General features: G+C 37.3%; 1 protein-coding gene across 1 annotated transcript; it reads left to right on the top strand.

The window, feature by feature from the left end:
• Positions 1-2,684: 2,684 nt before the first annotated feature.
• SLC26A7 (solute carrier family 26 member 7) lies at positions 2,685-61,497 on the top strand. The gene is made up of 18 exons (XM_061995534.1): positions 2,685-2,877; positions 16,422-16,532; positions 20,636-20,808; positions 26,656-26,820; positions 32,760-32,912; positions 34,140-34,222; positions 35,834-35,981; positions 36,752-36,865; positions 39,271-39,348; positions 40,784-40,879; positions 46,459-46,565; positions 48,423-48,489; positions 53,422-53,538; positions 55,305-55,353; positions 57,387-57,487; positions 59,537-59,591; positions 59,677-59,780; positions 61,462-61,497. The coding sequence occupies exons 1-18, from the start codon at positions 2,685-2,687 to the stop codon at positions 61,495-61,497; spliced, it is 1,950 nt and encodes a 649-aa protein (XP_061851518.1).
• The last annotated feature ends 82,682 nt before the right edge of the window (positions 61,498-144,179 follow it).

Here is a 144,179-nt window from a genome sequence, read left to right on the forward strand (position 1 = left end):
CCCTGTCGTTATCACGACTCATAAATCTTTTGTTATATTTCTCTCTTCCCTATCCAGTTTAGGAGGGGGAGTGATAGAACAACTCTGTGGGCACCTGGCACCCAGCCAGGGCTAAACCACCACAGATGTGTTTTAGGAAAGTGTTTTTTGGTGTGTCTAAGATTCCAATGTTGGACTACTGTGAAGTGAGGTATAGGCTTGCTGTTATACATACCTTTATGTCTGTTTTCCTTTAAAAAAATTTACTTTTTGTCCAGGGGATTGTAAATGATATGTTGCTCTGTGTTACTGCCAACTAAGTGTACTTTATTAATTTCAAAGTTACAACAATGAACAATGCTTCTCCAGACTAGTGACAATATTATGAACTCCAGATTGAATGATAATGCAATTCTTTATTCATCAAAGTAATTTTCAGAGTAAAACAAAAGTTCAGCATGGACATCCCAAAGACTTTGCTTGTGCAGTTCTGTCCAACAGGGTTTATTTTCAAGTATTAGTTGTAAGATGATTGCACTCATGCATGCACACATCCATAGAAAGAAACCATCCTATGTTATTGGTGAGGGACAAAAGTTTGTTGATACAGCTAATCCTGTGAGTTCAGATACTAATCTGGGGTTGATGAAAACTGCTCAGATTTACTAACTCTGCAAATATGAGGTGGGAAAATCTCAATTACAGACTTTTCAAACAGATTCAGACTTTTGATGTGAGAATTTTGAAGAATGAAGAGTATGTTCCTGTGTCTTTAGTGATGGTTCTTTCATTTCATAATGGCTTTTTTTGGCTGTTTCTGAATATTCAGAGCCTCTAGTGAACCATGACTTTTATTTTCCTTTGTTTTGTTTTTAAATGGCACTAGTCTGTTTTACACATGTACTCATATTTGGGTACACTTTTGTACATACCCATATCTATGTTTGGAAATGAACTTTGATTTTTTTTTTCCTCCAGTAAATACTAATACAGTTGGAAGTACTGAGCATTTTATCAAAACTAAGCAATCCCTGACAGCTGAGTAACTCTCACCAGAGCTGGAATGATTTCTGTCCACTTCCATTAAAAGTAGGGAAATATCTGTTGTGAAACACTTGGCAGCTGTAAAAACCTTGGTTATGGAGCTCTTGAACTAAATTTCAAGCTAACAGCAGGGACACACACACAAAACTCAAAACGAAAATCCCACACGACACACACACACAAAAAATTAAAATAAAAGAAGAATTGTTGCTTAGAGGTTTCTTCCAGTGAACAGAGGATAAACCTGTCATGTGTTTCTTCTGTTCTTTAAGAAACATATAGCGTTAAAGCATGGACAGGGCAGAGAATAAATGTGCCTGCAATAGTTAGAAGTTACTGTCTATCTTAAGCAATCTTTTCCTGCTTTTCTTTTTTTCCCCCTTGCATTTCTAAGGGACACAAGGATGGGTATCATCTGAATATCACACTGCATTTACCTTTGGGCTTTTGTCCCTACAGCATTTGGAAACAAAGTCATTTTTCTGAATCTGTTTTGGATGGACAATGCTTCAGTTTTGTTATAATTAATCTGAACAATAAAATGTAAATTAATTTATATAAATAGAAATATTTAAAAACATACTCATGTTTATTACCCACTTCAGAATAGTGATTGCAAAAGCACTTCACCCATAAGATGGATCTTACATTTTAACTTAAGTTTCTTTACCATCCAGAGATAGAAAACACTTAGAGTGTTGTCCTTGCTCCATATCGCACAAGGCATTTAAATATCTTGACATTTAAAGATTTTCCATGCTCTTATGAATTTATGTCTGAGTACCTTCTATTGTACATGAGATGCATGATGTTATTATAAGATCAAAAGTAACTTGGTGAACTATCTTCATTGAAAGAGTATATGCTGGGTGGATTACCAAGAGCAGAAAGGAGTAGCGTTGTCACAAGTGTTTTTAGCACGTGGAGCAGATAGCTTGCAGTTCTTCACTTCATTTTACTTTGAGCTTGTTACACTTAAATCTGAGGCTTCAGCCTGCAGAGAGAATCTGTGTATGTTTTCAGCAGGGCTTATTACTACCCGATGTTTTGAATTTTCTACATAAATAAGCTTTCTACCATCAATTAGAAGATAAAATATTGATGGAGTAAGACAAGTTTGGTAGCATTAGGGTTACTGAGGACTTCATATCTTTTATCTATGTTCACAAAGCTCCCGCTAGGAAAGGCAATGCTTCTCTCCTGGGTTTGACAGGAAGATGCCTGCCCTGCTGGGTACTTGCTGCTCATATTAGCATAGCCCAGCCTGTATTGCACACACCCCTAGTAATACCTCATTTTGCCACTGGCTTGAGGCCAAAAGCACAAGCATTGCAGAGAATATAAAGCGAGACGTTACTGGAAAGAAGCACAAACTAGCATGAGACGACTAAATTTTCTCAAAGAGTAGAAAATGTGATCTTTGCTATAAATGGTTCTTACATTTCATGTAGCTGTTTATATGATTGAAGTGCATAATAAGTGTTTTTACTGAGTTTAGTTACAGTGCAGCTGCAGAAATTTCAAGTGCTTCTGTTCATTTTTTTTTTTCTCTGTAGTTTTGGAACCGCAAAATCTCAGAAGAAAACTGGAGACTGACACAATCAGGGTGATTCCTCAACTGTATACTCTTCTGAGAAAGAAACTGGTTTTGTGGGGTGCAAATGATGACAGGAGCAAAAAAGAAAAGAAATGCAGTCTGGGGGAAGATCCAGGCTATTCGCTTGGAAGATGTCAAAGTCTGGTGTATGAAAAGGCTGCCCATCTTGAAATGGGTGCCTGTCTACAACTGGAAGGAAGATTTGACTCCTGATACTGTTTCTGGGATGATGCTAGCCATCCAACAGGTGACTCAAGGTACAGTTAACTTATTTTGGCTTCACATCTTGAAATTTGGTCATGCTGAATCAATCTGGTCTGTTTTTTGTTTTCCCCTTTCTTTTTAAATATTCTTGTAAAGCTTTAGTTAAAACAAAAACATACTTATATAGTTAATGTTGATTTAATTTAAATAAAAATACAATGAAAAATATATAGCCTTAACTCTTATTTGTACATAGTGGATGTAAGGAATGCCTTGTATTATTGTAGATAATGTCTCTGGGCTGGAACTTTCCCACATATCCAACTCCTTTGACAATTTTTCTGACATAATACAAAAGACAAGAAAACAATAACTTTATTCACACAGTGTGCGGTTCTATACAATATTTTATCACTTAAATGACCACTTTTTTCCCTCTATTTCATGTGGAAATGAAAATATATCTACGTGATAACTGCATTGATGCTGTCCTGGGAGAAATATTGGCATTATGCTATTACCTGTGAAAGTTCAGAGCACAGTAGGAAAAATTAACAACTTTCTGCGCATAAAGAGTCCTCTTATCATAGGTACTACCCACAGAGAGGATTTGCTGGCATCCATGGCTTGCATACTTCAACTTCTGTGTTGATTTAGTGCTGTATTACATTACCTACCATGACTCTTTTCAAACAGCAATAGAAGCAGAGGTGGAGCTAGACTCCATTTGTCAGCTTAAAAAAAGCAGAAAAACTCCCCAAACAAAAAAGACTGTACATTGCCCTGTAGAAATCTGAAATTCCAGTAATCTGCATTTGTAAAGAGATTGCTACTGGGAAAGAAATGCTTTTGTGACTTTTTAATGTGACTTTCATAGTGTTACCTTCTTTTGGTAATATTTTATGTTTGTCTCAGGCAAATCAGAGCTTCTTATCTACCTCAGATGGACTTTAACTCCGTCCCTTATTTAAACTATATATATTATTTAACACTTTCCAGTATTAGCTATGCCTAACTATCATTCATGTTGTCAAACTATAAGTACTCCTTTAATTGAATTATGCTGGAACTGAAAACAACTGATTTCTGTTAAGTATTTGTGCTTTTAAAGTAATTAGGAACATCTGCATTGGCATGAGTTAACTTTAAGAACCTTAGTACAGCAACACTGCAAAGTATCTAATTTCACTGGTATGTGCATATACAACAATTGTAATTAAAGTGCAGCTAGCAACAGTATATAGAAATTCACCAAAAAAAGTTAGGTTAAACAGCAGTTCTGCACTGCTGGTAGATTTAGCCAAGATTTACTTATTTGAGTCTGGTACCAAGAAGAAATTTAATGCAACAGGTAAATTTAAGAATATCTAGCAAACAGAGAAAGTGTTTGATTTGTTTTTCTAGATTGTTTTTTACTATTCTAGAAAGAATTTTACACTTATTTTATGATGTTTAGAAACAAATACTTTGAAACTCTTCCCTCCTGCTGACAGTTTTTTCCTTTCTCTCTCCTAAGTGCTTCTCAAGATTTCAGAATTATTTTCAAGGATGGAAAAGGAGGAGAGTTAGATACCAAAGCATTTTAACATGCTTGTGATGTTTTAACTTGGATACAACGTGTTTATTTAGACGTTGCTTGTATTAGCTCTTTTCCTGGTATTGTAAGCCTTCCAGTTGCCAGAACTACCCTTAAATGTTTTCACAGAGGATTATGCAAGCAAATAAAAAGAACCATTTGTTATATAGCATTAAGAAAGAAGATCCCAAATTTTGAAGGCTCTTATTGTGTTTGTTTCCTTCCACTCACAAAATAAACCAAGAAGTTTTGTAATGGAATGAAAGGCAGAAATTCTAACAATGGTAGGAAAAAAAATAGTAACCAGTGATAACTAAACACATGTCACTTGATGTTACACCAACATGTTTAAGAAAATTCAAGTATGTGGAAATAAAAGTGAATTAGGGACATATATGCAAAAATCTGCAGTTGTATTCATATGCAAGAGTTTTCTGAGTGATGAAACCTGCATACTCCTGGGCAGAGAGCACTGTAGTAGCTTGAGAATAATTAAGACAGATCTTTCAGCTGAGCTGTGTTTTTTACAATTTCCTTCTGTGGGATTTCCTACTCGTCTGGTATTGGCCACGTTCACACTATTCAGATTGGCAACTGCTCTGATCTGGTGTAATGTGTCCATGTTCCAACTTGTAATCTAAATTTTAGATATGACTGGCTTCTCATTGTGAAGGAAGGAAGCCATTCTTAGTGTGTCATAGTGAATGCAACAAAGATAATGCTCTTATTCACAACTATTCCTTGCAGAATTATCAGAAATTGTTTCTGGAGTATTCCTATGCGATAGCAGAAGGTGTCTGCCTTATAAGTGAGGAAAACAAAAGATATTATTAACAGAAATTTCCATAATCAATGTATGAAGATAATGTTTGCTCCCAGAAAGACTTTTATGAAAGTGTAGGAGAGTTGAGAATAGTTGTTCTTATTCCATCTTTTATTTTGGATAAAGTTTTAAAGAGCTACCACCATTCATCAGAAGATGGATTTTCAGGGTCCAAGTTGTTAATTTCTAAATGTGACTTAAGCCTTCAAACTCCTGCAAGATACTTTCAATATAACTGCTTGAAAATTGTAACATTTGATGTCATGTATCAGTTTAGGTTTAAATGTCTTCCCTAATGACACACATAAACTAGAAATTATGTCCTGTGGTTACAGAGTCTAGGAATACTGTACAAGAAAGGGATGTTACCTAAGTAATTGTCTTCCAAGCGTGGAAGAAATGGATCTTTAGAAGGCAAACTGTTACCTTTCCTAACATTGACCTAAGTTAAAACCATGTACCTCTGTGACTAAAGTGATATCCTTACTGGCTGAGGTGTAGACTCTGATGATGTAGACATCAAAATTTACGTGAGATATGTCTCAACCATTATATCTGTGGCATTGTGGGTAATAAACTGTTCATGTTCAACATGGTTAAAATCACGTCTTACTATTTTCTTTCCTATCACTCATCCATTGACCAGTCACACTAAAATCAGAATTCTTGTGGCTTTTTCATGTGACACAGACAATGCTTAGTTACTTATAAAGAAGCATACTTTGATTAAGATATTCCCGAACTTTTCTCAGTTTCTTTGCACCATAGCATTGAAGATGTGTTATGATGCAGTCTTTCCTTGTAGCTAAACCTCATGAAGATGTTGTGTGCCTTCACCTCTCTTTAGAATGTAGCTTCTTAGCTCTTTTCATATTCTGTGATAACTTTTTATTGCACCAAGAAAATGATTCATCTTTACTTTCAAGGCCTTTCATAATTGATCTTTCCTGGTATCATCTATTCATTACCAAGCCGTTGATCTATCTCTTAATAATCCATTTTAATAGCTTTCTTCATTCAATCTTGTCTTTTCAAACAAATAATTTTGTGCCTTCTCTCAGGATTTAAATAAGGTAATGTATGTTAGTTAGTACATCACGTATCAGTATTTGCTTTCAGATAGTTATTTAGAATGTATGGGTGCGTGTGTTTGTTTTGGTGTGGTTTTCCTCTGGGCAGAACTACTGTCCAGAAAGATTGGCATCTAGAAGCCGTGTAGATAATGCTGCAACCCATCAGTAAGCTTCTCTGTCTGTCACAGATAGTAAAAAGAATAAGTCTGAGTTTGTCTGAAAATGTATATGCAGATATACAGATAGAGGACAAAAATATGTCTGAAATATTTTGGTGAGGGCAACATAGAATGCAAAAATTAAGTGCTCTGCTTAACATCTGAAATTGCTTTACTCTTTCTGGATGTAAATTCCTAATGTATGTACCTAACTAACTTCAGACAATGTCAACTGTTCCCCTTAAGCTTCTTTCAAGATCTCACTTGAGATTTTGATAATTATAATTCTCTTCTGCAAGCCATTAACGACCAGAGAGACTTCCAGTTCAAAAAATACACGAATTATTTTCTGTTTTGTCATTCACTGGGTGACAGTAATACTTACACCCTGAACTTCTTGTTACAGTGTCGTGGAGATCTTTACACTGTTCAGTAATAGAAAAGTATACGGGGATGGAAATAAAAAAGACAAAAATGCTTTTGCTTGAAACAGAGAAATGACTCACACAATACTTTGTTTACAGTTTATGGTGCAAAGAACACAGGATTCAATTGTTTGCTATTAATATGAACATCCAACATCACATCTGACAGATTGCTCAGAAAAAAGCTCCAAACCCACAAATTATTTTTCAGTCTTAGTAAAAAAAAGAGGACAAAATGAAGATGTTGTACTTTCTGCTTAAATGCTTGATCTAAACTGAAGCCTCAGTACAAAGATTATAGTTTGGAGAAGACTTAAGTGTCTTGGACAGATTAATTAAAACCTAAGATTTTTCCTTACTAGGAAAAAGCATTTAAAGTTTAACACCATTGCAACACATGTATGAATGAGTATGAAGTAGCATGAATATGTTTAGACTTAAAATTGGAAGTAGTTCTAAAAATATTCCATTTAAATATTGGGTTAAGAAGATGTATTTCCTTATCACATAATTCCATTCATAGATGTAATAAATTACATGTTTACCTGTCATAAGAGTGAACAGAACATGAGGTACAAGGGAGGTCCTTCACAAGTTTGTGTTTCCTTTCAATAACTACTGCTGCTGAAAAAACTGAGAAGTTTTGAACCGAGGCATGTCTATTAATAAGTCAAGACAAGTGTATGGGGTTTTTAAAACCAAAATACTGTCACTGTACTTCTGATTTAAAACTTTACCTTGCTAAGTTCCTATTATTTGGCTGGATTCATAAACTTTATGCTATTTGCCTTGAAACAAATATTTGTCCATATGCTATACTCTGTCCACTCAAAAGTTACCTGTGTGGAAGCATGAAAGTATAAGATTCAGACCTTTAAGTTTATCAGATTTGAGACTACAGCAGTGTTTGTGATTTAAAAAAAAAAAAACCATATTTTTCTGTAGTCAACTAGCACATGGATCTCCTTCATATAGAATTTATATGTAGTGTTATATATTTGCTGCCCTTCCTATGACCTGTAATGAACAAGAAATACATTGGCTCACTTGGGTTTCAGTGGGATGTTTTTTTGGGATGTGGAGAGCCCTTGAGACATATTTCCTCTAAAAGTGAAATATGTAGATGGCATCTGATGAGATCAGTATTGGTATTCCTGCCAGCTTCTTTTTACATTCTGCAAGTCCAATAACAACTCACTGAGGATTGGTGTGTTTTGTATGTTTTAATTAAAGTTAATTTGATCTCAGGCTGGATTTATTGCTCAACAATTAATTCCTTAACACTGGCTGGAGAACTTGCCATTAAAAAAGTGAACTATAGTGCCTTCATGCATTCCAGAACTGGTGCCCAGTGTTTTGGAAGGCATGATGCCAAAAATGTATATTTTTAATTTTTTAGCATTTCTTGGAGGAACCGCAGCTGTGTCTTCTCAAGGGTGATGGTTGCTGGGTTGTAGGTTTTTTTTCAGGCTCTGACCATAAATGCAGACATAAATATACTCTGAGCAGTCTAACTGGGGTTAATAATTTTATTTAGGGGTAGATCTGTCTTGTAAATATATATCTGGCATGCAAAAAGCATGTATAGATGAAATTGAATAAGCACAGTTGGAAACAGCCAGAAAAACCTCCTAGAGAACGCATTGGAGAATCCATGTACTTCATAAATATGTGTGGAAGGGGGTGTCCAGCTGAACTATGTTATACTTCTCCCATACAAAGAATAATGATGTAACTGATCATGAAACTTAAGATGTTAGTAAGTAAATGTAGGGCAATGGTTCATATTTATATAACTTTTCAGCAGAGGAGAAAGACATTGATGCTGCTGTGCATGCAATATTTCCTTTCTAATATCTATTAAAAGCCTTCCAACTGACATATGTGCTACTATAGATCCATCTTACAGACTACTAGAAATGTCAGTTCAGCTTCTGAACAACCTCTGAATCCTTTGGAGCCTAATGTCCAGGTACACTTCTCTTGCTATGAATAAGTAAGTCTGATACCTGGCCCCCAGAGCCTGGAGAAGCCTGAGCACCATGGACAGAGACTGCCAAACCAAGGAAATGATAGTTCCCTCAAGGACGAAGAAGAAATGACTTTACTTGTAATGTCACAGGTCAGAGACATCATAAAATCTCTTAGTGCTGAAATCCTTGGCCATCAATTTGTCAAAAAGAGTGCCCTTTTCATGGATTTCAAAACATTACATTCATCTTGATTAAGGCTTGTCATCAGTCGTGATCGGTCTTTGTTTCTCCACAACATTGGTGCTTCTCAGAAGACCACTTCACAGTTACCTACTTGCCAGAAACTTCTTATGAGTTTCATTTCCTGTTTATTCTTACTGGAATGCAGAAGAATTTTCCTATAATCCACTCTCAAAATACCTCTAATTTTATTTTGGAGATGGCCAGGTTCTTCAGTTATTATAATAGACCAGTGTAAAAGAGTTCATAGAATTGTCTGTATAATAGTTTCTAAAACCTCTGAGGTGTTCAGATATTGTGTCAAATTAATCTTAAAGAGATTTAACCGCTTAATCTCTGACTGTCTGTCAAGAGTCACAGCTTTTCCCAGAAACCCCGTTAAGAAAAAGGAAAATATTAGATTCGTTTTTCCCCTTTCTGATTTCTGTGTGTCCAAGCTTTTTTTTGTACAGACGTGCCAAGCTACCTTGAATAGAGAATTCATAAATGGATCACACAGTCCGCTTGTTTCTTCTACTGTAATACATGCACATCTTTTCTTTTGAACATCAGGATAAAAGTATCTGGAGATCTGCAAAGTGGTAGAATAGAACAGTACTTTCTCAAATACTCCATTGATGTACTTGTCAGATGGTATACTGGGAAAGCTGCATTTCAGATACTGTGAAATATTCTGAATTAAGACACTATGACTAGTACAGCTCAGATGCTGAATTGTCACCAGACTGAAGGAGTCAGTTACATGGGAAAGAACTACACTAAAGCATCCCTCAAAAAAAGAGAGAATGGTTGCTAACTGAATACCGTGTAATCTCCAAAAGATTTATGGTACATTTTTAAGAATCTATCCTCACGTCTTGCTTTTGCATTCTTCATTTGCCTCAGACTTCAAATGACAGAATTAAGGAATGATTTTAAGCCCTTGGTACTTTGTTTTTAAATAAGTCAGAAGGTACAATCCACATGTACAGCCTCAGCAAATAGCACCATTAGAAAACAGACATCTTGCAAGCATAAGGTGCATGTGTGCATTAAGAGAACTGATAGAGAGCTTTTCAGTTTTTGACATTATGACATTATTTCCAAAGAATCTTTTGATATTCATAGCTTTTAACAGGACAGTATAAAAGAATTTTCCAGAACTATAGGTTTGTATTGGAAAATTGTTACAAAATATGATATTTAAAATGGTATTTGTGGCATTTCAGTTTTTTTCATCAGTAAAAGTTAGCTATCCTGAAGTTAGACATTAAAATATGGGATAGGAATCATTAAGTGTCTGATTTGCTGGTTCCCCAAGAAGGATTGATAGGAGACTCATTAAACATGTGTTAATGCTACATTTTAAGGCCTCTGCAGGAAGTACCTTTCTTACTACATAGTCAGATTTGTGAACAAAGGGAGAAATTACCTTTTCCTGAAGCATTAGAGAATGACTACAACTGTAGATGCTATTTTGAATGTGATAAGATGGATTGGTGTCATTAAACTTAACAGTTGATCATCTTAGTATATTAAGAATAAAGATTGCAAAGACAAAAAGGTTTTTTGTATATATACACTACCAGAAAGACTTTTAAATTTATAACTTTTCACAGAAAACAGTAAATGAGTAAATTTTGAAACTCCTCAAATTATAGATCTATGACGACTTCTGCTTCTTCATTTAAATTTTTGTTTTGAGTATTAAAAAGACATAGTATGGTTTTGCTCAGAACAGATATATGTATCATGAACATATTTCCAGATGCAGAAAATTAACTAGTTGATCATACTCCAATGATTTATAACTCTTTCTATGGGAAATATTTTTTATTGCTGTAGTTTTGGCACTAGCCTAATTAGCAGAAACTATCAACTTAAAATGTGTCTTTGTGGTAGGATATGGCCTTGCTTCTACTTGTATCAAGCTTGTTACATTGTAGTTATCTGCATTTGACAGGTACCAGCAGTGGTGCAGCATCCCTTGCTTTTCAGTGCAGTGTGACCAAGGGTTGTTATTCACCTGGTGCTGTTCAGAGAGCATGTTTTTTGATGAAACTGTCTCACACAATATTGTCTTATGATGAGGAGGTAGTTAAAACAAAGAACCACAATATTAATGTACTATATCTGAACTTACTGTTCATTCTTTGTTTGCATTTCTTTCTATGGAATTTAGATTCTTATTTGAAAACTTTAATGCCACTGCCATGGAGACTTCTCCATATTACCAGCGAAGATTATGTAGGATCCTTATTTTATGATCTGTTTCTTTGGAGTATTATTACTATTTGGAATGAAAAAAAATAAAGTGATGTTTCCTGTCTTTTGATAATTCTTGAGCATATGGAATGCTTTGTAGCAAAGTTTAATATAAATAATTATGAAATGAGTTGCAATATACTATTGATTATATCTTTTAAATTATTTGAACCATTAGAGCATTATATGTCTGACTAGAAAGAATGAAGTCTTTACTAATTTTGTTTTGTAATGCCTTTCTGCTCTTGCACATGATTGACAAACTTCAGTAATGGGAGCAAAAAGCTAACAAACAGAACCAGGCCTAAAGTCAGAGGCTGGTCATTTTATCTTTGTCCTGACTGAAATGACATCACTGTGAAAAAAAAGAGGCACTACTTCTAGAAACTAATACAAAAAGACATGAATTTTTATGTGTGAAAGGGAAAAAACCCAAGCGTCAGATATGTTTAGATTATCTGCCTGTTAACTAGAGATATTCCTCAGCACCAAGTCTATGAGTAAAACAGAATTCCTGTTGGATGCTAGGGGTTTGCTTGGCAGGGTAACCCCTTTTCTGTAGTTTTACAGGACTCATGCCAGATTTCTGTTGGACAGGTCTCCTGACCGTAAAAGTTCCTTGAGGTTGCCTCTCTGTTCCCCTTATGTTCAGAGAGCCTAAATGAGATGTTGACACAAATTCTGTGTGCATGATCTAGAGCTGGATTGAGCTTCTTGTGTTCTACCCACAATATTTACAGTTTATGCTGGATCAAACACAGTCTGGTCTTAATTGTCAAATATTTCAGACTCAGAAGGCCTGAGGAAAAACGAAAACAAAGTAAACACACATAGAGAAGGAAGAATTGGCTTTTACAGCCAAACAGTGAGAAATATAAAGGACAAGAGGGTCATTAGGAAGAGTTAACATGGTTTTACCAAAGGGGAAGTTATATCTAACTAACCTGGTAGCCTTTTATGAAGATGTAACCAGGTGGATAGATGGTGGTAGTGCAGTGGATACGGTTTATCTAGATTTCAGTCAAGAGTTTGACACCATTGTGCACAGCATCCTCACAGCAAAACTGAGAAAGTGTGGACTGGATGATCAGGCAGTGAGGTGGATTGTGAATTGGTTGAAGGGAAGAAGGCAGAGAGCTGTGATCAATGGGCCAGGGTCTAGCTGGAGGCCTGTGTCTAGTGGAGACCCTCAGGGGTCGGTGCTGGGACTGGTACTGTTCAATATATTAATTAATGACCTTGATGAGGGAACAGAGGGCACTGTCAGCAAGTTTTCTGATGATACTAAACTGGAGGGAGTGGGTGACACACCAGGAGGCTATGCTGCCATTCAACGAGACCCAGAGAGGCTGGAGAGTTAAGTGGAGAGAAAGCTAATGAAATTCAACAAAAGCAAGTGTGGAGTCTTGCATCTTGGAAAGAATAACCCCATGTCGCAGTACAGATTGGAGAATGAACTGTTAGAGAGCAGTGTAGGGGAAAGGGACCTAGGGGTCCTGGTGAATAGCAGGATGAGCATGAGTCAGCAGTGTGCCATCGTGGCCAAGAAAGCCAATGGCATCCTGGGGTGTATTAGAAGGCATGTGGGCAGTAGGTGGAGAGAGGTTCTCCTCCTGCTCTACTCTGCCCTTGTGAGACCACATCTGGAATATTGTGTCCAGTTCTGGGCTCCTCAGTTCAAGAAGGACAGGGAGCTGCTGGAGAGAGCTCAGCACAGGGCCACCAAGATGGTGAAGGGAGAGGTGCATTTCCCTTATGATGAAAGGCTGAAGGAGCTGGGGCTCTTTAGCTTGGAAAAGAGGAGATTGAGGGGTGATCTAATTAGTGCTTACAAATACATAAAGGGTGAGTGTCAGGAAGATGGAACCAGGCTCTTCTCTATGATGGCCAATGATAGGATAAGGGGCAACAGGTACAAGCTGGAACATAAGAAGTTCCAAAGAAACATAAACAAAAATTTCTTCACTGTGAGGGTGATGAAGCACTGGAACAGGCTGCCCAGATGAGTTGTGGAGTTTCCTTCTCTGGAGACATTCAAAACCCACCTGGACGAGTTCCTGTGTGACCTACTCTAGGTGCTCCTGCTCTGGCAGGGGGCTTGGACTAGATGATCTTTTGAGGACCCTTCTAACCCTTAAGATTCTGTGATTCTGTGAATATTCTGCAGTAGCTGAGCTCTTGTTTTCCTTTTAAATGTTGAGAGGAAAGAGCAATGTATCCTGTTCTTAAACCTGAATTAATTTGAAATACTAGATACTAAAAGAGCTAACAGTCACTATCCTCTAACCTTATTTTAGTTTAACCTCAGATGCATTACTGTACTCTTCAGTTTTGTTTTGTGCAACTTCTAAGCAAATCTCCTCTTGATCAGAGTGATAAAGTTACTCAGAGTGAAAATCTATTAAAAAGTGAACTGTGTAGATTTTTTTAAGGAAAAGCTCAAGGTCTAAAATTAAGACATTGTGAATACAAACTTAAAAATGATGATGAACACCATAATTTGTTTTTTGCAAAAGTAACTTGATATTTCAGTACTTAACTTTCAAAATTGTTACCTTTTCCTAATGAGCAGGGAACTTCTGTGCTCTCCTTGTATTAGCTGATAGAATCCAAACATTTTGAAAAGTATACAAGGAGAAAAGCATGCAAAGAAACTAACCAAAGTGAATTTCCTAAGCATTGTGCAGCTTTTCTGCTGTGTGTGAATCAGAGTTTTTGGAAAAGCAAACATTTTTAGATGAAAATGTTCTATATTTGTAATTCTCTGGTTTAGTTAATTTAATAAGTGAGGATATTAAACATACAATATTTTACAGATAGTCTTAACTAGGATTTATAGACCTCTTCCCAACAGTGCCTGTATAAGTACGATATTCAGAACTGAATTGTATTTCCCTTATAATTGTCCACTCAAAAAGGACGTTTCATGTCAGTTATATTATTGCAATTAAAATGGGCTAAAGTTATACTTGTTTTGCTGATTACTTCATTTTTATGGAGAGTAAAATAAATTTGCCTTACATTATGCTTTTTTTTACAAGACTGAAAAAAAAGACTATGTGAATGGTCTTCTACTAGTGAATTAAATAAAAAGTTTTTGCTTTTGTTTTTGTTCATAAAGTGGTTATAGAGGAAGAGCTTTTCAGTGTTGAACAAACCTTAAAAATCTCAGTGTCCTTTTCTCTATTTTTTTCCCCTCCCTGTTCACTTTTGTCTGGATAGGCTCAAACAATCCTCTCCTGTATTGTTTCTCTTCTCCTCAGTCACACCCTTCTGTGTTGCTTTTGGGTCAGTATCTTCTTTTACATCAAACGATCATGTTAACATAGATGTAGAACTATTATTTTCAAAGATCTTCCTGGTTCATGATAACAGTATGCTAAGAGAAAAAGCAGAAGTGATGATCAGTAGATATACTAATTAAAAGGTAACAAAATTAAGTCAATTACTCTGTAAAACAAGGCACCAAAGTTTTAAAACAGGCATGTTTAAAAACAGATGTGTTTTAAAACATCCCCTTCCAAGACATATCTGTTGATGCTACTTTCCTGAGCACAGGGTGAATGAAGATGAATTGAATAAGGTCCTTAGCAAAATCTTCACCATGATGTTTTTCTAAGAACAAGTAATCTGAATTTTATTGCCACCCCTTCATGTGCTCTTTGTCACAGACTCAAATCCAAAATCAAGAAGAAAGCTCTTAAATCAACATGTCCTCAATTTCCACTGAAAGACTATAATCAAAGATACCCTTTGGCACTGTTCATATTACTAAAACCCCATACGCTAATGCTTCAAGTAAAAAATGTTTTCTGTAGCAGTCAGGAGAGTTTGGTGAGAACAGTGAATCTTAGATATTTAATTTTCTTTGTAGATTTCAAACGTACACAGAAGGCAACTCCATTTCATTATTCTGAATCACTTCTGTTACAGAATATATGTGGTCATTCTTTCAGTATATACACATATAAACTAGCTTAGACTGGTCTCTCAGGTTGAAAGTGGACTTGAGAAAGCCACTTTGTGTTTTACACAAGCCTATCTTCCGTATTGCATGCAAGGGTATTCACCAAGATTTACATAGAATATCTGCCAGGCAATTTCTCTTAGATTCTAGGAGAAAAAACTATGAAATGGTAGAAGAGGCTGCTGCTCCGAAACAGTCTGGGGAGTCTCACTTTCTGCTGACTTGTAAGAAGTCAATGCAGACATAGGCATGTAGAATTCAACAGCAATCAAAGCTGCTTTGCAAGAATGCCTCTGGTAAGAGATAATTTCTTGACATATTCTGAGACTTCCTGAGAGGATGGATACTGTCCTCTATAGCTAAGCAATGCTGTCCTCTATAGCTAAACAGTGAAGGTTACTAGTAAGTCGGTGAAGTTAAATCCAAACTTATTCAGTTTATTCTCCATCTCAACATGAAATTTAAACTTTCTGTTTCTGGATCAACAGAATTTACATACCTCCTCCAGAAAAAAACCACCAAAACTCCAAACCACAACCCTATCTAAAGGATTAAAAAGTGCAGGTACATAGGGTCAATGAACTTTGAAATATTTTTTGTTGTTGTTTTCTAAGAAATCAGAAGAAAGCAGACTGCAGAACCTCCATCCAAACCAAAATTATAGGTTTTGAACTGTTTATAAGAAATAACCCTTTAACTGCCTGGACCCCTAGCAGTCTCAAATCTATGTTTGTGAGGGTGAGGGTTAAATGGTGCTTCTGCCTCCTGTAAGGATTGGTTATTTAAAAAAAGTTTGGAATCACTGATGAAGAAAACCTGGAACCATTTTAGCTGGTGCAATAGATTGTATCTGTGACCCATTTGTTTCTGGTGGTGACCAAAACCTGATGGATTTTGATGAAAGAAGATAGATGAAAAACCTTCCAGAGTTCACCTTGCTCCTAACTCTACAGTAGTCCTTATGTTATGCTCTAGATTTTTATAAATGACAGTAGATTTTTTCCTCCTCTTAGTAATATTGCTGATGTTTCCTCATTAAAAAAAAAAAGAATCCCAAAAAAACCCCCTGAAAAGTTGTATCTTTATATAGAGAAGTAATTCCATTTCATTTTCTGTAGGACTTGCTTTTGCTGTTCTGTCTTCAGTCCATCCAGTCTTTGGTTTATATGGCTCTTTCTTCCCCGTCATTATTTATGCCATTTTTGGAATGGGACGTCATGTTGCGACAGGTAAGTGTCTATTTGCTAAAGACATTTTCAGAAATAAATAATTGGAAACTGAACTCTTTTTTTGTTGCTATAAGATCAATAGAAGGAAAATTATTTAAGACTAATCAGAAATAAGATGTTGTGCCTCTTTTTACAACTATTTTTTTTTCAGTGTACTTTGAAGAGCCTCATTAAGAATATATTGGAGTTACTCCTGTCATTATAATTTAATATTGCATTGACAGTTCCTTTGTAAATCTAGTTTACTAAAGCTTTTTGTATTTTAGCTCTACTTTATAAATCTACTTCAGCTAAGAATTTTACAGAGGGTTCAGCCAACAAGAAATATGCAAATAGGAATGGAAAAGCCTTACAGTATTACAGAATCATTTAGGTTGGAAAAGATCTTTAAGATCATTATGTCCAAAGGTCAATCCAGCACTGCCACATTTACCACTAAACCACATCCTGAGCACCACATCTACATGTTTTTTTTTGTGACCCAATCACTTCCCTGGGCGGCTTATTCCAATGCATGATAACCCTTTCACTGAAGAACTTTTTCCTAATACGTTCCCTGGCACAGCTTCAGGATATTTCATCTCCTTCTGTCACTAATTATTTAAGAAAAGAGACTGACATCAGCCTTGCCACAACACCCTTTCAGGTAGTTGTACAGAACAATAAGGTCTCCTCTCAGTCTCCTTTTCCCCAGGCTGAAGATCCTCAGTTCCCTCAGCTGCTTCTCATAAGACTTGTGCTCTGGACTCTTCACCAGCTTCATTGTCTGTCTCTGTACACGCTCCAGTGTCCCTCTTGTAGTGAGGGGCCCAAAACTGAACACAGAACTCAAGATGGAGCCTCACCAGGGCCAAGTACAGAGTAATAATCATTTCCCTGATCCTGTTGGCCACACTATCTCTAATACAAGCCAGGATGCTATTGGCCTTCATGACCACCTTGGCACACTGCTGGATCATGTTCAGCTGATAGTTGACCAACACTCCCAGCTCTTTTTCTGCCAGACAGCTTTCCAGCCACTCTGTCCCAAGCTTGTAGCATTGCCTGGGGTTGTTGTGGCAGAAGTAAAAAACCTGGCACTTGGCTTTGTTGAACCCCATATAATTGTCCCATTACTCCAGCCTGTCCGGGTCCCTCTGAAGAGCCTTCCTGTCCTCAAACAGATCTACATGCCTACCCATCTGCAAACTGACTGAGGATGCATTTGATCCCCTCATACAGATCATTGATTTAGATGTTAAACAAAACAGGCCCCAACGCTGAGGCCTGGGGAACACCACTGGTTATGGGCCACCAACTGGATTTCTCAGAAAAAAACCCCAACTTTCTGTGGCTGTTATCTGATATTCTATTAAAGCTAGAGATTCTTTTACTGAGTTCAGCACAATTTCTGTCCACTTGCAGAGTAGTTAAACAGTTAAAGGTGCTCCCTGGCTACTGTGCAAGTGGTTATGAGTTACTTGTTTGCTCAATATTGAATGACTTTGACCTCCTAATAAGTTGGTGAATGGTCTGTTTCTGACTCCAAAGAAACCAAAATATAGATGGAAGGTAGAAATAACACTCATGATATTGAACCATCAATTCTTTTGTGTGCTGAACTGGGCACTTGGGGGCCTCTAAGTTTGCAGGAAGCGTGAGACAGGTCCAGTAGTAACGCATTACAAGACTGGGAAAGCAGAAGGAGACTGGGTGGTTTTCAGAAGATTTAAGCAGGAAGGAGGCATTTTTTCCTTACAAGGAGGAGAAAAACACCTGAAAGGATAATTACAGACAACATGAGCTCTGCAGAATCTGATCGCTCAAGTGTATGCACTCAAGTATATGCAGGATAAACTGTAGCTATACCACCTGCCTCAGATCTTCAAATACTCCATAATTCCTCACATACACTGATGCCAACCTCTTCTCCTAGCAGCATTTTCTGTAAGGTCAGTAGGGCTCCCCACATGTATGTAAGCAAAGAAAGTGCCCTTTGTTAGTGAAGTCAGTCATGTTAGTATGAAATAGAAAATTCATCAATGGCTCGGTTCTGACAACTTTTACTCACTGGAAATGTGTCTTCTGTGAGACAGATGATCTACTTGAAAAGATTACTCACCTGAGCAGTGAACCCCTGTACTCTTTTCTTGACTTTTTGGTATAATTGATCTTGGAGCATCCTTTGAGACATTTCCATCTGTCAAAATACCACAATAGGTCTTACATGTTAGAATTTTATGTAAACTACATTAAAAAAAATAAGGGAACAGAAAAAAGGAAAAAGAGCAACTTGAAAAAGAGAAGATGCCTACAACTATCCTGAGCATTGCTTGAAAAAAAGTATTGTGTGTTCAGATAAAATATGTATGATGTTTCATAAAAGAAAGTGTGACCTAAAACACCCCTTTATTGATCAATAGGAAATTTAGTGAGACTGTCACAGGGAAGAGTTTGACACTTGAATGGTGGAAAGTTTGGTTAAATGAGGTGAGCAGAAAAGCCCTGAAATGTGGCAAGTCACATGTATACAGGAAGTTTATAAGGCCAAAGGAAGGAATTGAAGAATGCCATAGAGAGGATGGTCAAACTGTAGTTAAAGGTTCTTAAATGCATCAAATCAGGACACTGGGAGGGAAACTGGTAGGACACCTTTCTGACAAAGGACACAGGAACATTTAGTGACAAGGCCACAGGATTGTCAAGTTACCAGTGTAATTTCACTGTCAGAAGGGCTGTGGAGGGAATTCTGGGAACTGCAGACCTGTTTGTCATAAATAAATGAATATTGTAAGATAGGTACAAAGAGAGTCTTTTGGAGAGGAGTTAATATGACTCCTGTAAGGGAAAATCCTACCTCACTAACCTCCTTGAATACTGTATGAGTGTCAGTAAGCACATAGAAAAACAAAACACTTTGAATCTAAGATATCAGAATGGTCAAACAGCTACTGATAAGGCTCCACACTAAAGGTTATTATGGAAACTAAGCTGCCCTTGTGATAGAAGAAAAGTCATTTTATTAATTATTAGCAAGTTAAAGGATAAGAAGAAAAAGGTAGGACTTGATGGTCATTTTTTTAGAGTGAAAATGTCCCTGGTAGATTCTCAGGGAATGAATGCTGGGAAATTCACTCTATGAAGGCCAAGGTTAAGGTAGAACTGTGTTCACCATGTTCTGCAACAGTAGAAATAAGGAAAGCTCAATGAAACTGGTGAGAGATCACTTTAGAAGACTTTTAAAGTAGAGAAAATACTATACCAGATGGTGAACTTCTGGAACCTGCTTCCATGTGACATTGTGGAGGCAGAAAATAAGCAGGGCCAAACTGAGCTTTGACAAATTCATGAATGTTAGTCCATTAACAAAATCTAAAAGGGTTGGATAAGGATGTACTTCCCAAACATAACAGCTGTGGGTGCTGGGGGATTCTGAAGGGAATGGCCTGTAGAACATAGGTTTGTGTGCTATCCCTGGGTAGCGCCTTGAACTGCTACCCAGGAGGGCTATTGATCTGACATAGTAGGGTGTTTCTTTTTAGAGCTCAGCATGAATGTAAAAGTGGTTTTAAATATAGAATTATCATTCTTATCAATGTGTCATTAAACCTGCTTTATCTCTCTTTACAAATAAATCATTTTCTCATAATTTGACTTGATTTATTAGAGTACAGATTGTTGAGTGTTTGAACTTACACATCTGATAACTATAATGGGTTAGGTACTGTATATCTAGTGTGAATTAATTGCCCTAGAAACATGGATGGTGAACATTTGAGATTCTCAGACAAACAGCAGTTTCATCATATCCAGGATGAGTTAAAAACATTTCCAATAACTTAATCTTTGTGAATTGTTTTGTTTAACCCTCTTTTGCTAACATATCTAAGTGCATATGGTCCCAAAAAACCCCTCATATAATTCACCTGTACAAATTATGTTTTGTATCAGAAAATGCATGTTACATTAAGATATCACCTTAAAAATTGTTCTTATTATGACATGAATTCACAAAATGGCATTTTTAATCATAACAGCCAAGTTTGGAAAAAAAAAGACCATGAGTGATGAGTACAGATAGATATAGAGTTACTGGTCACTAATATGGGGCTTTTTTTTTATAGGAACATTTGCATTAACTTCCTTAATATCTGCCAATGCAGTTGAGCGTCTTGTTCCTTCAGTCAGCACTAATTTCACTACAAACAATAATTCAGCAGTTTTGGGCCTATCAGAGTTTGAAATGCAGAGGATTGGAGTTGCAGCAGCAGTTTCATTTCTAGGAGGAATCATTCAGGTCAGTGATGAACATGTATTCTGTATGCTATCAATGCATTGCATTTGTGACAGCTATGACTTTTTAAATACTTTTTTTATTTTCACTTCTCTGAGAAAAACTGACTGTGGGTCTCGTCCACTGTTTTTAAATTATGAAATTAATGTGTTTTGAGATTTTGCTACTTCTTTGTTGAGATGTAGTAATCGTATACATGCTCCTAGGGTGTTGCAATATGATATAAAACCACACTCAGTCAGCTCTAGTGTTGTTCTGTTGTTTGTGCTTCCTTCCCTTTTCCTTCAGAAACAAAACATGAATCAGCTCTTGTTATGCATTTGACATATCCCCGAGAATATTGCTTTTGGCTTAAAGAGAATACTATACAATATTCAGTAACTAAAAAAAATAAGGAAAACATCTTTAAATTCTCTTTAGAGTTCATACATCCATTACTAAAGCAAAATAAATTGGTAAAACAGATGCATTAAAAATGATTCTCCAAAGCTTATTCAAATGATCAGAGATCTTTTAAATTTATTATTTGTTCTTATTCTGACACAAGCACTGAGTTCCTTTTATCCATTGCCAATTGCTTAGCTCTTCAAAGAAGGCTTCCCTGTCTCCTTGTAAATATTAAAATGGATTAATTGTTCCAGGATTTCACATTGCAACACCTCCTGAGTACCTGGCATCCTGAAAGAAACCTGGACTCTTACACTTGGTGCTCTGGGTCCCTCTGCCATACAGAGGATGAGTGAGGGAGGCCAGAATGAGATGTCCAGTGGCCTGCACGTTTTGCAGGAACTAGAGTATACTGCTTATGTTAATGAATAGGAAATATCAAGAGGCATAGTAATTTCTGATGAAATTTTTTCATTCTTTTATCAGTTGCAGTATTATGACTTGAGGTAGCATCATGAGAGAAACCCTACAAACGTATAAAGTAGAGTTGCTGCAGACTGTGCCTGGCTGTTGCATGTGCTGTCTTATTGCACCAATGTGTCCAACACAACACTGCATCATGTACAGAATGCTTGTAGCAGCAGAGTTCCTTGAGCTGAGAACAGAGCTCTTCATGTGAGAGAGCTGTGCTCACAGCCTGATACTTCCCAGAGAGGCCATAATGCCTCAAGAAGGAAGCTGGTCTCTGCATTTGATCTAACTTCGAAATCCAACACAGGTTTGTGGGTTTTTTTTTGTTTAGCTGCTGCAGAGTCCCCATAGGTATGCAAATCCTCTAGATCTCATACTCTTTGATTTTGAAAAGTTCTGCCTTTTCATATGCATTCAGCTGCACCAGCTGACTTATCTCAACTGATGGTCTCTATAAGTCTGACTGGAATGAGAAGAACTAGAAAATCCTCTTCCTGCATCTTCAAAGCAGGTCTGATAGGGAAAATGTGCATGAGCTCCTCTCCCAAGTCAGTAATATCACTTGCATTAAAGTCATACTGATACAGCTGGTACTTGTTGTGCTGCCACTAGTCCTTTATGTGAGTTTAATGGTTAGAGACCAGATTAAAATACTTATTTCTTAGAGGAGTGCCTTGAAGATACTGATACATGATATGCAAGTGAAAGTCTGGATCAAGGCTATGATTAAACTTTGACATCATCCCAGGTGCTGTTAGTTGTGGGAATCCACATTTCTCATCATGTTTCATGTCTCTTGGCTATCAGTTGCTGCAATTCCCAGATAAGGTGATGAGGCACATCTTGCTGGTAAAGGAGAGCTAGGTCAGTGATCTGTTTCTGCTTGTCAGATTGAGCTGGAAATTAATGAACAGCCTGGAATAAATGTGATATTCTGGCACAAGAAAAACAATATGCTGCATTTTGAGGAAATAGTTTTCATTTGAAGATGTTCTGAAATGCAAAAAAAAGTGGAATTGTCAGTGTTAGTTGGTTGTTGGGATGGTACTTTTCAGGGAAGAGAGCAGACCTGGGTCATGGTGTCTGCTATAAGACTTGCTTTATATGGAGAGAAGTCAAAATGCAGCACTCTAACCAGCCACTAAGTACACAAAAATGACTGATGCTATGACTATTCCACATGCAGTTTCCACATGAAGGTTGAAAAGTCTCTCTCCTAAACAGATGGTTCCTTCATAGAAATAGTACATAAAGACTTGAACTTCCTTGGCCAGAAAAGCAATTTAATACTACTTTTCCAGTAGCCTGGCTCAGTACACTTATCAGCAAATAATGTTAAAGAAAAATTTTAAAAAAAGGGAAAAAACATACAAAATAGTGAGTCATAGACGGAGCCAAAGGAAGGAGGTGTGTTTTTGAGATGAACTGCTGTTGGCTGCTGTGTGGTTTTTGTGTGAAGACTTTTGTGTGAAGTGTGCATTCCTGTGTGAGGCAACTTCTGGGCAGGCTTTGCGAATCTCAGTGCCATCTACACATGAAATAAATTAGAACTGGTTTCTGATCATCAGACAAGAATAGGTGAAGATGATACTATTTGAAATTTGTGGCTTAGCTGATTAAAAGTTTTTCAAGCAATACATTTCAGATTCCTAAGCCATTTTTTAAATCAAATGTTTGATGGAATGTTCATAAAAAAGGAAAGATAATCAGTTAAGAACCATTCTGATGAAGATAAAATAGTATTAAAATAGGAAACAAGTAAATGTAAAATGAAGCTGTAACTACCAAAAACATTTAATATAATGCATTCACAGATACTATTTTTAAAAACAGAATGGAATGCATAAAACAGATTTTTTAATATTTATGTAACTGCTTTCCTATAAGCAGGGCATGGAAAGCTGTTGAGGTTTAATCCCAGACAGCTATTAAGCACTACATAACTGCTTGTTTTTTTCCTATTAGTGTAAGTGCAAGAACACTTGTATGAATATATGTGTCTATAAGTAATTTCAACATGCTAAGCTGAAATTCAACATTAAATCTGCTGAAAAAGTAGAGGAAAGCTGCTTGCAGCTGAAAGTTTGTGGGGAAAACTCTGTTGTATTATTCTATGCTTTGCATAGTTTTTCATGAGATACAAACACGAATCTTTATTATACAGTGATAATTAGTAAAAGAGTTAATTTTATTTTCACAGTGGAAATAACTTAATTCAGGCTCATCTTCTATATCTTGAGAAGTACAACTAGGCTGAATGGAAGGCTTGGTTTCCACAGCTACGTTACAGCATGCTACATGTTAGTACAGAAAGCCCACAGAAATAAGTGGTCCTTTTTAGTTCCTAGGGTGAGGAAAGCTCACTCTATACACCATCAGAAAATACCATTCTCAAGCCACCCACAATGAGTGACGTAATTCAAAAGACTCATATCAACTAGTTCAAATGTCTATTTACTCCGACTGAGAAGGGTTTCAAACTGATGACTCTGTCAATCTGCACTGGCCATGTCTGACTTGTCTCTGTATGGTGCATAGATGTCTTCACTTTTGCAGCCTCTGATTTGGAGACAATCAACACAATTTACTAAATGAGAGTTTCATGATCTGTACTGTTTCCTTCCAAGAGATATTCCCCATGACTAACCTCGTTTTCTTAGCCCACATAGCAAATGATCAGAAAGAGTATCATCACTTTTTGTTTGGTTTAATGGTGAAAAAAAGATTCACCTTCCAGAACATGGAGTTTTCAGGGGTTTAAAATTCATTCTCCAAAACTGAATACATGGATTAGTCAATGAAGAGAAAGTTTGAGATTAGTGATATGCAAAGAGCCATAATGTGGTAGAAATTTTTGCCCACCATAAAGTTAGATTGACAGTACAATGGGTGCAGAATTTTAACAGTAACAAACTTAGTACGTTGTCATGGGAAGAAAGTTTTGAAAGTGGACAATAACGAAAAGGGTTTGAATTAATGAACATAGAGGGCTTTGCTTTTTTGCAATTACTCATTTCTCTTCTAGCTAAATCACCGTTCTTCTCTTCTACTTGTCAGTTTAAAATTCTGTAGCAGTGAAGACAGCAGCAAGAAAATATTCCCTTTGCATTATCTTTCTTCCAATTTTAGTTTTCTTCCTTTCTTTGTTTCTTTTTTTTCATTAGAAATCCCACCTCCCACCAGTTCTGTCGAATAAATTGGTTTTGTAATTTGTTGTCGTGATATTTTTCTCCTTTTCTGTCCCTTTCTCCTGTGTGTTGGTTTTTTTTTTTTCATTTACTTTCAATGACAGTTCCTGATTTTATTCACAGGAATTTAATCAAGACAGAATTACTGATGAAAGGAAAATTAATCTCAAGATATTTACTTCTTAATGAGCCTTTTAACATAATGTCTATACTGGAAAGGCTGCACAAAGAAACTGTGGCCATGTACCTATCAAAGCATTTTTCTTACTTTAATTGTTCATTCTCTGAAATGTTCCTTCATCCTCTAAGAACTAATTTTTTTAAAATGAAAAATTCTGGAACCAATACTGAAATATGTGCAATTTTTGTTACATTTAGTTTAAGAAAGGCCTGATGTTGCTACAAATATTCAAACCAGAAAACTATTTGTCTTTGGCTTTTTTTTTCTACTGTACGTTTTTGTTGTTCTGACACTTCAGTCAGTTTTCCCTGTAGCTTTTCAAGAAGAAAGAAAACCCATACAATGTACCAAAACATACGATGGGAAATCCACATCATAACCATAGCAAGGGTAAAGTAAATGATTAGAAATTTAATTAAGAGTAGAGAGCTTTAAACATTTTGGCCATTGTTTAGTGAGTGAAAGATTTTATGACATGATGCAATGTGATGCAGTCAAGTGCTGTCAGCTCAGCTTAGTTTCATATGATATTTATGCAAAAAACAGTGGCAGCTAAGCTGTGAGCTGTGTATCTGTTCCTGTGCATGGAGGGAGTTGATCTGGTCTTGTATAAATGCTACAAATATTAATTATATCTGTCAAGAAAGCTCATATGCAACTGGATTTTTGAGGCTTGTCCACTCTTCATCCAAGCAGTTTATGTGCATTACTCATTTTGCAAGAACAGCAAGAGTTTCCCACACCAGCTTATGCTGAAAATTACACCCTCCTCCCCAGATACCTTTTGTTCTCTTTGCATCTTTGATATTTATTTAACTATAATGTAGATAAAAAGTAGGATGTATTTAACTGATGCAACTAAAAGTAGTGGACTGGCAATACTTGACCTGTTTGTTATTATATTATTGTATCATGAGAAGATCAAGTGTTGTGGTATATTGAACTATATGTGCAGGGCCAGTGGTATATCAGGAGGTTAAGGGTTCACTGGAGAAGCAAAGCAGTTGTGTAACTATGTGGGAAGGAAATCTGGCACAGCAGCCTGCAGCAGGGCAGAGCTCTGCGGAATGACGGAACTCTCACCATGAGACTCCTCTCTCTGTAGTTTTAGTGCCTAATAAATCTGATAGCTGTTGAAATTATTAGTGCTGGGAATCCTGATATCAGCAGGTTGGCAACTGGTAATGTGAACCAAAATATGGCCCTTTGCCTAGGCTACTCAGACTGAACAACAGTGGAGCAGAAATGAGTCTTAACACAACCTTCACGTTTTGAGTTGTTTCATGTTACTCTGTGGAGTTGGTGTTTTTATGGTGTTTATTGTGCTCATGTATTTAAGCAGGAGGGACTACTAAGCATTGCGTGAAGACAGTTTCTCTGAGTCCACTTTTGTGGACTAATTTTAGAGTCTAGTAAACTAGTTGTGCACTTAAGATAATTCAAGTAAACACAAAGAGCTTCTCTGGATTATATCTTCAGCTCTAGTGGTCCTCCAAAGGACTTTTGCTTTTTATCGTCATTTCATTTATCTTACAGTTTATTAAAAAGACCCTGTTTCATTGTCCTATCACCAAGAAGCTGCATTAAATTATGATTGATGATACTCATTCCTTTGCCTTTTAGGTAACAATGTTTATGCTGCAGTTGGGCAGTGCCACTTTTCTGTTAACAGAGCCAGTGATAAGTGCGATGACAACAGGAGCAGCTACACACGTCGTAACTTCACAATTGAAGTATCTGCTGGGAATGAAAATGCCATATATATCAGGACCACTTGGATTTTTTCATGTGAGTCCAGTAAAAGAGATGGATTATTGCATTAGCTAACATAACTATGGTATTTGACTATATAGAAATGCAAGAAAGTTGTTATGCACACATGTGAATGAACAAAAGATGTAATACAAAAACCTTCATCTTGCTAAATCTATTTGTAAGAACAGATTAGGGAAAACTGAGAAGGAATGGGTCTTATTTTGAAAAAAATGCAATAATTAATTTAAAATAGGTGTATTACAGCATAAATATTTGCATTTACCATCCTGAGCAATCACATACTTATCTAGAGGGTTAACAATCTCTAGATCAGTGTGTGAGAGAGATATATCTCAATAGAATTCTAATAATTTCTTCATATATGGTGGAATTAAACATGACCTCTGGTACCTTTACCTCTGGTAAAAGGAAAATGACCCATAATTTGCAGATCTTCCTATCAAAAATTACCCCAGATACATTACTTATTGTTTTATGACATTTATTTACATTCCTGTAAACACAGCAAGTGTACAGTTTTAAGGTAATCTTTATAAAACACACACAGCCTTTCATACTGTACTGTTGCTCCTTTGGAAAGGAGATGCTGTTGGTGAAACTCTAAAGGGCAAAGTTGTATAATCTTAATGCCTAAAAGATATGAAATCAAACTATTTACAGTAACGTACTCCAGCAGATCCTGTGTTTAGGTACTGTTAGGTGCTGTTCGAATGCATCTTGGCAGATGCATTACCAGTATTGCGAAAGCATTTGTTAAAATTATATTTTGTTCATAATAAGACTTTATTTACTTGCTGAGATGATATGTACATTGCACTGATAGCAACAAATTAATTGATTGCCAAATGAAGTGAAGGTTTGTCTAATCAGCCAATAAATTAGGATGCTTTATTTAAAAGCATTAAGTATATTTTTTTGCCCAGCTCTGCTTTTCATTTTTCCTATTATTTTGGGAAATTTATTAGTGTGAACTCTGTAATGAGAAAGTGTTTCTTTTTAGAATGTTATATCATAGTATTTTATAAATTTGATAACATTTTATATGGCTAATCCTTTGGTAAATGTTTTACAGGACCAATGTATTAATGACAATCGGGGGCATGTAATAAGCAAAAATAATTTATCTTGTAGAAATATGACTGAAAGTGTCATAACCATTTTTGTTAGCAGTCAGCTGGCCCGTGAGAATATTACAACTGATTATTCATGTATTAAAATATTTTAAAAATCTTTAAAACTTTTTTCATAAATTCTTTTTAGTATAAAATATGACTATCTTCTTGTGCATGATGTTTCTATAGAGACAACCCTTACATACAGGGATATCGTCATCTGGTAGAGATGACTGCTGTTAAGTACCATAGCCAAGACATAATCAAAATATGCATTATGAGAAGTAATAAAGAACAGTGGTAATACAAAGAAATATATCTATGTTGATGTTCTGATGATATCATAAATGAGGTAATTCAAATGCTTTGAAAGAAGTCTATTCCCTTATCCCTTGTATTTTTAATGTATCTGAAACAAGTTATTTGCCTTTCACTTCACTTTTGAAATCAAAGCCCTTTGAATATTTTCCAAAGGGATATTCTCCTGATTTTTTAAGACTCTGAATTGCTCTGTTGAATCATGTGAAAATAAATGAACAAATTAAAACCCCTCTGTACGTTTTAAAAGATGTCCCCAATATGGAAAAGCCACTTTTACTGTTAAAGTATTTTAAAAGGTTTCTGGTATCTGTTCAGGCTTATGGGTTGCTTTATAAAGGTCCAATATCTCAGTCAGAAGTAACAGATTTAGATGTTCACTTTTTGTTTATGGTAGTAGTTTTATATGAAAATTAGCCCAATTAGATATATGTTAGTGTGCACATGTAACTAGAGAGTGAAAGGCAAATTTAATGTCTCTCTGGACATGTTCTTTAGTCCAAATTCTGGAAACCCAAAGACTGATATTTTGCTTACCTTTTTTTTTGTTTCTCCACTCCAAAACACCTCATACTCACTAAGCCAGTTATTTCTCCTCAGACACTCTTTGGATTGTCAAAGCAAGAATAAGAATGTTTAATAAAGTGTGACAGGAGAGTTGAAAGTAAAGCAAGCCAGTGAAAAGGATTCTTTATAGCAAATGAGATCATGATTAAATATGTAAAAAAAACTTTGCATGTGGAGAAAAAAAATCTACTGCAATGGCATTGAGTCTATGGGATTCTTGTTTTTACAGATAGTTTATTTCATTTTCCCTGTACATGGTTAGTAACACTGCAATTAAGCTGCATATTGCACCATGAATTAACACTTTACAAATTTGAAAGGCAAGATGAAGGTGAAGAAGAAAAATAATGAGAGAAGACTGACTATGTGTGAGATCGAATTTTTACAAGGCACAAGAAACAGATAACCAAGTTTTACTTAGTATCTGAAAACAGTAAAATGTACCTACATTTGCATTTTGTCCATGTCCATGTCTTTCCAAAAGTTTCTGAGAAAATGCAGCACTGCAAGATGACCTGCAGAGTAACAAACCTACTTTGCAAAATGAAGTCTTTTGTTGTGTTTAAAGTTTGTTGCAAAATACTTGTGATTGTGCTACATTTAACTGAAAAAACCTTGTTTCGCCTATCAGTCCCTTTTTCCCCCCATTTGTTCTCTCTAGAGTTCACAGTAAGTTGCCTTTACATTTTTTCCAATGATGTGTTGTATTTGACTAACAAACCAGAATGAAATACTTTTGAAAATGCCATGGGGTCATCTGCTCTTAAACTGCATTAAGTGTTTTTTTTACTGATATATATATTACTTTAATTCTTTTGTTTGCTTCAGGCTCTGTACTCATTTCAGAAGTAAACTTTTATGTTTTCATGTACACATTAAAGAGACTGAGCATTTCATTAATACATGAGAAATACATATTCTACTTAGAAGGGAAACCATTATGGTGTTCATTATTGTCCCATGAAAGTATGTGAAAATACAGTGGAATTCAAAGCCATTAATTGAGCAGGAGACAGGGACATTCAATGTCTGGTATAGATACGTGTGTAAAGTTAGAATAATAGCTTTTTCCATTCATGTGCAAATCTGCATCAATTGTGAAAAAGTTTTACACAAAATATGTGTAAATATTTTTTTGAATCAGATGTCAGTGCTGTTACATGCTTGAGCTTTAGGTGTTTACCTTTAGGATTTACACTTCCACCTTGAATGAATACAGTAACTAAATGGACAGATTAATGTTGGAACTATATAGCATAGAGAGATAGCTATAGCATATATTAACCATGTTCATATTAAGAGCCCAATGCTCTTTCTTTTTGAGGAGCCTGTGAGTGGTTTGGGAGATGGTCTCCTGGTTTTGCTGGTCATATCAGGAAATGGGTATATTGTGTCACTTCAATAGACACCATTATTTCAAAGCCAGCCCACATCTCCTTGACTTCAACAGTTAGGAGTCAATACATTTCTGCCCTTTTCTTATCCCTTCACCTTCTTTCTGGCTCAACCTTTGGTGAGTCTTTGGACACAATTTGCAATTAAATTTTCCACATTGCCTCCTTTTGTCTTAATTAATCAGTTTCTGCTTGGACATTGATTCAAGCCTTGTGCTCTTCTGAAAATGCATTCTTGCAAAATTATGGATGCAGAGATTGGTTCCAAGCACTTGAGACACAATCCACATATTGTCTGATTACAGCAGTGCAATATTTAGTTAGAAGCTGTAGTTTGATTACCATTCTTCAGATTTATGACATATATCATATTATTTAACAAGCTGATTTTAAAATGTTTTCCTGGGTTATGAGAAATGCTTATGCTGGGTTATACATCCTTAATCAGAAGTCCAAGGGCTAAGAATCAGACTAAATTTTCCTCTTTGTGACGAAAATTACATTTTGTCTCTTTCTCTGTTCACTGTTTTAACGATTTTTTATTTTATTTTTTCCCTTTTATATTGTGAAAATATTCTTAGAATATATGAGAGAGGAAATATCAGGAATTATTTTCTCATTCTTTGAAATTAAAATCGCTTCAAGGATTGTTAGAATCAGAACAGCAGGAAAAAGAAAGGAATCTTCATATTGACCACTTTTCTGCTAGAACAGGATTCTCCCCTAAGATAATTTTTCTAGTACTTTTCCCTGTCCAATATAAATATATGTACTTAAGCTTGAAACTGTCATACCTTGTTAGCATTATGCATGTGTTCAAGAATAGGTTCTCTGGGGCAGAAAATTATTAATCTTTATTTTGACAAAACTACAAGTGTCACTTTTCATTTATTTTAGTGGTCATCTTAGTCATTGCTACAGAAAAGACCTTTTTAAAATATTATTATTCAAATCTCAGATGATTGATTTTATTATCTTTAATGTTGTAGTTTAAAAAGAAGCTACTTATGATGCAGTCTAAATCTACATCCTAGATTTAAACTTCTATTCTTTCTGTGGTTTACATTTCAGGCTACACAATAGTTTCCAGAATATAAATGCAGAATTTAAGAGACTGAGCCTACCTTTTTGTTTGGTTTTTTTCCCCCTGAAGCTTTAGTACGCATGTATATTATATCCATTTTCATATCTCTCTATTCCTCCAGGCAACAGACTATTGCTTTTATTTGTGAGGCCTGAAAATAATGTGTGATAAAATCTGATATTTTCTTGTTTATTGCAACAGAAGTTCCCTCTTACTTTCTTTACTCCTTCTAACCATTCCAGTAAACTTGTCAATTTTTTCATTATCTTCTGTTAATGTCTTATCATACTGATTTACGTCTCATTTTCTGGACTCTCAAATTCAGAGTATAACTAAAACTCCAGTTCAATGTGTCATGTGTTCTGGTGTGAAGACAGCTGCATTCTCCTGAGTCTGTTACTTACAACATTGTATTCATCATCAGAGATCCTTGTTATGCATCACCCTTGGTCATTGTACTCCTACTCACTATTTCTATTACACGAGTTCCTATATTTAACATCATATTTCCTTTCTTCATAAAACACACAACTATGTTTTTCTAACTGTGTTTTACAGCATCTTGCATCAAATCTCAGCCTTTGAAAAGCTGAAGATGTCCCATTTGCAGCTACAGTTTCCTCTTTCTCTTTTTTAACGCTGCGGTCTGCGACTCACATGCAGCGATGTAGCCATTCCCTAATATCCCAGAGCCTGCTGTTACATAACTTTGAACCTTGTGGTCCAGCGTGCTAACCTATTGCATCCTTGCACCTGCAATTCCTGAACCTTGCCATGGACTATTTCCCCTAGAAAGCACTTGTCACTGATGTGTGAATCTTTTAGTGAGAATCTTTTCTTTCTTTTTAAAATGCTTTTAACTTATAAATTTATGCTAAGGGAAGAAATGGAGCTTCTTATATAACATTAGTTATTTAAATAGTCAATAAGAATTGTACACAAGCTTCACAATGATTACTATGTGCAGCATCTGGACCTGATCAAAGCATGCTAAATTGTGCAATAACTTAGAGCAACCAGGAGGGAGACTGCTGAAGCTATGTAGTTACTCTGGAAAAATATCTTAATGAACACTCCTCTTCATCTTTTAAATTTTTCCCTTAGAAGTAGTTTTTACTGTTACAGTTGGTGAATGCTATGGACACTGAAAATAAATAAGACTGAATATGAAAAGAATACCTGTCACATTTGTTGGAATTTTCTTGCCTGCTTCTACCAATAGAAATTTGCAACTCATATATACAAATATTCACTAGATTTGGGTTTACAAAAGTATATAGTAAAAGTAAATTGATTTTTCTATTCCTTACAAAATCTTAACTGTATGCTGGTTTGTCAGAGGACTAAGCTCCTTCAGTATTGATTCAGATCTCACAGATTGTTTTAAATGTCTGAAGTTGTATAGAATATGACATAACATGTGACCCAAAATGATGTATTTTCTGATCTGTGATTGTTAATTGCTGTTCACTGTAGATTTATGCCTACATATTTGAGAATATCAGATCAGTTCAGCTGGAGGCTTTACTTCTGTCCTTGCTGAGCATTGTGGTGCTTATTCTTGTTAAAGAACTGAATGAGAAATTTCAGAAAAACATTAAAGTTATTCTTCCCGTCGACCTACTTTTGGTAAGTACAAAGTTAAATACCAGACTTTTTGCTTACAAAGCTTTTAGCAGATCAACTCATCTGCTGAAGTTTACTATATTGTCTATAGTTGCCCGTAGCCACACCTGCCACTCATTAAATGGATAGCTAATTTTCATGGCTGTATGTTAAATGTAAGAAGAGGAAATAGTTTGGCTAGGTAATTAAGAAGGAAGTGACATACATTCCCAATTTGTATAATATTTCCCCCTTGTTTATTATTTTTTATATAATCACAAGAACAAGAAGCCTAGAATGTTAAAATGTAAGAACTTTGGAACAGAAAATGAAAAGTAACTAGTACATTGTCACTGCAGGCAAGTCTTGTGCTTAGTAGTTGTTGCTTAGCTGTTGCTTGTTATTTATCTGCAACAAAGATAAATAGCTTTCAGTAATTTTACTTACAGTTTTCTTTTCACATGGCATAGGTTAAACTGAAAGTAGCTGTTGCATTATCAATCCTACCTTAAGGATTAAGCTGTAGTCAAGTAATTGGGACCAGGACAGAAGGCTTCTGTTTTCTCTAGACCTCAAAACCATTTTTTTAAAAATTGAGGGGCAGGTGCTTTTCAGAGTGGATCATCACAATTGCTTACATGTTGCTGGAAAAAGTTATTTACAAAAGAATAACTTTTCTTGGGGGGAATGCTAGAGAAAGAGGTAGTGCCTCTCTGGCACTGGCTCTAAGACGTCATTTTATGCTACTTTTTAAACACTGGACAAAAGATACCAGCAAACTGAGGATCATGGACTGGAACCTACACCACTTCAACTGGGATTGTTGTGTCCATCCCAAAAACTACAGAAACTGAGTTTGAACGTCCTCAGGGCCAAACATTCCAATCCATCTATACCTACTGGAACATAAAAATAAGAGGCAGCCACATCTTCTCCTGTCCTGCCACTGATTGGCAAGTTTCCTGAGACTTTGCACAGACTTGTACAGATCCTTTTCATTAATACAGAACTCCACCATAATCTTTTTTTCAGCCATCTTTTCTAAATTCATTTTTCTGTCTAGTTCTCAGTTTCTTTTGGCTCTCTTCCACCTGTGCAAAAATTTTCGTAACAATACTTCTCTGTTTTACTGGATTGACCTAAGAATAAAGCATGCACATTGTCACATGCTTAGATATGGCAATAGTAGGAACCATGTGAAAAACTAAAAGCAATAGAGGTGTAATACCTTTTTCTGTGTTGAATCGATAGATACTTGCTACATCCGTTGCTTGCTACTATGCTGATATGGAATACGTCTATGGGCTAGAAGTTGTGGGACATATTCCTGAAGGGTAATGTTATTTTTATTAGCTTGTGTCTTTTAAATATGTTTACTCCTGAGATCAGTCTCTGAAGAGGTCAAAGTAGTTTTCTGAATTAAGCAATGATAAAAATCTATGTTTTTCTCCAGCCTCCTCAAATACTCTTTTGCAATTCAAGCCTGTGTTAACAAGATATATCTGTATAGATGTCATCATAAATATGTAGACATTCTTGTACATTTTCATAGGTTTTTTTATGGTATAAAAAGTAGGTACTAAGATGGGTGGATGACAGAAGGGCAGAACACTCTCTACAAGATTATGGCAATCTGCTTTTTGGAGGTTGCCTTGGGTTATTGTAGCAGAAAGGACTTGCATTGAGATAAGGCTTGTAGATTACTTACTATGCTTCGTTCTTCTCCACTCACCTATATGGTAATTTTAGAAAATGTGATTTCTGAGGAAATGAAAAGGATTTAGATACGCTTAATCTAGAGAAGAGCACTCAGACTACAGATAGTGATACATTTTTCTCCATGACCTTCAGGAGAAGGAAAAAAAACCCCATTCAATATAATTAGCTGGGAAGAAAAATCAGATTAGATATCAGAGAAAATGTTCAAACTGTAAGAGTTGGTATGTAATAGCAAAGCTGTTCTTTAATCTCCCCTTTGGAAATTGCAGGGTTTTCCTAAAGGTAAAGTTCTAAGACAGCATGAGTGCAAGTGTGGCAGCTTGCATTGATAAAGATAATGTAAGGGAAATTGCCAAGGAAAAAAATTGGCTTAAAGTATTTAGGGCATGCAATAGCATACTATGTATCTGAGATTAAAAGAGGACTAAGGTGCCCTTTCGGTATATGTTGTTGACTAGTTAAATTGTATTCGTGCAGCTTTAATCAAGAGCTTATTTGCTGTCTAACCTTGCATGAGATGGTTCTGTAGTGAAAAACAGAAGCAGAATCTGGATCATTCGTAATCATTTTCAGGCATTTACCTAAAATATCTAACTGCTTTGTCAGTGGAGAGTGTTAAAAACTTTACAAACACAATTTGGCTCTTAAGTGGTGTGATTTGTGCTCTGGAGAGACAAAAGTCTTTTTGTGGAGTACAGAGACAATCTGGGGTGTTTCAGGTCTTAATTGAGGCATTTCATCACAGTCCTCTATAGAAGATCTCCAATAAAAGGAATAAATGTCCGTATTGTCCATAAACTACAGGAATACAAGATTGTTTCAAAAGTTTAAATTAAATGTCATAGGAAAACAAACTATAAAAAAGAAAAAATATACAATAGAATCTCTTTTATTGAGCATTACAAAATTAGGGAATGGTTGCTGATATTATCTGTCTGTAGGGGAGATAATTTATAAGGATCGCCTCATAATTTCCCAAATAGAAGCTTGCAAATAGAATACTACATCTGAAACTGTTTCATCTTCTAGAAATTCTCCTCAGCAGTTCCCACAGACTGAGGTCTTATTATTCTTGAAACATCAATATTAATATTGAAAAATGTCACCTTACAAGTATTACAAAAATTATCTGTGCATGCAAATATTTTTTCTCTTGCATTTTCATAAATTGTGAGTATCTTGAGGCTTTGTATCAGGCTTTGCAAAAAGAACTGTGTTTTTAACAGGTTACCGTCACCAAAAGCACCGCCCATGAACGTCTTGGCTGAAGTAGTCACTGAAGCTTTTGGAGTAGCACTGGTTGGTTATGCAGCATCACTAGCTCTTGCCCAAGACTCTGCTAGAAAGTTTAAATACACTGTGGATGACAACCAGGTAATGCTCTACTGTCAGTAAACCTTGAAATTGCTTTACCATTTTGGTAATGGCTTTTAGGAGAGAGAATGTTTCAATGGCATCCTGAGGCCTTCCAGTGAACCCCAAATCTAGTCCTAATCAGCTCTGCAGAATACCCTAGTTTCTGGAGCTGCTTCTTTCAGGGAAGTGTTTCCTTCAGTATAATCTTGTAATGCTGCATTCACTGCACATACAAGTTGGCCTCTTCACTTTTTCTTCTATAAATCTTTGTTCAGATATGTCTGCATTTTGACTGTGAATAAACATCAAATACACTTGTAATGAAGGATAGCATGCAGATGGTTTTGCTACCATACTTTACTTTCACTTAAGAACGCCCTAAATAGTGGTTGACTTTTTCCAATAGAGTCATGAGCCAGCAACAACCTGGAGACTATCCAGATCCCACTACTTGAGACTCTGGCCTGTTAAAAAGCTGATGTGGATCAAGATGTAAATATTTTGGTTGAATTTTGTCTTCAAAACTTAGTAATATCATTTATTCTGTGAACAAAATGTGCCCCTGTTTTTGATGAATCTAATTCAGCAGCTCTATCATTCAAATTAGTTCTGAGTCATGAGAAGATGTATTCTGTTGGGAGACCTTTTATGTGATTTTTTTGTTCCTCCAAATACATGGTCATCATTTGTCATTGCTAATACTTATATAGGGGATTCCTTGGTTGGCAAGAAGCATTGAAATGACAGAACAATAGGAAAAAACTATATTCTGTTTAACAACTTTACAGGAATTTTTGGCTCATGGCCTCAGCAACGTGATTCCTTCATTTTTCTTTTGCATACCAAGTGCTGCAGCGATGGGACGGACGGCACTTTTATACAGTACGGGCGCCAAAACACAGGTAACAGGTTAGAGTGAAGTATGTAGGAGAATTAAGGCCGTGACACAGATCACTGGATCTTGTACTGATTTATCCATTTTATTTCCCCGTTCTCCCTTTTCATCTATCTTGGAAAACGACTCTGCCCTGCCATTTTTAAAAATCTGCATGGAATTGCATCTGATCAGTCATTATCTTACCAGAAAAGCTACTGGTTGCACTCATTAGTTTTTACCTGTACAATTGAATATAAACTCTAAAGTCTGTGGCACTAAGAAGGTTAGGAGTTGTTTTTTCAAACTGTAGGAAACTACACACAAGCCCTTTCAGTTTAAAGCAATTTTGTCAGCGCTGTAACAAAAGTGCCCTCTAATGGTGTTGTAACGGATTAATGGTACAGACTAGACCGAAGTTTTAGAAAAAAATCAGATTTCATGTAGTGTTTCTCTCCAATTTTCAAAATCAAATGAAAGCAACCTTGAGAGCTGCTTGTTGAAAAAAATACCAAGTAATCTCTGACATTCTGTCCAGTTACCTGTTTTTTCTTGTCCCTCAGCATACACTAAGCCCACAGAGATGATGCTCGGATTTTTGAGCTAATTTTTTTTTTTGCTAATGTTGGAATCTAAACCCACAAGTTTGTATTGCAGTAGGTCAGGAAGAGGAAACTGCAGTTAATGAAAATTATTACTGTGACCCTTTGAGAATGTTATCTGTCCTGATTGTGCTCGTGAACACAAGAGGTAGCAAACTGCTTGTCTGTGACCTTTGTGTGTCATGGCACCAAGTGGGCCACTGCTACAAAGACATCCCTGGGGCAGCTCCCTAAGGACTGACTCTCCCCACTTCTTCTGAAACACAACGGTTCATCAGTGCCACCTGATATATAAATATTAATGTCCTCTGGAATTTGTTGCTTTGTCTTTTTGTAACTATCACTCTTGCCTATGTAAAGGACATTAATTGCTAGGAAAAGAGTAACAAGGTAGCAAGGCTAAGTACAGTCTATAGATACTGTTTCTTCTTGACTATGTCCTGCAATCTTTTCTCATGAAGATATCACAAGATACTAAGAAACTATACAGGACTTTATTTCAAAACTCTACATGTTAATTGCTTGCTAATTAGCCTGCACAGTACTCTGAACTTGATTAATCACAATGAATAATTTATCCAATAATAATCTTTAAAAGCATTTATATGCAAATAGCTTAGCTACCGCTTTGCTATTAGCTGTTTCATACCTTTGAGTTGGAATCAATGTCATATCATGTGCCCTTATCCTCACAAACAACCTCTGTGTTATCTGTTCACGTATTGATTGTACAATTTGCAGTTGTTCTGGGTCACATACTTCTTTCCAAGGAAGCTTTAAGGTAACTTGAAGATGTATACATGAACTTCTATAATCTGGAGGCAGATGGGGTATCTGAGCACTTTGGCTCTGGTAATGTAAGCAAAGGCTTTCATAGAAGGTTATTCAATATATGAAATGGTAAAAGAAACCACCATACTTTGATTTCAAGCTAGGAAGTATAAGGTAAAAATAACAAGTATCTGCTTGATTTTGTCTGTTGGTTTCATAGCATAGCAGAGCCTGCATTCAAAAGTTAGAGGAATATATCTACTTAATCCTCTACTTTTGGTGATCTCTAGGCAGAATAAAGAAATGAGGAGAATATCTCTAATAAGACTTGAACAGATCATGTGCAAAAAGAATAATGAAGGGTTGCTTTGACTACACGAAGAGAAGTCATGAAAGAAATGCAAAGAGCCTTGCAAGGACCCAGGGCAACCCTTTCTTCTCCAACAGCTGTATCTGTAATTCAATGATGCCATTTATTTTTAAGTGATACCTTTTCTTGGGAGAAAATGTCCTTTAAATAGAATCAACATCTTCCACTCCCCCTCCCCTTACCTTTTTGGGAAAGTATAAATTTTACTGGCAGATTTTGTGTCCCTTTTTTTGTAAACACTATCTTTCTTGATGGTATTTTTAAGTATACTATAGCTTTAATTTTCTAGTATTTTAACAACTTGTCTGATTTTAACAACTTGTCTCCTAAAATGAAATCTAATTGTTTTAGTAAAGAAACATGTCTCAATATAAAAATAAGGTGAGCATGTCTACTTATTGTCAAAAACCTGAGTGAATCTGAGCTGTATCTTAATGAGATCAGAAGTACTCTACTCTGGGCAGGCAAAGAGGAGTAGGGGAATGTAATTTTACTGAAGTTTTCCATCAGATTAATACCATATAATACTGTGAAGAAGCATACAATTCTTAGACCATGTATTTGCTTGGATTCAACACTTTCTTCTCCTTTTTGACTTTGTCTACAATATTTGATAATTAGTCCCTTTCACATGTTTTAATTTTGTTGTTGTTAGACTGTATGATCTGCTTTTCTTGTTTACTGTTTTAGGTGGCTTGCCTTATCTCTTGTGTATTAATCCTTGTGGTTATCTATGCAATTGGACCTATGCTGTACTGGCTGCCTATGGTATGGTACTTATCTTCATTTTTTAAAGATTATGATGTCAAATATTTTCTAATGGTTTGATTTCTTTTAGGGAAATGATAGTACTCCCTCTATTTAATTTCAATGAAAGAAAAGCAAGGTGCACAGTAAGTCCCAAAATCATAAAATACAGAGGCAACAATGTAATCCATATTGATTTTACACATATGTAGTTGTATATATAGGCTATTACAATAAGTACTCACGAAAGCTTTTGTCTTCTTACTTTTGGCATATAGTTCCTGAAAACATGCAACCAGATTGCTGTGGAATTGTAAATTGACAAAATATGGTAGAGATTAAGGAAGATCGACACTTTTTTACCAGCTATGCGTATGATGTATGACTTTCCTTTTAAAATACATTTGACATTAATGATTGCAGAGAGTGATCTAAGCTTAATTACAGAGAGATGATGAGGCACTTTGTATCTCTGACATGGAATAGATCTTCAGCACTAAGACTGTGAAGCAACATGGTGTGTTTTCACATAAACTATATCTAGCTTTTAGTAATACAATTTAGTAGTTAATTTTAATGATGTATGTCAAAGATGCAAAATATGGCTCCAAAATTATCCATAATTCTGCCACATTTGCACATTAAATTTTAACTTTTAAATTTACTTTGCCTTATTGTTTACATAGTGTCACATGAAGGTTCTCACTTTTCAAACAGATCTTTTTATAGCTTATAATAACCGTGCAAATTAAGGACATTTGAAGAGAAATACACAGTCTATGCTTACTTTACTATATTGTTTTCCTCCTTTCATTTCTTGTATGGATTATATGTACATTTGACTGTTTTCATATAGTCTTTTCCCCCCTATTTTTGAAAAAAAAAAGTCACAGTTTGCTTTCTCGTTATTTTATTTCTCTTCTACTATGCTGTTTCAGCCCTCCTCACCTGTGCACTGAAAGCTCATCACTTTGCACTCCATCCTTTTTGGCTGCAGATGGTTTCTTCATTAATCTCCTCCCTCTTTCCAATTTGGAGAACAAGAAATTATTTTGTTTTCCTCAAAGTTAATGGATTTTTGGCTCCTGAGGCCTTCTCTAGATGGTGAAGAAGGGGAATTACCATTCTTCACTGTGTAGACTAGAGTGCTGATATGCCTCTAAATTCCTCAGATTACGGCAAAATGTAGTTAGTCTGGTGGTATATAAAGAGTGTTGAGAAGATCTAAATTTCTGACATTTTTCTCACAAGTAGGTGGCCTGTAGTTTTCCTTCAGGAAGCAAAAATTTCATATTGTTAAATTTCTGTAACAAGACACCTTTGTTTATCCCATTTTTTTAAACATTGACTTGAACTTTCTGAGAACTTTATTGTAGTATTCACTGCTAAAATGAAGGCAGAGCATTTGTTTTCACTACCACTTTTGAAAAAGAGTTTTCTTTTTATTTTTTTGCAGTGTGTACTAGCAAGCATAATTGTTGTGGGCTTGAAGGGGATGCTAATGCAGTTCCGTGACTTAAAAAAATATTGGAATGTTGATAAAATAGACTGGGTAAGTGGAACCTAATCTAATGAGGTTTTCCTGAAATGCTTTAACAAATACCTGTTAAATAAACTTGAGTAATTAAACGAAAGCCCTTATTATTAGGGCTTTTGAGTACTGTCAGCTTATTTTCTGTCTCAGGATAGAAGTGTCTCTAATGTAAATTGTACTTTAAAAAACCTGAATTTTAGCAAATGATAAAGAATCAAAGCTAATTTAATGCTAAAGATGTCTATACAGAGACATCAAGTTAATCTGAACAGATGTGTGCCTAATATTGTCTACCTTCTCTATCTGGTTAGCATACTCTTGCTATAGTATTATTGAAGACATTCTTGTATCTTTGTCCTCTGGAGATACAGAATGACTGTACAGGACAAATAGAACTGGAATCACTAGAAACACAGAAATACATATGTCCTACGCTGCTGTAGGTGTATTGTCTTTTAGATTTTGCAAATGGAACACCTATTGTTGGATCATAATGATAGATTCTATGGTATGAGGAGGAATATATCAGCAAAAGCAAATGGAAAGACACATAACATGAAAATCTAGTTTAATGCAAAGTCTATGTAGTCTAATATACATTAGCAGAGAATTCCTGGCAGGTATTTAAGATGAGCCTGTATCTAAGAAGGCTCCTAGATTTTTCTTCTGAGAGAGTTTTTTAATGTATTGGACAATTAATGGAACCAAAACCTGCAACCACTAAGATAAATACATATTGATATCTCAAAGCTTTTGGAACTTTTGTTTATGCAATTTCAGTTAACAAATATTCAGAAAGTTTTTTTGGCCATATCCTCCTTCTCTATGGTGGGAGATACAGGATGCTAGATGTAGCATTGTTGAACTCAACAGTGACTAAGATTTCTACAGCAGTAATGGTAAGTCTAGAATGAATAATACTTTTTTAATAGGGTACTGGATTTCATTATAGCAAGCAGAGCTGAGTAAACAACAAGTTTGTCTGTGAGATTTTTCACATTTCACAGCGATTTTTTGTGAAATCTTGTGTTCCTCAAGCAACAAAATTCTGGAAATATTTTCTGTGACTTGTAATATATTTAGTCTTCAACTTAGCCCATGACAGTGACACAAATGATGGATGTTGTGGGTCAAGAATTATTTTGGAGAAGTTAGGCTTAAGAAAATTGGAAGTTATGAGAGAGAGTTTCTCTGTCATTGTATTGAGACATTAAGTAATTAAGTTACTTAATTAAGAGAAGACTGAGGGGGGATCTTACTAATATTTACAAATATCTTAACAATGGATATTAGAAGATTGGGATATCCCTTTTTTCGATGGTATCTAGTGACAGGACAAGGGGTAATGGGATGAAGCTGGAACATAAAAAGTTCCATGTAAACATAAGAAAAAACTATTTCACTGTGTGGGTGATGGAGCCCTGGAACAGACTGCCCAGGGAGGGTGTGGAATATTCCTAAAGGGGTTGTGAAGTCTCCTTCCTTGGATATATTCAAGAACCACCTGGACACGTTCCTGTGCAACCTGATTTTTTCTTTTGTGGTTTTGGCAGAAAAGGATGGATTAGTATTTGGATATTACATCTTTGATATCTGTCATTATTTCTAAGAGAGGTTATACAGAGAGGTAATTTGCTACGTTTAACTTTTTGACTGAACATACTTTTACAATTATTTATATTCAAATTGTTGTACCAACAGTCCTTATCCTGACAGGATAAACCTTCTTAGTTTAAACATCATGATCTAAAGTAAGGCTATAAATGTTCTTACATTGCTGGCTGGTCTGAGGAGCCTCACTAAACCTAGTGATTTGAGTAACTACTCTGATGTTGATTTTGGCCTGAAAAGATTCACTCCAGCAATTGACAGCACATTGAAAGTGAACCAGGTCCATTACCCAGGTTATCCAAAGAGTTTTGAAGATAGAAAATCTAAGAAAACATGTGGAAATAATTAGCAGCTATCTTTTCTGGAATGGATTCTTTGAAGGGTGTGTGTCGTAGCATATGTCAGGTTTGTTCTGCTTGTGGTTCTGGCAAATGATAGTACATGCAAACAGAATATTATGGGGCTTGTTACTTTGTTCCTTCATATTTCTTTAAGTTTCTCGTTGAACACATAGGATGAGTAAAATTTATTTGTTTCTTAGTTCTTTATAAAACATTATTCTTTTAATTGTAGAAGATACAGCTTGAAAGATACAGCTCAGGAGCTGGACTTGATCCTCATGGGTCTCTTCCATCTGTGGATATTCTGCAATTTATGAAATCTCTTCTTTCAGATACTAATTGATTTCTCTTGCAGATGTAATGTTTGAAGTGTAGCTGAGTTCAAAGGAGCAATAAGTCTGACAGGCTTAAGTATTAAATATTATTTACTGAATATTATTGCATTTATTTGTTTTGTGTTTCTTTCAATTTGTTTTTTGTCAGTTCCCAGGAATGTCTTATTTATACATTTCACCTCTCAAATAATATGAAATTTCTTTCCAGATAGAACCCTACTGCCCTTTCTCCAAAGATCCCTTTTTTTCCATTCACAGCATTCATATGAACTTCAAAAGAGACTTTATTCTTTCAATTCCTACATCTTCTTGGATGATTTTAACAATTTCAAATCAATAATTGGTCTATTACACCATATATGTTATATACCTAATCGTATGCATAACAGTATTTGTCTTCCATTTATTGTCTTAATCTTGTTGCCTGTTTTGAAGGTGTTGATCCCTGTGTTATCTGTCTTTTCTACATTAACTCAAGAACAATTTATCTTAATATTTTGTCTCTTTTTTGGGAACTACCAGAGAGTCGATCTGGAATTCCTCTGTAAGTGTATCACACTTCTCAGGTCCTGAGATCAAAAGCTGATTTTTATATCCTTCCTGAAAGCCTTCTTATGCAGGCCTACCTCTTGATTAATTTCACTTCTTTATTCTTCAGCTTGACAGTGCACCTTCCTAGTACAACAAAAAAGGCCAGTGAAGTTCTTCTTAACTCTTGTCTTTCAGGCTGTGTTGCAAATAATCTGCAGTCATTTAAGCTAGGCAGACTACTACCTGACAATAGACTACCACAGAAAAATGTTCTTTTTGCTGTTGTAAAAAAACCTGTAAGATCATCGAGTCCAGCTGAAACACCATCAAGTCCACTAAACTGTGTCATGTTAGGGTGTGATTCAACTCTTCCTATAGTAGGCACCAGCATAACCAGGTAGAAGACTGATGAACTGCAGGTTGAATTCCCTTCACTCTGTTAATCAAATCTCCACTGATTATGGTGAGCACCTAGACACTTCACCCAGCTGTTGACATTTGTGCTGTGTGTAGTTAATACCAAGTTAAATGAGCTCTACCCATTCAGGCAATAGCTGATCATCCCCTCAATTTGCAATGAAAAGGGAAGTTTATACTCTGTTTTCAAAGTGATAGTATCATAGTACCTTAGTATTGCATTGTTTAGCCATTGGCTCAGAAAGTCTTCCCTGCTTCCTCTACATATATTCTTTTTTGCTACTAAGTTCCCATTTCAAACTCCCTCCAACAGCAGATTTGTAGACTTTATGAAATGAAAAGGTCTAGATGGAAACACAATGCCCGCAGTTTTGGAGACAGATGCTGTACATACACAATCACTGTACCTCTCGACGCTTCCAATACTCTCTAATGTATGCAGGATTCATTATAAACCTGTATCTTCTGCATGTTTCTTTCCTCGCTCTTTAGATTTTTTTTTTTTTAATTAATACAACAAAAACATACTTTGGAGGTGGATTTTGTTTTGACTTTTGAGAGTATCGTGTGCCTATAACACATTATTACTAAGATTTGAAGAATGATTAGGTTTAATCTGTCCTGGAGTACATAATAGCCATCTTAACGTAAGTTGCCAAAGAAAACTTAGATATTACAACATCTTGTTGAACCTGATGACAACTCATGAATTAAAAAAAAAAAAAATCTATCAGATCAACATAACTTCTTTCTAGAAGTTTGATGCTACCTTACTTAAAAAAGTAATGAGTGCCAGGGCAATACAAAGCACTGAAAGAGTGACTGACAAGTAAGAATATGATTGTTTTGGCTCATCCTCTACATTAGTGGCAGTCTCTGATTACAGTGAAGATGGAAGATATTAGTCTGCTAAAGAGTTACTTAAGTAGCTTTTGCACTACTCAGCGGTACTTACACATTTTTGGACTTGATTCTTCCTATATAGACTTAGTATTTGGTTTTCCTGCTTTCTGTTTTCTGCTGAGACAGAAGAATTTTGTAGGTCTTACAACAGCAATTTAGATGTGATAAGGCTCAAGGTCTGCTGCTGAAGTGGATTGCGTGATCTCAGGTGTTTACAAGGGTTCAGCCTTGTCAATATAGGCTAATTCTTGATCTCACTTGAATTTCAGGTTTCTAGTTCTTCTATTAGCCTTTTCATGTCTAGCGAGCTCTTTTATAAGTACGTATAGAATCTGTAAATATTAGAATTACTTTCGCACTAGTTAATAAGAAGTCAATGCATGTTACTCAGGAAGATGTTCTTTACAAATACATGCACAATAATTTTTATAAAACAGTATTTTAAAATATGACTGGACATTAAGCACTGTTTCAAAGAATGAACTACCTCTTTACATAGCAGCTGGGCCATTGAAGAGACAGCAAAAACTTTTGAAGTAATTTAGAATTTTGAACTTGAGGGAGGAAAAGGTTTCTCATTAGAGTCACATAACACTATCCTCTGCGAAGCACAAATTAGTATGGTATGACTTACATTTTATAATTTATACAATAACAGTTCTGAAATCTGCTCATGCAAAATTCCTGTGGTTAGGCTGAAAGTATTCTGTTGTCTCTGGCTTTCCTGAGCTTAGTGAAAGCATCAGAAAGGATAATTTTAACACTAATTGAGTCGTTGCAATGTGATCTGTTCCTCTGCAAACATTAACAAGAAGCACTCAAATTGCTGACATGAGCACCTGTGGAGTTCAGGATATCCAGAGCAAAGAAGATACTTTCCATTCTTCCTGCACACTTTTTATATATAGATTAGATATCAGTCTTTCCTTAAGATACTCTCAAGGAAAGAAATATGTGCTGACATTAGATTGGTATAAGAAGTCAATTTGTACTTTTCTCCTTTAAGTTGTAAAGTCTGGATATCTCTCAACCATACATATCATTGTAGTACAGAAATACAAGTGATTGTTTCTGTTTAGAAAATAATTAGTTAAAAAAATTTGAAATGTTAAAATCTTTTGGACCTTTATGGTACCTCATTGTGTAAAAGAAAAAGAGGATTTAAAACGCGTGCAGTGAAGGTGAGAAAAACTTGCAAAGTGTAAAATAAAATACATGTTTTGCAAAACAACTCAGTTCATTCTATATTATGCTATTAGAGCAACTACATATGCCGTTTTAAGTAACTCTGAAAAAGGCATTATTTTAATCACTGATTCAGTCTTCAATATTTGCCAGTCAAAGATCTAAACATTCACTCCTGAGAAACTCTTAATTTTAAAAATCTTTATCTCTGTTCACAAAATGTACATTGTTATAAAAATTAAAACTGATCATCTCTTTGTTTCCTTCCTTAAAGGGCATATGGGTTAGTACCTATGTGTTTACAATATGTTTTGCTGCTAACGTGGGACTGTTATATGGTGTTGTCTGCACTACAGTAATTGTGATTTTCCGATTTCCCAGGTGAGAATCAATTATTGAAATGTTCTAGTATCACATCATTGTGTGTCTATCCTTCACAGCCAGGATAGACACAGGGTATACTAAATTTAACAATGAAATGTCAGTTTTTAGTTGCAGTAAATTACAAGATAAAAGAATTCAAAGGAAAAGTCACACCTTTGAATTTACTGTGAGGAGTCTCTGAAACATTTCATACTGTGGCATTATTGTGTGATTTCTCTTAGTATTACACATCTGTGTGATTCATTAGGTGAAGGTGGCATATGATCAAGAGAAAGATCGGTAATATAAATTTTCTTCCATTAGATATCTATTTGCTCATTAAGGAGAAAGTATGTCTGATAGGCCTTAGTAAGCCTTAGTAACTAGGTGCCTTTACAAACTCCTAGTCACTATGTTACACAGGAGTTGATCGTCGACATCTGCACTGCTAATAAATGAAGGTGCATATTAATGTGCATTTGTGCGTAGTTTGGTTCTCACAAAGTTGCAGAACCAGCATGAAAGTAGCTCAAAATTGCAAGGGAAAATGGTTTTCAATTAATTAATCGGTACCTATCTTGTAACCTTCTGCTACCTATGAAATTAAACTTTTGATAAATTCTGCTAGTAAAGGAAAAGACAAGTTTCCATGTTGCTTACATCCTGTGCCTGCATGTCTGAGGTTCTACAACAGCAGAAAAGGTGCGATTTCTGAACAAAAGGGCATGATCCTCTGTTGTCAGATTTGAGACTTCAGGCTGAACCTGAACCTTAACTAAACAAGGATCTTCCCGGTGATTTTTGTGATCTTAAGTCAGATTGCAAGTGATTTTCCATGAAATTTAAAGGCACTGAACAAACTAACAGCCTTAAAATCTGTGCTGTGTAGGTGAGATTAGCAATAGAACATCCATGCCCATCCAGTCATGGACAAAAGTGTCAGCAAAAGTGAAGCAAGAAAAATGCCGTAGATTATTTATTGTGAAGTTTCTGTTCAGATGCCAGAGTTTTGGATGTGATACATGTTATGTATCACAATGTATTAAAACTAACAGCAACTACAGCTCAGTTTGTGAAAACAAGAGATAACAGATGACTTTTGCAAGCCTCATTTAGCCAACATCAGTACCTGCAAATACTCCTTGCACATTGATGCATCTATTATTTTTTTTTATTCTGGGATTATTTCCATTGCTCAGCTTTAGGCATAAAGCTCAGATAATAGCTAGTACCATTCTATGATTCTATGAGTCTATCTTTCTGCAAATGATATATTGAAGCAGAAGATCCTACATTGAGCTGCTTTTTGAAGGCAATTTCTTTTTTTTATTGACTGCATGGAGATACTGGCTTTTCCAGTTAAATCCTTCACTTTGAGAGCTAGAATGTAATGTTCCGCTTCATCCTACAAAGATGCATCAATCTTAATGACAAATTAAACATCCTTAGTTTTCATTACCTATAGCTACTTTTATTATTTTTTGCTGCTTCTTTCCTTACAATATAATTTGCAGGTAAAAGTATTAATTAAGCCTCTGTATGTTTGAAGCTGTGGATTATATATTAGCTATCTTGACTTGAGAATAGGTCTCTCACCAGCTACAAAATGGTAATGAAGTTTAAAATTAGGATTTTTTTTAACCAGAAATTTCCATTATTCATATTTTCAAAGTGATATAATTTTACAACGTGCTTTTTACTCTTTGACTAGATCATTATCACAAAAGCGAAGCTCTTCATGCATGAAAATATGTATAGGTTGCATCACTGCAATTTTAAACATCTATGATGTAGTTTTGGGTTATGTCTCTTCCTGTTTCTATTCGAGACTTGTAATGATTTGCCTTACAGATTTTCTCTGTGTGTTGATTACAGAGCAAAGACACTGAATTTGAAAAATGTGAAGGAAGTGGAATATAAATACAAAACAGAAGATGACTGTGTAAGTTAAATTCTCTTTTTGTGTATGTGTGTTCCAGTAATTCAGATTTGTTTATTTTCTCCACTTTGTTACCAGATGGTAATCAGTAAGTCATAGGAACATATTTATGACATGACCCCTTGACATCTAGCCAGTACCAAAGTAGTTAATACAAAATTAGTCTGGGTGTCAGAAATTGGAATACTTTCCTGGTTCTGCTGCTGGTCTGAAAAGTGAGGTTAGGCAAGTCCTCTTAGATCGGCTTTTAAGTTGCTATTTGTACAACTTTCCTAAGCCTAAGGAAATCTTTTGGAAGCAAGAGCAAGAACCATCTGAGCAGATATATTCTATATTCTTCTCAGATTTCCTAATTTCCTGAAAGTCCTTTGATATTCTCATCATCCACAATCTCTTTTCTGACTGCTTTTTTGCCACCAGCCCTTGGTGATTGGACTATCCCAGAGGACACCTTGTGTGGTTGGGGAAAGAGAGACAGCACCATGAAGTTGTCACAAACTACTTCACACATCTCATAACCCTGTACTCAAACAAGGATACTTTCATGTGAAAAATGGATTGACAAGTATTTCCCAAAGATTGTGCTTTTAAAATTTGACTTCTTAGAAACTTAAACCAGAGATTTTGGTTATTGTTATTGCACTTATCATCAAAGTTGCTTATGTTCAGACCTATGGTAAAAAGAGAAAGGGTAATGACTCAGAGTGGTGAACTCTCTCAACTGAATTGAAATAGTAGATCAGCAGCCATGAATGTGTCCTTTCAGCAGAGTCCCATCACAAAGACATCCTGTCTTCACCACACTAGTTTCTACTATGTCCTCTTCCCTTTCCTAATGCATATGAAGAGTCTCATGTATCAGTAAGCAATCTACTCAGCAGAGTTTATCTCACCATTAAGAAGCTCTCCTCTAAAGAGTTTGTATTTTTTCTGGCAAATATTTCCCATCAGAGCTATCGTGGGCTCAAAATCTGAACTTGGATCAGGGACGTTTACTGTTTTGGCACGCTGAATAATACTGGAATGTGCAAGGTACATGAGAATGGGGATGACTCTGAAACGTAATTTAAAACCACTGTTATTTAGGTTACCACAGTTTTCAATTATATAATATTCTGTTCTTATGAAATATATTGAGGTAACTTTATCAAAGGTTGTTAATCAAAATTGTAATTGCCTGCTTTTTTTCATATCAGTTCATATATACCTAACCTTTTTTTTTAAGCTAACTTTCTTCTCTTTTTAATCATTAAGACTAATGCCAGGTACTCTGTCCTGGTGAGGCCTCATCTGGAGTACTGTGTCCAGTTCTGGGCTCCTCAGCTCAAGAGGGACCGGGAAGCGCTGGAGAGTCCAGCACAGGGCCAGGACTGGAACATCTTTCGTACGAGGAAAGGCTGCGGGAACTGGGGCTGTTTAGTCTGGAGAAGAGGAGATTGAGGGGAGATCTTATTAACATTTATAAATATCTAAAGGGTGGATGTCAGGAGGTTGGGACATCCCTTTTTTCTATTGTAGCTAGCAACAGGACAAGGGGTAATGGGATGAAGCTGGAACACAAAAAGTTCCACTTAAATATAAGGAAAAACTATTTCACTGTGAGGGTGAGGGAGCAATGGAACAGGCTGCCCAGAGGGGTTGTGGAGTCTCCTTCCTTGGAGGTCTTCAAGACCCTCCTAGATACGTTCCTATGTGACCTGATCTAGGTGAACCTGCTTCTGCAGGGGGATTGGACTAGATGATCTCTAAAGGTCCCTTCCAACCCCTACCATTCTATGATTTTATGATTCTATGATTCTAACTAAGTAATAACGAACTAGTGTCTGCAAACAGTGGGGAAAAGAACATTCTGTTAAGACAGAGAATTGCTCAAGAGTATATTATGCAAAACAAATAAGGAAAACATTTTTAAGATGTAGAAAAATATCTTTAATTGAATTTAGAGTTACTGTGCTGCAGCAGACATTTAGGGTAATTTTTAATGTATGAATGTCAGACTGATCCAAATTCCCCTGGTAAATAACAGCTTAGACATAAACAATGGGACTTTTAAACATTAAAATATGCAAGCTTAATGATCTACCCTGCCATTAAGGTCTGTGCAGTTATAGCTATGGGTTATTTCATCAATAGGAGAAAAGATGCTTTGATGTGGAAAAAAACTTGAAGGTATTTATAAGCTTATGTGAAACACATTGCTTTCAAGGATTTCACTGAACTGAACCTTTATGAAGACAAAGAGAGTGCTGTGTAGAGTACATGGGGCAACTGCCAGTATCCTTATAAGTTACAGCAGGGATAGGCTACCTCAGATAAATGTCTTTCTTTCTTAGGAAGCATATGAAAAATGAGAAATCTGTTTTTCTCAGAACAGTTCTTGTTAAGAAAGGAGCTAGAACCAAACCAGAGTCAGGAATAACTGAGAGAAAATTGATTCAGTTGCCCTTGCCCATCCTGGAAAAAAGTTTTACCTAAATCTTCAGTCTTCTTGATTTGGCCTTACATTTTGAGCCTTTTGAGTTTTCTGCCTTCTGTTTTTGGAATCTTATTAGCTTCTTCATCCTCATAGGCTTTGATCTTTGCACATCAGTTTTCCCCTTTCTAGTTTTCATCTTTCACTTTGACAGTTGAGCTACGGCACCAAAGTGTCCAATTGCTTCCTCAGCAAGCATTGTTTTTATGGGAATCTGTAAGATGTCAGAGAATTTCTCTATTCAAGCATACATTGCTCTCTGGTTTGGTCTTATTTTAGAGCTTTCTTTCATCTAATTTTAGGCAGTTAAATTGCCAGTTAGGCTTTTCCACTTGACAGATCGAGATACAATGGTGATGTGATATATATCAAAATCACATTCATAGGTAAATTGCATAAAGTTACTATATGTAGTCTGGGGTTCATTGCCTCATTTTTTTATGTTTGAAATGTTTCCTTAGTCTGTATGATGGTTACTGTGGTGGTGTCTGAGAGACTGTCTGGTTCCCAGAAGTCTGAGTAGCAGTCTACAATAAGGAGATAGTTTGTGCCATTTGTGGTGATGATTTCCATTCCTATTTTGCTTGAAGATCTGTTGGGAAATAGACATGCAATCCTGTGCTTTTTAAAAATACTTATAAAACAATCTGTGTTAGCTTCGCTTGCTTGTATTTGAGTGTGACTTTGATCATATCTCTGACTTTTGTTAGGAAGAAGTGAGGCTTTTTGGACCTCTACTGTCTTTCAGATTCTTGGTTGTTACTTCTTGATAGCCATTGTCACAAGTAATTAATTTTTGAGAGCTGATGTATAAATCAGATATTTTATTTCAACTTTCTGTATCCAGAACCCTTTTTTGCACATAGTGATAGGATACTTTATTGCATGTAGCACTTTTGTGAACTGAAATTCTTTTGGAGAACTTCAAGGAATCAGATCTGTTATCAGCCCTCAGGGTCTGCTACTGGCCTGCTGAGGTGTTGTCAGCTGCAGTGTTTGTCCATTAAAATCAGTAGAAAAGTGTTTCTCATCCTGTTTCATTCTTTCAAAGCAGGAATAGTTTTTATGAGACTGTTGATACTGACACTTGATGATACCACATTTTGCATGTGAAAATACCTAGTGGGGATTGTTGTGCAATGTTGAAGTGGTGCATTCAGAGATCCTCATTTCCTCTTGCCTGGAAGAAGAACACTCTGAACATGTAACCTAGAGATCAGCAGTTTCCATAAAAGATATGCCCGAAAGGCAAATTAATCCTATTACTTTTTTGGCAACAGTCACTCTGAGCAGAGTTATTCTGTCTCTTTTTCTAGTTGCATGGATGCTTGCCAGGAAGAAAAAGAAGAAAATGCTACTGAAAATGTTAGTAACTTTTACAGGCTACACATGATGCTGCTTATTCCCATTTACAGCACTAGATGCATAACAGCTTAATGTAGTTATTTCTTTAAGTATACATAAAGAACTCTATATGTATTATCTTTTACTAGATAAAATAGTACAACTGGAAAAAGCAATGACTGTGACTTTTTGTCAAATCTGAAATAGAAGCAAAATCAAGGCAGACCTAGTTTTCCAAAGAGAGACATGGTTCACAAGCTGTGGAAATTGAGGAGTTTGAAAGAATTAGCTTAATTCTAACTACCAGTATTTCAACTGAGCTTGTGATTGATGATATCCAATATATTTCTATATAAATCTTCTTACTGGCTTTTGAAGGTGTTTTTGGGAAACATTCCCCTGTGGTCCCTGGGGGTTTTTCGCCTTTAACTGATGTCCTTCATAAATTGTTCTGCTGTATAATCTTTATGTTTTGAGATAGAGTTTCATTGAAGATATCTGGTGAACTGATTGAAACTTATTCAGGGAGATGCAGAGACAGGATTGGGAGTGACTGATGGATCTTGTGATTTTTTGTGTTGGTTGCAGTTATGTGCTGGCAAAGTTTTAAATGTGTTGCTCAAACTTGGTGTTTCCTTGGAGAAATACCTCTGTTGTATCAACAATATCTTCAGATGAATTTTCGGTATTTCCCAAACCACCTGTTGTATTTGCCTCAAAATCTTGTGTAATTTTTCCAATAGATATGTTTGTCTAATAAACAACAGTACCTGTCTACAAACTTTCTTTTGCCTATGTTTGGAAATTGTATCAACTGAAACAGTGCTATTCTTATTTGCCAGGTAATAGTTCTTAGTATTATATGTAATAACTAATATTATTCTTCTTTCATGCTAACTTAAGGATAGTTTCCCTTATAGTTTACTTAGACTTCATTTCTTAATTTCACTTCAGTGTGAAGACTGATTTAAATTGTTATGTTAAATCATTCTAACAATCCAAAGTTCCTCCTAGGTTGATTTGCAGGAATTGCCATGATTTTTAAAGAAATTCATCTGACTTTTTGGTCTCCAAACTCAAGATAATATTTTCAGCATTATGTTTACTTCATTTTACAGGAATCATTAAAACAGGTAAAGATAGTCTCAGTCAACAACCCATTAGTCTTTCTGAATGCCAGGAAATTTCATGCTGACCTGATAAAGATAATCCAAAAGGATAGCATGAGCAGCCAGGCATGTGAAGATGTAAACAAGGTAGGATATGCTATATGCTTCAGTAATCATGGTGACAATGTTGAAGGTCATTTCTTTCCTCACATTTCTGAGACAATGAAATCAGAGACTGAGGCAGAAGTTAAAAGCTACTGTTGAAAATGGTTAATTTAGAATGAAGTTATTTTTTATTGCAATCATATTCAATATGGGTTATTTTCTTATTATTGCTTGAAAAGAACATTTCTACTATTTTTGTACATGATCCTGTAAGAGACATTAAAACACTGATCCAAAATTCTTCAAAAATTCTGTCAGAACTTACATAACTTCAGGTAGTGTAAGGTTGTAATTTTAAAAATACAGTGAATAGCTGAAAATCTACTTGAAAAAAAAGTGAATTTTTTTTGCTTTTGCTTTTTTTTTTTTTTTTTTTTTTTTAAGGGAGATGAGTCCATGAGAGATAGACTTAATTTCTGTCTCTACATATAAATAATTCCAGGATAATCAGGAAGATGGTGCAAACTGTCTAAAGGTTTTCTCAGAGGTGATATTTCTTTTTCACTTTCTGCACTGATTGCATTGGCAAAAGAAATGGTACATAAATTAAGTATAATTTGCTTTTGGAGAAAATTTCCATAACTACACTATTTTTCTACTTTATCTACACAAAACTACTGCAACTTCCTAATACACTTCCTAAAGGCAAAAAATAGAAATCTTTCATTAAAATGAACACTTTCCAATATCACATAGTGCATACTGTATTTTCATCCAGTTTGACAAAGTAGGTTGAACAAAATCACAGCCATTTCCTAGATGTCTTGTTAAGACAGTGTTTTGCAATCTTGATCTTCCACCCATGCTATTTCTTGCCTGTGCTGTGTTACTCATAACCACTTTGATGGGTGAGTTCTTCTTGTTGTTCACAAATATAGCTCAGAAATTGTGCATTTTTTCCCTTGGTTCTGCTAGGCTAACTGATTTGTATTACTATGATAACAAACTCCCCAAGCAGAGAGAAATTACTTGAGATTTGGATGGAATTAATTTATGATTTAATCTAATAAGTGTAATAAATTAATCTAATATACTGATTTTTAAGTTATTTAAGAGGGATGTTTTTTCCTTTGTCTCTTCTGTAAGGTATAGCTGGCTGAAGTACTGTGCATAACCTTTTTTGGTAGTCTTTCTTTAGCACTCAATGGGAATTAAACAAATTGTATTTTTTATTTTGTATCTGTACTGTATTTCTGATTTTAACTTATATTTCTACCAAGAACTTAAGATTAATGTTGAAAGTGTAATTAAGAGATGTCTTCAGATAAAGGTAATTCTTTAAATAATTTACATGTTTAAAAGGTTCTTACTAAAATAGTGTATCAGATGAAATTATAGCAAGTAGAAAATGAATCAAAAGTAAATCTTACAAAATCACTGGGTAGAATTTATCTTTTCAAGAATATTTTTCCAATCTTTGGACCACTTCTTAACCAAGCCCCATTTCCCAAAAAGCGTTGTGTTCATGATACACTTTCCAGCAGATCCAAACATGACAGAGGTTGAGTCATTTAAAAAGAAAAGTGAAATATAAATTTGACATAACTGAAAAACATGCTCAGCAAATATTTTATATCCAACAGGCTGTTGCATAGAATATTATTTTGGAGAGGAGTTACTTTTGATATTTAGAAAGTGAATTCTTATGTATTGTGTTGATTTCTTTAATTACTATGGATTTGGCTAGTTTTCTTTGGTATGTTAATAGCTTGTTGTTTTTATTTCAGTGTGAGCAGAACATACTGCTGTGTTCATTTTCCAGTGGAAATTCTCATGGTGAGTTTATTATCCATAAATGATATTAAACCCAAGATGAATGTAAGTGTGCAAAATGACTCCAGGCTTTTATGTATTTCTAAGTGAACTAAAGTTGTCTGGAAGCTAGTATTTTCAATTAGACCAAACATTCAATGAAGCATGAGTACATGGTTTTGTTTTACAAAAGATACTTTATACAGATAACTTCATTGTGGATGGAACTAACACCATTGTGTTTATTTGAAACACTTAGAAGCTTTAAGACCACAGTAGAGAATCTTATTTAGACGTTATTGTCTGAATGTTTACATTTATTAACAAGACCCATGATGTTTTAATGATACTACAGTGTTTAGTTTACTTGGGGATGACAGAATGTTTTGCTGTGACACATAGCAATATAGTGATAATGGCTACTGAAGACTATACAGCACTATAATGTAAAAGACTAAAAAAAGCACACAACACCTTATGTGTGAGAAGATCTTGCCAGTATGTGTTTCAGTCTTCTTTTATATGAACAGGTTTATCATGTTACAGAAGTGACAGAACAGAACTACTTAAGTCCTACCTTGAGGCCTTAAATACTTTGTTTTCCCTTGTACCACCCAAGTCTGTGATGGCTCTTCATGGGGGCTTAAAAATAAAATCCAGAAAGAAAAAAGAAAATCACTATAAAAAAAAAAAATCACTAGGCAGTCATTCTGGAAACTGTAACAATTTACATCTTTGCTAAATCTTTCCTTTTATCCTTTGGGGAATACCAATTTGCCATTGGTCTGTATCGGCACCAAATTAAACAGCTGCTCTTGACCCTGCCACATGTTCAAAGCAGGTCTGTATTTACATGCCCCACACCTCCCACCTCCATTTAGAAGTCAAGCAGTCTCTACTGAAATGTAGGATGCCAGCTGGGTGGAAAAGTGGCAGAAGTAATAAGAAAGATTAAATTCTTTTGTTTTGGAGGCTGAGGGGATGCATAGAAATAACTACAGTGAGCAACCTATCAGAGCTCATAAAACCTTTCTGTGTTTCCATCACAGGAATGTCAGACAGGAGATTTCCTTTAAAATTCTTCATTTTTACTTTGTATATATCTCTTAATGTACGTTGGACAGTTTAAAGACAATGTATCTCTAGAGGTTCAAGTGCAAAAGACTGGCTCTCAGACTACTATCAGAAAGGAGTTTATAAATCTACACAATGAGGAAATTCTAAGTTATCTCAAGAGTTTAAAGTCTTTATCTCTGATCTGTCAAAATAATTTGGTTAACTTATCTTTACATTCAGAATTATTTTCATTCCTCTTTTTCATCTCTTTTGAGTTTTATGAATGATAACTAAGACTAGTTCACAGAGCAATGTAAGATGTCCATTATTTTGTAGTTTTTCCTTTATGAAAGCCAAGTATCATTTATCTATGTGATAGTTTAGGATGCATTAAGTATAGAAAGTGCTTAGGTTAAGCACAACATGACCTGAGGTTGAAGACTGAATATAAGAACATTGAAAATCTTATCAAAACCTTTTTTTTTTTTGTTTCTCCAGCATCAATACATGGTTGTATTAAAAAATTAACCAAACAAAAAACAGCTCAGTAAAACCTTAGGAGAATGAAACATTCCACTTTATGCATTTTTCTTCAAGTGCAGATTTTAGTTAAGCCACAGACAAGTGTTTGGGTACTACAAAAACGAATGTCATATCAGAATTTAAAAGACAGATATATCCTCTGGGTGTCTCACGTAAAGTATTTAAAACAATTCAAGATACTATCCTGGCTCACTTAGAAATTAAAATCTGAAGAAGCAATTCTTTAATTCTTAGAGACTATTGCTGTCCAAAACATGTCACTAAGTTCTGCCAGTCATTACTTCATCCCCTTGTTCTGAGGGTCCTTCATTTGTGACATTTGCTTGACTGATAGTACATAACAATAAAATTTTTATTGTGATAGTTTGCACCTACTCTGTTGAACTACCATTATTCTTATGTGCATTTATTGACGATTCTCCCTTTTAATGAAAGTTTTTCATTTATCAAATGTGTAGATGAGCCATCTCAGTCATGTCACAGTGAGCGATGTGTTTTGATATTAGACTGCAGTGGACTGAATTTCTTTGACTACACTGGAGTCTCTGTGCTGCTTCAGGTATTCATGACATCAGACAAATTCTGTACGTAGAAATATAATTAGACACAGTTATTTGGGCCAGCTACTAGTTACATCATGTATACCAGTGAAAAAACATGTCAGTCGTAGAATCATAGAATGGTAGGGATTGGAAGGGACCTTTAGAGATCATCTAGTCCAACCGCCCTGCAGAAGCAGGTCACATGGAAAAGATGAACATAGATTTGATATTAAACTGTACTGTGTTTATATATAGAAATGATATTTAATATAATACTAAAGATTTTGGGTGACATTCAGTGCCAATGTAAGTGTCTGTATGTAATGGAGATCAGTTTCTGAAACATTTTTCAAGATTTTAAAGCTGGTTTAGGTCCTGTTTAACCCTGTCATATGAACTGCAGTGGAGCCATACGTAGATTTACCCCTTTAAAATTCCTTCGAAATTTATGTTCTGCTTGCTACTAAGCCAGAGGTCTTAATGATCCCATATTTTCTCCTGTCGGTTACATACCTAGTGGACTCAGTTTCTCAGGCATTTCAGGAGCTCCAAGAAGCTCTCAGAAGACCAGAACCAGAGAAAATGGCCTCAAATCATGCCAGAGGAGGATTAGATTGGATATTAGGAAAAAAATTTCACTAAAAGGTTTATCAAGCATTAGAACAGGCTACCTAGGTAAATGTCACCGCTTAGTGTAGATGTAGTGCTTAGGGACATAGCTTCGTGATGGACATGGTAGTACTAGGTTAGTGGTTGGACTTGATGATCCCAAACATCTTTTTCAATGTAAACAATTCTATGATTCTGTGAATCCACACAATGAGCATTTCTACACAGTGGATGAAAAACTATGTTGAAAAGCTGTTTCTTATGTTTCCACCATGACTGGAATTTAATAGTTGTGTAGTGAGTATGGATTTAAGTGGGAATGTAAGATTAGGTTCATATAATGCTTTTGAGTAGACTAGATTTGAACCGCAGCCTCAGCCAAGGACTTTTCTTATCCTGACCATTTTCTCGATTTACTACAGTGATTAAGCAGTGAATTAAATGTTGCTTTAAAAAAGTTAAATTAAAACTGCATATATAGGTGGGGATATAGTAAAAAAGAAAACAGGAAAATTAGGATTAGTGGGAGTTACTTTTTTATTATGTATCCCCTCAAAATATAGGGCATTCAATGAAGCATTAATTAAAAAAATAATTGTGAAATTGATTAAAAAAAAATTTGAGAGACCTCAGAATGACAAATTATAACAAAAGTGTTTCATAAACTTGTAAGACCTAAGTCCATCATGGGCTGTGAAGTACACAGGTTGGAAACACAGTCTCTGAGTGAATGACTGCTACAAAACTGAAATACTCAGAGGAGGAACACACTTAATGTGACCTTGTTGTCATACTCCTTCCCAAAATGTTAACACCACTGCCAGATTTGCAGGGATTTTTAGACTGGGTCATGCTTTTGGTTAATTTTAAAAAAGAAATTATTCTAATGTAGTCTTCATTGAACATTTTTTGAATCAGGGATTGCTTTGGATGTTCCTTATCTCCCAGAAGAAGGCCTTACTCTGGTTCTAGAGTTCTTTCAATTTCTTTTACTTTTCAGTTTATTGACCATTTAGCCTCTATGAGGTTGGTCATTTTCAAAGAAAGAACAAATAACAGCTTACTGAAGAGTGTAGTATGAAGGTTATGATATTTTTCTGAGAGATTGTTGGATGTCTCTAAGTTTTTTAGGTCTGATTCTTGTCTTTATGGACTGGTAGGTAAGCATATGGAGAGTAGAGGGAGAACTGGATAAAAATAGTAAAACATGAAAAATTATTAATCAAATACATCTCTACAGAGAATTAAATCTAAATTTGTGATGTAGGGGAGGAAATAAGTTTGGGATTGTGGTGCTTGCATTATAGAAGGGCTCACTCTGGTGGCTGCTGGCAGTATAGCTTGAACAGCAGCACTTCGTCCTCTGCCTGCTTTGAACACGAATGTTTCTTTTACATAGCTTATTCTCTGTTGGTATTTTAAACATTTTTTTTAATTTCACGTTTTCACACATATAGATTTACATGGACTTTAAAAACAGACACATCGATGTGTTGCTAGCACACTGCAAAGGCAAGTATTAGCTTACAGCAATTTTTTTAACATGATGGATTATACATCCTCACTAACTTATCAGTGTTCATGTGTTTTATTGCAGCTTCCTTGATAAAAGCACTGCAGTATGGTGGAAATCTTGAATCCGAAAATCCTGTCTTCTTTGAATCTATTTCTTCAGCATTTGAAGCCATTCAGATTCACAGGGTGAGACATACAGCAGGAGTAGGTGAAGTCTGGAGGGCTTCTGTGATGCTCACAGCAATTTGTTAAACTCTGGAGAAATTTTATTTACATTTGTATAAGAAAACTTCTGTTTACCTATTCTTTATAAATGGACCTCAGTCTCTGGACTGTAGTTACCAAGCTTTCCTGCTAGCACTCTTCTCATCACTATCTCTCCTTTAGCAGGTTGAGGAAAGTTGTCCTCCCTCTCTACTCTGCCTCTACTCTACTCTCCCTCTCTACTCTTGCCACATCTGAAGTACTGTGTTCATTTCTGGACTACCTCATTCAAAAGTGATAGAGAGTGGATAGAGTCCAACGGAGGGCCACCAAGATAAGCAGGGGATTGGAACACGTCTCTGATTAGAAAAGACTGAGGGACCAAGGACAAGTGTTGAGAGGATGAGTCCAGTCTTTTTTCTGTGTTGTCAAGTGACAGGACAAGGGGTAACAGGCACAAGCTGGAACACAAGAAGTTCCACTTAAACACAAAGAAAAATTTATTTACTGTAAGGGTGACAGAGCACTGGCACAGACTGCCCAGGGAGGTTGTGGAGTCTCCTCTGGAGGTTTTCAAAACCTGCCTGGATATGTTCCTATATGACCTGCTTTAGCAGAGGGGTTTGGACTAGATGAACTGTAGAGGTCCCTTCTAACCCCTACCATCCTGTGATTCTGTGATTATCTGATTATGTGAACAACTTCTCAGTCTTCCACACTGACCCAGAGGTGATTTGTTGTGGTACATTAATCTGGGTGTGTTCTCCACGGGAAAGTGTAATCTCGAAACACCTAACATAGCCTCTTGGTGAGGTAAATTGACTTGCACCCTGTTCCACAGTACTGAAACTTTACTCCTTCATTTCTCAGCCTGGGCTGCTTAAAGCTACTTCACACAGCACTACTTGGTTCTGACTGAAATGCTTCTGGGTCCTTAGCAAGTTTGTTTCAAGCTAATAAACTTGCCATGGTGTGCTGCATTGGCTCACTGTTGGAACGAGGGGAGAGGAACTGCATGAAGTGGAAGAGAGAGCTAGAGGGAAAAGGAAGGCTTGGGTCGGAAATTGAGGCTTGAGGGTTGAACACACATTTGCTTGAACATGTATTTACTCACTCAATAATTCTTGCTTTCCTTGTGAAAACACTGAAAACCTGGCCTTTCTTTGTAAACCATGTGAGCCTTTTAAAGATATTAAGCTCAGGAGAAATTTTGGGTGTTTACGTGAAGGAAGAATGTGAGGATAGGATAGAATGGTATAGGATAGAAGAGAACAGGAGGAAGGAAGTAGAGATTTATGGAAAATGATTCATTCTAACTTACATTTCAACTTCCCCTCACAACAAGAAAAAGTCTTTCACTATCAGAAAGTTAGAGGCAAGAGGGCTTCATGGTCTCTTTTCAACTCTGCTGCTGTTCAGAAACGGGTACTCTTATCTACATCCTCCAAGGATAATGTTGTGTAGTTCTCATTTTTGTGTTAAGTTGATGAGAAACTCATCTGTTGCTTTATGCAGTTCATCACCATCACAAATAACTTCTTTATGTATTAGTCTTTATAGTGGTGACATTTTCAAGATAACACTGCTTCATTTGCTAATTTTACATTATATTGTAGGAAAACATCATAATACTTTTTTTTTTTCCTTGTTTCTCCCAATTTAGAATTACAGCAAGTTCAATGAACAGAGTGAAGTGTGATGTTGACTGATTTCATCTGGTCACATTCAGAATGAACTACACCACAGTTTCTTCTTAGGTTTTTTCTCCAGGAGATCTCATAGATGATTCTTGTATGCCAAATGTATTTGCTATGTCCAGTAATAATCAGTCACTGAGAAACAAATCTTTCGGCTTCCATTACTCAGAGAACAGTCATGCAATTATTCTATAGTTAATTATATAGTACTTTTTTCTACATATAGATACAAATTAGTGGAAAGCAGGCATCAGGTACTGGCTGTGTTTATCAGTAAGATGTATTTGTTTAGATATCTTCTATTGTAATGTTAGTTGTAATAGCATTTTTAGTTTTATGTATGGAATAAATAAGACATTATGAATTCTTTAAAACAGTGTCATAATTTATATGGTGTATTCAGAAGCCATATACCAGTGTAAACTGTTTCTAATGACTTTACTTACCCTTTCCTCTGTTCAAGACATCTGTTTGCAACAGCAGCATGATATCACAGCCAACATATGCATCCATTCTTCATATGTAGTTTTTCATGCTTTTTAATGTCTGCCAAGGTCAGTAGGAACACTGTATATTCCAAGAACGTAGATGTAGGTTGGCTAAGTGCACTGGATTGTCTCCAATGTCTAGTAGTTGTCATGAGTTACTATTGTGATCTGCTACATTTTCAAAGCCACAGGTGTTCTTTAGCTAAGATTGAAGAAGAAAACTGGTAATAGTTTTCAAAAACTTGTTCTTGTTTCTAATATAGATTAATCTGCATTTCCAGTTTGAGCTGTTATATGTTTTGTATTGAAATCTTCAGCTGTGACAACTAGTAGATGACAGTGGAGAGATACATCAGATGTGTGCTACATTTCAGCCCCAATCCTGACGTGCAGAGAAATGAGGTGGAGGAATTAATGGGTTGAATGTTTAACTTCTAGTTATAGATTGCCAATAATCCTATTAGATTATGCTGTCATATCAGTATCATGTTATATGGCAACCTATGACTTTCTCCTCTTGCATTTTTTACTATACACAAACAATGGCAGTAAAATATGGGTTGAGAAAAAAGAGTCCAAAAAATGAGAAAAAAATAAGAAAGTGGGATTTTTCCTCATCTACTTATGGAAGCTAAAAGGTAAGTGAATATGGCACAGCTGTAGTGCTCATCTTAGCTTTATAGACAGCAGAGAAGTACAGAGGTGCTTTCTGCAGCTAGAGTGTACAGGCACAATCTAATGCTAAGCATCCTGTTTTCAGCAGCAGTCACATAGGTGTGTTCATCTGGACTCTCCTTGTTCTGTCTGCTCAAAGCAAATGCCTACAATAGATGAGATGGTTCATGGAGTGATTTTCATATCTCTACATAGTTGTGTTAAGATGTCGATAGGCTTTTCTTCTGGTCTTGGTGCTTCCATGCTTCTAGAAAACAATAGGAGAGCATCATGGGATTTTTCACCCTTTCAATTATAGGGGACTCTTGGAGCTATTCCCCACTTTCTCCCACAGATGACCAGAAGTGTTCCATTCATGTTCTTCTGAGATTGCTTTCGTAAATACTATGCAAACAGTTGATTAGTTACTGTGTGAAGCTTGTTATACTCAGGAGAAAGAAATTTGTACATTGTCCCATGCACATTCATTTCAGATGATGTAGTTGATTCCAAATGGCTCTTTACATCCTTAAACTCAGTAATAGGCTATAATATTTGATTAATACTTTCCTCAAACTCTTTGAAGAGTTTGTTATTGCTTTAGAAATTATTTACTATGTGCTTTAATTGTACAAGCATCAATTTTATGTCACAGCTGAATGGAGATCTCTACTTAACTACAAATTGAATAAATGAATAATTAGTATATTTTCTACTTAGTTCAGTATTTTTTCTTGGACAATTTAATGTTGTTTGTTTGTTTGTGTGTTTTCTGAAGTTTTACAGATAATTAATGAAATTGTTAAAACTAGGTTCTTTAGCAAAGATAGTGTCTACCAGGATACTTTTGTTTTTGTTCTGAATGATCTTGTAAATGTAACGACATAGATACTTTTAAAATTCTTTGTAGTGTTAGCCCTTGATGAAATCCTCTGCATCTCTGCATCAAATTAATAATTTTGCAATGCTAATCAAAACAGCTTCCAGTTTCCATCATTTTCAACAGGAATAACTTTTCCACAGCTTAATTACTGTTTTCTGATGAATATTTAATTCCCATTAACTCAAAGTCCTTGTGACACAGCGTCATTTTTAAAAAAGTTCCAACAGAGTAAGACTTTGAATTCAAAATGTCTTAATGCTCTGATTATTACTTGATGGTCTTTCAGGAAAGAATTTGGGATGAAATACATTTAAAACATTTAATTATAACTCTAAATGTCCTAACCTCCCAACACTCGGCTTGTGGAACCCTGTAATAATCCTGTAGTGTATTTTTACCTTATATAATTAGCCTAAATTTATTTCCATTTCTGAGAATACACATTAGATTCCCTGTCTGGCAAGTGGTACCTCTTAGGATAGTTATTTCTCTGCAGAACAGTGTTCAACGGATCCATGAAGATAGCTGCACTCTCAATTGCTTCTAAAACACTTGTACTGAGTTTAAGCTCTTGTTAGACAAGAATTGCTTTACAGAACCATGGTTTGCAGGTGAGGGAGAGTAACTTCTTTTCTACCATTAACACAAGAGGGCAAATTACTTCACTACTGATTCAGTTTCTGTTTTTCTACCACCATACCTCTGAGCTATCGACGTTTACTAAAACCGGTGATGGTATATTGCCTGTCTTCAAAAGACCATGATAACATGCCATTAGATCTCATGCACCAGTGACTGACTGCCAGATTACTATCTTTCTGGTGGATTCGAGCTGCTTAGTGTCTTGCCTGAGTTGCTCTCTGCACATCTCTGGTGATGATGTGTTTGCTTCACTTGCAGACCCAAATGACAAACAACTGCTCAGTTCTTCAGTGAAGATTTAAGGAAGCACCATAAACCTTCTAGATTAAGTTTTGGAGTTTATGAATAATTTCAATCTTTTCCTGTCCACTGGCTTCCCTCTGGTTCTCAGGAAGAAATACTATGTAAATATACAGGAGTTTAACCCAAAACATCGCAATTATCTTCACTAAAGTAGAATAGCTTAGAACAGAATAGAAAAAAGGTGGAATAGAACAGAACAGAATAGAATAGAATACTGTTCAGTTGAAAGGGACCTAAAAAATAATCTAGTCTAGCTGCTGTTATTATAAAACAATGTAATATTATAGAATAGAATAAACCATACTTATTCTTCTGATGCAGAAGGGTGAAGTGAGCCAAACTCACCCTGTAGCAAACACACTGCCCAAAGTCTGTGTCTCATTATGGCCATGTAGGCCCTGGTCTCTCTACCTGGTTGCCTCTACACGGAGATGAATTACAGCCAATACAAATAAGAAGTTCAGTTATTGTACCCTTTTAGGTGAACATTCACCTTTGCACCTTCCACCTTATTTACCTGAACATCCCTAGGGAGTTTTCAGAATAGTGCAAAATTTTATGTTTGCCAATATAAGATTGTGCAGTGTTAGCAATATGAACAGAATCGTGCAAAGTGCAGAGCTCTCTCTGTTATCAGTATCTAAAGGTGTGACAGAGAGACTACATTATCCAGCTCAAGGAAGTCTCTCCTTTACTACTGTGTTTCAACTAATGAAGCTAACAAGATTACTACTATGAGTAGAAGGCAATTCTGAAAATCTAACCATTCACTTTGATTCCTATATGTGCATGTAGAGCTCATTCCTAAATTAAAAATGAAATTAAAAATGTATGAATCATCTAGCTTGTGAAGATCAATGTTTCAATTTTGCACATTTCTGGGTATTCTGCACTTCATGGGAAAACCTTAATACAAGATTGTTTTCAATAGATGGTCCTGTATTTTTGGCAATGTTATATTTACTTGCTGTGTTAAGGATTTTTTAGCTTTTTTTTAGGAATTAATTCTAAATGTTAGATAGTACATTATACAAATGAAGAGTTTTCTGAAAAAATCTAAGATGTGCTAATCAGAATTTATTAAAATGGTGATCTGATCCTGTGGTTCTTACTAAATTTCTGCTTCATACATTCCAAAACAAAGCAAGCAATGAGGAAAAAGAATAGAATGCAAATTGATGTTAAGAAATTACTATAGTGACAATTATAAATTAGGCATAAAATATGTAATAAGGGGAAGACTGTTAACATTATATTTATGCAAATTAAATGTTTCTAATTCTCATCGTATGTCTTTCATTTTAAAGGTTATTTGCCCAGATTCTATGATTCAAGTGTCACAAGGTCTGGCTTTAGCTGCTTTGACGTAATTTATTTGACAGCTCTATGTGTCATAAATATATAATACAACAAGAAAAGGTATCTTCACTGTTGAATGAAAACATTAATGCGTCAATACTGTGTACGAGTACTGTTTGACATTTACAGGTTACAAAAATAAAATATACAGTGTGCTTTGAAAACGTGGCACTCCTATTTTTAGAAGACACTTTCTTTGTCTACAGAAAGTAATATCTCATAAATAAATGAAGGAATGCATTTCCAGAGTAGAGGCTAAATGATACTTTCATCATTAAGATGGATTTTTAGTAACGATCACATAATCTGTATATTTCCATATGTTTTACAATGCTTTTAATGATTTTTTTTCTTGTTTCAGTTCATTATTAGCACATGCAACAATACATTTGTACAGAAATAAATTGTAACATGAGACAATTTGCATGTGGAAGGGGGGAAAATGTCTTCATTATTTCAATACTTAGAAGCCTGTGTTTGTTTTTTTTTACATTCTGTACTAACCAGTCTGTAATGAGATATGTTGCCAACCTCAAAATCTTAATAATGAAGGAGAAACTGCATTACATTCAGAAATCTGACTTCCTCACAGTTCTTAGGCAAGTCTGGCATCTAACAGACATTTTTTAACTCTGTAAGAGATGCAGAAAACTTAGACCAATTTTTCCAACATCGCCTCTATGGATGCATAGTCATTTAAATACCTCTTTTTAAAGTATTGTTTGATTCTACAGATGGTGCACCTCATGTCCAGTTCACGCATACTGATGGTATTGATTATATACAGTCTGTGGCTTTCTGCAATAGAAGAAATTATGCATAAACTCTCCCACAGAATCACAGAATCACAGAATCTTAAGGGTTGGAAGGGATCTCATCCCCAAAAGACTGGGAGCACATTAATGAAAAATAGATTGACTTCTCTTCAAAAGTTTGGCCTTGAAAATAGCAGCTTAATTTTTCAAGCCTGGTAATTTATGAGAGCATTTACCTCTACCTCTAAAATTAATGAAACCTCTACATTTTTTATTTTTTACAGTGGTTTTCAAAAGTATGAATAATTGGTAGTGCCATAAACTCCTAGATGATGTACTGCTAAATATTCTTAATGATATTATTAATGATAAGGGCTATTTTCTAGAGCTGTGCTTCTCAGCTACACTCAAACAATAGCAAGGAAGTCACTCTGGAGTGAGATGGCTGAGCAATGTCGTTATTTCCATTCCTAGAACAGGCATGTAGACATCCTAGATCACTTCTCACCAGGGACTTGAAAAATGACTTGAGGAACAGCTCTTCCCTGATGGGAATCTTCTGTCTCCATTGCATTCCTGGAGAGCATGATATGCAAAAGCAGAGAACTGGTGGTTTGGTTAATTTTTTTCTGATGTGTTTTCCAATGAAGTGGTCTTTTATGCTGGATGCACTCAGGTGCTTCAGAATTAAGAAGAATCAAGGGAGCAGCTCACAGTGCTACACAGTGCTAAAAGTCCATGTCATTACTCTGACTGACTTGATGATGGTAAGTACTTTCTATCCCCATTATGCTTTGATTCTGATGCTGTCTCAATTTCAAAATAGAAACAAAGCTTAGCAATTCTTTAAGCTGAACTCTATACATTCATTTAAATCCCACCAAGTATATGCCACTAATTGGATACAATATCTTATATTCCATTTGAGAAACAAAGTTATCAAACAAGGTTTCAATGAAGGTACTTTTTGCACATTTTTTGCTTTGTTGAGTAAATCACAGACTTCATGTAAACAAAGCCACTGACAATTATGAAACTTAGGCTGTCATCTGTAGACTCAGGTAGTATACATGAAAACGCTTGCTCCTCATCAGTTCAGGAAATAAGGTCTCTATTATTTCAAAGGCAAAAGTGGCAGTGTCACAGAGTGATATATAACATTCGTTGAATGGCTTCAGATTTGTACTGCTTGCAACTTCTAGGATGATTGAACCAGTAAACTGATAGAAAAAGTATATGATTTTAGAAACAGAAGACTGTAAAGGACCTGTTCAATCAGAGTTGAATTTTCTGTGCCGTATGATAACCACGCTTTATAATCTCAAAGAATGATCTTTAAACTCATGATTGCTTGTGACATGGCTTGCTATTTCAAACACTGAAGTATGAACAGACCATAGTGATTGCAGTGAAAATTCATCTGTGGTAGTCTATGGATGGAGAGATTTTTCAGAAATGAAAAGTGGTACTGCTTAAGGATCAGTCATACATCTCCACTCTGAAGTGTTTCATACACCTCCATTTGCTATTACCTACCCTGACTGGCTTTCACACAAACGTATTCCCTATACGATCTCTTCAACCTGTTAACTGCTGGGATAGACTGTAAATCTACCTGTGAGCTGAGGAGAAGATCCCTGTCTTTTGTTCTCCTGTGTAGAAGAAGGAAGAAGCAGATGATATTTGCTAATTCAGTCTTGAGAATATAGTAATTAGCAGATCACATCCATCCTGCATGGTCTCTATGACAAAGGAAAAAGTGTAGTGTTTCATTAGTCCTGCAGTTTTGAGGACTGTCTATTTCTACACTTCATGTATCAGAATTCATGTATTCATGTTCAGTGGAACATCATGACTACCTTAGGATTCAACTCATCTGTGATATCAGAGGTCTTTATTTTGCTGTAGCATCTACAGCTGATTTTCAGTTCTGTCTCTACGGACCTGTTGTGTTTATATCTCTATTAGTATAGACCTTCTAAAATATATATTAAAATAACATAATGACATTTCCTGTCCAAGAGAGTTTAGTAGTCACAATACTAGGATTGTTAGTTGTTTTACCCCACTGCAGTTAGTATATACCGCAAGATAAACTAATAATTTCAAACCCTCTCAGCATTTTGCATGAAAATTCTTTTTCTATTTGCTCTCTCTGAAACTGTTTTAAAATCTCTAACTTTGTTCTCTTCTGTTTTAGCTAGATTTCTATAGCCAAATCCTTAATACAGAGTACCTTCAATAAAGGAAGACACGTTTTGAAAGAATGAGAGAAATTCTAACTGATAAGAGAAAAAACTCTACTTTTTTGGTCTTGGAATGCTTGCAGATTTGAAACAGGTTTTGGAATATTTGTTTTGCAGTCTGAAATTTGTGATAATTTTCATTTTATTTTCAATAGTAAAATTGTGTTTATATCTGACAATTATAGCTCAGATTCAGAGCGGGCCTTGTTACCCCCATTTCATATCTCCACTGCTGCTTCTCTTCAGTTTCCTATCCCATGAAACAGAGATCACAGAATCATAGAATGGTAGGGGTTGGAAGGGACCTTTAGAGATCATCTAGTCCAATCCCTCCTGCAGGAGCAGGTCCACCTAGATCAGGTTGCACAGGAACGTGTCCAGGCAGGTCTTGAAGACCTCCAAGGAAGGAGATTCCACAACCTCCCTGGGCAGCCTGTGCCACTGCTCCCTCACCTGAACAGTGAAATAGTTTTTTCTTATATTTAAATGGAACTTTTTGTGTTCCAGCTTCATCCCATTACCCCTTGTCCTGTTGCTAGATCCCATAAAGAAAAGGAATGTCTCAACCTCCTGACATCCACCATTTAGATATTTGTAAATATTTGTAAATATTAATGAAATTATTTCATAGATTCATAGAAGCTATGGTGATCTGCAAGGGACCCATGATGCTCTGCAGACCACAGGATTGCTTACTTCACTTTTTCCTCCTTCCTGTCCTATCAGAAGACTGCTCTACAGACTGCACAGCACAAGTACTGGTGGGTGCAAGACTGACTGAACTACACGTGAGATGATGCAGATGTGGAGCTGAAGACCAGGGCTAAGCTGCTGGTGGGCTATGAGGCTGTCGGTGCATGGGACAGGGAGGAGAAGCTCACCAGGATGTGCAGTGAAGTATGGGAATAGGGTATCCAGGACAAGAAATCTCAGGGGAATGAGACTGTATGATGAAAAAGCTGAAGAGCACAAGGTGCAACGGATGTCAGACTGCGTGGAGGTGCTAGTTGAAGGTGAGACAGACTATAAAACTATGAACCAATTGTTCTTGGAAGGCCTTTGATCAAGATACGAGGTGATTTATGTCAGAAGTGTAGTTTGCCTCACACAAGGATAGTTTCCCCACATTGATCCTGCTATCATGGTTTTAACAGAGTTTCAATTACTTTATATCAATAAAAGAAGAGGATCGTTTTTTTTGGGTTTTGGGTTTTTTATGGAGTCAGACTTATTTTTCAGACAAAATGCAGCATTTTTAGATGTTTCATCCATATAAGCATAAAGTGCGTGTATAAGTAAGCTCACGTCTGCTTCTTTTCAACCTCACAGATTACACCTTTTCAGACAGACAGGTGGTCCATAAGGAGGAACAGGTGTATCCTGAGCATTACCACCTCCATGTTATGGACAGCCATTGCAAACACTGAGCTCAAAGCACTTCAATCATTTCTATATCAACGTCACCACTCAAATACTTCATCAGGAACCAGCAGGAGTAGTGGCAACTCTGTGCATGGCATGCATCCAAGAAAATTTAGAGTAGGACTAGAAGTGTGTTAACAGAGAGAAAGGTAAAGTGGAAACACTTTCAGTTAAAAGATTAATTCCAAGCTAGGATAATAGTTTCAGAATAACCAGTCAGCGGGGATTAGTGAACAATTACTGTGTACTGTCACTCTGCCTATACTGGGGAGTGCCAAACCAGACAGTGAAGTAGAGAGATGTCTTTAGCACCTTCTGTGCACCCTCAGAGGTGCACTGGGTCACCCCTGGAGATGTCCAGGCACTACACAAAGGACTACTGCAGCCCAATTGGCACAGCATAACCAGGCATTAGTGTAGCCAGAGGCATTACTGCACAGAAAACTGTGCTCTTAAACACTGGCTATTAGACAACATGGAAATAAGCACACAGGCAGATAGGGTCCGGACAGTCTTACATGACTATTTCTCAAATATAAAACACATCCTAGGTTGTGGAAGCCATGGTGCAATAGTCCCCACCTCCCAGCCACAACTTCATGAAAGTGGGTACTGAGGATTTTTTTGCTGACAGAGTTAAAAGGGCTCACTCTTTCCTTTTCAAAACACAGCTGGAAAAAGGCTTAGGCTTACTATACCCTTTCATGTGTCATCATTCAACCAACTACCTGAGAACTGAGGTATCTGGAATTAGTCAGTTTCTGGATGGATTCTTTTAGCCATGCCTTTCTGTTCATTTCCTTTCTATAGCTGTTATCCCGCTGCATAGAAAAGATAGCAGCAAGAGCCATTGAGGCTAAGGTCAAAGACAACAGAGGGGAAGAGCTGGAAATCTAAGGTGATATTCCTGGGATCGAATCTTTGTAGTGATGGTTTAACATTAAATAGATAAATTGTCCCAGGAAGAGGAATTGGTGCCCAGAATCTTCCTACTTGTGTGACTTGCCAGGCACTAGACAGAGTGTTTTCTTTTCCCAGACTTTTCCGAAACCAATTCACGTTTAAACTCCTCTTGGTATAACTTTGGTGTAAGATTACCTCCCTACCACAGAGACAAGTTTACCCTTGAAGGTAAAATGGTAGACTTGGATCTTATCTGCCTGAAAAGGAGATTGTTTCCAGATTTCTCATCTTATATGGTAAAAACTGTGCTATTGTATCAAAGAAGCTGCACTAGCTTATGTCTGAAATGAGGACCACTGCTATGTTTTGTTAGCTTTCTGCTGTCAAAATGGTGGAAACACCTGAAAGATCGATGGGGATTATATTTCTGCAAGCAGTAAGGGAAATGCCTCTCAACTTCACTTGGTCAGTGATGGGACAACTCTGGTGCCACCAGAGCCACTAGTCTGGGCACAAGGCAAAAGCAAATAAAGTGTCCTCATGCCACAGAAACCCCCCAAAGTCAGAAGCAACTGCCAATACCTTTATTGGGTGTTGGAAGTGCTGCCTCTGCAGTTGTCTGAAAAGACAATACAGCAATACTATTTCCTTTAGCAAATGCCAACAAAAAAATCAAACAAACAAACAAAAAATCCCATGTTTAATTCTGTGACATGTAAATTGTGTCTGAACCTGTTTCTTCCCCGTGGAAAACAGTGGGTAAGTTTTGGTGACAGTCAAGCTTAAGCTTGTTTTTTCTTTTCCCCTTTCAGTTTTCTGGGATTTGTAAATTTAAGATAGGTCCTTGATGTTATATTAACATAGATTTTTATGTGTCAATTAACAGATAAATTCATTATAAAAACTCATTTAGGAAAGGACTGACACCAGACAAAGCCTTGAGGCAGCTGTGGCGTGCCAGGATGCAACATCTGCTCCATCAAATTGCACTCAGATGCTCTCATTTCTCGGCTGCTCACCACTGCTGTGCAGCACCTCAAGCAGCTACTTACCTCCCCAGGACATACAAGTTCGGACACAGACCCACAAAGGCCAAACGTCTCTGTTCATTCTCCCAGGCACAAGCAGCTAAGGGAAGCTGTCAAGATACAAAGGGTTGTGCCTTTGACATTGTGAAAGAAAAGTCTGAACAAGCTACATGTTGATTTGTCATGTTAGATTTACTGTTGTTGATTTATTTATCCAGTGTTGAATTTGACATCTGACTGAAATATTGAATCTATCTTTGGAGCCCACATATTTTCTATGTTATGAACCTCATCTGATAACTCATCTAATGTAAAAAGATCTTCCATTACTAATGGTGGTGCTTCTCATGAGATAACAGAAACTAACTCAGAAAGTAGCATATGCTGTTATCACCCATATAGATCAGCCACATCTCAAAGACTGGAAGCCAAAATTACCATTTGGCATGTCTGCAAATTCAAATATACCGTCTGTCCCAAGATGAAAATTAATCGAATTTTATCTATTTTGTGTATATATATCTCAAAGACTTTGCTTTCACTGCTGCCATAAAAGATTTTTCATTTAGTATTTTTATTATAGTAACTCTCCATGGGTGTTTAATGTTGTTGAAGAGCTCATCAGCCTATAATTTGTAAAACACACACCCTTCTGCCTTTCTGCATGTTGTTTCTTCCACAGTGAGTTTTGGTGCTTCCAGAAACATGGAGCTGTAAGAAGGACCCTGAGAGGCTGTTCTTCCATCTCCATGTCGCAAGGCAGGACCTCTTCCCAATAGATATTTGTTAACAAAATAAAAGGCAATACTAAAATATTATACATACATACATACACACATCTCTGTATATAGCATCTATCAAAAATTCCTCATTGTGATCTGGCATTATTTATCCTTAGTTTTAAACAGACGAATATTCAGAAAAGGACAATTACTGAAGAGAAGCCTTATCTGTCCTCTTTAGGAACAGACAGCTCTCTGATAGCAGGCAGATTTCCATGCATACACATGGCAGAATCAGACCTTTCACGGGTAGCTCATTTTCTGTACCTGTAGCTGTGGTGCATTTTCTGCCAGCATACAAGCTCCTTTTGAGGGTGTGTGGTGGATTTTTTTTTCCCAATTGAATTCACAGACTTTCAGGCAGCCACTGCCACTCAAGTATTTTTGATGAAGGCTTCCTTTCGACAGCTACAGTTTCTAAAAGGGACAAATTATGCGTCCAGTCCTGCAAGCCTGCCTGCAATGAATGCCTTCAGAAATCAGTGGAGCTTTCACATGGCAGATGGCTCCCTAGAATTGAGCTCTACATAATTTTGCGATATTTTAGCTGGGGATATTTTAGTGGCTTTTTTCCTATGCATGACAGCATGATTTGCTGGCTGCTAGAAAATGTCATCAGACCCTTTCTCATTCCACAATGAAACCCTTGGATTTTTTTTTAACAAGTAAAAATGTTTTCTTTTACTCTTGTACAGGATACTCCTATCTGATGAAAAATATTTCCAGATAAAAACAGTGACTGTAGAAGGGCAAAATAGCCATGTTATGTTTCAAAATAGACCTAAAGCTAAAAGAATATGGAAGAGGTTTGTCCTACTATTGAAAATACTTCTGACCCTTAAAATCCTGTTGAAGGACTCTGTCATGATTTCATTTGTGGTGTCACCTCATTTCTCCTACAATACAAGAAGTGCAAAAATATGGTAAATTCACCAGGTTGAGCCTTTTTGCATGTTCTCAAAGGGTGTAATTCCTTAGGTGTAAATTCAGTGGTTACTGTAGCTAGGTGCACAGCCAGCCTACCTCTGACAAAAACATAGCAAAAGAAAAAATAGTATCAGTTCAAACCTGTCTCTGCTTTGTCCGCATTTGCCTATATCTACTTGCGCAGTGGATTACTTTGGACTAGTTTTGTTGATAGACTTTGAAGTGTAGATTCTTCTTGAAGCTGGTCACACAGCCAGTTAGTGTTAACAAGACATATTCTGACCATAGTACTTAAAATGGAATTACATGTCTAACATATTTAAGTTCAAGATACTAGTTAGTGAGTGAAGCAAAAATTGTCTCCATGGGCAGTTCATAGAATGAGCCCTATTCAGACACTTTACATTTCCTGGTTTGTTGTTGCCATTGAAAGGGTATGTAGCTATGACTTACTGGCTCTGGTTAATTAGATTGTTTCTATATTAAATTTTTTTGATGGTAGGTGTAGTTCTAAACATCTATGTCTGTATTATAGACCAAAAAAGGAAGTTCAAAAGCATTTTACTTCTTACTAGTACGTCTGTAACATCATTTACAGCACACAAAAATAGAGAATCTCCTTTGCAGTTTTTTTTCACTCTAATCTCTGTGAATAATTTTTGCCTTCCAGTGTTTCTATTTGTTTTCATTGGGCATATTTTCTTTGACATTTCAACAAAACTAAAATTAATGTTGGCTTCATCATTTCCTTTTTTATACAACAGCATAATCGATGACATTTACTGATCTCTGGAAAAAAGAACTGCTAGTTAATCTTCCTAGTTACTCCTGTTTGAACAGTTGCCTAGCTTTGCAGGGCATAAGTTATTATAATTTACAGAATAACGGTGGTTACCCTTAACAATATGGTAGCAATACTAACAGTGAGATATTTTGATTCACTGTTTATGTAATAAATTCTTCAGAATTTGACTCTGGCCTATTCAAGAGAGATTATTTTGTTGTTGTTCAAAATTGTTCTTTAATGCTGGACCAATGATACTGTGAGCCAGACACAAGAAAGGTCTGGAGGCTTGGAGTATTCAGAATACTATTTGAGTTCTGCATACAAATTTCATGTTGCTGCCCTACCTAAGTCTGGAAGTACAACTGGGAAAACCTCCCCAAAAAAACAGTATTAGGCATGATATGTGATCAGTCTTTCTTTTGCAGGATGATACTGTATCAAACAAGGGAAAGTTATAAGAAATGGGAATGGATAACAAAGAATTTGCCTTAACTGTTGAGAGTCATGAATTGTAACCAGCACAGCCAGGGATGAAGAGTGCTTATTACTGTACCAGTGACAATGCATCAGTACATGAAGAGTTAATAACTTCATGTTTAGAAAATTAGGGAAATGGGACCTTGAGGAAACACTCTAAGGCATAACATGTGAAGCTGTTCTTGCTAATCAAAGAGGCATTGCAAACTTGTCTGACATTTCCTTTAATGAAAGACTTTCACTGTTGTCCAGCTCCTCTCCAGAATTCAAAACTGTGTAGCTGAACTTCAAATTGTCTAATATTTTGTGTTGAAGGACTGGACCTCTTTTGCCAACAGAAAAATCAATGGATTCTGAGTTCCTGTTTTCCAAACTCTGTCCAGCAAGAGTGGGTGACCTTTTGCTTACATTCACAGACTTGTAGACCTAACTTAGCTTATGAGAATGAAAAGGAAATTAATTTTGTTGTAGGATTAATATATGAGAACTATCATTCTTTGCAAACTTACTGAAGCAGATCTCTACACATTTAGTTTCAAAATGCCCATTTCCTAAATACACAAACACTCCTTTCCATATTTTGGAGGAGCTTGTTTTTTGACATCTTAGCATATGTGCTAAGCAATACTCCAAAAAAAAAAGGCAGTCTCTTAGTCTCCTTTTATATTCCCAAAACTATTGCATGTTGCATTGTAACATTGAAACTGATATATCTAATAGAGATACTCTCTGTTAGCAATCCTTTAAAAGTGTAACATATCAAAATTCAGTCACAAAGGAGAGCAAATAAAGAATATTTATTATCAGAGGTAACATTTTTTGAATGGTCATAACTATAATCATTTTGTGGAGTCACAGCTTGAATAAAGGCAATGCTGTTTCCTTCAATCTGGGAATTGCAAGGAGCTAGCCTGTGTGTTGGCAGAAGAGGAAGAACATCTCTGAGAGAGACATCAAGGATCAACTCATTGGTCATCAGAAAGCATCATCGAAAGAAATGTCAGATTCATAGATTGACCCCTGAAGGAGAGTTGATGTGCGTGAGATATTTCCTGTCTTGTCTAGAAGGTGAATTCTGACACTACCCCACAGCATCATAAAACAGAGATGGTTAAAGAGAGGATGAGTACGTCAGGAAAAATTAATTCTTATACTTTATTCTGAAAGAAACCACTTTATTTTCATTCTTTCAGAATGGACAGGGTAGAGAAGGAGGTAAGGAGCAGTTTTTGATGGAAAAAGACCCTTATTCCACCAGTTATATTGACTTAATGCCTAAAACATGAAAGTAAAGTGGTTTTTGTCCACCAGAGACAAAATATATTAAGATTTTCCATTTTAAATTTTGTAGCCTTAATTAAAAGGATGAACAATCTTGAATTCTTTTAGAGAAACTTTTGTGTTAATTGCAAAATCATTTTTCACGGGGGAAAACATTTTGATAGAAAATTGTCAATTTAGCCTGATGTAAATGAGAATTAAATCTTTCCATGTTAGTGGAGAATAATAACGATGCAAATGAAATTACAATCTACTGGGGAAAAAGAAAGTTTAATTTATGGGAGCCTCAGTGGCTGTTCAGCTGGAAATTCTTAGCATCCTTCAAAAGGCTCAGTCTGAATGGCATCTGATATTTTAGCTGCTTGTGAGATCCAGAATTTAATTTGGAAGATGAAGCTGTCTTGACCAAAACTTATGCAGTGTCCATTTCCAAGTTGTTACCCATTCCAGGAGATGCCAACATAGGTAGACTGGAAAGGCCTGACACCTCCCAATACTTTGATACTGTTCCACAAATATTAACTGAGCTGAGCTGATTTTTTTTTTTTCATCTTCCAATGATGATAAACAGGAAACATAGTTTCATGGAGAGTCAATACTGAAACAAGATTAGTTTTGGTCAATATTTTGCATTTAATTCTTACTAACATTTGACCAACAAATTTATACAGATGGTCTATTTAAATGTGTAGTGGTTTTGCCTGGGCCAAGTTTTTTTGCAGCAGGGGGAGCTACAGGGGTGTGTTCTTTAAACAAAGAGTTGCCAGAAGCTTCCCATGTAGCTCACAGGGTTAAGGCCAGTCAATTCTAAGCTGGATCGTGCACCTGACCCAGGCCTGGCCAATTAGTGATGGAGGTAATGCCTCTGTGAATAACTTATTTGAGAAGGGGAAGAAGTTGTTGTGCAGTTACTAAACTGCAGCTTCAACAGGGAAGGAGAATGTGAAAACATCTCTGTAGACAGCAATGTCAGTGGAGAAGAAGGGGGAGGAGGGTGTCTAGGTACTGAAAAGGCTCCTCTGTGATAAATGGTGAGGACCACTGTGAGGCAGCTGTGCCCCTGCAGTCCATGGAGGACCACCAGGAAGCAGAGACCCACTTGCAGCCTGTGGAGGACCCCACGCTGGAGTGGGTGGATGTCTGTGACTCTGTAAGAAGTTCATCCTGGAGCAAGTTCCTGGCAGGATCTGGGAGTCCATGGGGGAGGTGCCCACACCAGAGAGTATGTTTGCTGTCAGGACTTCTGATCCTGTGAGGGATTCAGGCTGGAGCAGTCAGTACTTGAAGGACTGTTCTCCTGGTGGATGACTTACTTTGGGGCAGTGTGTGAGGAGCTGCCCCCATGGCAGACCCCATGCTGGAGCAGTGTGTGAGGAGCTGCAGCCCATGGGAAGGATCCACGCTGGAGAAGTTCATGAGGGATTGTCTCCCGTGGGAGGGACCCTACAATGTAGCAGCGGGAAGTGTGAGGAGGCCTCCCCCTGAGAAGAAGCAGCAGAGAAGTCCATCTGTGATGAACTGATCGTAAATCCCATCCCCTCAGGGGAAGGAAGGGCAGCCCTGGGAAGAGGAGAGGTAGGAGGAGGTGTTTTTAAGACAGTTTTTATTTCTTATCTCCCTGCTCTTGTTTCTTTAATAAATCAAACCTTGTTTTTCTCTCCCTAAGTTGAGTCTGTTTTGCCTGTGACACTAATTGCTGAGTGATCTTTCAACTCATAAGACGTTTGTTATATTTCTCTTTCTCTCCTGTCTAGTTTGGGAGGGGGAGTGATTTTATGACTTGATGGACACCAGGCTAAACCACCACAATTGACAGTAAGTTTGAAGTATGCACAGTTATGTTTGGACAATATTTCCAAGAATGAAACTAAAACTAAAAATACACCTAATCTAAGAAAAGAACATTGTCGTTTGATTGCTCTGACCGTTTGAGCTAGATGCTTATAACACTAATATTGATTATACAATTACTGTGTTATTGCACAATTATCATCTATGTTATTGATTTCATTAATTTGTTAGTATTAGTTAGACTTCTAAGGGAAACAGTTTGCAAATAGTGTTTGAAAATGTTTACAAATAGCTGAACTAAAACTGAATAACAGACTGTATGGGAATTTTCCTGACTAATCAGATTCGTGATGCTATCTAATAGTAGCACTGCCTGAAAACAATTTTATAGAATAGATCTCTGATAAAAATGCAGTTTCATTATTTCCAAAATACTTAATCTATTAATTGTGAGAAAATGTATCACAAAAAAAGTAAAAAGGTTTATTTTTTCTTTAATTGATTTTACTATCCTACTCAAATGCATTGAATATTTTATTATATGGAGTGAACATTTTATCATCATATAAAATATAAATAAAATATTAAAATAATAACTTAAACCTCAGAAATGTTACAATCTGAAGCTGCGGGGTTTTTATGTTGTTAGAATGATGTTACTGAGGTCATAATAAAATAACACTAGATGGATTACTGCAATAGATTCAATGAGTGTGTACTATTTTTTTTTTCCTGGAATTATTATTCCATGAGAATTTTGGGAATTTCAGCTCACCATTTCAGTTAACTCAGAGCAGAGGAAAAAGAAAATGTTACTCAAAACTGAATGGCACTGAACAATAAATAGAATTAAAAAGAACATGGAAAATCTTGATCCGTGAGGTTGCACTTATATGCATGAGGACTGTCGTTACTTATTGTATTAACAAATCTGCATATCTGCATATGTCAGATGAAAACAAGGATTTGGATATGACAGTGAAAATATTCAGGGGTTCAACCTCTGTATTGCCTTAGCTTGTAAGGTATATTTATCACTTTTATGAAGACACATAATTTATACCTACTCTTCACTTGACTCAAGCCACTAAAGCAAATGGATTACCATCAGTTCAAGTCAGTTTATACAAAGACTCTTTTCACTGACATTGTGCTGCTCCAGCACAATAACCTAACAAAGGCCCCACATAAAAGACTTTGTAGTGTATTTTTAGGATACTTTGCATAATTTTGATCTACTTCAGTATACTTTTCATACCTTCTGTGTGTTGAAATCATTTGAGTTTTAACTACAATGGACTTTGTATTAAACTACAGAGGAACCAGAGAGGGAATTAAAGAAAAAAAAAAAAAAATCCTCCTATGTTTTCATTTGTGGTCAGTCACTACTGCACTCCCTCTCGTTTCTTTTGAGATTTGTAGCCAAGAGCAGATCTACAGCCATCTGTTTTTAATCTGCTATTCAGGATGATAGTCTGTGGATCAATGAACTCTAGCCATAGTCTATAGAAAAGCTGCAAATCTTTTTTTGGGATAATTTCCAGAGGATAATAATATTCACAAGAGACTTCTTTTGCCTTCCTTATCTCCAACTACAGTTTTTCATAAAAGAATGGTATCATAGCTGCCTGTTCCAACAATTGCTTCTGTCATGATGCATTATTGCCAGTGAGTTAAACAACTGAAGTCATAAATCTTTGAGCTTTTAACTATGCTATCACTGCCCAAAGGAGATTTTTGTGAGACAGCAGAGAGCTAAAGAGAGTCAAGTGACTAAATGTGAGAGGGTAAAATGGGACAGACAAGCTTTACTGCTAAAATATTGTTTAGACTTTCTTGCAAGAAGAAATAAAGTTCCTTGGCAAGTCTGAAATTAAACAGGCTGCATTTGCTTCAGTTAATGACCAATAGACATTAACCATACTGACATAAATGAGTAATTCTACTGACCCTATATTAGGCTGAGAAAAACATTTCAACAGGAAATAAAGACTACTTCTTGCTGTCCTGTTGCCCGTTGACTTGGCATCTGCTGAGAATAAAATGCACAAATGTGTGCTAGAAAGAGTGCTAATCTTCTTGGCTATTGTACAGGTCATTCAATTAAGACACCCCCCTACACGCACACGTCTGTGCCTGACCTGCAGCTATCCTGCCAAAGCTAAAACTCACACAGTCTTGTAAATCCCTGAAGAAGAAGTGAGGACGGTATTTTGAACTGAAGGAGTTATAGGTTCTCCATTTTCAAACTGAATTCAATGCTGTACTGCTGGACAACACAGTACTCTCCCCAGAGTGGCTGAAGTCCCTTGACTTCAGGGATGCTGATTGCAACATAGGCATTGCTATTCCTTGCAGAGAGGCATGAAGGCATGGTGAAACTCCTCCATATATAGACAAATAAGCAGAAATCTTTAACCATTAACTCTCCCAACATGTTTTGTTATTTCTTTCAGAACTGTGTCTAAAGTTAAACTGGTATTAACTCAGGAACACTTTAAGATCTGAAAGGCAAGCTTCCTATTCAAATTATATCACTGTACTTAAAAATCCTTGTTGATGTGAATATCTATTCAAATTACTGTTATATACTTCCAGTAAGCTGCAGCATCCTCATGTCTCTTGGGAAAAATCTAAGCTGACCATTCTTCCATGTTCTTGCAACATTATTTAATTATTTTGAGATTCTGCATTTTAAATATGAAGAGATGAATTCTCCCCTTAGATACATAAATGCAATTCCCACTGAAATCAATTAAAGTTGTCTTGAAATTTCACAGAGTACCCTAAGCTTTATAATCAGTCATATCTTGGAAATAATTGGAGATATACCACGTGAAACGTCTAATGGAATGAAAAATTGGCCTCATTTCACTATATGGAAGGAGAATTTGGATGCTTGATCTTCAGGTGTTCACTTACTGTAAATTTTCAGAAGCATAGGTGTACATTCTCTGTACACCTCCATTTGTATAAATTATTTCAAGTATTTTAAGTTTTAACTGAGATAGTTGTATAATTTTTTTCTGCTCTGTAATATTATGGAAAACATGTTATAACAAAGCAGATTTTATAAGAAAATAGAAAGCCTGTGGTATTTACCTGGGAAGTATTTGTCAGGAAAATGACTAGAAAGATGAAAATTCAAGTTGTTGAAGAGTAGTGTTTGTCCCATCCAAGTTAAAAGATCTTTTACCACTGATTTTTATCCTAGGACTTTTATCCTATCCCTGAGCAGAATTTCACTCTGCTCAAGGGGTGAGACTTTCTTGTCACTGGAATCTTTAGAGTATCTAAGAAAATAATGGAATGGAAATTTCTTCAAAAATATTATTTCAAGAGTGCCTAGAAACACTGGTAAGGACATTGATGATTCCAAAATAACTTTTTACTTCCATGTTGTCTCTATTTTCTATTAAAAATAGTAAGCATTTCAAGCTTATACAAAATATTCCAAGTTAATTACAAAATATTTTGTCTGGAGTGATTTTAGAGATATTACTTTCATTGTTTGAATAGAAATGTTTACTTCATTTAAACAGTTTTAATTTTGATTGAAATAAATTTAAATTGAGGTAGAAAATCAATTTTAAAGACATATCTGGCTGGCAGATATAAGTATGGGTCAGAATCTAACAGTAGTCCTTCTAGAGAGCAAGTGTGAAGCATTATTGTTGAGAATGGGAGTATGAGGAGTTGAGGAATCAGGAGGTAGCATCTTGAGCCAGAGATGGGAAAACAGCTTTTCTATTTTCCTTCCATTTCTGCTACAGAGCTGGTTACCTTCAGCTTTACATAAGAAATTGCTTTTCTGATCATACTTTTAATAGAAGAGACATTAACTTTTAATTAAGAGATAATCTGAGAGAAACAGAATATTTTCATAGAGTAATAGTCTCCTGCTGTCAGGCAGGCAAGGGGTTTGCTGGAATAAGATTTATCTTCAAAGCACAAAATATTGATCATGTGCTGTTACAGTAACTAGTGATGCAATGATCTTGATGGATGGATGTCCATCCAGCAAGGATAATAGGAAGGCCAGGACTTGCCCTGGTGGAAGAGGAAGAGGTTAAAGACTTGTTGGCCAAGCCTAACACTCATAAGTCAATGGGTCCTGATGGGATGCATCCTACAGTGCTGAGGGAGCTGGCTGGTGTGAGTGCTAAGCCTCTCTCCATCATTTTTGAACATTCATAGAGGACAGACGAGGTACCTGAGGACTGGAGAAAGGCCAATGTCATGCCAATCTTCAAAAAAGGGCAGGAGGGACGACCCAGGAAACTACAGGCCAGTCAGCCTCACCTCCATCCCTGGAAAAGTGATGGAACAACTCATTCTGAATGTTATCACTGAATATATGAAGGAAAAGATAGTTATCAGGTGGAGTCGACATGGCTTCACCAAGGGGAAATCCTATTTAACCAACCTGACAGCCTTCTACGAGTGTATAACTGGCTGGCTAGAGGAGGAAAGAGCAGTGGATGTCATCTACCTTGACTTCAGCAAGGCTTTTGACACTGTCTCCCATAACATCCTCATCAGAAAGCTCAGGCAATGTGGCTTGGATGAGTGGACAATGAGGTGGATCGAGAGCTGGCTGGATGACAGAGCCCAGAGGGTGCTGATCAATGGCATGGAGTTGAGTTGGAGGCCTGTGGCCAGTGGAGTTCCATAGGGATCGGTTCTGGGGCCAGTCTTGTTCAACATCTTCATCAATGACCTGGATGAGGGGACAGAGTGTACCCTCAGCAAGTTGGCTGATGACACCAAAGTGGGAGGACTGGCTGATTCCCCAGAAGGCTGTGCTGCCATTCAGCGGGATCTCAACCTACTTGAGAGTTGGGCAGAGATGAACCTCATGAGGTTCAACAAGGACAAGTGCAGAGTCCTGCATCTCGGGAAGGAACAACCCCATGCACCAGGACAGGTCAAACTGCTGAAGAACAGCTCTGCAGAGAGAGATCTGGGAGTGCTGGTTGATAATAAACTAACCATGAGCCAGCAATGTGCCCTCGTGGCCAAGAAGGCCAATGGCAGCCTGGGATGCCTCAAGAAGAGTGTGGCCAGCAGGTCAAGGGAGGTTCTGCTCCCCCTCTACTCTGCCCTGGTGAGGCCTCATCTGGAGTCCTGTGTCCAGTTCTGGGCTCCTCAGCTCAAGAGGAACAAAGAACTTCTGGACAGAGTCCAGTGCAGGGCCACCAAGATGATCAGGGAACTGGAACATCTTTCATACAAGGAAAGGCTGCAGGAACTGGGGCTGTTTAGTCTAGAGAAGAGAAGATTGATGGGAAATCTTATTAACATTTACAAATATCTAAATGGTGGGTGTCAGGAGGTTGGGACATCCCTTTTTTCAATGGTATCTACCAACAGGACAAGGCGTAACGGTTTGATGCTGGAACACAAAAAGTTCCAATTAAATATAAGAAAAAGCTGTTTTACTGTGAGGGTGATGAAGCAGTGGAACAGGCTGCCCAGAGGGGTTGTGGAGGCTCCTTCCTTGGAGGTCCTCAAGACCCACCTGCATATGTTCCTATGTGACTTGATCTAGATGAACCTGCTTCTGCAGGGGGGTTACACTAGATGATCTCTAAAGGTCCCTTCCAACCTTTACCATTCTGTGATTCTATGACTCTATGTCAGTACACAGAAGAGACAGTGGTTTAATGCAGTTACTCAATAGCAGACCTCTGAATAGTTCAAATCATAATTGCCCCTTCTGGAAGTCAGAAAACTAGGAAAATGTTAGAAAACTGTTGATTTCTTCTGTATAATAAGTTTTCCATTTTAAATACCATATATTTGGGATATTTTTAATCAATTGTCTAGTAAGTACTTTTTTTACTAATAAAGTAGAATAAAGAAAAATTTTTTATATTCATCCTCAGAATTTCATTCTAGATTCATGAAGCATTTCTTTGAAGACAGAATTCACCTTTTGAAGTCATCCAGTCAGATCAGTGAGGAATTGTGTATGTGTGTGTCTGTGAGGTGAGGGGACACACTCTACCTCCTGCGTATCTCTCGGGGCACAGCCCTACCTGATCTTACTTGTATCATCCACTTCCCCCTTAAAAACATCCCAAATTCATTCATCCTTTCTCAACATATACAGAAAGTATACGAAAAGATAATATTTTAAAGACAGGTGGAAAAAACAGTTTTATGCTGGCCATTTTGTGCTGAAAGCTGTAGGTAGAGTATCCTTTTGAAGAAAAGAATATCTTTTGGAAGAATAGTGTGGAGAGGTCTAGTTACAGTTTCCCCTCTTTTTCAATTTATTTCTCTCTCCTGACACATATCTCACAAACCAATGAATCTGCCCTAAATGTATCTGGCCCCCTTTGAGATTTATTAGTTTTCCAAAATTCTGGGCCTTTCTGACTGAAAAAAACCCAATTGGGTGAAAGTGCTTAAGCATTTTAATCTTTAATTCTGCTTCTTTAAGTAATTTACTGGGGTTTTAGCATTTGTGGAAAAGTCTTTGATTCCTGTAACGTGTTAGATATTACCATGGGTTGGGAGCCCTACCGAAAATAAATGAGGAATGGTACTCATCTCTATTTTAGCAAGTTTGTTTGATTGGCTTCAAGTTCTCCATAGTTTCAAATAAAAATAATTATCAATAAAGCATTTTTAAACTTGAAAACTATGTTTTGCAAAAGATGGTATATGACAGATCTAGTACTGTCGGCTACCTAACAAAACAGTCCTGCTAAACCCAGTGTTTGTATTCATCAACAGGTGATCAAGAGATGGAAAGGGCTTTGACGAGCACCAGTGGCAGATTTTTTTCTGGCAAGTTGAGGAGCAACTTGAACTGTGGATAAGCAACAGTCTCCCATTTAGGGGCCTTAGAAGCTATCTATTGATTATGCAGGCTATTAATTTAGCTAGACAGAATATACCAAAGTTTAGGTGCCCATCTTTGGTGACCCTTTTGACCAAGTATTGTATCCTTTCTATTCCTGCTGTAAGGAGGGAAGAACAAGAACAGGGATAGGGAGCGTGAACTGGAGTTTTGGCTTTCACTAAGTGTTTTCCTGGCACTTGTCTTGCTCTCCGTATCTATTCTGGGGTGGACCCCAGCCAGTGTGGGCGTGTGTTGTCGCACTATTCTATAGCAAGATGTAGGGATTTACTGGAGTTTGGACATGAAATGAGGAGCTAGGATACAAGTGGAATGAATACAGGGCTTCTCTTCTATTTTTGAATCTGTTTTTGTCTTGCTAGGTAGGACTGAGGCATCTTGGAGTTTTAGAGCCTCAGGAAGTGTCACGTTTTACCTCCTCCCTAACTTGGGTCACGAGGCTTTCCCTTGCACCATCAGTGAGGATGTTGCTAGCCTACAATGGGGCTTGGGCTGCTGCCTGTCCCCTGAAATCCCATAGCCATCAACCCTGTCCTGCTCCTTTCGTCCACAGAGGAAAGGCAAAGCAGGTATCTCTGTGTTCTTGGGGGATGGTAAAGGCAAGCCCCCTTCCCACTCCCTGGACCTCACTGTTCCCACTGTCTCCTTTGCCAGATCTGGGGGGGCACAAAGGCTTCCTAGCACCCTGTTGTTCCCATCCCCATTGGCACTGCAGCCACCGGGGAGGCTGCTTCTCCCTCCCCAGCCCCTCTACTGCTTGCACTGCAGGCACAGCTTGTCCTTCATTTGAATAAAACCATCATCAAAACCATTCAGTTGAGTCAGCTATTAAACCACTTAATTCCAAAATCCATACCATGGGTGATTTAGAAAGGACAATTAAAAAGCCAGAGAACAATCTCTATGGTTTTTTTATTGTGAACTTCATCAGCCTGGAGTGCCGCCTGCCATCCGCTTTGCTAATAAAAGTCCTGATACACAAATTGAAACAGTGTTTTATAGGTGCCTGCTTTGCTTCCCCTCCTCTACCCCAGCCTGTCAGAAAATGCTTTCTAGTTTATAAATCACTCTTTCATTTTATTTTATTTTGTTCTGACTGCAGATTTAGGGCTAGATTAAGAATGGCCATGACAGAACCAACAGAGAGAGAAAGGCAATGAAACAATCACCCAGTGGGAGTTGTGTGGCTCTTTGCAGCTGGGTGCGAGACCAGGCCTGGCTGTGCTGTGAGATTAACACCCTTTTCCTGGTCAAAGTAAAGGAGCAGCAGGGCTTGGGAATGAGCCATCTCAATTACAACTCTGATACTGAGATAACAACCCCTGGTCATAATCCCTTCCCAGGTCCACAACCAATAAGAACCAATCCCACCTTTGCCAATTGAAGAAAAGAAGACAGTACTTACATCTGCAATTAAACTGCACAAAATTATTCATTAATATCTATTAATTCCAGAATAATAAAGCTGAGAGTGATTAAAATAAGAGAGTCATGGTAGGATTGATTTTTTGTTTTCATGTCGTCCTTCCTCCTGGCTACTGAAAAAAAAAGCTAATGTCATGCTAATGTTCCTTTTCATAGACACTGCAAGAACCTTGCCTGTTCACATCCTGCAGTGTTTCGAGTGAGAACCTGGCCCAGATCATACATTCTATGTCTTCATCTGATGGGTCAAACTGCTCTGTGAAAAGAGCTCTCCCGTAACTCCTCATATTGAGCTAAACCACTGAGAATCTGAAGTGCCAGGAATTTGGATTTAACTCAGCTTTCCTTCTGATTAAAAAAAAAATCCAGACAAACATATGACCAAAAACCTTCCCCTCTTTTCACCAGTGAAAGGAAGCACAAGTTGGAGCAGTAAGCATGAAGGGCTTTTCCCTTGCTGCCAGAGAGGAGTTGGGATACTGTGCTAGAGCAGCAGGAGGAGCTGCCTCTCAACCTTGGATTGAAAGTTAGCAGGCAGATATGTCCAAAAAGAGCAAATTTAGCCCACAACAGAGATTCCTGTCTGTACTGCGTCCAGTGTGTGAAGACACTCTCTTCTTCTCTTTGAAAATTTGTGATGCCAGACAACTGATAGGCAGCACTTCTCTCTGGACAGCATTAATGGAGGTGTGTTTCCTTGCAGTTTCTGCAATCGTCTGGTTTTCTACTTTTCTCCCCCTTTCCATTTCCTGTTGGCACTGCATCCTAAACTCCTAACCTCTTACACGCATACACTTTTTTTTTTTCACTTTCTGGAGGAGGTGCTGCACAATGAGATCCATGTAGTGAGAGTTCAGTTGCTATATGTCGGAGCACCACATATGCTAGCCAGTTTTCTCACCCACACCCCTCTCCGTGGGATTTCTCAGCACACTGGCTTCCCAGCTCCTGCACTCAACATGTGGTGCAAAGTGTAGTGGAATATCCGGGTCTGAGGCCCTGCAGTGTACAGGAGGACTCTTCCTGACTTACATTAATATTGTTGCCAGTGAAATCTGTGGCATTTTGCTTTGGAGCACCAGTACCGAAACGTGTTTCTCTCTGCTTACCCATATGAATCTCCTTTCAGCTTTTTGTCTTGAGATGAAAGAGCAGCAAAAAAATTCTTTTGATGTTTTTGAGAATACTGCAAGATATTCACAAGAAAACACCATTTCTTTTGCTCAGGCTCTTGTTCATACAGGCTTTCATGACTTCCAGGATTGACTATTTTAATTTGTTCCTGGTGGTATTCCAGATTGTTTGCTAAACTGGCTGCAGATGGTTTTGAATGTTGCTGCTGCCAGAATTGTTACTAGGACTTGATCTACAGATCATATTTCTTCAGTCTCACGTTCCCTCTACCCTGGTGCCTGTTAAGCAGCATATGGCTTTAAAATTTTTTTACTGACTTATAAAGCTTGCACTGGCCCTGGATTCTCTTTACCTTCCTGACCTTTTAACTCTTTAGACTTTGGCTTAGGCTCGTGGCTTATCTGATGTAATGACCACTGACAGTTCAGAGAGAGCAACCAGAAACAAGGGTTGAGTATGACTATGGATTTTGCTCTTTGCCATGCTTTTCTATAACTTCAGTGAAATGAAGGAAGTGGGTGTTTTTTTGCTTCTATTGCCTAAGATTCGAATTATTATCTCAAGCTTTAGATTAAGCTTTTCTACACAGATTTACACAGACACAGGCACACAAAAAAATCAACACAAACAGTATGCTGTTCTTTTAAAACTGAAAAATACAAACAAAAGCAGTTTGATTCCCAGCTGATGTGCAAGTGGATTGGTCTCATAAATTCTGGAGACATGCTTCCTGACTACACTGGGTGAAGTGGCAGAGCTCCTTGTATGCGCATGCTGTGAAAAAACTGGGAACACCACCTTCTTTTATTTGAGTGCCCTTCAAGCACTCTGATTACTGAAAGCTCAGGGGTGCCACTGTTAACTTTCTATCAACTTTGTGTTATTTCAGATGAAAAACAGGTATGCAAAAACACTACCTTGCCTGGGTATAATTAATCATATAATGTTTGGTTCCTCCCTAACTAGCTAGACCCTAATACTTGTTTTCATCCCAGTGAGATGAAGAACCAAAGACAACAGAAGGGAACTATGTTCTTTTCACCTGTATGTGCTTGTAGAGCTCATATTAAAAGTGGTACAGCACAAATGCACAGTGGGTGAAAAGTTTTTACTGAAACCTAAGGGAATTTCGTTGGTAGCTTTGTTACAGTCAAGTTTTTAAGGAGAGGCTCAGATTGCTATGGCTGGCAAATGCATGGAAAGAGTTCTTTCTGGTAGTAACCTAAGTCAGAATTGCTCTGGGGGTCACTGAGATGTGATCAAGGTGTGTCATAGTTTTAAAGGCCCCTTTGAGAGAAGCGCCACTCTGCAAGCCTAACCACTGGTATGTATTTTTCAAGGATTAGTTCAGGGTGGATTCCTGTTCTCTTGCTAGCCTTGAGCCCCTCTGGAGCATTGAGAAGTTTGTCTCCATCTGGGATGAATTCACAGTGCTCTCTTCTGCACCCACTTGAATCTGCAAGAGCAATCAGGATCCACCCCAGTGCACTCCACTCCTCTGCCTTCACTGACTACAATGCAATTATTTCTGAGAAGATACATAAGTTTCTTACATCCCAGTAGCTCTGACTTTAAAGATCTCTTCTTAATATCCCCAATCTAATTCATGTGGTGAGCTCCTATGTCTTTTGTACTTTATTCTGTCTTTCTACAAAGTATAAATTGGAATGGAAGTTCTATTTTCCCTATGGAAAACCATTCCAGCCTTTTTTCCTTCTTTTGTCTCTTCCAGACTTGATCATAACTACATATTCTAATATTCTGTAGAAATGGAAAAAATCAAACCAAACCAAAAAACCGCCAAAAACTCAAAAAAAAAAAAAAAAAGGAAAAATTGGGCTAGGAAAAATTGGGGGTAAAAAAAAAGAAAAAAAAAAGAGTAGAATTTGAAAAGTTATCCCTTTAATCTGACTGCATTCTGACTGTTTTTCTTTTGTATTGTTCTGTCAAAAAGAAAAGAAAAATATAGGACAGGAAAAGTGGACACATCAGCACTTCTTCATAAAAATCTTTCTCTCAAGAGAACTGTATATTTCATGGAAAAAAGAAGTCCTAGTTCAGATTACATTTTGGAGCATAAAATGTATTAAGTTTATTCCTATATGGTAAATTCATCAAGGGAGAACTGTAGTACTCTATAAAAAGTTAGAGTGCCCTAGTAGAGTTTATGAAGTATATGAAAAGGTACTGTAGCTGTAAGGCAGGGAACACAAGATATAGCACATGGAAACTCATTAAAGTTAGAACAATTTACTACTGTGACATTGAGGCCAAATTACTTATGAAGTCCTCAGATGTACAAGCAGGTCAGTGATAAATAGAAATTAGGAGTTTCTTTCCTCCTGTGTGTGTACTGTGAAACTAATATGAGGACATGGTATACAGGTCTACAGTTGAGTATTTAAACAATACGTTGAGCAAATGGGAAAAATAAAAGAATAAAGGAAAGTGAAAAAAACAAGTAAACAATATCTGAGAGCTGGAGAAGTTACTTTGCCATCACAAACTTGAAGCTTAGTGTGTTTATATGAGCACAAAGATGAATGTCGAAGTAAAAAGATATGGCCACAACAAAAGTTATGGCTAGAAACTCTGGACAGATGAAGCCAGAAAACATGAAACATACTCTGAGCAATGAAGGCAAGTAACTGCTACAACACAATACCAAAAAAAAAACCCCACTGATATTGCACAAACACATCTGAGTGCTTTTCTGTAGAAGAAAGACTTGTATTTTCTCAAAACAAGTTTTACTTTAGTTACAGTTATCACTGAGCTCACTCAGTTTGTAAAAACTGGATAAGACATTGTACTCTGGTATGTGCAGGAGAAGAGATTAAAAGAGATGTTGGTCCATCCTGACCTTTAGCAACCTGGGACATAACTTTCTGGGTAAGGCTGGGATTCTATCACCCCTCACTTCATATGTAAAGGTGAAACTTTTTGGGGGTTGGATTAGATGATCTCTAAAGGTCCCTTCCAATCCCTACCATTCTACAATTCTATGAACTACAACCCCAAGACATTATTTGCCTCTACTTTTATAAGAAGGAAAACAATGAATAACATATCCTTTCATTTCCTTTCACTGAAATTAAAAGCTTTAACATTTCCAATTTAAAATATCTGATTTTAGTTCGTTGACTTGAATATTTTAGTTCAGGAGTCAGAGGGACAGATGGACTCTGATTCCTTCTGAGAACTGTAATTGAAATGCAGTATTCCCATTTTTCCACTGTAGTTTGGAGTCTCCAGCCCAATTAGATCTTGTCTGATGTTTCACTTTCAGGAATGTCTAATGTGTAGCTCAGACAAGAAAACTTTTGCAAAGAAAACTGGAGCACATATTATCTGAACTAAACTCCCATGAGACATTGCTATGCCTTTTGTGACTGTGAGGTAAAACCTAACTGATCTGAAGTGTTTCAACCAGACAAAATGTTTCCCTTGGAGTCAGAGTTACTCACTGAAGATTCAGAAACTTCAGGGAATATTAATAATATTTCTTTGCACTAAAGTTCAGGTTTTCAGAAAATGTATTTTCTATGAGAAAGTTTTCATAGAAATTTCCTGACTAGTTTTATTTAAGATCTAGAGAAACATCTCTAAATTGAAAGGGAGAGAGTGCCAAATATTAACACCCCCAGGGACAGCAAAACTGATTAAATACGTGTCTAATGTTCTGTTTTTAATCCAAGGGAAACTGCATTGACAGCATACATGTTGTTTTAAGTTTTTTTCATTTTCCTGAAAATGATATCTAAGTAAAACAGTATGTTCTTTATGCTGGGGTCCCATTCCCTCCTGTTACTCTCATTGTGCTCATGGCACATAAGCACCACTCTTTCCTCTGCGTGAGCAGATGTGACTGTAACATGGAGGCTAGAAGCAACAATGAAGAAAACACTGAAGTAGTCCTTGTATGTGTCTGACTAATTGCATGTGTGACTGCTAGGTTGCGAGCCATGGTGATCTGAAGACCCAAGGTTTCTTACAAAGGCATGGTTATAGATTCCACTGACTTCCCACACAAAGATCGCTTTTACCCTCTTCAGTGTTGGCTGTGGTAGTGAAACAATCAGACCGTGGTCAGGCCATAAAACAATTGTCCTCAGCTGAGTTGTCCTCTCTTAAAGTTACAGCTGCTATGAACAGCCCCACTTGATGACTAAAATGAATGGTGTGGGATACTAAAATTGACAAAGTTTTGCTGCTGAAAAGTCCAGCTTTTTTCAGATTGACTGAAGTTGGCAGGGATTTCTAGATATCATCTAGTGCAATCCCTGCTGCTCAAGCTGGGCCATGTAGAGCCCAGGGGCCCAAGACTGTGTCTAGATGGCTTTTGAATATCTCTGAAGATGGAGACTCTGCAACCTCTCTGGGCAATCTGTGCCAATACTTGGCTATGCTCAATGATAAAAAAAGATGTTTCCCAATGTTCAGAGAGAATTTTCTGTGTTTCACTTAGTACCTATTCATAGAATCATAGAATAGTAGGGGTTGGAAGGGACCTTTAGAGATCATCTAGTCCCACCTATTTCTATTTCTATTTCTATTTCTATTTCTATTTCTATTTCTATTTCTATTTCTATTTCTATTTCTATTTCTATTTCTATTTCTAGTTCCAGTTCTAGGTCTAGGTCTAGGTCTAGGTCTAGTTCTTATTTCTAGTTCTATTTCTGTTGAAACTCCTCCTGCAAACACAACTGGAAACACAACTGGAAGATCCTGGCTCCATCCTCTTTGCACAATCCTTTCAGGCATTTCTAAATATTGATGAGAGCCTCCCCGAACCTTCTTTTCTTGGGGATAAACAGTCTCACCTCTCTCAGTCTTTCCTCACAGGAGAGATACTTGAATAATTTAATCATCTTTGTTACCATTAATTGGACTCTTTGCAGCTTGTCTACGTCTCTCTCTTACTGGGGAGCCCAAAACTGGACACAGTATGTCATTTGTTGTCTCACCAATGCTCTGCAAAAGGGAAGGATCACCTCCCTTGACCTACCGGTAAAGGTTTGCCTAATGCAGCCCAGGACATTATCAGCCTTCTTTGCCACAAGGACACATTACTGGCTGATGGTCAGCTTTGGGTCCACCAGGACATCCAGGTCCCTTTCTGCAATGCTATTTTCTAGCTGAGTGGCTCCCAGCATACAGTGGTGCATGGAGTTTTTCCTCCCCAGGTACAGGACTTTGCACTTACCCTTGCTTAAATTCACGAGGACTTATAAATTCAGGTTTTACCAGCTAATAATCTTCGCTGAACAAACTGAAATTATATTAAAATATAGTAGATAAGTTAAAGAAAATAATTTTTATCATTCTGGTCAAGACTTTGTTGCTGCAACCAGCAACATCACCAGGCCACACATGGATCACTCAACCCAACCCCGCTGATGGGACAAGATCACTACATACACAGTATGGAAGATGCTTTATTCCCACTAATTGTTTACACCATGTGTTTTTATCTGCTAACACAAGTACCTCCTTTCACTCCACCCCGTGCCCACCTCTTCTGTACCCTTCACCTCTCACGTTACAACCTGAGATCTTCCAGATGCCTACAACAAGACTTATGTATCCACCAACAGCATTGTTAGAATCATTAAAATGTCTTACCTCTTGCTATACCAGATCCCCTTCTTCCAGGAAATGTGTCTGTTGTTGATCAATATAACAATGGCTATTGAGACTACTCTTAACACTGAAATAACGTTATCAAAGCTTCCAAGTCTCATCAGCAAGGAGGGCAAAGCAATCATCTTGGGTTTTATCCCTGAACTTACTACCATTGTTACACGTGCTGAGAGTCACGATGTACCATCTCTGAAAGAAAATCCACATCTCTGAAGTTCAGACCTTTAACTTACAATGATGAGATGATCTATTGCAATACAATCAGGTGACTTAATGAGATGTGAATCAGAGTCAAAATTACCTTAGTAGCTCTAGCTTCTCAATGGCTTCAAATTTGTAGAATAAGTTTTAGCAATGTTATTGTAATAACTGTAAAATCATCTGTCCTAGTGTTCATTAAGCTACATCAAACAGCATGATTTTTCTTGAAATATATTGCATATTTATATGTGTGTGTATATGCATATAAAGGAGTTTTTTTTTAATTAAATTCATAAGACTTTCAGGTGACACAAATCTAGGTACAGTGTCACACTCTTCACTGGTAGTTTTTTTTTTTCCCTGGAAAGGCTGATGGATAATTATAACTCTGACAAATACACTTAGGTGACTCTAAGGCTGAAAGCCAATTAATCTGAAGTGTTAAATACCTTTAAGAAAAAAGAGTCTTATTTAAAGGTCACATATAAATGTAGGCAAAGGTTAAATAAAATTTTAACCTCTTTTCCAGTACAGAAATGTAGAGATGAGGTCACATTGAAACCATAATCCATTTCTCTAGACAGCACTCTGAGAAATAGCAGAAATTCTGAGAACTCATCCATTCATAACAAGCAGGTTCTTCTCATCAGTGAGCATAAAACCAGAGAAGCAGAAAAGATCTGCAAAGCATTAGTTTACTGCTAATTTGTGGATGACTAATTGGAGAGCACTGTGTGACCGCAAGCAACAAATGTTCAGTATTTATATCAAGTAATCCACCCAAAGACGAGACAAACAATTTACAGGAGGCTTTCAGCGTGGCAAAAGGTTTGAAAGTGGCTTTGGCAATATATAGCTAACCTCTTTTAGAGATGTTGCATGTAACTGTCAGCAAGTGATTCGTATCTCATCATGTAAGAGTAGTAGTGATCATAGAATCATAGAATGGTAGGGGTTGGAAGGGACCTTTAGAGATCATCTAGTCCAACTCCCCTGCAGAAGCAGGTTCACCTAGATCAGGTCACATAGGAACATGTTCAGACAGGTCTTGAGGACCTCCAAGGAAGGAGACTCCACAGCCTCTCTGGGCAGCCAGGGCTCCCTCACCCTCACAGTAAAATAGCTTTTTCTTATATTTAAGTGGAACTTTTTGCGTTCCAGCTTCATCCCATTACCCCTTGTCCTGTTGCTAGCTACTATAGAAAAAAGGAATGTCCCAATGTCCTGACACCCACCACTTAGATATTTGTAAATGTTAATAAGATATCCTCTCAGTCTCCTCTTCTCCAGACTAAACAGCCTCAGTTCCCACAGCCTTTCTCGTATGAAAGATGTTCCAGTCCCCTGACCATCTTTGTGGCCCAATGAATCTTGGAGATCCCAATGAATGGCAGCACAACTTTCTGGGGAACCAGCCAGTCTTCCCAGTTTGGGGTCATCAGTGAACTTGTTGAGGGTACACTCTGTCCCTTCATCCAGGTCATCTTTGTCTTCATAAAAACACTAGATTTCTGTCTGCTCCTATCTCACAAATAGTTAAGAACATGGAGTTGGACATACCTCACTCCATCCCTGGGAATGCCAAATACAATCTCTACCAAATAAATGTATTAAATACTTTCCTTCATAAAGGTATCTTTAAAACATGATAGAGAGCTAATAAATCTCAAAGTCACTATAAATTAAAAATGCGAAAAGAAGGAAAACCTCTTGAGTAGCAACATTAGAAGAAAGAGAAAACTAATACTTCAATGCGATGTGGACAGGTAGTACACCTCTGATCTGCAATGCCAAAGAGATGGCTAGGGAAGGAAGCAGAAGAGCTTCAGTGATTGGCACTTGTTTCTAAATCTGCTCCTGGGTTATATTAGGACTGTTGTATTTATGACAAGGGTTTCCTGGCCAGGAATATGTGTATGTGCACCACGCAGATGGCCTACACATGGACTGGAAGTGCATCCCAACCTCAGCATGTCTGATGTACTGTGCATGTGCTATGCAGCTGTGCACATAGTCAGATGGATCCAGTACACGCTGAATTTACAATATCATCTGTACAGTCTATAAACTACTAGGGGAATCAGGCACATGGCCTACAAGTACACAGTGTAGGATTTCTGTTTGCTTTTGTACTTCCTACATCCCAAGATTTATCATGGAGCTAAAGAAGTACATGCCCGGGACATCCCAGACAAATGGGAAATGTTCTTTCTTATCCAAAAGGTGATTTCAAGGAAGTCAGAAGATACCTGTTATGCATTTACAGGCTGAGACACAAACAGCAAGAGCAAAACCATTGCTTTATTCTAGTGAAAGAAAGTAAGTGTTTAATACAAGACTTCTGGACCAAGCTGAGAATGAAAACATATCAAAGCAAAAATGCACTCTTCAAGCAACACAACATAGCTCCCAGATGCGTAAACCTTTGGAGAAAAATAAAACCACATGATCCCCATTCATAAAAGCAGCCTTTGGTGGCATTTGCTCTGTCTTTCACTTGCAAACATTCAAGTGTGAAAGCTTTTGTTCGTGAGGATATCTGCAGGGCTGTGAATATTCCTACACATACAGCATTGGTATTAAGAACTATATATGTATGCAAACCTCTGTGCAAATAGACATCTGCTATAGTGATTATCTTGTATGCTTCCCTTAGTTTTGGGAGTCAGGAAGAAGGCAGTATATGGTACTGATGTGTGAACACAGAGTTGAAAGAACAGAGCAGTCAAGCAGTTCATAGAAATTGTTATTGTAGTTATTGAGGAATGTCTGATGAAATATGTAAAAATCAGTTCTGTCTAGGAAAGAGAATATCGTAGAGATGATATTTTGCTCATAGTGATGGGTGTGCACAGTTTTCAGCTGTGTGTGAGTTAAAATTTTATTTGTGTACAAGGAGAGAGGCTTGAAAGCTTTACAGAAAGGAAATTCACAATAAAAATGCGGTGAGCATTTTTGTCAGTAACAGAACCCCTCACAAAACGCTTCTTTCCCTTGTCATTTCAATTCAAGACCTAAATGTTATTCACTGACACGCAAACTAACAATGACATTTTAAAGCTTGCACAGTGCACATGCATCCAGCTCCCCTAGGAAAAGTCAGGCAAACACCTGACGCCTGCTGGGAATTTCGCTGTGGGTGCCAGACAGCTGTTGCCCATCAGTGTTTCCAGGTGTGCTTATTCGGCTGGGAGGTCGCTCCAGCTGCAGACACAATCATAGCAGGGACCCAGGCAGGCTGGAGAGACAGAGGACATGCTCAGATTTTGCTGCTTGGGCTGCCTTGGTTTTGCCCTGATTTAGAGCACCTGGCTTGTTGCAGGATGCAGATGTTTGCTCTGTTGCCCAAGAACCAGCACTTCATTCCCTTTATAATGAGCACTGTGACCTGTGGGAGTTATTAAATCTCTGGTTCAAAGAGTCTAGTTTTCCTCTCTTTTTGTTTCTCAGATGACAGTCTAAAGTTCACAAACAGATTAGCAGAAGGAGTATATAGAAATTAAAAACTTAATTTTCAAACTCCTCTGAGTCAAATCTAATTGACAATTTGAGTTGTAGCCTGTGCTGTTCTTTGTTTCATTTTTCTTTGGGGAAATCCCTTGTTATAGTTTTGCTTTGTCCTTTACTGTTATTTTACAAGCCTATATGTAAAAATTATTCTGAAGAAACTTCAAGAGTCTGAAGCAATTTTAGGACTACTGCAGTGCTGGTGTGAGACCAGACAATATTCAAAATTGAAGAGATTATACCTTACTCAGGAGACTGGGTACCTTTTTCAAGACTATCAATTTAATTAAAAAACACCGGCACTATATTAGTAGCAAGCTTATGGATCACCATATGCCAGTCAAACATAATGAAATACATGAAAATGTTAGAAGGCATATTCTTTTGTCTCTGAAATTAACAATCTCGGTGAACACTCCCCATGCTGTGTGGGGTGTTTTATTTATTTGGCTTTATATTAGAAAAAAAAAAAAAACCCTGTCCAAATGTGTGCATTTTGAATGATAAGACAGGTTATAAATAATCCATTAGCAACAATGCTTCCTTTATAGCTTGAGATTTGGCATTCTTACCTTCCATTAGGGATGTCTGCATCCTGCACCGCACTGTCGTCAAGTCGATGTGCCCCTTTTTCTATAAACATACTTTTTGCCTTTGGAGTCTATTTGCATTGAAGGGGAAAAAAGTCATGAAATTGAAGCCCTAGAGACAATCGCTTATGCTCAAGAAACACATTTCAGCGTTTCTGTCTGAACAGGTTTGTTTTCTTCTCTAACTTCATTGTTCATCATTGTCACCCATCCACTCGGCCATTTGTATTTGGGAAGTCAGAGGACAGGAGAACATTTGCTCTTTGTCTTGCTGACACTATCAAGAGCTGTAGGAGAAGACGGAGAACCATGATATAACTGTTCCAGTGACTACATATTTTTGGGAATCAATAAAAACTAAACGTAAGTAAGGAACAACATTATAACTGAGAAGCATTCAAATAGCACCAAAAATATTGGGGAAGAAATCCTGATATGAGGAAAAATGCAAAAATAATCTTTCTGATTTATGCATCTGAAAAGAAATTAGAGTCCTAAGACAAGTTTTTAAGACTGTCACCAGGATATGACATTAAGTTTATGCCAAGGAGAAGGAAATTCTGCACTTATTTCTGTGATAGAAATATGATTTTAATACTACTGTAAGGTCTTTGTGGAGTTCTGTTGGCACAATTTTTGATACATTATCTGAAATTATTACAACTCTGCCTAAAGATACTATGTCTATCACTATAGGATCATCAAAAGTTTCATAATGACCAAAGTAACATAGTTAAAAAGGGTCTCATGTGAGGAAATTGCCTTTTAAATCAATTCCTTCCTTTTGGGTTTTTTTTTTATTTTTTTTTTCCTTCATGAATTTGACCATTCTTTGCTCTATTATTATATTTGCTAGTGCTTTCAGCTTACCATGGAGGTATGCCATCATATGCTGATTAAGGTCTATTCCTTCAAATACATTCCAGTAACAGTGTTAATCAAAGTATTTCCAAAGATGACAAGTCCTAAAGGTGTTTATAAAAGAAAGGGCTAGATTATAGGCCTGATGTGACTCTGTTTTTCAAAAACCACTTTTCTTATCTATTTTCAAATTGTTTTTATCTAAAATATTTTCTATTACTAATACCTGTTTTAAAATAGCCCTAGCCTATTGTGATTAGAATGAAATTAAAAATAAAATGTCACACTCATTGTCTTCAATTTCCTGATACCTGTAATCTTATGTATACAGAAAGCTTATTGCAGTTGTAATGTGCTGTTTGGCATTATCTAATAAATATTTATTTTAGTATCCAAAATTTAGATTGTTCTTAAGTTAGAAAGAAAAAGCAAAATTACATCTGAGAAATGGTAATGATAAAATATACATTTTTCTTAGAGTTGAACCACAGGATGTCACTGTTTCTCTTTCACAGGAAACAATCTTTAGTTCTGTGATTCTGTGATTTTGTGAAAGTAGACCAGATTCTTCTTAAAATGACAGAAATGCACAGAACTGACATAAAAAGCACAGAAACTAAGTCAGACATTTCCTTTTGTATGTGTGAGTCAACCTAGGCAATGTGTTGCCTATGTAGAATAACAATTTAATATTCAATTCAGTCTCATAATGTACCAAGATTGATATATTTTTGGTACATCCCTCCAGACAGAACTGACACATATCAATATGTCCCATATTGCATAAAGAGTCAGGCAAAGCTGAATACAGTTCAAGAGAAAGTTAATGTTAAGACATTAAAACTTCTTATAGCCTTCCCTATTTAGCACTGAATTTCTAAAATTTAGCACCCTTCATTGCCACAAAGCTGGATCTTAACAAAGGCATGCTATGTCTTGAGATTTAATATGATCCCTCTATGAGATCCTTGGTTGTCTTTGTATGTAGAGTTGCCCATTCCAGATGCCCCAGTGGGATGCTGGAAACTAACTTAGAGAGACTTTAAGAGGGTGGTGTGTTTCAAGCAGTATTTATTAGGAGTCTCTGAGAGCACTGCAGAGTAAAGTCCTTTTCAGGTGATCATCTTGTTGCTTCCTTTCACACTTGGAAATCTTTCCTCATTGCAGTACCTGGAGGAACTCCTTCACCCTTTCCAAATCTCAAAAGTTCAAGTTCCAAAGTTCAAAACTCCAGTAATATCAATCTGCCCGTTCACATAAGCCAAAATACTGTTTATTTACTTACTGTTGCTGCTGATTCCACTTTTAGGTTTCTTAGGCTTTCTTCAGGGATGGTCTTGTTCTTTCTTTTTGGTTTGATTTTTTCTTCCTCTATCCTGAGTACACTGCTTGCACATGATAAATAATGAAGGCATTGTACTAGTGTCATAGGTTTTTCTCATATACTAAGGTCTAGTGGCATAGGTTTTAAGAAATAGTGTGTGTGGGAGACAGCTGCTCCCTGTTTTTCTGGAATGACTTGTGTAAAACGGAGGCATTCTGGCACACTTTACTCACCTCTCTGTTTCCTATCCTTTTCTTCTCTACAGCTTCAGTAAAAGGGATTCTTCTATTTTCATTCTTTTTGTGGGATGATATGTGAAATATATGGAAAATTGTGTAGGAAGATTTTTCACAATCGCCAATTTCATCCCTGCAACCTACTGAGATCTCAAGCTGAATCACACTCCATCTTCTACAAGTCTGAAATAATTCCCATGCTATTCTTTAAAACGGCAGCCAAGAGTCAGTGAGAGGCGGGTGCAGTGACATGAAATGGAAGAGAGCACAGTACCTGTGGATTTTTTTTTTTTTTCTGAAGACAATGACTAGATCATCTGACATCTCTCTTTAATCTAGAATTTCCTATCAGTTAGGAGCTCCTAAAAATATGTATATTTTTAATCTTTGTTATGAAAAGTAAAGAAACTTTGCATGAATTAGTCTCACTAGTTCTTTTCAAAAAAGGGAAAAGCTAGCAGTTTGGGGTGAGGAGTTGTGTGTTGGTTAGCAAGACATATGGTGTGCAGCATAAGGACCATACTGAATGCAACTGAATGCAGTAGCAAAATTCCCACCCGCACCAGCAGATCTGAACCTGGCCCATAAACAATTTCTTTATTTGACAAACCATAGTACAGGTGACTTTCTATTTTTTATGGACTTTAAAGAGGAATTATGAATGCCATTGAGCTTTCCCATGTCAACAGCATCCTCATTACCATAGAAACCGATATACGTGGAAAGTGAAGTAAATATGAAAAAAAATGAAGATTAAGAAAAGTTTGTAGGACAGGTATCACAGAATCACATAATCTTAAGAGTTGGAGGGGACTTCAAAAGACCATCTAGTCCAATCCCCCTGTCAGAATAGGCCACCTTGAGTAGGTCTCAACAACCCATCTGGGCAGCCTGTTCCAGTGCCCCATCACCCTCACAGTGAAGAAATTCTTCCTTGTATTTCTTTGGAACCTCTTATGTTCCAGCTTGTACTCACTGCCCCTTGTCCTATCAGTGGACATCGCTGAGAACAGCCTGGCTTCATCCTCCTGACACCCTCCCTTTACATATTTGTAAACATTAATAAGATCTAAATCAAAAACGTGATGACAAGCATTTTCTAGAAAAAATCTGGGAGAGTGTTTATCTGAATTAAGCAGAAGTATCCATAGGCTGAAGGATAGGGATGTGGTATTTTATCTATTCATATGAATATGAATTCATATGAATTGACTGTTCCTTTAAATTTCCTGTTTCCACAAACTGCAATGAAAACTATCTCCAAACACAAAATCTGTTTCCCACTGGGTCAGCTTTTGCTACTCTTGCAGAGTAACTGGTGATCTGACAGTAGTGTGGAGAGATACATCTTCAATAGCCTCAGCAAGGCTAAAATATGAAGCATCAGAAATGAAAATGCAGCAGCATGGATATCTGCCCAGGTCACCAGCTAAAAGCTTCTTGTATAAAAAAATGTAACCCATGGTCTTCATTGCAGTAGCTCTGATGCTGTTTAAAACATGGCATCTTTGCTGCAGTTGTACTTTTGGGTGCAGTAGTATGTTGCTCTGTAACAGCGCTTTCATTGGAGCTTCTCTCCATATACACTGTTGGCAGAATACGCATACAAATACACTAACAGCGGTAATTCACACCAGACAGTGGAGTTATGGCAGTAATATGTATGCCTTTTCTGGACTATGTATCAAATTTTACTTTGGTCTGGATTAAAGTAGCGTTTTCTCCAGAAAAAAAAATAATGATAGGGAAGATACTATTAAATAGAAGACAGAACACTGTAGGGAGAATCGGGGAGTTAGAAAGCTCTTCAGTGTCTACACTTAGCTGTATTGAATTTTTTTTTCCTGTTTTCTGTTTCATTTTTAAATGAATAAAAATAATTTGTAGGCCTTTGGACTCTCAGGGGTACTGAAGCCTTTAGCAAATTCAAGCATACTTACCACTTCTCTTAACAGCAGACTAGTTAGCATTTCAGGGGGAAAAAATCGAGGGCATTTCTCAATGGACATGTATGTGGAAGAAATGTATTTGGCTTCCAGCAGAAATAAGGTGTTTTGAAATATTACTTCATTTATATAGGGCTGTTCCCTTTAATATCTTCTTAATCTTCTGTTGACCAGACAGTCACAGCTTCAGTAATATCAGACTGCAACATCTAAAATCTCTCCAAATTTGGGCAGATGGGTGATCTGAGGGCTTTCACACCTGGTGATTTTGGTAATCTTAGGAATTTGTGAAAAGTGGTTTTGATTTGAAGGGACAGTTTGAAGATTTGGGGTTTTTTTTTTGACAAGTTATAGCGGCACTAGCAGATTCCAGAAGATATCTGTGTCCAGCTGTGTTATATATCTCTCTGCAGGTCAGATGATATTATATGGGAGGTCTTCATCAGTAAGGGAGTATCTGAAGCAATGTACTCAGTGCTTGTTGTGTCATTTACATATTATTATGATGATGGAGCAATTTAGGAGCTTTTATGGAAAATCCTAAATTTAACTCACAATCTAGCTGAAAGTGATGAAGAGAAAAACAGATTTCATAGGGTTTTGCGTGGCAGAAATTGGAGGGAAAAACTATTTTTTTGCAGCTGGAGCAGTGGTGTCAGCCTATGGAGACCATAAATGCTTGATTGCTGCCTTCTTGGGGAGCTCTACCAGACCTTCAGAGATAAAAAATTTGTCTGACACAGATGGCATGTCAGCAATTCTCAGTGTCAGAGTCTTAGTTACTTTAGGTACATCCAGGATAAAGCAGAAAATGAAGGGAATAAGTCTAAAGAAGTAGACATAGATGCCAAGTCCCTTGATGACTCTACTCATAACTGAAAATTTCACGAATAATTTTCCCCATCTCCATTTTCTCTGGTATCGAGACTATATTGGATCAGTGAGTGACCTCTAAAAAAACCCAATTCCTGTTTAAATCTGTCTGAACACTGAAAAATCCATTTCAACTGTGCTGAATGAGATTGGGTCTAAATTGTGGACAATTAACAAAGAACATCTTGATTCACTTCAAAACTCATAGTGAAGCCACACCATCAGTTTCTCGTATTTCTTTCCAGTCAGAAGTGCACAGGTTATATTTTTGAGGATCAGAACTTCACAGACTTCCTGAAATAAACACAGTGTAGAAGAGAAAGAGAGAAAATGGGTGGCTGGAGACTAATGTCTTTCTTGCTTAAGCTAGCAGGTCTCATTATGATTTTGCATAATTTCCAGCTAATTTTGAACAAAGTCCAGCACTCAGTGATATTGTGCTCATTTATTTTATAGGCTAGATCTCTGTGGGCTCATAAAACCAGGACTGGATAATGCTTATTCTTAGATTTATTATATTTCATTTTCTAGTACAAACGTACAAGAACATACATCTAGTACTCCAGGCTTCTTTGCCATAAATCTAAAATAAAGTCAACCTTAAACCCAGCTAATTTCAACCATCAGCAAGAAATATCTTTCATTCATTCTTTCAAGGACTTCCCTGCAACAACCCTCCAATCTTTAAAGGCAATATAATGGGAATATCATTAAAACGGGGGTTTTTTTTTTGTAATTTTGTGACCAAGTGAAGGAAGAAGGTTCAAAGGAAAAGGCTTCTCACAGAGAACAAATTATTCTGTGAACATCTGAGCAAATAGTTAGAGTTCCTACTAAGTCGTGTCTTCAAATTGACTTTGGTGTCTGCAAAAGTGCTATTTTGATTGGCATTTGGGGAAAATTGTTGCTTGCTTATTGTGGATTTTTCCCCCTGTAGCAAGATGATCGTGAAGTCTCTCTCCAGAGTAGATTTTATTGGTTACCTTCATGTGAGTGTCTTGTAGGGTTTCTCTCTCCTTAAATACCTATATTCTTTAAAGATGTTAATTACCTTTGAAACCTTTGTATCTCTGTCAAATTAGATTGAATTGAAACCTTTGATTCTCTTTGGGAAGCTGGACTTGCAAAACACCTGCAGACCCTAATGCAGGAATCGTGATTCTGTAATAATCCCCCTTTCTAAACGATAAGGGATAAAGAGTGTCTGTTGATCCTAGATATGCCAGTATCCCTCAGGTGTGGGAACCCCCATGTACAACAAGCTTGATATGACTGTGTCATAACTTGATGAGCTATCCAGATACAAAATGAGAGGGAAGTAACTTGCAAGTAGGATCATTTTATACAGGATGCTAAGTTTGTTGTCACTCACATTCACTCCCTTTGCCTGCCTACAGTACCAAAGCTTACTTCAAAGGTAGTTCTGTCATGGGTCCCATCACCAGTGCTTCTGTGGACTAAATGTTTTCCTTTCTCATGGGGCAAACTGCTGAGTGACTCAGACTGTGCAAGATCCCTGCTTGTTACCTCCAGATGTTGCTTTCCCTCCACACTTGTCTCAAGACCATCTTTTTGAAAAAAATGCTGACTTCCCAAACTGCCAAGCAGAAGTCTTCTTTCAACTTTCCAACCTCTCCTGTCCAAATGTTCGGTTTAGAAATCTAATAGCAAAGTTGGCCCAGAGATAGGTACCCCTGCCTGGCTTCCCTCATGGTGTAGCATCAGATTATGACTGCAGTTAGAATTTGACACCACCTTGTGAGGTTCAGCAGTTTATTTTCTACTGAGAAACAGAAAATAAAATGGAAATGTGGCAAACGTGAATAGAAAGATGAGGTGAACTCCAGAAGGATCACCTCAGGAGTGAACGTAGTAATTTCCTGCTCTTAAAACCATGTCCAGCACAGAGTGACTTATTTTGAAGCACTTAAAAATGCAACTATGTGGAACAAAACATGTTATAATGAGCGTGGGTGTTTCACTGAAGTAAGAGATATGTTGCACTGTTTTGTCTACTGACTAATGCCACAATCTAAGGGATAGGCATGACATCAAACAGATGAGAAAAAGAAAACTCCGTGACAATCCCCACTCACCCCAGCTGTGCTTTCCTGGCTCTGTACTGAGCATGGTGATCATAGGCTGGCAGAGCTGTTGTAGAAAATGAGGTTTGGGACATTTAAAAACATTTTTGAGTGATTTCTGTTTATTAAACACCACAGAGACCTTTTATATTAATTTTCATTCCTTTCAATAACTTGTTTTCCAACAACACTAAATGATCCACCTCTTCTTCAGATCTTAATTAGGCTGTCAATTAGGTAAATCACATCTGCTTGTCCTTTTCACCACTGTTCCCCATGTACAGTAGCTCTGGATATTTTAGAGTATACATTCACATTGGCAAGGCAAGATTGGCATTGCTCCCACTGCTATTGCCACCCACCCTCAGTCTTTGCAAGGGTGCACACAGATGCAGCAGCGTTGAGGATCACTTCTGCTGCAAATGAGTTTGGTTTGAACAAGGGAGTTACTCTTGGCTGGAAACCGCTTAGTATACGCAAGTATAAACAAAATCAGCAATAAACGTGATCAATTTGCATCACTGTGTACTTAGACTAACGATGAAATAGTTGCCTGGGCTTAAACGGCTGCCAACTGCTGTCACTCTGCATATTCCATGTTGTGCGCAACTTTTCCACAGCATGGAGAAACAAGCACTGTTTGAAAGAGGATGCAGGTGTGGACTCACATCTGGTATGTTAGGATTCACTTCTTTTCCCCAGCAGGACAACCACGATGCTGGCAGATAGAATATCATGAACAACTCCCTCTGGCTTCTCAGTCATACATAGTGTGCTGTGGACAGGGTGCTGGGGACACCCCTGCAGAGCAAACACTTGGTTCTGCCAGTGGCCCTGTTGAAACTTGCTCTTACTGTCATAGAATCATAGAATGGTAGGGTTGGAAGGGACCTTTAGAGATCATCTAGTCCAACCCCCTGCAGAAGCAGGTCCACCTAGATCAGGTCACATAGGAACATGTCCAGACAGGTCTTGAAGATCTCTAAGGAAGGAGACTCCACAATCCATCTGGGCAGCCTGTGCCAGGGCTCCCTCACCCTCACAATAAAATAGTTTTTTCTTATATTTAAATGATTTTTTTTGTGTTCCAGCTTCATCCCATTACCCCTTGTCCTGTTGCTAGATACAATAGAAAAAAGTGATGCCCCAACCTCCTGACACCCACCATTTAGATATTTGTAAATATTAATAAGATCCCCCCTCAGTCTCCTCTTGTCTAGACTAAACAGCCCCAGTTCCTGCAGCCTTTCCTCGTATGAAAGATGTTCCAGTTCCCTGATCATCTTAGTGGCCCTGCACTGGACACTGCACTCTGTCCCTCTTGAGCTGGGGAGCCCAGAACTGGACACAGGACTCCAGATGAGGCCTCAGCAGGGCAGAGTAGAGTGGGAGCAGAACCTCCCTTGACCTGCTGGCCACACTCTTCTTGATGCATCCCAGGCTACCATTGGCCTTCTTGGCCACAAGGGCACATTGCTGGCTTATGGTTAGTTTATTGTCAACCAGCACTCCCAGGTGTCTCTCTGCAGAGCTGCTCTCCAACAGGTCAACCCAGTCATCCAACCATTTACCTCACATTTTCACAATGGGGTCGAGCCTGTCCAGGGTCCTTAATCACTTTACTAGTCTGGACCAACCTTACATTTTGTGTCTTAAACTCTTGTAGCTGTAGAAGTTATCAAGAGATTTGAATCGTCCTGCAATAGATCTCTCTCATTCATCAGATGGCTTTCACTTCAGTACCTCACAAATTCACGTTTCTTATGTTACTGGACACCACTTAAGGTGCCAGCACTTAAGTGGATAGAAGTTGTAGTTCTTGGCATTTCTGAGCTCTTTTCCACTAAGAAAAGAACTTTATACCTTCATAGGTAAGATAGACATCCTCAGTATTCCTCTGAGGAAGATGCACACCCAAATTTATGTCCTTGAGTATGTCAATGAATATCTAAGGTGGTACCCAATTTCTCTTTCTGAATGACTCATATATGACATATGCCAGTCACACTGTTACATTATCTTCTGGAAAGCAGCAGCAAATAATGCAATGAGGGAATAAACTCCACTGGGATCTGAAGTATACTAATGATCTCAGGGCTCATGGCAGTATAATTTAGGCATTTAATTAGTCTTTCATTTTCTTCAGTGTTTTCTGCCCTGTTGATTTTCACCTTCCAGTCTTCCCACTCTTCTTTCGAGATGCAATGGATCACAGGAGCAATACTCACACACAAGGAAAGTTATCACTAGGCTATATGTAATTGAAAATCCTTTTCTTTCTTCTCTTTTTAGGCAAAATAAATGCATTCCCAGCAATCCTTACCTGTCTTGTGAGGTGATTGTGTGAACACTGGGAGCATCCCCCTCCAGGGAGCCTGGCTGACAGCTCAAGTCTGGCTCAGAAACAAGGCAGCCTAGAGTAGTTCTTTCCTTTGTTGACATGGGGAGATACTCCTAGAAAGCCTGACTTCCTGTCTCAGGCTTGGCTCATCCCTGTCCCCAGAGAGGTGCCAATGCCTGGCCTGGGACTTCCTGGTCTGCCTCCTTTCCTGCCTGGCTCCTAGCTGGGGTGGTGGAAAGGATGGACTGTGAGCCTGATGGGCCCCCAGTCTGTCCATTGTCCCAACAGGAGAGAAGATTCTCCTAAAAAATATCTTACTTTTCTTTTGACTTTTTAAAATTAGTTTTCCATTCTAAAATATTAGCAAGAAAATGCTCTGAGAGGGTGCTACCAGTATGTGGTATGCAATTTGGAGTTAAATTTGAGCAAAAAAATAATTTATGATATCATTGCTTCAGTCTCATTTTCTTTACCATAATAAACCAGTGCACAAGTATTGACTTTTTTATATAAAATTAAGGGCGACTTTTTGACTCTCAATTAATTTGTCGTGCTCTCCTGACTGCATCTTTTCCTACTTGCAAGGCTGGACACTTTGAGACCATCCATTCTTCTGGTGAAGATCATGTTCCCCAACTCAGTTGACTGCTGCAAAAGTTTGTGGTTGTGTAACAAGGATCAGTTGAAGCCTCAGCCTCTCCAAGTTAAGCCTAGATGGCTGAGGGGTACAGAGTTCACCAGTTCAGGTCTGCTCCATTGCTCTCTAACACAGCACTTTGAAGAAAGAGAAAGCAGTTTTAAAAGTTTCCACCTTCTTCCCATTAGTCTCTCCTCCTCTTCTGTGCTGCTGCAGTGGGCTATGGAAAAGTGAGATTAAACAAATCAGGAGAAGGATTCAGGGCAAAACACACACACACAAATTCCATAAAAGATTTTTTACTTTTTGAAAATTCTTCCTGTGGCACTCAAGCTGGGAGCACTGGCTTCAACAAGATCAGTGTCACAAGCACAGAGATGATGCCTTCTGTATTACCATAAAGTAGATTCTGCTATCTTCACTGTTAATTACCTTATTGTGGTCAACACATTATGTGACAAGCTCTTCCAAGAACTATTGCTTCCATCTAGTGTTAAAAAACCTCTACAATAAGAATGGGAAAAGTCAGATACCTACATAATATTCACAGCAGTGCTGCAGTTTGCTGTAACACTCGTCTTTCACTGACTAGTTATATGCCCAAGTCTTTTTTGTCCCTTGCCTCAGTATTAACTGTACTTTCTAAATGCTGGAAGTTATGAGTTGCACAAAACCAAAATGTTTCTCCAGCCCAGCTGCTTGAATTCTCCAGAGCTTTTTTTTCCTGGCCTTTCTCTCTTTAAATTCCCAGATGAGCCATGATAAAAATAGTGTGGCACTTGTATTCGTACTAATGCATCTGCAGTATCGTGTGTCTCTCAGCTATGAGGCTGCAAATTTCTGCACTTATCTGTGCATAAGTTAAAATGCTTATAACTCTCTGCCAGGATAAAACATGCCTGCAACTCTGCAAGCTCTGTGCAGAAGAACTGTCAGAAAGACAGGAAAGTGTCTGTCCTAAACAGTTCTAAGTGATTGTTAAAGTCATTTAGATTCATGTGATTAGATTTAGAATTAAAATCATGTGATTAAAAAACTTCTTCAAAATATTTTTATGCTCATACAATGTTAGTTCCACAGTAATGAATTAGTTTCAGATATTCTTTTTTTGTTTGCAGTTACTTTGTTCTAGAACTCATTTGTCAGTGTTAGTTCTACTTTTAATTCCAATAAAAAGATGTAATGATAATTTTTATAATATTTTTATCACCTGTGCCACAGTAAGACATCAAGCTTGAATAATATTTATTTAAAATTAATGAATACAGAGTTCTGAATTTTGTATTTGATTTGATTCTCTCTAATTATTGATAATACTGAATATCATTCTCATTCTTCTCCCATTCCCACAAGGCTCAGCCTGCTGTTTGCAGTTCTGTCTGGTTCTGACACCTCTGTGCAGGTATGTCCCAGAGCCCATTAGCAAATGGCATAGCTTTCGTTTCAAATATGCAGCTTTTGTTTCTGGTGCTACTTCTGGCTAAAATGGCCTGCTGGTTCCAGGACATATTCAAAACCACCATGAGTAACCTTGGAACCTAAACCTAATGGAATATACAAGAGTTGGAGAATTTTGAAAAGTCATTTCCTCCTTAATCTTCTATGTAATCTTACTTCTTGCTTTGGTGTGTCATCTTCAGTTATTGAATCTTGATGCATGCAACAGAAGTGGATGTGGAGACACTCAACTGATTGACTCAGTAAGTGTAGATCTTGCTCACATAAACAAAGAAAAAACCAACCAAAAGCAACTTTGGAGGCACTTTAAATGTATGTCACGATCTCAAAACCTCCTCCAAGTTAACAAATTGCATTTTAGAACTGTGTTTGATAATTATTGCATTCATACCTCAGAAGTAAGACCCAGGCATTATGGTTGGTTGGAATTCATCTGAATAAATAGCGGTTTGCCACATTCTTAACAAAAACATTATTCATTAGAACTATTACGTATTAGCAGCATTGAATAACATTTGGCAATTGCATTGGGTATACATTGCTAAAAGGTCCATAGACGCATACAAATTACTAGGTGAGCTAATACAAAACAGGGGCAGTAATGTAATAGGAGAGTGAGTATTAAGCTCCAGGACTGTAGTTTTATTCTGCAAAACGTTCTTCTTGCAATTTGTAAACATCTTAGAAACTTGAATGTTTTTAAGCTATTTAGTAATTGTTAGTCATAAGACTTGATTTGTATTTACTGCAGGATTTGCCTGCCTCTTGTCTTCTGCAAAAGGCATTAGTCACAGGCTGAGTCGGTCAAATGATTTTCAGGCATGATGGCAATAGCCCCTAAGGTCTTTAGAGTTTTGGATTTTTTATAACAGAGATTCCTGCAGGAAGTTATCATAAAAGATACTTTGAAGAAAATAGCCAAATGAGTACTATGGTTAATAGTACTAACTGGCAGAGTCGTAGGAATTGCACAGATATGATGGCAGACTTTCTTGGCAGCTCCTTAAAAAGAAATCCCATCTCTTCAAATCGTGTGTGACCTGCCTCTGCCCCTGCGCGTGGCTCTGGATTGTATGAAAAAGAGAAGACACTTCTAATGAGCCAAAACATTACTGCTTTTATAGAATCTTATGTTTTATCCCCCTCAGAAGAGGTATAGCCAGGAATAAAGCAGATTTTCTCCACATGCAAAATTTTCTTTATCACCCACAAACATAATTTAACAAAAAAAAAAAAACCTAGAAAGAAAGAAAGAAAAAAAGAAAGGAATGAGGCTCTAACAAAAGAATATTTGGGTTCTTAGTATAATATCTAGATACTTCTGGACCTCTAAAGAAACTATGAACACTGCTGTGAGATGATTCTACTATCCCAAGAACAGAAAAAGGTAGACACACCTTCTCAAAGGTATTGGAAATGTTTGACTTCCATGTCAGTCTAAATTACCTGCTCAAGCTCTTGCAGAAAGTTTTTGAATTAGTAAGAAACTGAATTTTGTTACCTCAAGTTCTGATTTTATGACTTATGACTCCAGTCCAGTCACTGAAATCTGCACATAACTTATTAAGCAAAAAAAGTCTCCTTCCTTTACTGAAATCCAAATGGTTTCCAAAGCAGCTGCTTCCAGTTCTGTCAACAATCTGGAGGATTTATTATGGTAACTTTAAAGTAGAAATAAGGTTCAAGAGTCATAGATTTGTATATGTTACCCATCCCTGTGACAATGTATAGGAAATGAATCAGGAATGGAGCCAACTTTAAAGGTGGGAAGGAAAAATAGGTTTTCTCTTAGAGAACTAGAGTGATTTTTCTTGATATATCCATTTTAAAATGTTGTACAGAAAGCGAAGACAATAGCAAGCCTTAACTTGATTTCTGATTCTTTAGTATGAGGTGACACTTTGAGTGGAGGGAAGGACTAAAGGAGGGAGTGTGGAAGAAAAGAGTAAACACAGCCAATTGTTTCTTGTTTTCTGACTGATAATGGTCTGTGAGCACGGACCTGTGGAAATGGATTTGAAAGAATAAAAATGCCAAGCAAGAAATCTGACCAAAGAGTGCTTTTCCTCTGATTTGTAATAGTATTCCTAATATCTGTTAGGATGCGTTCAGGACAGACAGGATTTCATTGTTCTCAAAAGTAATGTGCCACTGAGGTTTTGATGTCTCCAGACTAGTTAAAAAACAATCAGGCATCAGAAAGATAGGATTTATCACAAAGATTTCCTCCTTTGTATTGAAAGTTATTTGCTCTTATGATCAGTAGAATACTTGGCAAATGAAATTTATCTTCATTGCTGTAACTATCTTCTTAGCTTGCTGTAAACATTTTAGGAGAATGTCTAACAGAATCAAGAAATTCATATTTCATAAATGACACTTGGTTTCTCTTAGGCTTAAGAAAGATTTTCTTAAGGTTGTAGTAGCAGAAGACACTTAGCCTTTAGAGAAAACACATTAGTTCCATGGCAGAATACTAATCATAAAAAGGATGGGGGTGTGATAGAGAGTTGTAATTTATTGTCTCTGAGCATCTACTGTGAACTGAAATTGCACATTCTTATTACGGTTTCCAGTGATGAAGTATTTAATTATTGGGAACAGCAACACCTAACTATATTTTAGAAATGGACATAAACTTGCGTTCTGTGTTTAAATTATTTGAAAGACTTTTTGCTTTCTAACAGCCAATTTAAATAGAAAGAAGTATCTACAGTTAAAAAGCTGGCCTGCTCAGCACTTCACGGGAAGCCAATGACTTCAGCTGAACTTTAGCACCAGCAAAATACAGCTCTAATTCACATGTACCATATTATTCACTTTTTTATAATTAGGCCACAGAACCAACAAAACAAATCTAAAGTGCAGCCATGAACCTAATAACCTCACTGCATCTTGGAAAGTGTAAAGAAAGAGGGAAACTGATTGATCAGATGAGACTGCCCTTCCCTTTGAGGTGCTCTTTGGAAAAATGGGTTTGCAAGGTAAGTATGTGGTACGCAGAGCTCAACTTTCATTCTCTATAGCCTTGGGTAACCAGACTGGGAAAGCACAGGTCAGAGCTGCTTCCAGTTGGCAAAGTCATTGCTTATCTTTTCTTAATGAGGGCTAACAGGCTGCTCTGAGCAGGAGCTCTGTCTGTATGAGCCCCTGTCTCTACTCATTCAGTAGCAAAACACATGGGAAAATGGAAGCCCTCCCTTCCTCTCCTAGATAGTTGTAAAAGTGTGGATAGGAAGGGGAGACCTTGAGTTACAGGACAGTAAAATGGCAAAAGGAGTGTGTAGTTTTTCTGTCTGGTGAATATTGACAGTAATTGCTCTGGAATCCCTTTTTATTTAAGGAATTAAAAAAACCCAAGAGAAATGTTATTGATTATATTAGATATTCATTATTATATAACATTGTTAAAGTGTTGGCATTAGAATTCATTTAACTAACATGTGGTCATATAGAAAATTGTGAGAAACCTGAGGTTCCACTTAAGCAGTGCTAGTTACACACGTACGTATAAAGCTGCTGGTAGGTAAATTCATAACATACGTAGCATATCATCACTGAATGACTGGCAACCATGTAAAAAGCATGAACAAGCCCATCAGTTATTTTTCTCTCACTGTACCACGAAGCTAAACATAGAGTATCATGCAGCATTGATTAATGCTTGAAAAAACTCAGGGTTATATAACAAAAACTGTATTTACTGAGTTTAAGGTTAACATGGGGCACCTGAAAAAAGGGATGATCTTAGGTTTGCGTCTTTTATCTGTAGGTAAGAGAGCAGTAAAGAGAAGGAACTATTCATGCATTTAGCTTGAGTGTCATTGAATTTAATGAGAAATGAGTTGCTAAAACATCATGCAACACTCTGAAGATACAGAAGACAGTCTGTCTTCTACTCTTTTGGAATGACTGATAAACCAGACAGGAACTATATATAGATTTTAAAACAAGTAAATAAATCAGCATTACAGTAGCTTATTAAAATATATGGGGAAATTAATGTATGCAAAAATAAGGCAAGATGTAACTGACTCCTTGATAGCTGAATTGAGCTACTGTGGAACACTTTTGAAGACTTCTCCACTAATTTACAAGAGGACAATAAATAAAATGGCATATTTTAGCAAGATAGCAGAGTTACTCTTTAATTAATTTTATTTAATGTGTTTGTTTAGATCTAAATATGGTATTAGAAAACATCTATCTGAATTGTCCATTGCTATTCCACTCACAGCACACAAATAATTGCAAAGCTATATCAGGGAGAACTCAGACCTTGGCAACATCATAGTGGTGCTAACAAACAAATAATTACAGAACAAAATATTCTATGCATAGATTAGACCTAACCAGTTATCAGAGTCTTCACACCTTACCTTCTCACTTCCAATCTCTGACACTCTTCAGATGGCTACTTAACCAGTCTGGAAGCATTCTCAGAGTCAAGAGACTCAAGATACCAAATACTTGACTTTGTAAACATCTGTAGAATTTAGGCTGCTGAATTTAGGCTGCTTTTGCCTGGAGGAGGAACTCGAAGAAGAAAAGGTGAATGAACAGACTCTAAATACACATTTCCTATGAAAATGATCTTCGTAACACACTTGTAAAATGAACAAGGAATTGGGGAGGTTGTTGGGCACTCTTACCCGGCAGAAATTCAGTGCCTTGTCATTTTTTCCTGGGAACATTGCTGTACAAATAATTGCCACCTGGAGCAACCACCTGGTCTTGAAGTCTTGTTTGGTTGGCACAATTCACTGGCCTTCACTCTAAATGAAAGATTTTTATGACCACAACTCCCTGAGGCTTTACTAGAATTTGCCTCTCCATATGAGTCCTTAGTCAAAGGAGTTGAAGTGTTGTTGCTGACATGATGGATGGTCCAAGGCAAGATAAGATTTCTAAGGAGATATTTTAATTTAGACAAACTTTAGTAGGAAAGATGAGACTTTGGTGCATCAAAGTTCCCCTCTGAAGAAAATACATTTGGATACTTTTGAGTATCAAGCTTGACATTTTCTACCATAAAGTTTCTTTGAGTCTTGTTAACTAGCATCCTGGTTTTGCAGAAGTAGCCACCAGCATCTTAGTCCTGTGATAGTGCTCATATGAATATGTTCCTGACTATAAAAAGGGTGGGAAGGGATTCACATGTATTGTGTCTGAGTGACTTGAATGATGTTTTCTTAGTTTAGAAGCATCTCCACTTGCAGACTCAGCTTGGCATCTGAAAAACAAGCTGTGCATTTTCTGGCTCATACAGCTTTGCCATTAAAACTTCATTACATCAAATTCTGCTCATATTTAAGTCTTTAAAAATAAATTGTCCTCTGAGTTTGCAAAAGAGTAGTTGAGGGTGCAGCATTTTGTCCTGGAATTGGAAAGCATTTAGCAAGTCTTTTGGTGACATGTGACCCGGAACAGACACCATTTTTTTTTTCACATGCCTTTGTCAACACTAAGAAGGGAGAGAAAAAAGAGAAAAAAAAAACCCCAAACCCAAAATTATTTTAGTATGAAATAGATTGGATAAAATACAGATAGGGAATAGATCAATTGAGTGAAAGGATGCAATTTTTTTTACAGTTAGTTTTCAGAATAAAGACATATTTTAAGAAAGACACAGGTGTGCGTTGAAATAAAGAATTTTCTATTATATACGAAAGTGAGTCAGACTGTCTTGGGATTTCATTTGCTTAACTGACAGGCAGAAAATGGGATTCTGACTAGTACTGCATCTCCTCTAGCTTCATATGGGAGTTGAAATGGAAAGTAATAATAAACCGTAATGTTAATCACTCCTTTATTAGAGCAGGGACTGAGGATCAAGGGGCCTAAGTTGATTCTTTCACGGAATTCTTAGCTGATCTGAGAAACATTATCTTAAATATCAGTTTCACGTTCAAGGATTGATACTGCTCCATCCTGACCCATAGTCTCATGGCCAGGCAGTTTCAGCTCCCAGCCTAGTAGTAGAGCACATCCAGCAAATTTTCTATGTATGTCCCTATATAAACAGGGCACCTCTTCCCATTATTTCTCAGGAAAGCACAGTGCCAAGCCATAGGACTAATCAGGAAGTGAAAAACACCATTTCAAAGCACCTCCTGGTGTCTGAGAGAAAGAACAGTCTCAGCTAGTCCCAACATTTTTTTCTTCTGACAGCATCTTTGTTTCCTCAAGAAATGTTTTCCGTATTAAATATTAGCTGAAACAAATTGTTGTACCATGCAGGGCACATCTCCCACATTGCAAAAGAGGTCTAACCTTGTTAGAAATTAAAGGACTTTGTTCTCTTGGGATCCTAGTGACTGCAAGGCAATCCACATCCCTGGAGACAATGGTGTGTGCCAACAGATTGAGAAAAATTTTCTCTTTCCATCACTGTAGTTTCTTGAGGCTGAAGCAGCAGATGCTGCATATCGTGACTGCTTCTGGCCAGGTACAAGTTCCAGAATTAATCATACCTCTCCAGACTCTTTCTTAGTGCTGACAGCCATGTTGGATGTCCTGTGCCTGTGTCACCAAACAAGAAGCAGTCAGTCTATCTGGTTTCTCTGTATTGCAGCTCCTAGAACGCTGAGTGTAGTAGCATTACCCACTGTAAAATATTTTGGTTCATGTATTTTTTTAAACTTGTGCAATGGTTAGGCTGACCCACATGATATTAAGATTTGTAATGAAGGGAAAGAAAACAAAAGCATTTCAGAGAAACACAACGTAGTTCTTGGTACACTCAGCACTTATAAGTAATCTTTTTACTTATTTAGGCCTGCAAATTGGACCTTAAAATGCTCTCCAGGCATGATATGAACTGAGACTGTAGAGGATGCTCATGTTTTGATCCCATTTCAACTCACTTACAACCACATGTCAGCCACCTGTCTTTCCTGAGTCTCTATTAACCCAGATGGATCTTTTTTTGGTAAAATTGAGGATTTCAATGAAAACCAGATGTTCCATCAGATCCAAACCTTCCTAGGTAAATAAACTCTCACTCTGCTCCATCCACTTAGTTATAATATACCAAACCATCTTGAATGGAAGTGCTTTCACAGGCCATTTAGTAAAAATAAGCTCCCAGTTCTCACAGAGATATTGATCCTGTGCGCTAATTCAGGATATAGTGACAAGAGTTGCTCTGCCCCAGTCAGTGCCTGTCTTTCCTATGTTCTGTAGTGAGGTCTTAGACAAGAAAAGAACTGAGCAAAGATGATGAAAGTCAGGGAAAAGCCTCGAGTGTACTCTGCAGCCCACAGTTTAGTCTAAATATGAGGAATACAGCCAGCAATAACAGTGGGAATATTTGGAGACAAAATGTGTTGAGGAACACTATTTTCTTACCTTGTTGTCAGTCCACCCTTTCCCTCAACTCAGGCAGGGAAGCCAGATGTCTTTGAAAAAGAATTCATTAAGTTAGTGTAACAAAAGGCAATTAAATCTTAGTGGCAACATTTGGTACTGTCGTTGATTGTGTTGACAGACACCCTGCCCCATGGCAGCAAGGGAATTGCTGAGATCTCATAGGCAACCGGTCTGGTGAAGTAGTACATGAAGGGTCCCCAGCAGGCAGTTCACAAGATGATATGTTCATGTGAATCTGTCCTCGTTTTTTTTTCCTCCAGCTCTCTTAGTCACCTCAAGAGATGGGTGATGGTATGCTGCTGCTGGCTAGGAATCAAGAATCAGGAATCAAACAAAACAGTATTGGAGTAGTTGGGTGCTGTCTCTCTCCATTCTTTGACTGGCAGATAATATTTGAGATGGCTTTCTCAGCACCTTCCCAAAATTATTTGGCTAAGAATAAACAAATGCTCATTATTTTAGAAAGAACAGAACAGTTTCTCAGTTTTTTCTCTATTGACAATATTCAGATTTTTCTCTATTGAGACGAACTTGTGACTTTTATGGCCACCACTGACCTCAGTGTTCTTTAGTTTAAGATACAGCTGACCATAACTATTTTTTTGGTAGACCTGTGAATATATTTTTTATTTCCCTAGATTGCTGACGTAAACAGACTCTGTTTAAGCATGTTGATATCGCTTCATACTGTGCAGTCTTAGAAAAGGACAGCAGGTTATTCTAGGTATAAAATGGAAATAAATTTATATTTTAAAAAAAAGAAGATTGCATACACCTTTCATTATATTTCAAGTACAAATTACTGTAGTCTATTTCCTCTTTCTGGTAGATTTTCTTTATTTTCTATCTTTAAAAAGATTTATTAAAAAGTTTTGCAGATACAGGCAGACAATCTGCAGTAGTCCCCAGAAGAGCTGCAGTGAGAATCAGGGAGCTGGCTGAGCCCTGTAAGTGGTGGGCAGCAAGTCTCTCTGTGAAGCCAGGGCATTGCTGGCCCTCCACGCCTCTCAACTTGTTCCTGGGAGAAGCAGAAGCTCTCTGGGCACAGTTCCGCTGTGCACTGAGCTCACAGGAGCTGGTGAGGGTTTCACTTCTGCTGAGACATCAGCTCATATCCTACATCTCTTATTGACTTATGACAATAACAAGAGTCAGGACAGTAAATGCAGAAATCTGTGAACTTTCTCCCCAGCGAGGGAAAATATTCACAGTCAGCTTCAGTGGGAGAGGATTAGTGAATCTAAAGAGATACTCTTTTTTGCAGCTCTTCACATTGGTCATTTCCCACATTTATATTTCAGAACCCCACATGGACCTGACGCATACCAGAGCCTGCACTGATCAGTATGTATTTGATATGAGGAATGGTGTGTGGGATGACATTTAGTTGATCACACATAATTCTGAGTGATAGTCAAGACTCAAGCTGCCTGTGGTGTATCACAAGAACTGTACATTAGAGCATCTTGGCAAGAACAAGGTGAGAGAACAAGGGGAAAATAACCCAGGCTGTATGTAGGGTCTCAGGGAAGAAGTCTTGGAGGCACACAGGTGGTCAAGACTTCTTAGAACAGTTAGGAATAGAGAAGAAAGCAGATAAAAGCTTGACACAGTTATATCCATCCTTGGAGGAGGCTCTTACCCTTAACTTCATCCTTATCCCTTGCCATCAGTGGGACCAGTAGTGAAAGCAGGAACAGCCTCTGAACACTGCTCTGAAGGTCTTGAGCCTTGCTAGGTGCAGCCTGTCTTCATGAGCAGCCTGAACATCCACTCTTGTGCCCTGTCTCCACTTCCAGAACTGTTCCATTAGAACAGGCCTTTCCAAAATGCTGTCTGCTGAAAGTGATCTCTCTGTGCAATATGTCTTAAAGCCAGTAAAAATGAGTTTCCCATTCTGCAAAGAAGGAAATAAAACGAAAATTGTTAAGCGACTTGCTCAGGATTGAAGAGGGATACCATACTGGATCTTGGAAGAGATGGTGGAAATCACACCATGTACTTCCCAGTATGAATCCCTTCTGAAGCACCCACAACAAAGAAGCAGAAGAGTCCAGTAACATTTCTCTTAGTACTAAGGTCTCAAATCTCTTCAGGTTGTCTGAAAAAATATACTGGATTGTGTTAAAAACAAATGAGACTCTGCATCTCACAAAACACAAAATCAAGCTCCAGACACCCTCAGAGAGGCAATGAACTAAATGTGGTGTGGAGGGGAAATAATGACAGGTTTTTAATCTAAGGCTTTTCTTTTACCACATCCCAAAATGCTGCTTAAGGTTGATAAATTGGAGATTAGAACATATACAGATTTTTCAACAAATTATTCAGTCTCTGTATATTGAAGGATCTTTTAAAATAATGAAATGCATTTTTAAAAAATGTGTAACCTCTTAGAGCCACTCTGGAGTTGGAACAAAACATGTTTTTTTATTTAAAACATAATTTTTATGGATGCATTAGACCCAGAGCCAGAGAAAACATTTTTAACTGCTGAGGTTTTACAGCCACTCTAAGGCTAGGAAAGAAAGCTGAAAAAATATTCTGCCTGGCAGATTTTTTAATACTTCATTTAAAAGTTTTAAAAAAAAGAAATTAAAAAATCTTCCACCTGTACCATAGTTCATATAAGTGAAAGAGACACCTTTCATTTCATCCCTCCCTGCTGCAATGAGCCCAAATTCAGGACAACTTTTTTTGCAAAAAGATGGGCAATTTCTGGGCTGAGGACAACAGCAAAAGCACTTGTCAGTCATTGGGCCAGAACTGTGGTGAGCCTCTTTGCTTAAGCGTCTCAGTTTCTTGTGTGTAAAATTGAGAGAAAATGTTTTTTCTTCTGCTTGATTCATTTAGGTGTGTTGGGAAGCATTTTGGACTGACACTGTGTCTTGTTTGCATAATTTCTTTTTCAGAGAAACCTTCAGAGATATCTACTCTTTGACGTAATTCAAGGCAATTGATGGCAGTCAATCTGCTTCTGAGGGTTAAAATCTCCTTCTGAAGGTTAAAATATGATTCTTCATTTGCTTAATCAAGTAAACAAAAAGGCTTAATGTCTTGATTTGTTAAAAATAAACAGTTCTCCTCTCCAAATAAAGTGTTAGCCACAGGAAAGGACCTAAAGAAAGTCTTAAGCAAACAGGATCTGCCAAACATCAGTATGTTGAGAAAGTACAGGGCCCAACACAGTGTTTTGTGCATTGCCAAACCCATGCCAGGCTTATGCATAACTTAGTGTCTGGCGAGCCAAAATTAAAAGAGATTTTCTATCCACACTTCTGTGCACAGTTTTTTTTCACGATGAAATTATTTTGTGTGGAACCTGTAGATCTCTGAGTGAGAGGAGGTCATAGTGATGAACGTACCCTATATGAAAAGTCTGAGGAACAGATATCCCTTTTGTTTACACGCACAAAGTGACTAATCTACTCAGATGAGTAATGGTGTGCTGTTCTCCCTCACTCATGAGGTCTTGTCCTGAAGTACTTGATTTTCACATATGGTAATTCATAAGTCTGGGTGTTCAATGTAGAATTGCTGAGGTTTGAGTTCTTCATAGAGAGTGCATAGAGACACTTTCTTTGAAATGTGAATGTTCCTGGGTGGTTTTGTCTGTAGCACAGGGCAAAAGGCCATTCTCTCAGTATGATTGTATAGCTCACAGAGGCAAAGAAAATATGAATGAAAGAGAGCAGGAAAAAACATCTAATACACTCCCTCGCTTCTTGGGAAGATTAATGTTATCAAAGAAACACTTCACCTGACTCTATCTGGAAACAAAAAAATAATTATGTGTGACACTTATCAACAGTTTTTCAACAGAAGAATTGAATTCTGAGACGTGGTACTGGCCATCAGCCCTCAGGATGTGAGGTCCACAACAAGGCATGAGTTAGCTGTTTCAGCTTTCCATATCTCCGTCTTATGCTTTCCATGCTGTGGACAATGTTGATCTCCTAGTCTTAGATCCTATGTAGACCATCTTTAAAATCAATACTGAAGATCTGGTTTGTTTTATCTTTAGGTCTTAGTTCCAAACTAAGAACTATGCCGAATTCATAGTACAGTAAAGTATCTGGCCTGATCACCTGCCACACAACTTTTTTGTTGTGAGGTTGCTAGATGTGTAGAAGTTGTCAGTCTGCACACATTTGCAAGGAGGATACTTATTTTCAGACATTAGTTCATGATGTGAAAGTTTATCACTTGGAAACTATGGGCTATCATGCACATTTTCATTCACACGCAACACATTCCTTTTGTTAATCCTGAGTGTGTCAGTGAAGAAAGAATTCCAATTTCTTTCATATAGTCAAAAATGCCTCATTGCTACTATAGGACTTAGCCTCTGAATTTAGAGGAAAACCACTAACAAGAACTTGGTTGTGATGAGAAGGAAAGTAACACAAGGAAATCTCTCATCAGCTCTGAGGAGTTGTTCTGCAGGAGCGCTTAAGGAGACAATCATAACTGCCAAAAAACCCAGTCAATGAGAACCCTAGAGCCCAGATGATTAAGGCTCCAGATAGATTGGAGAAAGAAATGAAGCAATTACACATATAGTTTGTGAGAGATGAACAATTTAAGGAAAGAAGAGTAAGGTAAAGGTGAAAAGATGTCCAAATAGGCAACAATCTTTAAAATTATGGAAAAGCATGGAATAGAGAAAGGCAAGCCTCTAGAAAGGTTTACTGAGAGAATGAAGACAACCTGAACAATCAAAAGTATGCACTTTTCCCAGTAGAATTTTTAGAGAATGGTGAGAAGAGGAGGAGGTTCATTGTGGGAGCACCAGGGAAAATGGGAAACCCATGGGTTTCGCTTACAGTGTGTCTGCCGCTGTGACAGAAAACCTGCTGCAAAAGTTGAATCCAGGATCTAGAGGAAATGGCAGCCTGGATCATGGAGATGCATTTCCTATTTCTTAGGGGAAAAAAAAAGATGACAATTTATAGGCAGAAAAGAAGGGAAACAGGGATTTAAAAGCAACAGCAATGAAGGGACAAAGGCAATGTTCATTTGGGGCTAGATATGAATGTTGTCTCCTTTGCAGTTTAAGTGCTAGTGCTACTCAACTTTGCCTCGTGGTTCTCACACCTATTCTACTCATGAGACAACACTTCAATATCACCAGATGTAACCCAGATGGTACATATTAATTTATATATGGATGTTGGAAAATACATATATACTTTCCATTTGCAGTCTTTTAATTATGATTTTTATACTCATTTGAAAATTGTTCATTTTTATATGAGCCATAAGGTATCCAAAATACAGCTCCCAGGTGAATGAACATTTATCTGTTTCACCCTGAATGATTCCAGGTTTCTGAGAGACCACTTTTGAAGGTGTGTGCTCGTTTCATTTCAGAAATGATTCTCACTGGCTCAACAACATGATACTATAAAACATCCACTATTATGCCAAATAGAAGTGCTGGTGAGATAAATTTAGAATCTCTTCTATCTCATTTTACACATTAAAAACTGTTCCATAGATCTACCATCAGACCCAAGTGTGTTACAATGTAGAATGCCTTGATTTAAGAATTTGATTATTTTTCTGTTTCAAACTTGACTTAATAAGTAATGGCAATTGGAGCTGGACATGATCCTTACACAAGGAAGCAATTCAACTCAGTCATCCAACAGAGAAGGAAGAAGTGTTAAAGATACTTGTCATAATAATCTATGCAACATAAACACCTATATTTCCCTGGTATTTGGAATCACTGAGAAAAGGTGGTAAAAAAAGAAAATATACAACTACAGGTAGAATATCAAAACATTATTAAGGAACAAACTATGTGTCCTTGGTTGGTAGTCCTCAGTTCCTTCCATCCCTCCACCATATTTCTTGTTCTCTGTTTCCACCTCAAAGTGGACAATATTACTGCAATTACATTTTCTAGGCTCAAAATTGGAATCCTATGTATGTGCTGTGTTTCTGACAGAGGTGGAACCTTTGCCCCGAAGAGCAACAAGGAGTAGTTAAGCACTTAAAAATATCAATAAGTAAATAAACACATTCTTTCTTTTAAGCACTTACCCACAAAGTAGTCTGCTATTGAAATTGAGATGAACCCAAAAATAGAAATGAAGATAAACCCCAAATATGGGCTTTTTACCCTTAAGAACAACTGGAAAAGGTGTTGTCAGGCCCATCCAGTCGGTCTTTGCCATAACACACATTATGCCACAAGACTGGAGAAAACTGTTTTCTGGGCAGACCCATTTCCATCAACAGAATAGACAGTGAGGGTTATACAAGGGTGGAAGGTAGTCTTCAGTGTGTGTCCCTGAATGCTCGGTGTGGAATTTTCATCTGATCTGCTCCCAGCTGCTCCTCTCCAAAAGTCCCTCAAACTTTAGACTTACTCCCTTCCTTCCCGACAGCTCATTAAAAGTTGTTTCACTCCTACCAGTTCCTCTCTCGTAACCAGTCCCTGCTTACCAAAACCAATTGGTTCTCTTTTCATAGCTAGTAGCTGCAAATTTTCACTCTTATTTGAGGCAATGTCACACAATGAAACTTTAAAAAATAATCAGCTGTGCATGTAGTTAGCATGATTGCATTAGAATAAGTATTGAAATGACAGACTATTCTTCCTGCTTTGGAGATGAAAACACCACCACTTTGAGACCTTAGGAAGAAATTTATCCTACAGATATATTGTCCTATCATTATCTAGTGTAAAGATATGCACCTCAGCAGTTTGCTGTTGAGTGCTGTCAGAGAACAGTGACTGGATTAGGTGGACTGTTGATCTGATGAGACAGGACAGTGCCTTTAGCCCACTCCTTCTGTTCCCCAAGTAATCTTCTACTGAAATTATATTTAGTTACTTTCCACAAGTCCACCACTAATTCCTCTAAGTTGTTACTTTCCAGGTTCTTTCTGGTTTGTGGCATTCATTATTTATAGCATCCTTTTGGCAATGCCAAACTCCAGCACAGTTATATTCTTAAGGTACAGTCACATCTGGAAAAAGTAGCAAGGGACTTCCCAGCAATAGACAATGACTCTGAAGAGGACTGTAAAGCATCCTCCAGTAGCAATGGCACACATTTCCTAGAAAATGTTGCCCAGTGTTTTGGAAGTAAACACTCTTGTGTTATGCTGCTGCCTGTTAAATATCTTGGCATTTATCTCACAGCAGAGACCATTCGCCTGTGCCAGGGTTCTGTTCCATTGACAATGTCTCTTAATTGCCTTGTTGTTTAAATAAACAAGACAAGATAATTAAGAGATAATGACAAAGAAATAGGATGTTAGTGATAACGGGTGGTAGATCCCTCTTCCACTCCAGCTTCATGGCCCAGACTCTCTGCCTGCATTAAATCTCACAGCAACCTTTTGAGTTTTGAAAGGGGTGTTCTGTCCCTACTGTTAGTCTGAATTAATTAGTAATGAAAAAGTCTGGAGAAAGAACTCAGGACTGGCAATCTGAGAAGATCTGGAGATGAAAATATTTTTGAAATATAGAAAGATGGACCTACAGCACAAACGAAAGTAATTCTGTGCTGAGAATGACCTGGCAGAAGGAGCTGCCTGTTTGCTGCTTCGGTGGTCCTGGTAGTCTGGTACTGGCCAGCCTGAATGGTCCTGATTTTGCTCCTGACCAAAGCTGTTCATCTATGCAGCCCCTTTAAGGGCTGGCCAGCAGGAATGCCTCCCTGCTGATGCCAGCTACCCGGGCTGCTGTTGCACACATGCCTTTTCTGTGCTCCTCACAATTTGCCATGCTGTTCTCCCACACCGAAAGCTAATCAAAAAGGCTGTAGACATCCCTTGAACAATATGTTAATTAGGATATTCAGCTATTCAGAGCTAGGAATAAAGCAATTTTAAAGTGTATTCATACACTTGGAACAACTAATAAAATAGATCAGTGGTTCTTTCCATTCATTACTTCATTTTACAACAGACAAAGATACAAAATTCCAAAATATTTGGTATGTAGAAGTCTGGGAGTATTTTTTTCCCAGCCAGCCTCTTAAGAAGCATTGAAGAGTGCAGACTGATGGATCTCACCATTTGTCTGAGATTTGTGATTTATTTTGGTACTTAATTGTGTATGTAGTTCACAGCCATCAGTTCTGCATACGATGGTGCCATTATAAATTTCAATGAATCAGAAAAGATTACTCTGACAGAAACAAATAACTAAAAGTCAAGTGTATGAAGTTCTGCTGAGCAAAGAGTGGCAGTGAAAGAGAAGTTCCTTTGAACTTCTTTGAAGTTCCAGTTCTCTATCCTGGCTTCCAGCTTGGTTGTATATTTTGCTTCAAAGACTAAAGCACTACCATAACAGATTTGCTTCCAATTGTCTCAGTTCAAACATCCTTCCTGCTGGTTATTGATATTGACCTGACAAGCTCCAAGAGATGTTTTCAGGGAATTCTTAAGGCACTTGTATTGGCCTCAAACTGTTCAAGCCAGCTGAATGTGAAAAACTGCTGTGTAGTTTTTGAGCCTGATTTTGTATCAGGCTGATTGCATGTTACCAAAAATGTAGTATTACTGGAAATAAAAAGTGGATTTCTGAGACTAAGTTGCAATGTTTGTTGCATAGTTTTATCTGCCTGTATCACAACTTAAAAGCCATGACAGACTGGAAGGATTGTCTGTGCAGTCTTGTTAGTTACTCAGACATTGAAGATAAGAACAGAAATGGTCAACAGTCTCGTTGATTGCTGATTTCTTCAGTAAATCCACATTGTTTTATAGTCAATGAAAGGAGGGCTTAATTTGCAAAATAAAGGAAATATGTTAAAAATATTACTTCTCCTGTACTGGAAAATCTGCAAAGACATGAACACTCATCAACGTTTTCAAGTGTATTTCCGGCAACCATGACAGTGGCTTGTGTCAGGCTGGCCTGGGACACATTGAAGAATGACTGCTGGCTTCAAAATATGTTTAGTTAAAGACTGAAGTGCTTACATGATGCTACAGAGACATTAGGAAATTCTGTAGATCTTTCAAGATTTGCCATTTGTTATTTGCTGTTATCTTCAGGGTTAAAGACTAAGTAGGTAGGTTGATGAATAGGTAATTTTTGTAAGGATTAGGCTCATGTTAGAGAGGCAAATTATATAACAGCTTTGGAAAGACTAAACTGTGTAATATTTCCCTACAGCAGACTAAGAAACTGGTTTATTGACATTGAGGAATTTGATAAATTCATACAACTGGTTGATGGCAGAACCAAACCCCAAATCTCCACCCTTAAGATCCTAGGGACAAATGCTGCTAGCATTGTGTGTTTAGATTGTTCTTTCAGCATAATGATAAGGATACTTATTTAAGGCACTTTGATCAGAGAAAATGAGGATACATGATATGGTAACTACTGGTATACATATGAGACACATATTTGTGTAAGTTGGAAAAAATAGGCAAAGAGCTTTTACAAAACTACAGCATTACACTGCTACAGTGCTGCCCACACCAGCACTACTTTTGTGCAGAAGACCCCAATAGACAAATGTTGGATTCTGTGATTTATTTATTATTTTGTAATAAGAATAGTATTTTTGTCATTTCGTATTCATATATTTGATTCCGGCTTGCATTTTGAAGTCATTTACAGGCAGAGACATGGGTTCATTTTATTCATGGGAATGGGAACTTGCTATGGTCCTGTCTGCCAGGAAATCTAGAATAATACAGCCATTGAGATTTAAAATAAGTGTTGAGCATCTGATCGACTAACTATGACACTATTAGAAAGAGACAAAGAAAAAACAAATAAAATGGAAGCTTATTTGCATCTGATTTACATTGTCCTTGTGAGCATTGATTCCATTTTTATATCATTCCTCCTAATACTATTCAGATTGCAGAGTATAACCTTCCTGCAAATTTACAGCTGAGTTTCATTGTTCATTTAATCATCTCAGGTGTTACTGAAATAAGGAACACTGCTGCTTGAAAGATTTCCTCTGGGATTCATGGGAGCTGCTTATATCCTGGGGCTGGAGGAGGGGACCTGCAGATACATTCTGGCAGTGCAGCTCTGAATTTTGATGATCATCTGTTGAAAAATCACATGGATCATTCTGTGTCAAGATGATCATTGTCTTCTTTTAGTCAGCAATTTATCTTCAAACTTGCTACTTAAATGATGTCTTTTTCTTCTCACTCCCTAAACCCTTGCTTCAGCTTAAATATTTGTAATAATACACAGTCACCTCTCCTTTGTTCCTCTTGGAGGCAGGAACAAACACACAGTGTCAACACTATGCAGAAATGCTTTAACCCAGCAGATTATTTCAACAAGTCTGATGATGAGTTACGAGATCTATGTGGTAAGATCACACACAAGAGGATTCCTTGATAATTGTAAGTAACTGGAATTTACAACATAAGTACCTTCATCAGGGACTCTTTTTGTTTCCTAGAATGTTTCTTGGTCTGCATCAGAGATCCAAGAAGCTAAGAGTGTAAGTCAATAGACAGTAATATCCATGATCTCAAATTCTATTCTAACTAATTTATAATGTTTGCTTAAAATCTACTGTGTCTGTAAGCAACCCTGCCTGCAAAATTATTTACCATTGAATATTTGCTGAAAGCAAACACAAAAAGCATTATCATGTTACAGGTTAATCTGTTTATTTTTAAAAAAAATAGTAGTGAAAAATATTTTGAAATCTTTGTTTAACTGTAGTCTGTTTCTATTGACAGACTTACAAGAATCTCATGGCTGGGAGCTCTGATCTGATGTTTCCATTGGAATTCTTCAAATCATGGTTTTCCTCATTTTTGACAGGCAAAATTGTGCTCAGGTTCTTATATGATGGCATCATAGTGAACAAATGAATGAATAAATTAAAAAAAAAAGGTACAAATTTCCCCTCAGGCAACAAATTTGCTGATTTTAACGGTGGAAGTGAGGGTTAAATGCTATGTGACAGAAACTGTACTAGCTGTTGCAAAAGGAGCTGTTTGTTTTGATCAACAGCAAAACATTTGCCTTCGAATCTCTAGACTTCAGTCCCAGTTGGAGCAGCAACCTTTCCCCTATAATTAATTTTTGTGTGCTGTAGTCCATTAGAGAAGAGAGTGACAGCCTCTGGACACAGATTACTGTCTTATGTATGGCCCAAAGGAACATTATGGTCTTAATTAAAGGTGGCTCAGTATGTCAACCATTGCAATAGTTTGAGCATTTTTAATATTGTGTCAGCATCTAACCACCTTAAAAGAATTCTGGTAGCAAGCAAACTAAGTAATTTAAAGGCAGCTCATGTTCTCTGTAAGTTTTGCAGGACTGCTATTGGGAATACTTGATAATTTATGAAGGCTTACACCACCAAATTAATTACATTTTCCTGATGCCACATGTCTTTTTCATACAAGCTAGCTCTGAATTATAAGTAACAATATTGTCCTTGTTCATTCCTTCAGTACAGGAGACAGCTTACTAATAACACTGGTAGAATTCAGTTGCTATGTTTTCAAAGTGTCATTTATTAAAGCATATCTACAGTTAAGGTGGTGTATGCTCCTCTAATATTAACCCTGATCTCTGCTGTACATATTAGTGAGTCTTGGTTCTGGGCCTTCAACGTGGATTTGTTTTGGGAACATTTTTCACACAGTATAGAAAAAATAAGTTTGCAGGAAGTGGTTAATGAAGACACTTACTGAGATACACAGGAGGTACAAAGCCACATACTCTACCGTTCTGTGTGGGAAAAAGGCTATATTACAAGACTCCATTCCAACAAACAAAAACTCCTAGGGGTCCTTCCCGTAGAAAATCCATTGTTTCCTGTTGTCAGTGGGCTTCCTCTGAGGCCTTACAATCTTGACTCATGCTTGGGTTTTGAATAGTGGATACTTCTTGGTAAAAATCTGACAAAATTATGAGCTTGGTTTAGAAAGAATGAACATTTTTCAACTTTTCTTTTTTAATGAAAATAAAATATATTTTAAACAATAGTATAAAAATACAGCTAACTCCTGAACTTTCAGTTAGTGAGAAGTAAATGGAATATCTGTTTTCTTGAGTAAGATGTTAGAATGTTGAAACTTTCTTCTGTGCCTCATCCACTCTTTCTCTGATTTGTGTGAAGATGATAGAAGTGAATCAAGGACTGTTTTTGGAATAATTTTCAAGAGAGTGATTTGTCCAATGAAACATACTTTCATGATATACTATTATTTGAAAAAAAAAATGAATTGGAGATAAAATCGCAGCAGGAGAATTTTTCATAAGAAATCATGCTTTCCTACAGTTCCTTTAAATACTGAAGTTTCAGCAGACTCGGGGGTATTCATTGGGCTGTTACCCTTTAAGCTCAGTCTTGAAAGATAAAGAAAAAGCTGCTTCCATCTAGCAAAGAGCAGAAGTAAGAAATAAAATAATTCTGTCCTCATCCCTTTGATAAATCATAAATTTCAAAGCTAATTGAATTGTGTAAATGACATAATTCTCAGGCAATTTTTTCTCAAAGCAAACAAATGTACCATGGCTCTAGACAGAATTGAAAATGAAATGGGGAAAATTAAATGCAAAGAAAACCTCTTAATGTAACATTAAGGGCTAGATTTCATTAAACCATTGGCACTCAGAATGTGTTTTGATGTTAGGCCTTTTCAAAGAAGACTCCAAAGAAAGAAATCCCAAAGTTAATTACAATCTGATTCTTTTCTATTTTCAGTTTTCAGTTTTGGGTGACTCTACTGCTGCAAAAAATTTGTGGAAACCACAATGTTTAAGAATTTGTGTTAAACTTCATAACATTAACAGTAGGCTTAATGTAGATCACATGATAAAGTGTTTTCAGAACCTGGACATGAACACTACTAACCATTTGAGTTGTTACAGTTATTTATACTTTGATCTTTCATCAAAAAACAACACACCCTAAACCAGCTTTATTTCCATGCATATTAAAGTCAACTTTGAAAGACAAGACAGGGTGTAGGGGAGTCATATCCTCTCTTTTGGCTTTTCCTCATGGGCGAAGTTGGCAGAGTCTTATGGGGACAAGGAGAAGTGGGAGTCATAAGAGAAAGTGGTTTGAGGAATGAATCAGGAATGCCAAAAAGTTTTTCCAGAATGGGGGTCCTGGAATTTGCTTATATTGGAGGTGGAGCGTAATTTAGGTTGGAAGCTAAGCCTTGAAGGAGAGAACAAATTAACACTGGAAAAGGTCAGTGGGATTGCCAGTTCTTCCAGATGTGGTTTGTTGAAACCATGAGGGACTAGAGGAATCAAATAAAGGGATTAAATTAGGTCTAACATTAGCAATGACAAAAAGTAGAAGAAAAAGGAGTACACAAGAGAGAGAAAAAATAAATCCAAACTGAGTAAAACAAATCAATATGCTGGAAGGAAAAGCAAGGATTAGAGAGAATGAGTTTAGCTTGTGGATGCTGACAAATCAACATTCATTGAAAGAACAAGTTATAGAATATTGATAACTGACAGTGAAAGAAATCAAATCACGACTGGATGCATTTTTTAACTTCATAGTAAGGACAAATAATGGAGAGAGGGATACAGATGAGTTAGTTGGCAAGTCAGTGGTAGTGGAGAATATTTCAACACAATTATTGGGAAACAACCAAGGAAAACCCAAAAGGCATCATGAAAGCAACATGTATATATTTACCCTACATAGAACATGCTGGAGTATATTGCATTCCCTTCCTACAGGGGAGTAGAAATGTTATTGGACAATGACACTACAGGATCAGTGCAGGAGAAATAATCTTGGATCTAGCAGCATTCCAGCAGTTAGACTTAACTTTTCTCCCAGTGAAGTCTTCTGTTCCGGTATTTTCCTTTCTGTTACATTATGGAGCTACATTCTACTTTTCAGCTGTATTGGTGACGCGTGTTATAGGTTAAGCTCCAAATATTAGTGATTCTGCAAATAAGACCACGCTGAATTAATGGCGAATTACATTTTCTGATGCATTTAATCTTAAGCTCTGAATAATGTTTGGTCATCTTCACATTGTGTTAAGTACAATGGATGCTGAAGGCCTTCCAGGTAGCAACATCTGGTTGTGCTACTTTACAGTACAAAAAATGCCTCAGGGAGCTAAGCCTCAAGTAGTTCAGCATCTGTCTAAGGTTGTTTCAAGAGATGGTATACTCCTTGTAAGCTTGCCCATGAAGAATTCTTACATGATCTTTGACAGCAACAACATTTTCCTGCTTTTTCTGAAGCATGAAGTTAGAGGTTAATTTTTTAAGGATTTGTTTGTGCTCTGAAATGTAAATCTTTCTGAAAGTAACTGGTAAAAACTATGTTAATTGAACATCAATAATACAGTAAATACTCGCAATGACAAAGGTATTTTCAACAACCCTTCACACTGTCAAGACTTTTTAACTGGAATGGAACTATTTTGTTCTCATCTCTGCATAAAACTAAAGGAAATCCAGGTCTTCATAAGCCCATTCAAGAGTTTGTCATCTGTTCTCAGCCTCTGTGTTCTGACAGCAACAATCTACTTTCTTTTTGTCGCTAATAGCAAAATTCTCTGCTACAGTTGCTCAGCAGGGGATAACTAGAATCAAACTCCTTCCTAGAAGACAAACAACGTTTGATTCCTGAACAAAAATTAGGTTCTCCATCTTTTGCTCTGGTTTGAGCCAACAATTCCTGAGTTTACACAGTTTGCAGATGGTTCTATTTTGAGCTAAACCTGAAATCTAACAAATTATAAGGAATGCCAGTTAAATAATTTTGCAACGTTTTGGTGGTACAAATGTAAATCAACAGCAAATGCCTTCCCTAGGCCAGGACATATTAACTGGGAACCACAAGATGATGTTGCTATAATTATCTTGGTTTTAGTCTGGCTCAGCACAATAAACATGAATATAGTTTGCCTTCTCTCCTAAAGAGGCAACAAGAAATTACTCAACATGAATCAGTTACTCTGTTGTTCTCCAACACATTTACAGCAATGTGAAATTTGTTTTCAAAGTGTCAAGGATGACAGACAACTACATCCTCTTGTTGTCTCTTCTTCAGCATTTCCAATAGTTGGGCAGCTCTACCTTGTGAAAGCTTCTTTACAAAATATAGTTAAATTGCAAGCAATTGTTTGATGTACAATGTGTTAAGGAAGAAATAATGTGAGTTCCCCGATGATAGCATGTCCACAGCCATCACCGCAGCCAGATCTGTGCATATTCCAGGAACTGTCACCAAAATGTTAATGGGTAAAACATCCTACACTTATAATCACTTGAAAGGGAAGGCCAGAATGGTGGAGTAGTTGGAGTAGCTCCATCATGGTGTGAATAATTCTTCCAGTTCTAAACATATTTGTTGCAGTCCTCCTTAGAGCCACATAGTATTTGTGATCCAGAGCTGACCTCTAAGAAAATAAACAGTCACAGTCCCTGTAGAAAATTCTCAAAGAATTATTGTGAAGATCTTCTGATGCATCTTGCTGGGACGTCTAGAAGGTGATTATCTTTACATGCTCCCCTGCTGCATTTATATTCCTCCAGTTGTTGCCCCTGTCCCCTGGGTGCACTGATGGATATGTGGAGATCCACATGAGCAGAAGGTTGCTGTGCTGATTTTAAAATCCCCCGTATTCCCTCATGCCATTTTTTTTCTCTGCCAAGGCTACTGTGTTACAGTAGGAGAGAGCATGCATCCGTACCTCTGGGCCACCAGTCCCTGCAGTCAGCAAAGAAAAGGTGACTTTGCACCGTGGCTGAGAACGGTGCTTGGCGCATTCACTGGCACACGTTCCCTTCTGCCATCTCTGCTGCGGGCTGATAACTGCTGGCAAATGACTGAGAGAACTTAGGAGCTTTAAAATGTCCCAGACATTTTCTCATGGGATTTTTGTCAGAGTCTTTGCATTGTGTTGCCCTCATTAGTTTCCCTGTATTGCTTGTCCTAGCCCAAGTGACACTGCTGAATGAAAGGGACATCTTTTGTGGTAATAATAACATTAATCTCTGCTGGATTATGACTTCATTTATCTATCTATTAGCAAAAAAATGACAGCAAAAAGGTGTATGCAGGAGCATGTTGAATAGACCCATAATAAGAATGTCGTTGTTGTTACAGTGAACTCAATAAATAGCCTGCTGGCTGCAATGAAAGAGAGTAGAATAAACAGTGCTGAAAAAAGGCATGAATATGTCCTTACCAACTGTGAAGGAATCAGGAGGGACAAATAAGGAGAGTTAAATCTTTTTTCTGGAACTCAAATGTAGTTGTTTTGAATGCACAAACACATGTGCACGATAGCAGTACATTATTTCTTTTTTTATTTTTTTCATTTTCACCAAGGAGTATTGCTAAAATAATATGAGGAATATAATATGATTTATCTGAAAGTAGAATGGACTTGATGTGTTGTTATATGGTCTGTATTTGTATGAATATGTTCCTGTTTTAACACACTGAAAACTGACATTGAGATGATATATACACAAAGAGGCCTCTTCATCGCTGTTTAAACTGTGCTCTCTTGCTCTGCAGACTTTCATGAACACTTAGATTTGCATTGCTTCTCTCATCAGGCCAATGCTGTTGGTCAGAGTTGTGATACTGAAGAAGGTCATTTGGTTTTGCTGGGTCTGCATGAATAGCATTTTAAGGAACACTAATGGAAATAACCTCTTTTTAAAGTCTCAAGTGATCTGAGTCTTAGAGAGATAAGACATGGAGATTTTAAGAAATTTGGTAATGCCTTCATGAAGAAACAGGAAGAGGCCTTTTGGTCCCTCTCAATTCTGGGATTGCTTATTAAGTTAAAAGTGTGACATGGATTACCGCTAGCTACCCCACATACAACATACTGCTCCCATAGCATCTTAAAAAGGAAGAGCAAGGATTTCCTCAAACCTCTGTTTCGTGGTTAAAAGTTGTACTTCATTGCCTTTAAACTATCTGTATGAAAGTTGAGTTGAACATGCATGAGTAGCTTGTGGTTTCAAAAATTCTAACAACTCCTTGCTAAAGAAAAATCACTCCATTATTTGTTTTTTGTAATAACAGTATTTCCTATTGCTCTTTCCTGTAACATTTTTTCCTCACAATTTATACTCAGTTTGTCTAGAAGACCACTGGCAACCTGTAGCACAAAAAACTCAAGCCCATAGGTAGTCCTACCATGTCATAGCTGGCATAGTCTCACAGCACTGCTCTTGGACCCACCTCTCTGCTGGGTGTACGGCCCACTGCTGTGCCTCAGTATGCTCTCTACTGCAGCACCATCAGTTTCTTCAGTATATTCCCTTCATAAAATAATAATTTGTGTTTTCAAATGTTCAGACATAGTAACCTGTACACTCAGAGAATTCCAGCATCCTTTGGATCAAGAACATGACTTGTGGCATTTGGGCATTCCCAGGGGCTGTAGGCCAGGTTGGCTGTTGGGTCAGTGACTTCCCCTACCTGCCATATTTTCTCTGCCCCTCAGCCAGGCGTTGCTCTTATGCTGGAAGAAGCACATAAGAAGAGGAAGATCTCCTGCCAGAAAAGTTCTGTTCATATGTTCAGGAAAATCCACCTCCAGTATTAATCATTAAGCAAAGGCATTGTAACTTCAGAATCACTCCTTATACATTGATCTCTGGTGGATTCAGCACCATAAAACAGCTTCTTTCTGAGTGGCTCTTACCTTTGTTTCTCCTCTGCACTTGCACGAAGAAGGATTTCTTTCTGTTGATGGCTAGAAGAGGTGAGGTCAGAAGGCGAAAAAGCTTGGGTGGCCAAGTTGCAGGTGGTGAAAGAGCTGGGAAAGATCTCCAGATGGCTGATGTAAGGGTTCATAAAATGACGAGGGCCCAACCCTCACTGTTCCTTTAAACCTAAACGTTTGTATGTGTTACCAAACCATCATGTAAAACTATATAAATGCTTTCACATGTTGAACTACAGATTAACTATGGTGCATTATGATGATAATTAAAACCACAAACACAACATATTGTGAAAAATATCACATGCACACTTAATTATGATTTAAATTTCCAGACATGGATTCAGAGAGAGGAATTACTGGGTGCCCCTTGAAAGTTGTTCTTTTTATTCAGAAAATCTTAGGTGATGCTGAGTATCTTGCAGGATTGGACCTCATTATTTGTAGAATTTTGAGATCTTTCATTAATTCTGGAGTTATTAAGATCTGGAGTTTTTTGAAGTACTTTTTAAACTGAACAAAACTGACATACAGGGTTTCCGTGTGATCTGTATATAATAGTTTAGATCAAACATCTAGAAAAAACCCCTTTAATTTTTGACTATTTTAAACCATTACATAGAATGAAATTCTGCAGAGGTGGAGAGAAAAAAAAAGAGTTTGGAAAAATTATATTTTCTTTTGGGCTGTAATTCTTTTTATTTAACAGCTTGCAACATCAAGACAAAATGTTACTTAAAAGTTGCTTTAAGTATGTGCTTTTGGGTGTTTGTTTCCTGTCCCACAAACTCTCCTGTGCAACAAAGTCTGCAGCTCAGTTTCAGAGCCAAGCTAGCCAGGATGTTTATTTGAGGTAGTGCTGTTCCATGAAGAAACACCAATTACTCTAAAATTTAATAACCACATCAGCAGCTGAATAAAATAAAAATAGACTTTGAATGATTATTACTATTTTATACATTTTTTTTCAACAGTTTCATGATTTTTTTAAAGCTTGAGATATGTTTTTGAATGTTGGTGGTGAGACTAGAAATAAATCAAGCAATAGTATCACAGAATCACAGACAGCTAAGGGTTGGAAGGGGCCTTGAAAGATCATCTAATCCAATCCCCCTACCAGAGCCTCTCCAAAGTAATCTAGAGGCCAAGACTCAGAGGTCATGCATGACTCTCACCAACTGACTAGAGATGGCAAAGTAGTTGCCTGATGTAGGTAAAAATATAACCTGCTTTGCACAAACTGCAACTCAAAAGAGGAGATTTTGGTCTTTTGCCTTCTCTAAAAACATTGAAGAACCTATATTCTAATACAGTGAACTTTCCATTCACCTACAATTCGGGGCCTAATTCTGCATCAAAGGTGTGTCTGCACAGCACAAAGCAGCACTGCAGGAGAGAGACCACGACTAGCTCTGAGCAGGCAGAAGCATCTCCATTGCACACCACCGCAACATGCACAAAAATTATTCAGGGAGTTGGGATCACTGTAATGTTAGCACAGTGCAGATGGGGCTGTTTAGGGGACTTTACACCATCCTGTACTAAGCAGTAGAGATGTGCCCAAACAACACATGTGAAACAAGTAACAGCATAAGCTTAATGACCCAGAGAAACCACTAAAAACACCACAGTTTAGGGGGCTGAGTTTTCTATTCCAACCTTCATAAGCATTCAGAATTAGCAATAATGGAGAAATAAAAGAAAAAAAAACCCTTAAAGTATCATAGGTCATGCTTAAAATTCAAACAGATTAAGATCCTAAAGTATTTTAAGAGGTAACCTCTTAAAAATTTGTTTGTTTTAAAAAAGAAGCCATTTTTCTACTATGAAATGTTTTGTCAAAATTTTGGGGCTTATTTTTTAATTTTGCTTCAATACAGTGGTTTGTTCTCCTTTGGGTTTCTGAAAATTTCCAAATTAAATTTTTCTCAATTTGTCTGTAAACAATCAAATGAGCAAAGCCATATTTCTTTCCATGAAGTTTTCTCTTTTTTTTCCCCACAAAAGGTAATATTTTAAGAAATCAACCACAGTTTTTGTGAAACATTACACTTTGGGGGGAAAAAAAGCCACACAAAGAAGAAGTGATACTTCTGGAAAAAAAAATAAAGACATGATGTTAAATTCTGAGCAGCTGCAACCCAAAACAACACCTTGCAGAGTGTCAAGAAATTATAGCTACAGAGTCAGCAAAACACAGGTGGAACGGGCTCCCTCTGTGGAACACAAGTAGCTGTGATGTTTGCTGCGACTCAGTTTGTTGGGATGTTGTCTCGGGAAGTCTCACTGGCAACCCTCTCTGGGAATTTTAATATAGTGTAAAAGCAACATCCCACTGGGCTGTTTAGCTTGAGCCTTGTATGATGCATGCTGTGACGCATGCCGTTATTATTACTATTATTTTTAGGATTGGGCTGGTTTTTCTTCTCTACATTAGTGTAACTGAGATCATAACAGCAGCATATGCACAACAAAGCTGCTAACCAAGGAAATATCAGGCTTACAGCATTTCTTTGCACCACAGTTGCTTATCAATGAAGCGTATATATAGCCTAATTAACATAACTGGAACGACTATAATTATGCCATCATTTTGTTTACTTTAGCACATTCTGTTGAGGTATATGGGTAGCAATATTTGTTATTGAAATATTCCCCCTTGCTACATTCAGGCTGTTTAATTAATGCTGTTAGTCGATTTTATTTATGGTGTGATTTAGTTGCTTAAAAGTGAGGAAAGTGTTAAAGTCCACAAACCCTTGGCTTATATATTCTTCTCTGTTTTGGATCTTGGACACAATCTGATAAAACTTCGAGTAGTTCTTACTCATGCAAGTAAGGCAATCTTGTTATAATTAATGTCACAATTGGCTTAAATAAGACTTTGGAGGATAGAAGGCTAAAAATAAAAATAATCGAGAACATACATAGCAAAAAGCCTTTCTCATTTCAGAAAGTGCAACGCAAAAGCAAAGTTGCTAGTTTGGGATAGAACTGCTATAAAAAGACAATGAAGGAACCTGGTAGCCTTTTATGAAGATGTAACCAGGTGGATAGATGGTGGTACTGCAGTGGATGTGGTTTATCTCTATTTCAGTAAAGCTTTTGACATTGTCTCCCACAACATCCTCGCAACAAAACTGAGAAAATGTAGGCTGGATGGTCAGGTAGTGAGGTGGATTTTTAACTGCTTGAACGGAAGAAGGCAGAGAGTTGTGATCAATGGGGCACGTTTCAGTTGGAAGCCTATATCTAGTGCAGTCCCTCAGAGGTCAGTGCTGGGACCAGTACTGTACAATATATTAATTAATGACCTTGATGAGGGAACAGAGGGCACTGTCAGCAAGTTTGCTTATGATACTAAACTAGGGGCAATGACTGACACACTGGAAGGCTGTGCTGCCATTCAACGAGACCTGGACAGGCTGGAGAGTTGGGCAGGGAGAAATCTAACGAAATTCAACCCGGGCAAGTGTAGAGTCTTGCATCTGGGAAAGTACCAATACCACATACTAGTACAGGTTAGGGAATGAACTGTTAGAAAGCAGTGTAGGAGAAAGGGATCTGGGGATTCTGGTGGACAGCAGGATGAGCATGAGCCATCAATGTGGCCTCGTGGCCAAGAAGGCCAATGGCATCCTGGGGTGTATTAGAAGGGCTGTGGTTGATAGGTTGAGGGAAGTTCTCCTCCTCCTTTACTTTGCCCTGTTGAGACCACATCTGGAATATTGTGTCCAGTTCTGGGCCCCTCAGTTCAAGAAGGACAGGGAGCTGCTGGAGAGAGTTCAGAACAGGGCCACAAAGGTGGTGAAGGGAGTGGAGCATCTCCCTTATGATGAAAGGCTGAGGGAGCTGGGGCTCTACAGCTTGGAGAAGAGGAAATTGAGGGGTGACCTCATTAAAGTTTACAAATATGTAAAGGGAAGGTATCAGGAGGATGGAGCCAGGCTGTTCTCAGTGATATCCAGCAAGGGGCAATGGGTATAAGCTGGAACGCAAGAGGTTCCGAAGAAACACAAGCAAAAACTTCTTCACTGTGAGGGTGAAGGAGCATTGGATTAGGCTGCCCAGACGAGTTTTGGAGTCTCCTTCTCTGGAGATATCCAAAACCCACCTGGACGAGTTCTTGTGTGATCTAGTCTAGGTGATACTGCTCTGGCAGGGGCATTGGACTAGATGATCTTTTGAGATCCCTTCCAACCCTTAAGATTCTGTGATTCTGTGAAAATAGTACTAAATATTTCTTTTTCCCTGGCTTAGACCAATCTACTGAAATGAAATTGCATGTGTTTTTGGTAAAAGAAAGATATCTCTCCGACAAATGTTTCCAAAGATTCCTTGCACAGGCAGGATGATGCTTGCCTCGGCTTCTGTATAGTCCACATGGACACCTGTATCCTCATGGCATCACCAGTGATCTACAGGTCCATGAAAGCCTGAGCTTCCTTAGTGTGTTGCAGTGTGACCACAACTCAGGACAGACAACCATAGCCCATTGTTATCCCTCCTGCTCCTGTCTTGGGGAAAGAAAGGGCACATGGGGCATCAGTCCTTGCTGACAGGCATTTCTTGAGGTCTGAAGTGGCAGAAATCCTTGTGATACTGTTGCCTTCCTCTTCCCTCACCCCCAGGCACCCATAGCACAAGCACACAGAGCCCTTCACTGGCTTTCACCAGCAGAAGTGCTACACAACCAGTTCACCTAGCAGAAACCTGTGTCCTCTCCTCCCTTGCATTTTTCCAGGGATAACTCTTCTCCTTTTATGATGTACAAAACATTAATAAAGTCAACACACGTTTGTACAGATATATGAATTCCATAATTAGGAATGTCAAGAGTGCATTTTAACGTAAGGATGTAGGTAAGGATGTATAAATTAACACAGACATACTGAGAGCCTTGGCGGTTTACCACACCTTTGGGTGTAGTCCAGAGCCTTTCTTCACATTAAAGGAATAACAAAGGTTCTCTGAGGTCTTGCTGAGTTTGCTGGTTGGCTCGAAGTGTCTTGTTTTTTTTGGTTTTCCATGGAGCAAAACTGTTCATAGTAGTGTTTCCATTGGGAGAACACCTCTTATGTGCAAGCTCTTGTACTTATAGTCACTTCTAATTGGAAATAAGTTTACTTCTTAAGCTGACATATACCACAGATGAAGTGCCTTCAGCATGTGGCAGGTCAGAGGTGTCCAAATCTTCCCAGGGGTCTTCTGATGAAAACCGTATGGTCTGAAATCTTCCCTCTTCTCTCTTCTATCAGCCCATTTACACAAAGACAATATAGATGTCTAATTTAAAGACACCAAGTGTAAAAGTATGGGGATAATTTACTGGGTTTTTTTCCTGAAAATTTCAATCACACTGCAGTCAAAAGAAGAGGAGTAAATGAAGTAGCAGCACATTTCAAGCCCACTCTTAAAGAACTCTCACAGTGGCTTTGCTGCTCGCCTGCATTTCTTTACCACTCTTGGTCAGGCACCATATGTAAATGAATGCAGCTTACAAACGAGCTCTCCCTTAGAGTTACATCAGCTACTACTAATAAAAGCTCAATATGTGGAACTTAATAAAATACCAGCTGTTTTTATTTACCAGTTCTTATTTTGTTAAAAAATAAAAAAAAATGCTCATGGGGTTTTCTAGTAACTTGGATCTGATTTAAATGAGTAGATCAAAATTCATCTGACAATGTATCATTAAAGTGACATCGTTTTACATAAGAGATTAATTTTATACAGAGATCATACTTTTAAAGAACAAAATGATCTGTTACTGGAACAAAACCACATATACACTCCTAACTACTGACCATCCCCATAAAGGTGAAGATTTGAGGACATAACTGTGGAGAAAAATACATATAATTGTGTCTCTTCCTCTCTTGCTATCATCCCCAGATCTTTAGCATTGCAATAATAGCTGATTCTCCTTTTCTTATGAAAACACAAAGAATGAGAGAGATTTGAGACTTAGAGCCAAGGATCAGTATGTCCAGTGAAAGCAGTGAAAATTGTGTCTTGAGAAGAACTGCAGGGTTGAACTGCCATTCCAGGGTGTGAGTCTAATAATAATTTTTTTTCCATCTACTGCTCTTTTCCTCTGACAGAACTGTGACATTTGCTCTCTCACTGTAGCCCATTAGTTGGCAACAGGGAGCACAGAAGTGTTTCATGGGCTGTAAAGAGCATAGACCAAATGTTGTGACATGTCTGTCAATGACCATGGTTGTACTTGCTGATCCTTGTCTTTCACTTTCATGCTCTTGTTTCAGATGCTAAATATGCAAATGTATTTCTGCTGCTTGCTAAATCGTCCTTGAAGTCTAACCCTTTCTATTCCCAGCTTGGCCTCTCTTAAGTACACTGTCAATCATGTTAGGGTTTTGTAATTGTGTGATGGTTTAGTGGGTTTTATACAGATGGACACTGGTTTCACTTGTTAAAAATATATGTTTTAATTTTCAAAAGCAATTTCTGAAAGTCAGAATGAGGAAGAGAAATTCCTTCTAGTATGAACAACTTTCTAATATTCTGCAATTGTGTGCAGGAGCAACATTTCACTCTGAAGTATGCAATGGAGAAGTGTGGTCACTTCATTGAGGTAGCACAGCATGACATCTTTCTTCTCTGAAACCTTTGGCAGTGACTGCAGCCCTAACATGAGCAAAACCATACTGTAAATACACGTTGTTGAAGAATAGTTATTGAAGATAACTATTGAAGCTTATGAAGACCAGGAACTCCTAAGGCCCCTTTCTGCTTTCTGTTCCTTGCTGCACTTTAGCTGTGGGCACCTCTCTGTAGCTGGCTGCAGACAGTTGCACACTCTTGTCTTACACTCACAGCTTGATTCAGCCTTCCCGAGCTTACTGCTGTGAGTATGTTTGTGAAGTAACTGCACAGTATATGGACATGGGGCCCTGTCTCCTCCGAGAGGTGATCTGAGAGCCTCTCTTCTTGCACAAAGAGAGGTTTGCACTGTCTTCTGAGGTTGTCAGCAATACCACACTGAATCATCATCTTCTGGCAAAGCAAAGAGATTTTGCCCTTTATTTGACGGGGTTTGTGCTTGCTGCTCAAACTCTTGCCTTCCCCATCCCTCTTCCTACCATAAACATTGCTTCTGCTCCCTTCCCCTCCCATGCAGTCTCTTTGCCTTTGCCCTTTCTTCTTCTCAGCTCATGTTTCCCTTGTATGGGGTTATTTCAACAGTTTGTATTAAACTCCTCTGCTAACTGCATGGTATTTGTGCAGCTGCACACCCCACTCAGGTTTACTCTGTGCCTTTGTTGTGTACTCCACGTGCAGGTGACAGCAGCATGGGCTGGAGTTGATGTTTTCGGGAAGAGCAATAGACAAAGATTTGAAGGAGCCTAAACTCCTGTGGTTGCTAACACCTTGTCTGTGTGCCCAGCATCAACCTGGCAAGACTTACTGGTTTATGCAACTGGGAAATGAGTAGGATCTTCCTTTGAAGAAAGGGACTTCTGAAAAAAGTATCAGAATGAGTAAGGAAAGAAAGCTTGTTAAAGGCAGCCTAGTGTACCTCATGTGCAGCTAATGGTACATGTAAGTTTGTGAGGATCCTCAAGTCCTATCCACTACCATGGTCCATAAGGAAGTGTCTGCCATGGGCAGAGCAGCAAGCAAGGAAAATCAATTCAGACAACCAAAACTGTTGTGAGAACATTCACTGCTTGATACGTCTTCCTAAACTGTGATTACAGCAGGGCACTCAGACTGTTGACTAAAGAGCCTCAAGTTACCTAATGAACACAAGTGATAGAGTTTTATGGTGTACTTACACATGCACTTTCCAAACCACTTTTCTAATAAGAATGTGTTGACACTGCAGTGGTGGAAGTACTTGTTCACGTGCACTGGCTGCCTCAAACCACTGCCTTCACAGAGGACAACTGCTACATAGCATGCTTCTTCACCTACCTTAGTCATTTCCCAGCAGGCAAGAAACTAATCCTTTTCTCAGACCAAAATGTCTTTCATAACTCCAAACTGAGATGCAGCTTGAAAATATTGCATTTTTATTCAAACCAGCCATTGTTTAATTGTGTTGTTTTTATCTACTGATAAATTGCTTTCTTTTAAAATTTCCCACATATGACAAGCCACGTTGTAATGCATTACTTCAGGCTGTATCTTTCATATTGTATTAGAATGAGACGAGCTTAACAGGATTTGATGCTTGCAACCTGCTTCAAACATTGCATGTGAAATATTTGAAAGAGATGCATCTTTCAGGGGAAACAAAGACTTTATAGATTTGATTTCTCTTATGTTTACATTTTCCTCCTTTTTTAGTTTCAAACTGAAGTTAAATAGCAGGACTGAACAAGTGTTAATCAATATCTCTATTTTTCCTACTTGAAAAAATTCTATCAACTTCCATTTGTTTGCTTGATTTCTGCTTAATATTTTTCCAGTCTTTCCAACTATTATGAAAAACTTTTCTAATAAAGCAGCAATTAGATTGGATGAATGGATATAGGTTCTCTATATGTGCTAGTTGCATCTTATTTTCTGTGAGACTATTTTGATTTTTGTACTTACAACAAGAGACTATAGTTAGGTATGAACATAAGCAGGTTCATGATTCACACTGGGCTGGACACTGATGTTTTTATTCCTTTTGATCCATTCTATTTTGCCTCATGCGATCACAATAATTTAAGTGGATGACTGGGACTATGAACTCTTTTTCATTATACACATAGGCAATGCATTCTGGTTTTATGGACCTTTTCTGTGTGAAGATATTTATTTTTAACTGCATTTTTTTTTCTGGTATAGATGCTAATATAACTGACACAACTTAATTTTCCATCATTTCAGGTCTTAAAATTAAGATCTTACAAGGCACGCACTGGACCAGCCAAAAAGCAGAATCCTAATGCAGTAACCACAGAGTAACATTTATATAATTTCTGTGTATGAAATCAGAATACTTGACCAAAACAATCTTTTCTGTTGTCAAAAATCTATGAAACCATAACTTTTCCTTCCATCCCAGTGACATGGATATGATCAATAACAGCATCAGTCATGAATTGTTTTATCTGTGATTGCTTTTATCTTGCTGTAAACTAGAGAGAGGTTCTAAGAATATCCCTAAGTGTCCTTCCAATACCTTGGTTTAGTATATTTTCTAATTGACTTAAAAATTACAACAGTTAGGTTTCAAAGTATCTTTCAAGTAGATGAAGCAAAAGGAAAGAAGAAAACTTACACTCAAGGTGCCAAAACACTGCTTAAACAGAAGTCTAACTTTAAAATGCCTCTTCCATTTCTGAAGTTTCCTATAACACAACTGCTAGAAATAACAAGAGACCAGCTTCAGTACAAGCATCAGCACTTAGTGTTTCTTTGTAAATCAAAGAGTATATTTCTGTTCAATCTCTCTGATGTTGCCCAAATGACATGTCAAACCAGATAGAGATGTTATGAGCAGAGGATATGACCTGTACCTAACAGTTGTTTGTAAATATTTGGGGATAAATATGAGATAATACTAACAGAAACAGTTTTGTTTCTGAAATGCAAATATTTTACATGCTTTTTGGTTTCACAAAGACTAATACTTGATGTGCCCTTTCAGTTGCCTAAGAAGTGGTAGAGATAGAGGTAATGGTGTTTTCTAGCTCATCACTACCAATGCACCTCAAAGGTAAACATAATGCTCTTTGCCTAAGGTTAGTCATTCTTGCTTCTAAATGAGATTTTCACAAGTTGGCAGGGTATTGAATTTCACTGCCAATTCTTTGATTTAGTAATATAACTTAAGTAGTAA

The sequence above is a fragment of the Colius striatus genome, chromosome 4 (genome assembly GCF_028858725.1).
Source record: "Colius striatus isolate bColStr4 chromosome 4, bColStr4.1.hap1, whole genome shotgun sequence".
NCBI lineage: Eukaryota > Metazoa > Chordata > Aves > Coliiformes > Coliidae > Colius > Colius striatus.

Excerpts from the sequence above, each read along its gene's own strand:
- SLC26A7 (XM_061995534.1), top strand. The coding sequence starts at position 2,685 with ATGATGACAGGAGCAAAAAAGAAAAGAAATGCAGTCTGGGGGAAGATC. Across the intron at positions 16,533-20,635 it reads GGGACGTCATGTTGCGACAG|GAACATTTGCATTAACTTCC; the intron begins GTAAGTGTCTAT and ends TTTTTTTTATAG. Across the intron at positions 59,781-61,461 it reads AAGCCATTCAGATTCACAGG|AATTACAGCAAGTTCAATGA; the intron begins GTGAGACATACA and ends CTCCCAATTTAG.